This window comes from Vidua macroura, chromosome 2 (assembly GCF_024509145.1).
Source record: "Vidua macroura isolate BioBank_ID:100142 chromosome 2, ASM2450914v1, whole genome shotgun sequence".
Taxonomy (NCBI): domain Eukaryota; kingdom Metazoa; phylum Chordata; class Aves; order Passeriformes; family Viduidae; genus Vidua; species Vidua macroura.
In genome coordinates this window covers 80,079,829-80,193,167 of record NC_071572.1, presented here as the reverse complement: position 1 = coordinate 80,193,167, position 113,339 = coordinate 80,079,829, and the positions used below count along the sequence as shown (strand labels likewise).

General features: G+C 42.6%; 3 protein-coding genes and 1 long non-coding RNA gene across 7 annotated transcripts; 2 read left to right on the top strand and 2 right to left on the bottom strand.

Moving 5' to 3' along the window:
- Nucleotides 1-519: 519 nt before the first annotated feature.
- PRCP (prolylcarboxypeptidase) lies at nt 520-28,295 on the bottom strand. The gene is made up of 9 exons (XM_053971669.1): nt 28,051-28,295; nt 12,416-12,556; nt 11,221-11,322; nt 10,701-10,882; nt 9,872-10,029; nt 9,105-9,277; nt 7,615-7,779; nt 6,339-6,526; nt 520-2,043 (listed from the first exon to the last, which is right to left on the bottom strand). Exons 1-9 carry the CDS (start codon nt 28,174-28,176, stop codon nt 1,839-1,841), a joined length of 1,440 nt encoding a protein of 479 aa, XP_053827644.1. The 5' UTR covers nt 28,177-28,295; the 3' UTR covers nt 520-1,838.
- A 457-nt stretch (nt 28,296-28,752) lies between these two features.
- Nucleotides 28,753-37,688, top strand: DDIAS (DNA damage induced apoptosis suppressor). Of its 2 annotated transcripts, XM_053971238.1 has the most exons (6): nt 28,753-28,815; nt 28,918-29,043; nt 30,956-31,082; nt 31,852-32,013; nt 33,081-33,198; nt 34,906-37,688. In XM_053971238.1, exons 3-6 carry the CDS (start codon nt 30,970-30,972, stop codon nt 37,393-37,395), a joined length of 2,883 nt encoding a protein of 960 aa, XP_053827213.1. In that variant the 5' UTR covers nt 28,753-28,815; nt 28,918-29,043; nt 30,956-30,969; the 3' UTR covers nt 37,396-37,688. The 2 variants fall into 2 exon arrangements, with proteins under 2 accessions (XP_053827213.1, XP_053827214.1); XM_053971239.1 differs by lacking the exons at nt 28,753-28,815; nt 28,918-29,043 and adding an exon at nt 29,102-29,122.
- A 4,163-nt stretch (nt 37,689-41,851) lies between these two features.
- Nucleotides 41,852-90,514, bottom strand: RAB30 (RAB30, member RAS oncogene family). Of its 3 annotated transcripts, XM_054003051.1 has the most exons (6): nt 90,063-90,514; nt 76,727-76,826; nt 58,760-58,860; nt 57,309-57,392; nt 52,353-52,536; nt 41,852-50,406 (listed from the first exon to the last, which is right to left on the bottom strand). In XM_054003051.1, the coding sequence occupies exons 3-6, from the start codon at nt 58,850-58,852 to the stop codon at nt 50,156-50,158; spliced, it is 612 nt and encodes a 203-aa protein (XP_053859026.1). In that variant the 5' UTR covers nt 58,853-58,860; nt 76,727-76,826; nt 90,063-90,514; the 3' UTR covers nt 41,852-50,155. The 3 variants fall into 3 exon arrangements, with proteins under 3 accessions (XP_053859026.1, XP_053859018.1, XP_053859035.1); XM_054003043.1 differs by lacking the exon at nt 76,727-76,826 and having other exon boundaries at nt 90,063-90,513; XM_054003060.1 differs by lacking the exons at nt 57,309-57,392; nt 76,727-76,826 and having other exon boundaries at nt 90,063-90,513.
- A 579-nt stretch (nt 90,515-91,093) lies between these two features.
- LOC128821781 (uncharacterized) lies at nt 91,094-96,532 on the top strand. The gene is made up of 2 exons (XR_008441232.1): nt 91,094-93,023; nt 93,306-96,532. It is a non-coding gene; the product is annotated as an uncharacterized LOC128821781 (long non-coding RNA).
- The last annotated feature ends 16,807 nt before the right edge of the window (nt 96,533-113,339 follow it).

Here is a 113,339-nt window from a genome sequence, read left to right as displayed (position 1 = left end):
AAGATACAACAGTATTTCTAAAAACTTTGCTATAACATAACTGATTAAAAAAACAATAAATTTTGTTTCAAAAGAATCAAGGATATGTTATTCTAAAGTCCATGAGTGAAAGTCTGGAGTATATTTCCAGCAAAAACTGGAAGTATTGGAAAAGGGGAACACCAACAGCTTTCAGTCAACAGGTTTCAGGCAAATCCTACACAGCTCATCTTTTAGCCCTGGCCTTGTTCTCTGGAGTCTCTAAATTACCTTGCTCAAAAGCACAGGCATGTTCAGACTGCAGAGTCTGAACATAAATGCCATGTTTAACACTAGATGAGGAAAAAGATAATCTATTGGAAAGAAGATACACAGGAGTGTTTGAAAATACAAAAATTTGGTGTTGGGTTCTCTTTGTTACCAGAGGACAGGAGGAGACTGGAAACAGAAAAGGCCACCAGGGATCTTAGGAATATACTCAACTGTCAGGCATATCACCAAAGCTGAGAAAACTTTTCAGGAGAGATGGAATTTTAAAGAGTCTGGGGACATGAAGACTTGCATGAGTCATTCTAAAATGGAGTTGTCCTTTAAACTGCAAAGAATCCTTTCTGAAGAAGGGATGCAGTGTGAATGAAGCTAAATCTGGAAAACAAGGGGACTTCCCCAGCCATTTATTAATGTCAAATATGCTGTCTCATGAATCAGGGCAGTTTGTCTGGTTTGGAAGCCTTACAGAAAGCCCAGTGCACCTGGCTTGGTGAGCTCAGCATCAGGCTTTAGGCTGATCCAAGGGAATAGCTGCATTCTGTGTTTTCAATAGTTTGTCCAGCAAACAATTTTTTTAAAAGGCTTTTATTGAAGAGCCATCAGCAAACAGATCATGCAGAATTTGAACAATACACAGAATGGAGGGGAGGGAAGAACCCACACAAGGCACAGCCCCAATTATTTGTCACTTCATAAGATGTAGCCAGCACAAGTGTCACATTTGCTCTTCAAGAGACTTGCTTCAAAAGCTTCCTGATTTTAAAAAGCTAAGTATTTGTGAGGGATACACACACATACACACACAAAATATACTCAGTTTTCTTTGGTAACCATCAGCACAGATAGTGACATAGCTCAGAATTAGGACTCATAGCAAAAAGTAAAATCTTGATGGAGATTCTGCATCCTCATCCAGTTATCAGCAGAGTGAGTCTGGGCCCAGCCCTGACCATTCAGTACAGCACAGAATATGAAAACCCACAAATTAATAAGCTGCTGGAAAACTAGGTAGGAAAAAAATTGTATATTTATTTCTTTTCCAACTCTGATTCCAAAGGGTAAGGGCTGTTCAATTTTCTTACAAACAGCACAGCCACTTTCCCCAGGCCTTCCCTACCTCTCCCTTACAAACATCACAGTAAGATGTGATTTCTGCTCCCTCATTATCTCCACCAGCAGAGGATGTCTGAAATTCAATCACAGTGGAGGCAGCAGGAGTTTCACCACCAACAGCACTCCCATGTAATCCACTGCTGAATACACCAGCAATCACTCAGTGCAGTGAGGAGAAGAGCAACAGGAATGGGAACCCATTACTGTCCAGTAAAGAACAGCATTTGAGAAGAGCAGAAGAGGAAAGCAAACCAGAGCAGGCAGCTCAATCCATGCACTTTGACTGGAGTTTATCATCTGAGAAGGCTCTCCATCCATCTGCTGCCTGCCTCTCTTATGGACACAAGCCATGGTGACCACTCTGGTGCAGGTGAGGAAGCAAGAGGGAAATGCTCCAATGACCATATCACAAGGCCTGGCCCTACTCCCAGAAAAGCCAAGAGAGGTGTAATGGCCACAGTTGTTGTACTACCACTTCAGTGGCTGTGCCTGGCCTTTTCAATCCACTCCTTCATGAGGCAGATCTCCATGGCTCGAGCTTGCTGCACAGATTTGGGGTCCAAAGGGTTACGGCTGCGTAGGTCCAGGTGATGCGCTCCATCCGGGATCACAACTGCCACGAGGGAATTGGTGATGTTCTGGGTCACCCCACCTGCAGACCATGGATCCAGGCCACCATTGCTGTAAGGAAAGACTATTTCATTAGGGTGCATGTGCACAGCAGTCAGCGAGGCTGCAGCTCACATCAGCCTTTCTACTAGGTTTGCATGTACAGCAACAGAAACAGACCTCAACCCTGTCTTAATGTCTTGTGCCTACCCCTCTGCTAAAAAGCAACTTCTTGACAGAGCTATGGAGATATCATCAGCTTAAGCAAGGTTACACTTCTCAATTATCTGCTAATTCAGATAATAATCTCTAACAGTGCAAAAGCCTCTGAAGAGAAATCTGCTGCCACCTGTAATTGTCATTAAAGTCTCATGTTTCCCTCTACCAAAACATGCCCAAACTCCCAAACCAAACCACTTCACTTTGCTTCTTCACAGTCTGCCATAAACAAATTACTCACTGGACCCTTTAGAGCTGAGTTTTTAGGAAGTTCTACCTTTTGCTGTCTCAGCTGAGTGCCGACCTGGTTCTGCAAAGAAATGCTTGGATGGTTTGTTATTGCGCTGACTTTAATAACAATCATATGAAAATGGAGATTATATCCCTTAAAAAAATGTCTGACTCTTCCTCTATGACAGGACAATTTAATACCATTTACTCCCCCTCCTCACTCACCCTAGATCCATTTAAAAAATTCCTTACGCTATAGATAAGGCTCCAAAGAAGAATCCATAAAGCACGCCAATGGTTCAGCTGGGAGAGAGCTTTCCATCTCTCTTTCCTAGCTTTGGACTTGATCCAATAACCCCTACTACATCTTATTTTCCTTTACTGCAATGACCTTCCCAAACATGGCCCATCTTTCTGCACAAAGAAAGCAACATCCATACACTTGTGGAACTACACAAACCTAGATCTGTTTCTCACTTAAAACACTGGACCTGCCCACAAAAGGAAATGTCAGAGATAGGCTGTGGTATGAGAGGGTAAATTTCTAGAAGAAGCTAAGAAATTAAAACATCCTTGACACAGAGATATGCAGCTAGAAAAATACCACCATGGTAGCACCAGAAAATAACAGTAAAATAATGAATTTTTTAAAAAGTTTTTTTTAGAAATAACCAGAAGTAAAAATCTGGGGTCTAAACTAATATTTTACTTGTTTCACCACTGAAAAAAAACCAAAACAACTAAGTATCTTGAGTCTCTGTAGTTCTTCACTTTCAGTGATTCTAAATATGACTTAAGACAAGAGAAACATTTTGTATCTGCAAAACAAAAAGCATTGAGAGCTGCCCAATAAGCCAAAAGCATTGGATTTAAAAGGTCACCTGAATCAGCAGAGCACCTTGGCAACAGGGGATGAGTTGCTGAGAGACTCATCATGCACATGAACTTGGATCGTTTGGTCCCAGTCATGTGGAAGCTAAGCATGCCACAGGCTTTTCTGTGAGCTAATGGCTGCATCCACTGCATCTCCTTCCAAAGGATGGCACCAGAGGCACTGACACAGTTTGGGAAGTGAAGCTTGAAGGGAGAGGGATGAAGGGCTCACCACAAAATCATAAATCTTTATGGTTTTTGCAGATTAAGATAATTCCAACTGGAACCATTTATTTATGTGTTAAAACTAAGCAAGCATGTAAGTACTCAGTTGCCCATCTCACGGGACAGGAATTTCCCAGTATAAACCAAAGAAGCAAAGGAAGAGAAAGAATAAGTTAGCCATTTCTTTCTAGCAGTGGCCAAGCAAGCAGGACTTCAGAAAAAAAAACGAATGCAAAAAACAGCATGCTAGTCCTGTTTTCAATTAATATACTTCCTTGATAGCATACACAGGGTTCTGCCTATCCCATAGCACACAGTTCTCTTTCCTATATTCTCTTCAGTCTCCTCAGCCCTCCTGCCCTGCCCAAAAGTTTAGCACAATTGTAGCAGCACTGTCTGTGCATCCTTTTTTAACATGACCACCCTCCACAATTGGCATGTTTCCTGTTAACTTTTTTCTCTAACCTTTTCTCTTCAGCCACACATTGTTCTGCCTTTTCTTCTCTGCCTCCATTCTCTTCTTTAGTGCTAACAATTCTCCCTTCTGCACAGAGCACCAGAATCTCTTAAAATGGAGCCTTCACGTTCTGCCTCTCCCATGCCAGTGCAGGACTAGATATGTGGGTGCCCTGACTTAGAATCCTACAACTTAGGTGTGATTCACTGAGATTGAAAAAAAACCATTTTTAGACTCTGCACACCAAATTTCATACTGTCTGATATAACCTGGACTGATTTTGACTACCACAGTATACTGATGATGAGACACTACAACTGCTACAAGCCCTCTGCCACCACATGTATGAACAGTGTTAAAATGTCACTTCCCACCACTGTGCAACACTTCCACAGCAAGTACACAGCATGTTCCCATAAGGAGGGGAAATTGCTGGAAGGGAAAGGGGAAACAGCGTTCTGAAACCCCCAATTTCCTCAGACTAGTTTTAATAAAGGTGTACTGCCCAGGACAGGCAAGTACCACCTGCTCACAGCCTAAGTAACCACTTACAACTGCATAACTCCAGGAAGGTACCAAAATGGCAATGGAATTCCCTACATTAATCCCACAAGTACAAACAACAGGGCGACTGTGCAGAGTGATGTACTGCTCACAGAGGGAGAAGCAGCAGCAGCAGTTTAAGCATCCTGGCCAAATCCCACTGTGTCTGGATAAATCCACCCTACAGTGGTTCTCTTTAGTAGGAATGCTTTTCCCTTCCTGCTCTACACTGTTGTGCAAGTTGCCTGTCACTTGAAACACAGTCCTTTTCACCCCACAGGGAGCCACATCCCCTGGTAAACACTGCAGTGTTTGAGGATAAAAGGCTCTTATATAAAATGTACAGTGTTGACAATGTATTTATTTCAAGAGAAGCATCCCAGCTTGAGATCCAAAAGCTTTGTGTGTACAGCACTACTTTAACATTCATTTGGTTGCTTTCAGGCTTTTCTCATTTCCAGCTCCTTCAGCTGGCATAAATTCTTAAACACTTATTTAGATTTGTTTGCTTGTCTATGGCTTACAAAGCAGATTTCTACTGTACAGAACTGTGCAGCCTTGGAAATAAGCAACACTGCAGAAACTAAGTGAAACCAAAAAAATTTTTTTATTAGAAAAGTTCCAAAAGAGGGTGGGACTTCTCCCTCCAGAGTAGATATCCTGCTGGGACAGAAACAGCAAGAGGCAAACAAGAGGAAAGCAAAAGGCCTTTGCAGCCAGACCAACACTTAACAGCTGTGATCCAGAAAATATTCCCCAATTCAAGTGAGAACTTTCTACTTTTAAAATGCATACCTATCTACCACATCCAAAAGACTAATTCTGAGCTTGGTTTGTAGAAGTGGCAAGGTGTTTTATGAAAAGGCCTTGCAAAATTTTAACCAGAACACAGAAGAATACATATCCAGGAGCTTCCCACAGTGTGCAATGGATACAGCAAGTCAGGACTCCTGACATCTCAATGGGTTTGTGGAACAGCTCCTTCCTACATAAGAACCTGATGGATAGACAATACTCACCTGGATCACCTCACAGCATAAGTAAAACCTCATGAACCTCCCTTTACAAATAGCAAAGTTTACTCTTAAAAATCAGGGAAGTGAAGGCTGAATAGAGAGCAAGCAGCACGGACTAGTCTTTTGTGCTAGACTGAAAGGTTTCTTTCACTTTTTGTCCACATACAAAGGTGTTTCAAACTTTTGTTGTATTACCAGTATTCCTTACTAAAATAGAAACATCTTTGTATTTGTATTAAACTTTGTTGAAACCTGCCTAAATGCCACTAAAAGAAAAAGCTGTTGGCAGTAATAGAAAAACTCCCAAAGTTACTTCCCTCTCTTTTCTGTACCAAAGGGAAAAAGGAATGCCACGCCAGCCTCTTCACAAGGCTATCACTCAGAGCAGTAATTTTGGTGACCAAGATTCTGTGTTATAGCTAGAACTCATTTAGACTTTCCTTTTGTGTGTGAGCAACAGTGCTTTGGGTTCATAAAAATAGGAATTTACCAGCATGGGAAACCTGGAATTTGGCCACAAGATAAGAAGGAATCCACACGGAAAGAAGACGTTTGGCAGAATCCCAGCTCAGATTCTTCTTTTAGAGTCACACAGGCAGTAACAGAACAGTTGGCTTCCTTGGCCACTGCAGACTGACCATTTTACTCTCAATAGCAACACAAAGCATGCTCATCATTTATTCAGCTGGAGTGCTGGAGACAGATCCCTTTGCTATTATCCCTTTGCTATTTGGAGCAGATTCTCTACACTGGAAACCCAAACTGGTGGAAGACTCTACAGTATCAGTTGAAACAAGGCTTACCTGAAGATGATGTTGCTGTGTGAACTGATGTTTTTTCCTCCATACATAGAAAGAATCCAAGAGAGGCGAGGCCTCACTCCCCACATCCTGTAGCACTCTTCTGAAAGGGCATCAAAGTCCCACTTCTGAGGCTCAAACATATCATGGACACCATCTGTGCACAAGGGCATCACCATCTCAGTGCAAGCCTGAAAGAAAGGGCAGGTCAGTAGAGTATATTCCAAGGAGAAGATCCAATAGCTGTTACAGCAGTATTTAAAAAGGCAAGTTCAAACAGCATTTGATCAGTAATTATTACCTAACTGCTACAGAATAATTTAGGTTGAAAAAGACCTTGTAAGACTGAGTTCAACCATAAACCAAAAAGTGCCACATCCACCTCTAAACCATGTACCTATGTGCATAGTATCTTTTAAAAAACTCCAGGATGGTGACTCCACCATTTCCCTGTGTAGCCTGTTTCAGTGCTTGACATTCTTCCTAATATTCAATCTATATCTCCTCTGGTACAGCTTGAGTCCACTTCTTCTCATTCTATTGCTTTTTACTTAAGAGACTTAAGAAACCCACCTGCCTACAATCTCCTTTCAGGGAGCTTCTCATCAGACTTTTGCTCCAGACCCTTCCCCAGCTCCGTTGCCCTTCTCTGGACACACTCCAGCTCCTCAATGTGTTTCTTGCAGTGAGGGGCCCAGAACTGAACACAGGATTTGAGGTGAGGCCTCACCAGTGCCCAGTACAGGGGACAATCACGGTCCTGGTGGCCACACCATTGCTGGTACAGGCCAGGATGCCATTGTCCTTCTTGGCCACCTGAGCACACACTGGCTCATGTTCAGCTGCTACTGAACAGCATTCCCAGGTCCTTTTCCACCTGGCAGCTTTACAGCCACTGTGCCCTCAGCCCTCTAGCCCTGCCCGGGGTTGTTGTGACCCAAGTGCAAGACCCACCACTTGGCCTTGTTAGACCTCATACAACTGACTGCTCCACACAACTTAAAATTGTCTGCTGTACGTAATTTTCCAGCCTATATGAACGGCTGAAACTCAACAAGTAGCTAGATAATGAAGATACAGTCTAAACCTCATGGGGAAGCTGCTTCTCTTTCCTGCCTTGCCTTCCCCACTACAATCACACTTGGTTTGTGACTAAGTTTGTCATCAGCACACATCAATACTTCTGGCACAATATATTGACAGCTAAATGACAATTCTCATCAGCTGTAGATTAAAAAACCACCACTGACTTGCAATTTATAAAGATTAGTCAACATACCTGGTAGTACCAGCCCATGTCACCCAGACTCTTTGTTGCAGTCTGTGACACATCTAAGCACGAGGCTTCTCCTGTATAATTGTAATATAAATTTACTGCCTGGAAAACATTCTGCAGCAACAATTTGTCAGAGAGACTGGGATCCTTCAAGAACTTGCAGACTTCCTGCAATAAAGAGATAAGAAGTCTCAGTCTATAGGAATTAAATATTGATACATGACACCTGGTGGGATATTAATTTCTTGTCCAAGTACAATCAGACCATTTCCAAAAAGAGGCTATTAAGTTATATAGCCCAATTATCACAAAATGCAGTATCACACATGTGTAGTGCGTACTACTATGAGGAACCTGAAACTTTATATCTCCTGACTAAAAAAAATTTTTAAAAACCCAACAGTTCCACCTTCATGTTTCATTCACCAAATTTTTCAATCATTCTCACACTTCCTCTCTAATTAAAGACAGCACATATAACAGAGAAGCTCCAGGTATCAACTCCAGGGGCTGCCTGCAGTTTGAAGTAGGTAGCTCACAAGAGAGAACAGATTAAACATACATACATGCATACATATATATCTATCTCCAGCTACTCATTAAGGTTAGAAAAGACTTCCAAGATAATCAAGTCCATATTTCCCTCCCCCTTTTTTGCCCTCAGAGTCCTAATAGAGCTACTGTTTCAGAAAATAAAGTATCCTAACAGCTTATATAAATCAGATTTCATACATTAGTATTGTTCAGATGGGTAGTGGCCTTTTCTGGCTCAGGTTTATAAGCAGAAATAATTTTCAAGGTGTTTATCCTGCTCTTTGCAGTCAGCCACATAGCACAGATTAATTTCCCTCTCTCCTCCACCAGGCAGCTCTACACAAGGGAAAGATTTTGTTTTATAATTAACTACTGCCTAAAATACTTATATTTTACCTACCTCACATAGTAACCCAAAGTCCTGCAGGGAAATTCAGCCAGAGTCTTAAAAGAATAAGAACACTCCAAGGATAAACAGAACTGCACAAGTGAAGGCTTGCAAGTGTAAGAAGAGGTTCTGCTTTGAGAAGAGACCCTGCAAGGAATATGTTTCTGGAGATCCACATTTTTCTCTCTCACTAGTTTTCTCACATCAAAAAGGACATAGGCTCAAAACTTGTTGAGTTGCAAGCTCTGTCAGCTAAATCTCACATCAGAAACTCTAATTGCATGTGCTTTTTGTACAGCATTTCTGCTACTCAGGAACAGCTCTGCAGGACAGTTGAGGTTTCTCAGTCATCCCTGGCACTTTTTTTCTCCTGGGCTATTGATATAACCTGTTAGACCTACAAGGGGCAGTTAGGCAACAAATCATGCACAAGATATTATCTTGGTTGTCTTTTCTCAGCACATTGCTTCTGTGGAGCCACGAAAACAAAGGAAAAGGTGCAAGCTAGGAGAGGAGGAGAGAATTAATTAAACCTAATAGTTAATTCTATAAGATATTGATTCTAAATTACCTGTATAGGCCAAGCTGGCAGAGGCTGCAAGAAGTCAGCTTTATAGGGATAATTCACCATAGCCAAGTTTACCCATGTTTCACTCAGCCAATTTTTCAATACAGCAGCATCCTGAAGAGTTTTTAACGGGCTGCACAAATGAAATGTGTTGGAAAGCCACTGCAAACCTGCATCTTTAATAAAAATAAATGAATAACACAATATTTAATGTATTGTACCATTAACACATACATCAGCTGTGCTGCTACTAAAAATATTTTCACTTAGCCTAACTAATTTAGTGAAACTATTCCACAAACAAACAAGCACACCAGATCAAATTTTAGTCAGCACCTCATTACAACCTCTTTTCCGGTAGCTGTTTAATCACAGAATCACTTAGGTTAGAAAAGATCTCTAGTCCAACTGAGTTCATAGTGACTACAGTAATTTTCTTTTCCTGAATGCCTCAGCTGGCAAACAAAGTACTTTTTTATAGCAATGACTATCTGGCCTATTTTGTCAGAAGGAATATAAGCCTTGAGGTTCTGATCTTAAGTCTGTTGTTATCTGACCTTAGGACTGTTTGGACCTGGATTTTGCATCCCACCAGGCCTAAAAGAAGTTTGTGATACAACAAAACAGGCATTTAAAAGTAGTGCTAGATTCAAGTTTTCAGTACTAGGAGCAGAGTTTCAAAAAACCCAATACATACACAGGTGAAACCATCTGATCATACACACTCCTGATCATTACTATTCTTTGAAAAAGCACTGGTGAGGTCTTACCTGTTGAGGAAAGGTGGTTAATAGCATTCCAGGAATTCCGGATGCTCTCTGAGCAGCCCTTGCCACTCTTTTTGAAATCATTGGTCACTATGCTGAAAAATGTGCCACATGGAACCAAATCACCAAACTGCCAGATTGGGGCAGAGGCTGCCAGAGCTCTGCAAAGGGACATAAAAAGATCCTGAACTCCTGCAAAATGGACTTCCATACCCTCCCCACAGCCACTATCTAGGCAGCATTTATAATTCATTTTGGACACTGTGCTCTAGGTGAACTAACCATAATGCTGCAAAATTATGCAAAAGGCTGCTGGAGGATATAGCTATGGATATGTCTTGGACACTGGTACAATATCAGCAAATACAAAAGGCAGACATTCAGACTTGATTACTTTATTGTTTTTCATTCTCATCTATCAATTAGGCCTTTCTCACTAGGCATTGTGTGAACTCAAATGAAGAGAGGCCCGGTCCATGAAAATATACTCTCTAGCTTGTTTCCAAGAGGGTAACTAGGGTATTGAAGAGATTAAAGACCTGCCTAAAGTCTGGAGACCCTAAAAAAACATTAGGTGCCAAGTCAGTGTTCACATGTTTTCACAAATCTAGCAGATAACTCAGACAAAATACATCATCCACTACCTGCTGACCAACAGTTGCCTTTGTCAGGCAAACAGCACCTCTTCCCAAATTCAAAGTAACTTGAATCCTTCTTCCAGTACTGAAAAATTCAAGCCAGCTTGAATTATGGTACTTCTCCCAGAGCAGTAATATTTATAGCACAGAAGTAACAAATGCCTGCTCTGTTTAAGCAGGAGGAGCACACTCACCCAACCACCACATGTGGATATTTCATCCTAAACCAGGCTGCAAGCATTCCTCCATAAGACCCTCCAATAGCTATGACTGGACTGTGCTGGGCTCCTGCAATGGTCGCCTTTAAGTACTCAACAAGTACTGCAAAGTCTGCCAGAGCTTGTTCTGATGTCAGGTAATTGAGATGCTTGGAATCCTGAGAGAAAGAAGGGAGGTTATGGACAGCATGAGTGATTTCCAGCAACAGTCTTTCTGTTCCCCATGGCAGCTACAGCTAAAATCAGGTCTACAGCTAAAATCTCAAATCTAAATCTGTGCCTGAGAACAAATGAAATATTCTTTGCAGGTACATGAAGCACTAAAAAAACCCTCTAGTTTGTTGTTTGGTTTTTTTTTTTTTACCCTAGAATTGATAGTTACAAAAGAGTTACATATTACTCAAGTTAACACTCAATGCCCTGGCAAGAATTAAAATATGCAGAATTATGTTTGTATGGAATACATTTATTAGGAAGACAAAAAGATGACACTTACGCTGAAAGACTCATTCCCAAAGGGCAAAGACTCTCCATAATATCTATGTTCAGCAAATACCAACATGGCATTAAGTTCTTCAGCCACATCCCACATAAAACCCTGGTTGGAGGAAAAGACACTCAAAATAATTGATTCAACTTGTTTAACAGTCTCTAGTTTCAGTCTAGTGTATTCCAATTCTTTGATTAGAAAGGTATCACTACCAAAATGCCACTAGAAAGACAGAGTGCAATTTGGTTTTAAAGTATCACTGAAGTAAGAAAACACACAAAACAGGTATCAACCCAGAGAAGGTGATATATACAAAGACATATATATATATTTCATGCTGCAAAATATTAAGTATCCTTGTTTTGTGACTACACACAGGAAATTTAACAGAACTCCTATGGCACAAGCTTAATGCACAGGAAATAAAAAAGGCTACAGGAGAAAAGCATGCATTTGAGCTAGGACTACATTACAGAAAACACAAAACTTGTTTGGCAATAAGCAATAATCTAGTGCACTGCAATACAGTTATTTTCAACTAATAAATAAGTACAACTTGTTATTACTTGTTGATAAGAGTTTGCTACCACCAGCTATGAGAAGAAGCAGACAGAGATCATCTGCTGGCTGCACAAAGCATACAAGCAGTCCTTGGTGGCTTTGAGCTCAGCACATGCCACCTCCTGTCATGTTACTGGACATTGTATTGAAATGGCTGAAAAATGCTACACACTCCCTTCTGCATTTGTATCAGTTAGGGAAGTAAAAACTTCCACATGTACTGTAGAAAACAAGAATTATCTGGCTCTGATTTCCAGTTCCCTTCATATTTTTCTTAATAAAGAAACAAAAATCCAAACATGAAAACCCTCCATTTTACTAGGATAAGTTTAATTTGGTCCAAAATTCTGAACTGTTAGCTCAGGGCAACTACGGTGTTTTCTCTAGAAATTTTTTTCACTGCTCCAGGAATTTAATACAAGTGTATCCCTTTGGTTTGTTTGGGTTTCAAATAGGACCCTGACCCCCATAAACTTTTTCTGTGCTTTTGTTCAGCTTTCTCTTGCCCTTATAACAATCACAGTAATCATTACAAACTTATCCTTCAACGACCTTCTGTGACTGTCTTGTTGTTCCTCCTCACTTTTTCAGTATGCCATTTCTGGCAGGCAGGGCTGTAATCCCATTATTTCCCACGTACCGTGTTGTTGCAGAACCACTCGATGTCTCCTTCATTGCCTGTATAAAACAGTATTGGTCCATTGTCCTTCTGCCAGTACTGATTTGCTACCAGGTACCGCTGCTGGAATGTACGATTTTCATCAAATCCAAAGTGATCAATCTGTAAGAACAAACATCAGCAACATGGTTAGAAAGCTAGAACTGAACCTGAAGGCCACTGGGAGTGCTGACAGTTACTTAACAGATTAAAAAAAATATGTCATTAAATTAATTTATATTCCTAATCCATCAAATTATTTCTGATTTGTGAAAAAAAATCGTCAAAATTACAGGTGTGTATACTGAAGGAGAAATGCTATCTTCAGGCATTAAGAAAAAAAATCCATGCCCTTTTTATAGCATTCTACTTAACACCAGATATTCTAAATATATTTAGGAAGTCAGACCAACCAGCATGCTGAGAGGTCACAATACCTCATGCAATAAAACTGTATCAACAAGTAAAAAGAGTCATCACAGGATGTTTTGAGTCTCAGGAAAACCTTACTATCCTAGTTATTATTAAAAAACAGCAAACTAAACAAAAAGAACTCCAAAACTAAAACCAACAAAAATCTTCTTTTTCTCTCCTCCTTCTGGCATAATTAAATTTAAACAGATTCTTGTTAGAAAGTGGGTTTTTATTGTTTACCACTGCTCTAGAAATATTGCCAGCCTATATACATCATACCCCTTAACCCAAACCCCACAGTGTTAGATTTATTCCCTCGTTACAAATTCAATTCCTAAGGTAATTTTTTTCCAACTTTAACTCACACTGCTTTGTATTCACCATCCACCTTGACCCTTCCCGTAGAATTCATGCAACTGAAAAGTTGTGCTTTTACAAGTAAATTGCTTTTACAAGTAACTTCCTGCATAGGCATAATCTTATTCTGGGATACCCACACAGGCTTTTAATATGAAATATTAAAAAAAAAAAAATCTAACCAAACCACAGAATTACTCCAGAAGATCTATCCTACTTAATTACCATGTATTCAGTATTGTTATTCATCAGCTGAAGACGACCTGTAGCTTCCCAATTTTGACTTTTATCAGTGCATCGATCCACCTTTTCCTGTCATAGTTCCTGCTAGTGGTAACAGCCTGACATCTGCTGGCTTGAGGATCTCTGCTCACCCATCCATCTGCCTTCACACCCAAACTCTGCCACACCTCTCAGATGCTACAGGAAACAAACTTTCACATTCCATGTTTTGGTAGCATCTGCAAGTTAAAGCTGAAAAGCAGCAGATCACACCCAAATCCAAGCACTTGCTGTTATCACAGTAACATAGCTGCTAGGTGGATTCCTTTAGGCAGCTCAGAAAAGCCTAATGCTTGACCTGCAGGAGCCAGCTATTCCACACCAGGTACTTCTATTTGCTTTGGATGAGAGAGAGCACAGGAACTTATTTCAGATGTACAGCCTGCTGCAAAATGTCTTTTCTGAACTCCCTCAGAGGTTACTCACTCTTGGACTCAAGTGGGAGGATGTGTGTGCTGCAGCTCACTGCTACAAGAACAGGAGCAGATGGAGGTCTGTGCATGGTGTGGACAGACATGAGACAAAGTCTTTGCCTCAAAAAATAACTTCAGTGACTGCTTCCAGACCCAAATAAAACGATTTTATGTACTTTCACGGTTTTCCTCAGGGAGGCCAATTGCTCCTTACTCTTAAGTACATGGTGATGCTATCATGTGCATGTTTAAGGGCTCTTTCACTGAACTTCAATACTGACAAAACATGCTGGGCTTGTTTCACACTGACAACTCACCTGTGTAGCTATTTTAGTTTCACTTATTAAGAGTGATTAAATGTAGAAAGGCAGAACAAGGTCAGCAACTGAAAAAGTCTTTGGTCATAAGACCTTGGGACAATTAAAGAGAACAATCAGTTAAGGCACATCTAAAAAGTCCCTGTATAGTTTGATAAACTCCAACACTTTTAGAAAGTACAACTAACCCATCTTTTGTTCCCTGTGTGTTTGTAAAGGGAGAAATTATTTTTCTATTTAAAATTTCTTGTTAGGCTGCTTGCCAGAGATAGGAAAAACAGGCCCTTGTGTCCTGCTTGCCTTTTATGGAATCATCTAAAATTAAATATTTAGATTTAGAACTTGATTCTGCATCCTTCCTGCCTGAAACCAGAGTGTCAGCTAGAGGACTACACCCCAAAAAGTATTCAACTTTCCTAATTACAAAGATATATACCAGTGCAGGTAACTTAACATGCAACAGACAAAAAAGAGTACAGAGGGAAAGCCAAAGCAAAAACCAAAAAAAAACCCAAGCAAAAAAACAAAAAAAAAACAAAAAAAAAAAAAAAAAAAAAAAAAAAAAAAAAAAAAACAAAAACAAAACCAAAAAAACAGAGAAAATTCTTGATACCAGGCTGAGCTTATCCAACGGGGTATTGTGCAGAACAGATTCTAAAGTCCATCTTACTGTTCCTGTTTCACAGGAGCCAGAAAATTAGGAGAGTGATACTCCAACATGCATATCTTTTCCCAAATTATGGCTAGTTTTCTTTAGAGATGCGATTTACTGGAGTTTTCCTTTCATGTGATCTGCAAATCTACTTCCCCAAAACAAACCACAAAATCACAATACTCTAGCGAGTCTGTCTTTCAAAACCAAAAGGGAGAAAAATACAGGAATTTAAGTTCTCTTTTGGTGGTTTTAGTAACCATGTTGATCAAAGAGTCATGATTCTGTCTTGACTCTGACATGCTCTACACTCCCTCACTGCCATCAGCCATGTTATTCTTTCCCATTCCTCCCTCAATCTGTAGAAATTTGATACTCCCACAACAGCTAGATTGCCTCTGTTCATCACACAGCACATCCAGCCATGGACACGTGTAAGATCCCAGGCAGAACAAACACAAATCCAGACTTCTCCAGAAAAAAAAAAAAAATCACAAGTAGCTATTACTCAGCTGAATTGCAGAAACTCCTTCAGTTCTAGATGATGGAGCTTCATACCTTGTAGTAGCCTGTCTTTGCAAGGGTAAGACATACGACATGAGTAAAAAAAAATCCAAACCAAAACAAAACCTAATGTTTATAAAGCAGTCAGAGAAGAAAGTGTCACAAATGCTGGTTATTGCCAAGAAATTCAAAGACATTCTAAATCCAGAACATCAAAACACAGTGTGGAGATATCCCAATGAGTATCTTCTCACAAGAGTAAAAACTGTGTTAAAATTTGTCAAGCCAGAGGGAAGAAGCCCGAGAATCAATATAAAATTGTGAGGTGAAAGGTTTGGACACACAGGGAAAGCTGCAGTTGAGAACAGCAGATGGAGCTGTTGTGTAGCCAGAGTGTGCAGCAGGAGCGTGCAGGGCTGGGCACAGGGGCTGCTGGCTCTCATTCGAGCTACTGCTCTACCTCACCATTCTTCATGGAACAGGCAAGCAAACAGGTAATAAACCCCAGCAACTGTGTGAAGCCTACTGTAGTATTCAAATCAATCACGTATTTTTATAGCTTTTTTTTTCCTTAAGCAGATGTAATTAAAAAGATGAACCAGAAAGGGGTTTTTTTCCCCACTCTTACACAAATGAAGTAAGATAAAAGCAATGACTTTTATAACCAGACCACAACAGCAAAAAGAAAAAAAAATCTGTTTAGTACACATTTAAAATACTTTAACTGCTGGTTAAAACAATTGTAATGGTATGCCAGCAGATATACGTTTTTTCCACTTAAAATTTTCATAATTACAACAGTGTTCAGGATGTCAGCAGTAAGTACAAAGACCTGAGAAATCCTAAACAATTTTTAAATTTGCCCTGCTTTGTGTGGGAGGCTCGAGGAGATGATGGCAAAAATCACTTCTAAAACGAAACTATTCTAGAATTAATGCAAACCAGTTACTCAGCCCAAAGTTCTAAGCTTCTGTAAACAGGACTATCTGGCAAGTTTGGTAAAAAATAACACAGTCATCATCTGTGATGCAACAGAAATGTTTTACAGAAGGAAGTATGATCGACTGACACAAGAACAGTCATTCTGATACTAATAAGAGGAAGGATACAATTAGAAAAAGCAGCACTGAAACTCATAAGTTATGGATAAGTTTTTAAGAGAAATTCTTGTCAGCTGAGGCAGGTAGGATGGCAAAGTGAATACTTAAATTTCAGTTCCACATACAAAAACTTTTGTGAACACTGCTTGATTAAGAAAGCCTTGTATTTTCCTGCACACCTTTGAGTCCAAAGGCTCACAAAGCATTTGGGGAAAATAAAAACAAACATACAGCAGATGGCTCGCCAGGGAGGCAGCTCTGATGGAAGACTGTAGGCGCTACCCAAGGCAGGACTGCTGGGAACTGCACTCCCTGAGCTGATGACAAACATCAGTGGGCAGCACAAGGCATTGAGCCCATGAGACTGATGAGAGCACCAGACTGATGGCTCAAATCAGCAGTTTTGATCCTTCAGCTCAGAGAAACTTTCTACAGAGAAGTGCAGCTGATCAGCTCAGGGTGAGGCAACTTCCCCAGACTGGTTTACTGAACAAACTCACACTGGGAGGAATGGCCAAACCCCACCCTGGTGCCTTCTGTTTGAACTACATAGCACCTTTCTGTATCTTTACCTTATATGTGCAAATGTACCATGTGCTTTGTTAAACTCTCAAAGATTACTTATCTCAAGGTGAGTTTTTTGTAATGTGCTTTTTTGCTATTTTAAAAGTCCATTTAAAATAAAACAAGCCACTCTGCTACACATCTCCCCTGGGGAGGAGACAAAAAATGCTCAACAGATGTTAGCTATTGTACAGATGTTAGTCTGCTTAATGTACTTCTGGAAGCATTCAGGAACTCGGGCATTCAGGAACTCGGGCAATGAGCAGAGTACAAAGACAAAACAGGACATGTGGGCTAAAACCCACTTCCTTCTCAGCAGCACCTTAAGGACATCAGTGACTACAGAGACAGGGCAGCAAAGCCAAGGCTTTACCAAAAAAGACTGTAAGTCACAGGGCAGTTTTTAACTAAAAGCATCCAATACCATTTGAGGTGGTAAATCAGCACCCGATGGTTTTATGCTTTTGGGCTTCTGGCAAGATTGTGAGCATCTGAAAGCCTTTCTGTGATGCCTTGAATTTCAGTCCTCTATGCGATAGCTTTGTTTTCCCAAATTTAATATTCCACTTGAAATCAAGCCAGGTGTTTTACTGGTGAGAAGACAGGGGATTTTCAGTTGTTTTAAGATTTTTAAGTTTACTCTCCACATGTCCATGGAGTTGTTTTGAGGGCTCATCCTGTCTGAATTATTTCCTGAGGACAGGAAGATACAGGATAGCCTAAGGATATCCTCCTGTGTGAACAGCAGTGTGGACCTTAGCCTCCCTGGGATTTCACTGATGTGCTTCTATTCCTGCTTTTACTCCTGATGGGCTGTGGGGGACTCCAGTTCGATCAGCTGGCCCTATTAGTTTTGTTTCCTCTTACAAACTTTGCTTCCTCTATTCAAATTTGAAGTTCATGAGGGCAGGGACTTTCTTGTCATGTCTGTATAACAAAGGAGGAGGGCATGGGGGACAGATTTTATTGAGCCTGCCAGGACTGAAGTTTCATCCCACCAGTACCTGCTGAGATTCTCTGTTTGTCCCTGCTCAATCCAGGAAAGGGAGGGGGAAAAAAAACCCAAGAAAATCAAGCTTAGCTTTGTTTCATATTTTAATTTTAAATAAAAGGAATGAGGTTTTTCCTTGCTTTCAAGGCTGATAGTTGTGCAAGGAACAGCAGAGATTGAAGCTTTGCACCCCTCTGTTGAAATGCATAATCATTTGGTACTCTGTGGAAGAGCAGGGAGGTGTAAACTGCACCTTTTTGCATCAGCTTGTGTAACCCACTAAATAGAAAGTCTTCAGTGTAAATAATACCAGAAATTGAAAAGAGATAGGATCATAGATTAGAATAACAGAACTACTTAGACTGGAACAACCTTTAAGACCGAGTCCAACCAGTAACCCAGTACTGATAAGCTCACCCCAAAACCACATCCACACACCTTTTGAACACTTCCAGAGCTGGCAATTTCACCACTTCCCTGGACATCTTGTTGCAGTGCCTGACAAGCCCTACAGTGACAATTTCCAACTATCCAATCTAAACCTCCCCTGTTGCAACTTGAAGCCATTTCTTCTCCTTCTATTGCTTGTTACTTAAGAGACAGAAACCCACCCTCCTACAATCTCCTTTTGCATAGTTGTAGAGAACATTAAGGTCTCTCAGCCTCCTCTTGTCAGACTAAACACCCCCAGCTCCCTCAGCCAGCCCACACCAGTTTTGTGCTCCAGACTCTTCCCCAGCTCCTTTGTCCTTCTCTGGACATGCTCCAGCCCCTCAATGTCCTGTAGTGTGGGGCTCAGAACTGGACACAGGATTTGAGGTGAGGCCTCACCAGTGCCCAGTACAGGGGACAATCCTGGTCCTGGTGGCCACACCATTGCTGATACAGGCCAGGATGCCATTGGCCTTCTTGGCCACCTGAGCACACGCTGGCTCATGTTCAGCTGCTACTGACTAGTACTCCCAAATCCTTTTACCCTGGGCAGCTTTCCAGCCATTCTTCCCCCAGCCGGTAGCACTGCCTGGGGTTGCTGTGACCCAAGGGCAAGGACCGAGCACTTTGCCTTGTTGAACCTCATACAACTGGCTTCAGACAATATATTCAGCCTGTCCAGATCCCTCTGCTGGGCCTTCCTGCCCTCCAGAAGGCCAGCAGCTGGATTTAACCCCACTCACTAAGCCACTCTCTGGGCTTAGCCACCCAGCCATTTTTCCACTCAGCAAAGAGTATGCTCATCCAAGCCAAGACTGACTCTGTCATTGTCATTTTCCACAAGCTTTGTAATTTAGAGGTTTTGTTCACCAGATTTTAGTTGTTAATCCATAACATTTACCAAACCATATGGATAACAATAGACATGCTTTTTGACTGTAATGAGCTTCCAGCCAAATATGTCCCCAAAGCAAATGCAGGCTTAGGATCCTTGTAATGGAAAGAATCTATCATTGCAACTGTGTCCTTGAGAATACACTGGCCTTTGATAATGCACATGGCTTAGTGATAAACCTGGCAGTGTTACATTACAGATGGACTTGATGATTTTAAAGGTCTCTTCCAGCCTAAGTGTGTTTATGATTCTACACTTCATGTATCTTTCTGAAGCTTCTCTTATGATGCAGAAATCACAGCACCTGCTCTTGCAATGCTGTTTAATAAAGTCTGATTTTTTGCATTGATTTATCTCTTCAGTGATTAAAAGACATGAACAAGGAAAACTTCAGACAGGAACTCTACCCCTGCCCTGAGTCACACAGTTTGGACAGGCACTTGAAAAGACCAAAGACAATTTAAACTGCTACAGGATATGCTGTAGGAAAGCACCAGGGTACTCAGGTCAGCCCTTGTTAGAAACAAACAGTACATGATGAAAGGTTATTTTTATGTCGGAAGCCCAACCAGCTAATGAGAACACAAACAAATTTATTTCAACTTCCACAAACCATTAATTGTTTTGTGCTGCAATTGAACCTCCAGATTCTGCTTACCATGTAAAAATGAAGTCCATAAACACATTTAGGCTTTAAAATCCTCCAGCAGACAGTGAAGATGCTATTCTCTGTTAAAACTCCTCCATTTGAAAGGAGAAGACCACAGGCAGTCTCAACATTTTCTGTCCCAGACTTGAGAGCCACAAAGCTCCAGCACAAGGGGAAGAATGGGTGACCAAGGCAGGAATCTCTTCAATCAGCTTTACTGCTATCATTCCTTAACCAGTCTCCATTCCCCTGCCACCTGGTTCTTTTTAGAGCAATGAAGAGGCTTGTTCTGCTCAGACTCCACCAGTTACCTAAGTCTGCAACTAACTACTGTGGCAGTAAACACCCCAAAAGTTCACATCATTGCTGCTTCCATTCAAGGTATTACTTTCCTGGTGAAATTCTTCCACAGGACAAGGGATGGGACAAGGCATGAGGAACAACCAGCTTAGAGCCCTACTTCACAAGGTGTGATTTCTCAAGGCTGAAAAAAGCACAAAGATGCACTACACCAGCAAGAACAAAGTTACCCTTGTGCAAGGTCTCTCAGACCCCTAACAGGCAAAGGCCACTAATTTTTTCCATGTGCCTTCCAGATTGAATTACAAATCCATCATATTCAGAGGATTAACTTCAGAGGAGAGGAAAAAATTGGATGTGAAATGTCAATATGTCACAGATTAAGCAGCATAAAAGCATTCCAGGTCTTTTTTGGAGTGACCTAAAGTTCTGAGTAGGACTAATTGTTTAAGCAAAAGAATTTGCAAAGTTTAATCTTCTCTGATGAACACGGTTCTCATTTGAAAGACTTCCTCATTTTTTCTTTTTTTGTATAAAGACACGGGATATAAAAGCATTTCAGATCCAAGTAATATTTTTATTTAGTCAAATTCAATATTTAAACCAGCTCTACCTCCTACCCCAAAAAGGTCTAGAACTGTCTACTTTGCTAAACATTTTAAAAGGTTTAATCCAGGCTGCAATTGTTTTATTTCCCAGGTTTTCAGAACTACAAATAAATTTGCTTTATCATTCTCCCAGACGTAGTTCAACCACTATTATTTGTATTTTATTTTCTACTGCTAATCCTATAAAAAAGGATCCAAGGAAGTAGAAATGAACAATGACAGCAAACAGGAAAACTGTCCTGTCATCTACCCAGATAATCTTCTAATTAGGCTAAATGACACAGACTAAATGACAAAAGCTCAGTGCAGGGATGGCAATCCATCAGTATTAAAAGGCTAAGTGTTTTACATGTGCCACTGTGGATCATGCATTTAGCAGCCACCAATTCTGATCAGCATTGAGCTGGGGAGAGAGAAAGTTTCACAAAACAAAGAAGGAAAGCAGCAATTACTTCTACAACCCTGATGCAACAGCAAAAATACCATGTAGTGACTACTACTTTGGCAAGCTTGCAACACCAAGGAACAACTTCTGCTTGCAGGGCTGCAAGATGTTGGTAGACAGGATGATGGGAAAACCAGCAGCATTCAGGGAAATACCATCTGCGGCTCCCTGCACCACCAAGTGTGTCCCTATCGGTAATCAGAGGGAAAGGACATCACACAGTATCACGGCTCCATGGTATCCCATGCAGGTAGGCTTTTCAGTGAGCCATCTTCTCTACAGGAAAGAGACACATCTCAAATTTCACTCTACAAGCACCTTTTCCAGCTAATCTTCACATAACCACTTTGGCTTTAAGCCTGACACAAGGGTGAACTTGTACGTAAGCTCTGTATCTTGGCTGCAGGCGTGAATAATGGAAAAACCTGTTACATCAATTTAAAGTTAGAAACAACAGCCCACAAGGATCAGAAGTTTTGTTCTTTGCTCACTGTGTGTGTCCAGAGAACAACAACCAGGCACAGCACACCTGACAGCAGCATTATAACAGCACCAAATATCAGAACATACTACATGCATGCTAGAGCTGAACGAAAGCATGAGACAGAAACTCGAAATTTAAAATTAAAATTATCCCACTATACCATAGGCAAAGGGTATCTACTGACTGTGCTTAAAAGAAATGCAATTCCCATTCTTCTGTGTATGCTTAATTCTCTGAATTGACATGCCTGGAAAACAAGGAAATTAACCATTCTGCAAGTATCAGTAAGATGGCCCAGTACAGACTGGTTTACCCCACTAAATTTCTTATAAGCTTCACTGCTTTAGATATAAAATCCAAGTATTACAGGATGTATGAAATAAATTAAGGTACTTGGTTTTTGAAAGCTTAAAATGAAATCAAGTTTGACTTCTGTTCTCTCACCAACTTGGCAAAATGCTACAAATTATCTGCACGATCTACAACAACTTCTTATGCTGATGGCTGGTCTTGATCTCCTCAAAGTCAGATGAAGAAATAGATACACAACTCATTAGCATAAAATTTCATTCTTGCAGAATCTCATTATACAAGCCAAATGCTACAAAGGTAACAGGAGTTCTCATGCACATCTGGCTTAGGAACAGCTTGCTACTTCAGCCATAGGCAGTTCTGTTTACTGTTTTGTTCTTTAGACTTTCCTTAATCTAGATAGCCTGTAAGAAATCTTTCAGTGGCCTATTACACCTTTTAATGAATAAAGCTAGTGAGATATGCTCATTTTCAGTGAGAGAATAGTGATCATTGATGTTTTTTGAGTCACTAGTATTAACTGCTCACTCAAAGGAAGAGGCTGCACGTTGTGAGGAAATTGTTTCCTGATTAATTTGAGAAGCTGATGTCTGCATTGTGACCCCACAGATAAGTAGTGCATAAAAATAAAAATTCACTGACAAGCTTTAACAAGTACTTCCCCGTTTTCCTGTTCACTGAGTAAGAGCCATTGTTCCTGGTTTATAGCTTACAGCTCCCGTTTTAAATCATGCTATGAAATCACAGAGTAAGAGCTGCCAAGTACTCCTGTACTACTTGATGAGTAAAACACATATTCCAAGTAATTCACCTCAGAGACAAACATCAGCATCACTTCTTCTCTAAACACCAGCTTAACTTTTAATTGGTACCAAGGGGCTCTGTAAAAAGCACTTTGTTTTTTCCTTCACCAGAAGCCAAAAGTGCTATTGTATTATGGTGCCAGGCATGAAAAACAAACCCATCTCAACCATTCCTGACATCTGTTACTATTCTGAGACACCAACCTGAGTCACAATAAGATGCTAACCACAATTAAAAATTGTAACCTCAACCCATCTCAATGTCTTCCTAAGCAAGTTTTAGACCTATGATTGAAAAGTACTTCATTAGGTTTAAAAAACATTTATACCCATTCTAATTTTCAATCAGGGCTTTTATTTTCTATAATTCAGAATTTCTGCCTGTAATAAAAAACAGGGTATTAAAGACTCCTGATAAAGCCCAAAAGGATCAAATTGGATTACTTTTTAAACTTAATCACTTTAAAGCATCAACATATCTTCCTTTTATCTACACACAATATGAAGTGTGGATGCATTTCAGAGCACAAAGACTTGCATGTGAATTTATTACGAGATACTGACATAGGTGTGAAACCTAGAAGTTATGAAATGTAATCAGAATCCTTCTTTTGGAAGGGGCGACATAACTGACATGTATTAGTTCAAAAGACAATCTGACTGAAGGACCAGGCTCAGTAAGTTGCCGAACAAAAATTAATCTGTACTTGTTACATTGGTTCTTAGACAAATTCATAGCAGTTCACAAGCTGTGATTGAGGTGAAGGGTTCCCCAGCACAGAGTCTCACACAGCCATCAATTATCAACTTGAGTGAAGAGACACCACATCCACTCTCCTTCCTAAGATTAGTTTATCACTGAGAAGCCTTCAAATATCAGCAATTTTAAGGCATCATGCTCTCAGCAGTGCTGCACATAAAGCACCACAAGTCCTCAGGCTGTGGTTTTTGTAACACTGGTATGTGTGCCAAAGACAGAGATATAAAGGTACAAGACAAGGCTCCCCAAAGGTCAGAACTGACTGACTCCAGAGCCTCCTCAGTATGCTGTAAGGTTATTTCTGCTTGGGTAAAGAGAACTAGATGGATCTTGGATGCCTCACCAAGTCATTCCAATGAATTTGAACTGTGGTCATAGACCCAGCTGCTTACAAAGAAGCCATCCCAACAGTGGTGATCCTAATATAGTTCTATACATTCTACACATCATTTTCTCTGTAAAGTTCCATTTTGGATGGATTAATTTAACATACAAATCACAATCAACTGGGTAGCAGGCAAGCAAATTACCACAGACTTGCCTACAAGAGTCACATTAATACATCAGAAAAGCTATAAAGGAGATAATCATCCCATAAACAGACAAAATTTGTTAAAGATGTGGCTGATGGCAGAGTTTCTCCTTCAAGGGTCATCTCCTCTTCTAGGTCTGCATGAGGTACCTTGCTACTGGGGTAATTTCACTCACACATAGGAGTAGAGGGATGAAAGACATCAGTTATTTTTGAAGGGAGAAGAAAAGAAAAAAAAATCACACCTCCAAAACAAAATAATAAAAGTTATTAAATACATACACAGGGCAACAAACAAGCTAAGATGCTAGTCACACTGACACAGGCACTACTTGACTGATTTCTCAATATTCTAGACTTTAACCCCATCGTCACAGATGTCTGACACTTAAAAGTGGTAAACAGGAGGAAGTTTAATGCAAATGAGCATTGAGCTTAACTCTGATTCTGTATTTCCCCATTTTTATGAAAACAGACTTAAATGTCATTGATTCACAGTAAAAGTTGACACTAGAGCTTCAAACAATGTTACATGTCTATAGAATGTCATGCCTAGAGGTTCCAATGTGCAGCAGTAATAAATTATTCACAGTGATCAAGAAGTAACTTTTTAGGCAACAAATCATGTAAGGAATCTATTTACACTTTCAAAGTTTTCTTCTGCAGAAGTATTTAAAGACTCTATGTAAAGGTATTTTTAATATTAATAGGTATAAAACCATTTCCTTTGTGACAGCATAGTATTTTGGCATCTTATGAAGTATTTTTTTATATTGAATGCTTTTAGATAAATTATTTCAATTTGTGATGAAAACCACCAAAGAGAGAAACAAGAATCAAAACAGGAGCCTTAGATAAAAAGAAAGACTTGGCAGCAAGGAACACAAGCAGGTAATTCATGACATAAGAAATATAATGTATGTAATTAAACTTCAACAATCCTGAGAGGTGGCAAAGTATCACCGCACCTTATTTAACATGTTAATCATAGCTTTTATGTTGCACTACAGAATAATAATGCAATTACAAATTCCCAGACAACAACACTGAGTGTATGTTTTATCAGGGCTGAATGCTATTTATCAGTTCTACACACTGTGCCACTGATAGCGTGTCCTATGCTCTCCGTGTGATTAGAAGACCTCTCATGCTACCCCTGTATCTTTCAAGTGCCATGCAGCAGAATTCAAATCTTTGGTGAACACACCTCTCACACTCTGTTCAACAATATTATTAAGTCTTTGGACAAGGAAAGAAAAGATTTCCAGGCCAGTGAATGGGCTCCCTCTTTCCTGCAGCAGTCACTCTCAGCCAACATGATTTTGCTTGAAGCATGAGAGGAAGAGACAGAAGGGTGAACAAGATGTGGCATCAATATTTGCAATAGGTTGTTACTGTAACTCTTCCCTCCCATCTCTCAATACCTATCTATGTCCCAAAATCCACAGGTCTCAACCATACCGCAGTTCTGCCGCTTTGCTGGCAGCTGGATGGCACCTGGGCCGTCAGTGCCAGAGCTGAGGAGAAAAGCCAGGTGACACCACAGCCCCGGGAGGAGATGAGGACAGAATTGTAACAGATGGTGGCCTCAAAGGGTGGCTCAGACCACGGTGCAGAATTAGTATCACTGATGCTATGATAGCAATGTGCAACAAGCAGTGTGCCATAACAATTAGGGTTAATTACACCTCTGCTGCAGGAGTGACATCCTGGCCAATGCTGGCCACACACTGCAGAAGCAATCTGCAGTATGCTCACAATACAAGCTCCAGGGCTGTTAAAGGAGTTAATGCAGGGACACAGATCTCAAATCATTACCCGAGTGAATGTTAGGCAGAGATGTTGTCAAGACACAGGAATTCCATGATTTATGCAGGGAGATCCCTGGAACAGGAGCATTCCCAAACCATTAACACTATCTGCAGAAGACTGTAATCTCAGTGGATAGATTTTTCACTAAAATCATTCCAAATCTATCTTCCACCCCAAATGACAGGGACCTTGACCCTAAAATTATTCCATAGCTATTTAGTATAATCTTACAAAGATTATCTATTTTCTTTACATCTGTTCTCCCTGTCAGTGTATGTGGTAAGCTTATCATAAGTGTAATTTTCCCATTTTGCTCAATCTACCATAACTTCACCTTGTACAAAGCTGAAACAGGAGATATTCAATCCACATATCATCCAAGATGCCCAGCCATAAGTTGCACCAAGAAACATTTAGATAGGATATTTAAAAAAAAAATTCACTGACACAGTTAGTAAGCAATTGGAACAGGCTTCCCAGAGAAGTGGTCAAATCAACAACCTTGGAGGTTTTTAGAAGAGGTGTAGACATGGCACTGGGGGACATTGTTTAGTGGTGCATTTGGCAGTACTGGGTTAATGGATGACCTGAAAGGTCTTTTCCAACCTAAACTATTCTATGCCTGTAAATTTAACACCTTCTCCTTCCCAGCACTCCCTATTCAGACCAGAACATGAAATTCAGATGCACGATACAAGCCTGATTCTGAGCAAACCAAGAGAGTACTGGGAAAGCATCCTCCTCCCTGACTATGCCTCCCAGTAAAAAGAACCACTGCCTCCTCTAGGAAACCCAAGTACAGAACAGGGGACGATGCAGACACTGCTCAACACACCCAAGGAACTTTTGACTGTTTTTATGAAAACCTATGAACAAGGTGGGTTTCAAGTCTGATTCAACAAAACCACACCAACACTTAAGACAATGCAGAGCCCTCTATTCTATCCACATGCAATGGATTTCACCAACAAATTGCTGGAGGAGACAGGATGACAAAGCTCAAGTTAGTAATAGAAATCTGTCCCATGTTCCATTTTTGCCTTTTTTTCTAATGTGGAAATGAAACTCGAGATAATTTTACTAAGGAGGTAATTTAAAAGTGGATCTTTATTGAAGGCTTTCAGAGGCAGCTATGAAAAGATGTCCACAAAAGCCCAGCCCCTTGTACAGGGCTCAGTACATTTTTATAGGTTTTCGGAAATCAGTATAATTGATAAAAAGCACCAGTTAGGAGTACAAGTGGTGACACAATTCCCGCCCAGGTCAAGTCCTTTCTCTGGAGGCTCCCCCTTTGGTACTAGCTGTACTTTGTCCATGTATCTCAAAGAGCTGCTCTCAACCTTGGTTCCCAGAAAGAACCAAGATTGGAGAGGGGCCTTGTGCTCCTGGGGCTGGGAGCTCTGGAATTTGTTTTGTCTTTTTGCTTAGGGAAAGGCCATGGAGAATTACTGGAAAAACTAGCCACTAATACAACAGGCTACAGAACTACAAATACGTGTGCGAAGAATACAGAGAACGTATAAAAGAGAAAAAAAAAAAGGCAAAAACCAAAAGAGCATCACCATCCAGGGGAAAGTACCCCTGCCCATGGCTGGGGGGAAGGTGGAATTAGACGGATCTTTACGGTCCCTCCCAACCCAAACCATCCTGCGATTAAACAAAAAAAAACCCCACGCCACCGCTGTTTGCAAGAACGATCTGAAGGCAGCCGCGGAGCGCAGCCCCTCGCTGCTGGCACGGGCGCGGCGTGTGCGGGAATACGGACTCCAGGGCCACGGACACAAAAGAGAGCGGATCCCCCGACACTTTAAACACCGGAATACGCACGGCTTGGAATGTTTCACAAAAGACAGCCGGCATTCAGTGTTTATTTAAAAGCCTGCGAAGAGTCGCGTCCCGCCCGTGGCTGGAGTGAGGCTACTGACAGGGGAAAGTGCCCCCAGCTCCCCATGGAAACTCCCTCCTTCCCTCCCTCCCCAGCCGGCTCCCACCTGCTGGCTCAGGTAGCGCGTCAGGTAGGGGCCGACGGGCAGCGAGGCGCGCCGGTGGCGGCGGAGCGGGGCGGGCAGGGCGCCGGCCGTGCCGAGGAGCGGCAGGAGCAGGAGGAGCCGCAGCATCGCTGCGGGCGGGAGGCGCGGGAGGAGCGGGAGGAGGAGAAGCGGGAGCGGTACTGGCCCCGCCGCTTTATACGGGCCCGGCTCCCCCGCCCGGCGCTGCCCCGCGCGGGGAGCGGCGCGGCCCTGGGGGCGGGGCCAACCTACACGTGCAGGGGCGGGCCCTAACCAGCGGCGCCCTCCGATTGGCTGCCGGTCGGCGGTTAGCTCGCGCGCGCCTTCGCGGTTGGCCGAGGCGGCTTCCATAGGTAATCGCGGGGAGGCAGCGGCCGACGTTCTCGCTTTGTGATTGGGCGAGAGGGACAGCCCTCCCCCCGGAGTGCGTCGCGATTGGCTGAGCGCCGCCTCGTCCCGCCCCCGTCGCGGCCCGCAGCAGCCGCACTTCCGCCCTTCCGCTCTGCCCTCAGGCTCCGGGACCGCCCGGGCGGCCGAGCCCCCGCTGCCGAGCCCCCGCTGCTGAACTCCCGCTGCTGAACTCCCGCTGCTGAACTCCCGCTGCTGAACTCCCGCTGCTGAACTCCCGCTGCTGAACCCCCGCTGCTGAACTCCCGCTGCTGAACCCCCGCTGCTGAACCCCCGCTGCTCCTCCGGCCCGGCCCGGCCCGGCCCGGCCCGAGCGCTCCGAGCGCAGCCCGCGCCCGGGTGAGTCGAACCGGACCGGCCGCTCGCTGTCGGCCTCGGGGAGGCTGAGGGGTGCAAACAGGAGCGAGATGTGTTAACGACCCGTGCTTTGGCTTTCCTTAGGGAGAGAGCGAGGCAGCGGGATCACCAGAGGGCACCAGGAACCGCGCTGGGAGCCGGGCCGCTGAAAGGCAGCGAGCGCGGCAGGAGCAGCTGGAGGGCTGTGTGATTCCCCGGCCGGGCGCTGAGGTTTGGGATGTTTGGTTTATTACAAAAAGTTCAAGTGAAACAGATCTATTCGTGCCGACCTCTTTCAGTCTGCATCCCAGTAATGAGTTCTGTATTTCTTCCAAAGGGAAATAGAGGTGGAGATCGAGTCTGTTTGCTCTTTGCCTGTGTGAGCACTTACATGCTGTCCATTCTCTCCCGTATTTCAATTTAATACTTGCAGCGTTCTCTGTTTTCTGGGGTGTGCGTTTGTGTGGCTTTTTTTTTTTTTTTTTTTTTTTGGTATTGTTTTGTTGTGTGTTTTTTAATGTCTCATAAAAGTGCAGGTAACAAAAACTATGTAAACTTTGTTTCTAGAGTTCTGATTTGAAAATAGGTGGGAATGAAGCACCTGCTTTTTTCTCCAAGCCCACCTTTTTGGGCAATAAAAAAATCAGACTTAACTTTATTACTCCTTTTTTACATAGAAAAATAGTTGTAAGAGTTGAAGGCATGCACCATTCAATATACTGAGTCAAATTAGTTTCTGTTAATCTGTATGTTCTGAAGAGATGTTTTTTTTCTTATTTTTTTTTGGCCCCCTATTACAGCTTTTCCCTTTCCCTACCTCCATTTTTCCAGATGTAGGGAATATTTGGATTCTTTTTTTTTTTTTTTTTTTTTTTTGCACCTGAACTACTCAGAGCAGTAAGTTTAGTTTAGTCACTCACATTATTCTAATACTCAGTGTTACAGAACTTGTTTTTACCAGGATGCTGAGAAAGGTGTTCCAAAGGGCAAAGGAACAGCCTGTAAGTTTAACCTTCCAGTGGCAAAATATGAACAAAACATCATTGTTGATTATAGAATGTGAGATTTTTTTTTTAGCCTGTAAAAGCCATACTTGAGTCTCCTCTATCTCTTTGGTGTTTTGCCTCTCAGAGAGAGTTTTGGGATGAAGATGTGGAATTCCCTTCCTATTCTGCAGTTTATATCAAAGAGAGATTTATGTTATTTATATTTAGCTATGGCTGTGATAAGGGAGCTATTGCAAATGCAGTTTTAAGGAGTCATTTGATTCAGCTGTAAAGAACATTTTGGCCATTTAAGTTGGAGCTCTGTGATTTGAGGTATTGGATGAGGCTCCAAGTGGCTTGGTCTAGTAGAAGGTGTCCCTGCCCATGGCATTGGGAATGGAACTAGGTGATGTTTAAGGTCCCTTCCACCCCAAACCATTCCAGGATTCTATGATTGTTGTCTACATTTTTTTAACAACTAAAAAAAAAGAAAAAAAGTTGTCTGAAATAGGAGAAGTTTCCTAAAGCTTGATGCTTTGGGCAGTATAGTATAATAAAGCCTGTATAATAAAAAAAATCTGCAGGAAAGTAATACTGAATAAAAATTAATTCATTCCTATTTATTTAAATGTTTAGGTAACCATTTATTTGTCAAATCTTTACAGCCTCTGTTGACCAGGAGCTGCCCTTTTAGCTCAAAGGGCATGATATAGGAGCAAATATAATTGCTGTTGTGAGCCTTTTTCAAGATTTCCTGAGTAATCTCTCCCAAGTCATTGGAGTTGAAACATTTGCAGAATTACAAGTTCAGTGTTTAACCCAATGTTGTGACTTCACTGTAAATTAAGGAGGAGAATTAGAAAACTATTTACTGCAGTGCTGTGCCCAAGGATAATTCTAATAAAGATTCTTAAATGCAAGTGAGAATTTTCATGATCTGTCTGCAATGGTGTGCAAATGGCATGAACAGTTCCTTCATGTTGCATAACTTTTTTTTTTTAATTTTTTAAGAGTTAATTAATAGAATTTCTATTTTCAAATGGAGACTATAATTTCCTCAACACTGCTGTTCAAAATGTTAAAATAACCCAACTGAAAGAAGTTAATATTAACATCTCATGAGAACTCTTCTAACAATTTCAACTTACTTGTTTCAGGTGATGCTGAGCACATGAATAGTGTGCAGGGACTCTTGGCTGCCTCTGTGATTTCCATCCAGAATTCCTGCTTCATCTATCCTGCCTGTCAAAACTGCTTTTCTAGGCTGATACTGGATTCCAGGAGGTATATCCTGTTTTGGGGATCATATACTGATTTCCTTTAACTTGGGGATCTCTGATAGCTGAACACTAAACAAAGTGGTGAAAATCCAGGCCCCTCCAGGTCAAATCCTGATTTTATTTTTTTTTCATTTCATTCTGCATGTGCAGTGCACCTGGTAGTCCTGTATGACTCTTCACTGAGTGCATGTCCAGAAAGGGATGAGCTTTCTTTTTTAATTGCAGTGTGGGTGAAATCTCTGACACACAGAAGAACAGTAAATCAATGAATGTCAGTGCTAAATGGAAGGAGCTGACTTTGTAAAACAAGGATATCTGTTGTTTCAAGTGCTGAAGTACAAGATAACAGTGCTGTTTCCTGATTATTTTTTAAACCTAGGTATTTACACTCAAGTTGCAGGAGGAAAAATCCCAAACCAGAATGAAATGTGAGAAAAATGAGCGCAGGAAATTCAAAATTGCACCCCAACAGTCTCTCAAAACCCACTGTCCCTTCAATTTCACAATTTCACAACAGGCTAGCATTTAATAAATCAGTAGAGAAAAAAGAAACCAGAGATATTCTGTCATAATACACACATCTTGCTCTGAGCCTTTGGTAAGATTAATGCCTCAAGGAGTAAAGAATAAGAAAAAGATCTTACAGTTTTGTATGGAATATTTGATACAGTATAGTAGTAATATTTACGGCTGCAGATGAATTCTTACCTCAGCAGTGATTAACAGAAGTTCATATATTCAATCTTTTTTATCCTTTTACTGTCTTTTGTCAGGTTCAACTGTTTAAAATGTGGCTGCACAGGTGAAGCTAAAGAAGCAAGCTACAGATATAGATTGTCCCTAAAGATTGCTGACACTAATGATTTGTTTGACATCACTGTTTTTGGAAGTTGCTTAGATCCATTCTTTGGGGTCACCGCAGAGAATCTGCAGAGGTAAGGAATAGATTGTCTGACCATATAGCTGCTGCTATTTATTCAGCCTAAAAAAACTCCAATGAGCCTAGATGGTGGAGAGATGAGTGGGAAGTAACTGCTAAAGTGCTCCCTTCCAGCATTTTCTTGGTACCCATCACCTTGAGAAAGTGTGGAAGTTTGTTTCTTCCTGAAATCTTGATGTTTTGAGATTGATTACTTCTAGGTAGTAGAAGAAATCCTCCACTTGTCTGCTACTACCTGTTAAGTAAGCCTCACTGCTTGGTTGGTTTGGCTTCTTCCTTGTGTTCTTTCTCCTTTTTTTGAGATCATTGAATTTCCTTTGTTTAAGTAAGTTGGCTTTTCCAGATAGAGCCTCTGGCTTTTCTTTTTTAACAGTTTGAATGCACCTTGTGACTATTTGGCAGTATGACCAAATTTTCCTGAAGAAAGAAGGGATTTCTAAGAAAGTCTGTTAATCCTCAGAGCCTGACCACCCACATGATAGGCTTCAGGTTTTCTGAAATGTGAAACTGCCAGGGTTCCCTGCTTCTTTCTCTAGTCTGTTATTTTCCCAATGCCTTGTGTTATCACTGGCTCAAGGATGAATTGTTTGTAATGGCATATTAGCAGCATTAATAACATGCTTGTGACAGGCATTCTGCCCTACACTGCTGTACTGCTATCAGCTGTGAATAGCAGCTATTTCCATGTCTTACATGGATACTACCATGCTGTAAAGGCTGGGCAGGAAGGATGGGTAAGGAATAGCAGCATCTTAACCAGCATTGCTCAGTCACTGTATTGGTAGAAAAATCACAACCATGTGGGGAACACCTGAAAGTTGTGTGTGTATTGAACTTGTTCAGAGTGGTTGTTTTGTTTACTTTATCTCACTAACAAGTTAGGTGAACTAAAGAATTGAATTTATAGGTTCATGTTTTTCCTGTTTTCATTCTGAGTTCAGTTGAAGCTAGCACAAAATCTTTACCTTAACATGTGTCCTCATTAGCACTATACTACAGCTGAAATGCTATGTAAGACTTCTTCCTCTGTTGGTCCAATACTTCTGTGTGTTTTTATTCTAGGTATATTCAAGACTTCAATCAGCTGTCAGGAGAAACAAACACAGAGTCAACTACAAGAGCATTAGTTCAAGCTGTGGAAACCTGTTTCATTGGAAAAAGGTTTATATTTGGAGTGAAGGTAACTTTTAATCCACATTATGGCCTTTTAGTGAGTTTCTGTAGCCAGTTAGGGTTATCAAACCCTCATGTACAACTTCTTTTTGCGAAAATGTGAGGCTAGGACATGAGAAAGATTCTGCTTCTTTTTTTTTTTTTAATGAGTCACATCCAAAAATCATCTTGAATGGCAGTAGTCAGCTTAACAGCTTGTCAGGGTGCTTTTGGAGAGCCTGAGCAATGCCAGCTCCTGTGCATATCAGTAACAGCTTGGAGCCTGTAAAAAAACCATGTATAGTTGAAGCAAGAAACAGACTCTCTTTCCAAGCACTGCCCTACCTTTCCCATGCCGTGTATTCTCCTTTCCAGTCTAAAATGTAAGAAGAAGCACATCCCCTTGTACCATTTTTATATTTCTGGATTTAAGAGCATTTTCAAAGTGTTGTTAAAGTACAGCTGTTCACCATCTGCATTGGTGGCTCTTTTATGTGTTTAACACATTTTGAAATATTAGTTCTTAACAATATTTCTATAGGAACAGTCTTCAAGGTTCTCTTCAAGTGGTGCTTATGTGAGTCATTCATATTATGAAATCTGTGAACTAAATCCTACCTGGCAGGTGTTTTGCCTCTCCCACAGGTTGTATCTGAAGTGAGATTTTTCCTGGTGTACAGCATCTTAAGTAATGGAAGTTGGAGGACTTAATGGATTAACTTTACTTACCTGGAACCCTTGACCAGGTCTCTGGGCCTGATGCCTTGACAGATATAACTAATCCCAGATGTCATCAGCCTTGTGGCTGCTCCCGCACACACAAGAGCTGAACACACATTCAAAGACTTTGTGTAAAGCCCTTGGCTGTATAGTTGTGTTCAGCTGTGTATATGTCCCAGATAATACTCAGAATCAGCATAACATATTAAAGACTTACCTAGGAGGGTGTTGTCCTTGGCTAACAGCCTTTAGCCTTAAACCTTACACAGACTCAGGGAGGAGGAGGGTTGTTGGAGATAACTATATCTGCTTTTTGGCCTCTCTGGCTTTGCCAGACCTTGAGGAGTAGATGAGAAAGGGTTTATCCACTTCCTATAATATGAGCTAATTCCCTCTCTGTTTAATGTCATTTCTCACCTGTGATTTCAGTGTAGAGAGAAGCAGGTTTTATAAAGAATTGCAGTTGAAGCTCCTTTGAAACACTGCTCTCCAAAAAAATCTGAGCAGATAAAGGTCGTAGCTTATTTCCCTTTTACGGATGTAGTGCACAGAAAGTACCACGCTGGCTTTGGCAGCTGAGCTGCCAAGTCAAGTGTCTGGTACCAGAGTGCTTTGTTTCAAGTGCTGCCGAGTGCCTCCTGAATAAAAGCAAAGCACTGGCCTTAGGCTGCCAGGCATTCACACTGAACTGCACTAGAGGAGGCCCGGAAGCATTCAGTGCCCTAAAGGGAGGAAGAAATTTTCTGTGAAGTCCTTTCTCAGAGTTCTTGGTTGTTTTTCCAGCTCCAAAACTCTGTAATTACAACAAGCAAAGAACCTCTCACTGTGATGCCCTTTACAGCCCTTGCCAGGGTTTATTTCCCAGGGAGGGCCTTGTGTGACAGACTGTTTTGTATTCTCTCCCCTGCTGATCCTGACAAGAAGGGAGATCTAAATTTACGCCTGACTTAAAAGACATGTGTTAATATTTTTTTCTCTAAGTTGGTTGTTTTTTTGTTTTCTTTCCCCCCCTCAGCGTTGTGCAAGGGAAGATGGAGGCCATTCTGCTGCCAGCAGCATCTTGCAGAAGTGTTCCAGAATTAATAGAAGTACGAAAAACCTTGTGGCGTGCCAGATCTTCCTGCCAAATGCTGCTGTTACTGGCTTTACTGTTTTCAGCTACTTAGATCATCTCCTGCAGTCGGCAAAATTCAGGAGCTGTAATAACAGCTCATATTTACCTGATGCGTCATCAGCTCCCATAGATGAACCTCTCAGTGAGCTCAGCAGCTTGTCTACCCTGAGCAGGAGCTCCTGTTTTGTTCAGTCTAGTGGCAGGGAAAGTTTTTTAGGGTGCTGGCAGCAATCCTTAAGTCTGACTTCATCTGTTGCTTGGGTAACAGCGGAAGACTTTCCCACTCTGGAAGTGGGAAATCTGGTGAGTGAACAGCATGAACAAGAGGAGAAGCCTGTCTCTGCAGAATTGGGCAGTGTAAGCCTCAACAATCAAACTCTTTGGGACTCACAGTTTCTGATCTCTTCTGTGAAGGAAGGGGATAAAGAGAAGGATAATGAATCAAGTTCGCAGCTTAATCGGACTGATGGTATCTCTGCAACTGATAAATTGGAGAGAGTTTCCTCTTCAAACACCAAATGTTCCCATGGAAACAGTTCCAAGTTGTTACAACATCCCTTGAAATCTGAGGTAAAAAACAATTACCCAAAAACTAATAGTAGAAACTATTGTTACACAGAAAAATCCCACAACTCCCTTGTTTGCAAGAGAGATGTTTCAACTCCTAATCACGTGAATGTAGATGGAGTGTCTCAGATGGACTCTGTGTTTTGGGAAGAGCTCCCATTCTCAGAAAGCCTGAATGAATTGTTAGCCAGAATAGAGGATGGCAGGAATGTTGTAACATCACCTAGCCTTGATGCAGGCAAATTTGTCCATCTTGAAAGTAACAAGTTGGGTGTAAATCTTAACAAATCATATTCCAAGCAAGCTGTAGGTGATTTGCCTGCAGCCAGTGTCTCAGGGAGGCTCTTGCCACCAGCAGGGAATGATAGTTGGGAGACCACAGTGTTTGCTTGTCTTCAGTCAAATGCAAACCCTCCAAGTGATGTCTCACAATACGAGTCTTCCCCTAGTGATTTATCTTCAACCCTCAAGGAAGGTGGAGCATCCTCTCCAGTTACACCAGAGCCTTCAATTTCTCAGAGCGGATGTGTGCAGTCCAAAGAAGCAAATAATGACAATGCAAATTCATCTTGGTCTTTTATTAGGCTGCATGGAGAAACCTCCTATTCAAAAAAGAGCAAGACAGTCACCTGTGTGCATTCTGCATGTGAAAGCTGTTTAGCTTCTTGTGAAAATAAAGAAAATTATTCTACACCAAGCGAAAAAAAGGATCTTACACTTATAGGGGCCCAGGTCTCTGATCCACCAACTCCCAACAATGCAAGAAGTATATATAAAAGAGAATTAAAACCATTGACAGAACTGTCAGGTAATACCTTCAGAAGTGTTAGTAGGAAAGAGCTGCAGTGGAACAACACCTTCCCTGAAGGCAGCTACAATGCTTCTGCTGATCTCTTTGATGCAAGTGTAAGAGATGTAGCAAAACCTGTGGAATTCTTAAATAAATCATGTAATTCTTTAATACAGGAAGATACTTTGACAGAGAAGGTCACAGCTGAATCAGTGCTTTCTCCTGGAGGTGTTCCTTGTAACAGTTCAAAACTGAGCTCATCCCTACACAGGTCCCCTCAGGCTTTTAGCAAGCACAGTACACCTGTAACTTACTCCTTTTGGGATTCGGAATGCAGTTCAGTTTGTGCTCAGGACTTCGTTCCTTATTCACAGTCAACTCCTATGACAAAACCTCTGCAGAAACTATGGCCTGTTGGGGAGAGAAGCTCTTTTATCACCCTATTCACCCCTAAAAATCCCACTCAAATCCATTCCAAAGGCAAGCGATCCAGGTCTTCCTTTCAGAACACTCTGCTGCAGCAGCTTACTGGCAAGTTAGTAAAACGTGAGAGACCAAGGAACACGAAAGACAAAGAAAGTGGTAGCTCTGCTTCCCAGAAGTTCCTTAACAGCCAACTGCCTGCCAGCTTGGAGGAGTGGATCCCTCCATCTTCAAACAAAGGGCTGAAACCAACTGCATCTTTAAAATTAAGAACAGTTAGCTGGACTGCTGACTTGCAATCCACCTGTGGGCACACTGGCAGCAACCCTATTTCTGAAAGCAGAAAGAACAGTGAAAATTATGAAAATCTCATCCAAAATGAGAGAATAAGCCCTGGGGATAGAGCCGGGATTCTAACTCCTTTATCTGCAAGTGTCACCAAGACCTCATTTTTAGATGATCTCGTCCTGAAAACTTGTTCCCCTTCAGAAGGTGAGAATTACCTCTCAGGTGGAAATTATTCAGAGGTTGTGTTGGAAGGGCCAACTCTCTGGTCTCCTGAACTGTTCTTCCAAGCACGGACCCCTTTTTCCAAGAAGCCAAAATACTAGGAAAGATACATTTCTGTGCTGTGTTCTTTTTAATTTTTTTAAAACTTTTGGGGAGGATCTGGTGAAAGGAAAGAGCTATTTAAAAGTTAAATTGTTTATACACCTGTCAGCATATGTCTTGCAAAGAGGAGTTAGGTTTATTTTCAGACCTTTGTACCACAGAGATGAGGGAAATTAGAATTTGTAGTTACTATATTTTCTTGAAAATTAATGAGGATGTGCAATAAACACTTTTGTAAATGTGTGAGTATTGAATAGATCTCACTTCATAAAGAAGAAGTAGGTGAAGTGTTTTAATGTTCACTGTTGTCTTTTCATCATAAGAGCAGCCCTGGAATCCATGTCCACTCCAGATTCTTGCCTGATGACTCTTGGAAGAAGGGCCAGGTTTTCATCGAAGATTTGATGGTGCCTTGTATCTGAGCCTATTGGGAACCTGTGACAGCCTTGAGCTGGGTGAAGGGGACCATCCTGAGAGCTTGGTAGCAGCTCCCAGTTTTCCTACAGGTGTTTTTCAAGTTAAAGACTGCTAGTGGCAGATTCCTTGACAGTGTCTTCCCTCTCCTTGCTTTAAGGTCTTCTGTATCCCAAATCCAAAACAGCTGCATTTAGGATCATGGAACAGAGAAATCTTGGATCTGCTGCTTGTAAGCTTGTAAGTCAGGTCCTGCAGAAGGATGATGTGGGAATCTGGTGGCACAGGATCTGAGCAGCCTGAAAATGCTGACATTTTGTTGTGAGTGAGTGTTTTAAGGTCCTGGTGTGGCCCAAGGGGGTGAAGGGGATGCACCACATTTGTAGAACCAGAAACACACCTAAAAGTACTTGCTGTGACTTTCTTTTGAGGTATAAAATAAATATGAACCATTTACATTGTGACTAGTGACAGGGAGGGGTTACTTGGTTCCTTCTCAGCTGCAAGGTGGATGTTTTTATCTTCCTATGTTTGAGGCCTCATAATTTCTACAGTATCTACTTAAGCCTCTCTCTTTGCTCAGAAGAGTTTTTTAGGAACAAGGGCATTTACTGTCACTGCCTTGTTCCATATCCATGATTTTTAGCATGGATCACCATCACAGAACATAGAGGTAAACTTTTTCAGTTTCTCAGTCTTTAGCCTAATCTTCTGCAATGCTTTTAATCAAATGCTTCTCTCTTTGAGGGATGGGAAGGAGAAGGGTATTTGGAATCAAACAAGCTTCTCCTGTGGCTGAGCAGGGTATAAATGAGGTACAGCCTCTCCTGCCAAGGGTGCAGATGTGCTGAGGCTACAGGCTGACCCAAGAAAAAGTTAGACATGGTAATGCAGCAGGTCTGCACAGGTAAATTCCTTCTACAAAGAAGCTTTTTCAAGTCAGCATTGGTTGGTTTGGGTTTTTTTTTTTTTCCCTTATTTACCGTTGAAATCTAGGCACAGGTTCAGAGACTTGCCTGGCATTAAAAGGACACGGAGCACAGCTCTGCAGATCACTGAAAGACCTTATCTCCTCTTGCTATCCCCAGCAAGATACTCAAGCACACCACAAAAGTTCCTCTGGTATTAAAGGATCCTGCAACAGCAGATGGCAGTGGAAAGAGGCGCAAGATTTCTTCTGACAGGTCCAAGCCTAGAGTTCTGCAGTCCCTGAACCCTAGACATAAACAGAAGAAAAAGGAACATCTTGTTATAGCAAAGAGAGAGACAGAAAAAGAGCAAATTAGACATCACAATTTTTAACAATGTTTAATTGATAAGCTGATGATGTTTTTAAACTGAGAGAGGGGAAATTTAGGTTAGATAGGCAGAAAAAACTCTTCACCGTGAGGGTGGTGAGGCACTGGCACAGGTTGCCCAGAGAAGCTGTGGATGCCCCATCCCTAAAAGCATTCAATGCCAGGTTGGATGTGGCTCTGAGCAACCTGGGCTAGTGGAAGGTGTCCCTGCCCACGGCAGAGGTTTTGGAACGAGATCTTTAAAGTCCCTTCCAACCCAAAACCATTCTGTGGTTCTGTGACCAAGGTATAACCTGTGAGTGGAATCGCTTGCTAAGTGCAGTGCCAGTGACAGCAGAACATGGCAGGGCTCTGCTGTAAAGGACACAGAGCTCCCTATGCAAGGCTTCCTGGCACAGCCAGAGGGACAGGAGGTAAGAGCAGAAGTTGTAAGGGCTTTGCAAGCTGCTGCTGAGTTGTCCAGCTGAGCTTTAGCCCAGCAAATCAGCGCACCAAAACCACACCAGGACTGCTTCAGTCAGGGTAGGGCAGGGCTCCAGGATGAGGCCAAGTGAAAAGGCCTGGACTTGTGCCTGCATTTACCAAATGCTGTGCCTATTGGAAAGATTTTATATATTGCAAATAAAATCCAACTTGATGAACCCTTGGGGCAAGTGGAAAAGGAGTAAGAAATGTTGCCTGCCTGGAAATTACAAATCTACATGTATAGCTTATGTAGAAGAATTGAAGTGAAAGACTCATATCCAAATCACTGAGCACAGGGAAGGCAATACAGAAAAGGTTTGAAGACATCATAACACTACAGCACATAATAGAGTACTGCAGTTACCATTGGCTCTTTAAGCACTCCCTTGTGATGAACTGGACAGATACCCACTCTATCACCAGGAGTTGAAGTTGATCCAAGTGAGACACCAGAGACTTGATGCAGCTTGCTATGAAGCACTGCTAGAGCTTCTACATCATATACCTGACAGCATCCTGACATGAAATGTTTGGTCCAGCATGAGTGATTTTTTTTTTCACCAGACAAGTCATTCACATACTAGGGTAAGTGACAGCTTTGGTGCAGGCTGATGTGATTATAATGATAAGCTTGTACAAAAAGACTAAAGCTCAGCATGTTTAATTCTGAGGGTAATAAAACTCCTGAAAATGCACACTGGGTTTGTGATTGATTCCCTATGCATAGAAATCCATAAATCAAGACAAGATTTTAAATTAGGCAGGACTGTCTGTGCCATACCATGGAAATTAAAGCAGGGCACTCAGATCTCCTGTGCTTTGTGCAAAAGGACTGCATACAGAGTGAGAGCAAAGAGTATTGTTGTGTGACAGGCCCCTGTCAGCAAGATGACATCTTCTGGGCAGAGCTCCCCACATGCTCGATAGGGAGACTTTGACCATGAGAGGATGGAAGAGAGGTAGAAAAAGCTCTCTTGCTTTCGCTCCTGTAGTCAGTCAGCCTTGCACATCTTCCCCTGGGCAGCTTGTTCCCTTTTTGGAGGGAGCCTTTGTGTGCTTTCACCCTCAGGAAAGCCTGCCACAGGCTGTACCCTTACTGCTACACCTGCTGAACAAGAAGGTTGCACATCCCACTGGTTACATGCTCCTTGGAAGGAAGAGCTGCCACTCTTCACCTGCCCCATTCCTTTCCCCAGGAAGAATTTGATCTGTTTTCTCCAGCCTTCACCTCCAAAAGCATTACACTCCAGCCCTCCTCTCTTTCAGTAAATATTCACTTCCCAAGAGGTCTGAGTATCTGAAGGATGTTTCCTTCCCCTCCCTTTGCCTCGTACCTACCTAGAAGCACGCAGACTTTTCCTTATCCAAATGCCTCTCTGTTCTCACTGACTCAAATTGCCAGCTTCCTGGGGAAGGAAGAGCAGATGGTCCAGCCCTCATGTCAGACATTTACCAAGGAAGGAGCTTCAAGGTCAGTAGAAGAGGCAATAAAAGACACATGGTGTCTTCAAGCTTCACAGCTCATTTCTCAGTGTAAGTGTTAGCAGGAGTCATCTTTGATGTGAGGCACAGCACAGGGGGGGAAACCTGATCCCCAAAAGAAGCCTGAGCATAAACTGAAATGTATTTACCAAAAGACAAAAGGCTTAAAATGGGAGATCTTGTCCAAAAGGATTTTAGGCCTTGAGGAAGGCAGGTCACTGGGGCACTCCAGTGGAGTTCAATGAGGATGAAAACAGCAAGTTGAAGGCTAAACAGAAGGAATGGCATTAAAAAACCAAAAAATGACTAGGTCAAAGAATAAAAGACAACCAAAGCATCCAACCATCATCCAACATTTATCCTACACAAATCCAGCATCTTGCATCTTGTGGCAGGTTAAACAAGAGTTTATGTTAAACTCTTGTTTAACCTGCCACAGGTTTGCAAGGTCAGTGAGTGGATGGTGCCTCTGTGGAAAGGCCATCCTCTAGTGCCTGATGATGGCATTTTTTTGGCATTTCAAATCTCTATAATTTCTCCCACTTTGAGTATTTTTTTTTCTCTTCTACTGCAAAGGGACCTTGCTCCCATGGGCAGCAGCTCTACATCTGCTCTTCTTGTGAGGTCTCAGTGCTGCAAGAGCCTCAGTATGCTCAGCCCAAGCAGAAAATCCTCAGTAGCCATTAATTTGCTGGTCTAATGTCAAATCATGTCAATTGAATGCTTTGCATTTAAGGCAATTTTGCTTTGCAGTCCAAATCAAAAACCAAACAAATCAAACACTTTAGACACCAAGTGGAAAGGATTAAACATTTATTTACATACAGATACACATGTAAGCAATTTCTAAGTATAAAAAGGACATTACAAATAAATGTGAAGCATCATACATTCATCATCCTGGTCATCCAAAACACATTCCTTTCTCAAGCCCACTGTACCACACTTGACCACAAGAACTTAAAGAGACAAGCCAAATGCTCCTGACAGTGAATGATTCACATTTTGGTGATTTGCTAACACCTATACCCTCCCCAAAGACAGCACTATCCCACCAATGAGATCAATTGTCTGACCAACTGTAGTGCATTTTCTCCACTGGAATGGTTGTGCTTGATCAACAAAAACCACATCCTCTCCTCATCCTTCTGGCCAAATGTTTAGGAATGAAGGCTCTTGCTAAAATTCTGTACATTGTGCTAAGTTCACAATTGTTGGGGAAAAGACAGCAGACCTTTGTGGGAAAAACTCGCAACACAGAAAATTCCTTTAATGCTGTGAATTCCCTGGCATGGATATGACAAACAAAATGCTGCTGTTAGTGCTTAAGCAGATTTTTAAACTACAATTCAAACTATAGTTGATGGTGTAAAATATACTTTGTTCATACTGTAAAAGAAATTACGTGTTTCAATGTTGATTTGATAGTAATCAAAGCTGAGGGTAATTCAGGTTTTCTCCTGAGGAAATGAAGATGCCTTTGTAGCATCTCTAAAAAATTATCATAGCTTTCAGGAAAGAGGAAATGTTTTAGATTCAAAAGTCTAAAGGTAATGCAGAGCATGACAAACTTGTCAGTTAGATAACATTACAAAGGGAAACAAGCCAGTAAACATAAAATTAAAATGCCTACTCAAAGTATGAATGAATTCAAATGAGAACAGGGTGAGTCTTTCTGTATAGATCAAAAGCAGTTTGGAAAAAATCTTGTGATCTGCAAATTCACAGAACAGCCAAATATGTGCAGCAGAACAGAGTGAAATGGAAATAAAAGAGCAGAAAGAGCCTTGTCCCATATTGACAGCTGAGTGACTACAGCTGCTCCAATCTCAGGGTTTTGGTTGGTTTTTTTTTTTGTTGTTGTTTTTTTTTTTTCCTTTTGTAAACAGCTGTAGAGAATAAAATGGATGTGGCATATCTGCAGTGCATCTTATTATGCTAAAAACTATGGCATATTTTAAACTACTTCCCTAATATCCAGAGATATACTTGTCACTCCCAATCAGCATAGTAACAAGCACTGGGCTTGCTCCATACTCTCATTAGAGGGCCTTTTCTCCACTAAAATGTTGGCTTCAGAAGACAGTTTTTCCCCCTTCAGTGCTGGCTGTGGGTGGGGGGGAGTGGTAACCCTTTCTTCCCAACAGTCTGTAAGAACTGAGGCAATGGCAATGCCTGAAATCATAGCAGCTCTCCCCACCAGAGACCAAGTATTTTATTCCCCCTTTATTAAAAAGTAAAACTGGCATTCCCTCTCCTCTGCTTGCCCTTCTGTAAAGACTCAGCTGCTGGGACACTGCGGGACACTGCATTTACTAAAGCTCAGTGGCAATGATGCAACCCCAGCCCTCAGAGACATCCACAGCACCCTGACTCCCAGTGACAGCTCCTCCTCCACACCACCCCAAGTCTCACTGGATGGAGAGCAGCACCCACCTACTCACTAGAGAGCAACTCATTTGCACCAAACTCCCATAAATTCTTAATGTCTGAATCTTTTTTATTGGTCCTGTAAAAAGGGAAGTATTCCTTACAGGGTGTCCTGGCTGGAAGGGGCTTATTGAATTATTAACTTTATGTCCATAGTAAGAAGCTCGAGGTGGCACAGAAAATGAGTCTCTGCTGCTCTTCTTTCTAACTAAAGCAGGAGTCAGATCTAGTGTTTCATGCAATCAGATCATTCCTCCACAGTGCTTGAGGCATGAGCAGTAATTAGAGAAGATTCATTGATGAGAGGTACTAAGGAATCAAGCTTTGAGAAGTGCCAAGGCTTGCATTCGTGTGACACCAGACACTCCAGAGCCCTTGACTGCTGCCCATGAAAGCCTAAGAATACTTTTAACATCTCCTCTGCCCCAGGGAACTGTGCACAGCTAAAACCATGACTGACACAGGTTTTGGCCATATAATTTTTTGCCTGAGGACCAGGCATTCAGAAAATGCTCACCAGAGACACCACCGTGTACTCATGAGTGGGCACGTCCTTGAGAATGTTATCCCAAAATAAGCATAAGTGGAAAAAGCAAAGGTGCAAATGTAAAACTGGCATCTGTTTTTGAGTAATATTGTAGCACTAACCAGAGCTAAAATTATCTTCTGAGCTTACTGGAAAAGGATAACTTGTTCAAAAAATGTGGTCACATCCACCAAGTCCTAATTGCAAGTTATTAACGTGAAAACAGAGACAATCTCGGAGTATTCTAAACCCAGCTTCTGTTCATCCAGACAGATAAGCTGAGCTGTTGATCCTGGCTGTGCTCTTAAAACCAGTCTAATTTTTCACTGACAACATTTACAGCCTAAATTACACTCATTGCCACCTCATTTTCTGCTCTGTCTGGGTTATCTTCCCCCAGTTATGCCATTGACTGTATTTGAAGGAGCAAGCTTTAGAGATGAGGCTTTTTTTCTGGATATGTGTCTCCCACTGGGAAAGAAACACACACCTGTAACTCACATGGCATAGTTTTTACTTCTGGTTTAAGTTACAGCTTGTTCACATGAGGGGAAAGGTTGTGATGGTGTCTGTGAGTGACAACAGCTGGTGATCTATCCCAGCTGGATATGGCTCAGTACAGCAAAGGCAACTTTGGGTCAGGTGAGTGAGGTGGTGATTAGAGGGGTAAGTCAGAGAAGGCAGCATGCTGCTTTGGGAGCCCAAACTTGCATCATGCTCAGCATGACTACCCTTCTGTCTGCTTTCCCAGCCAAGACAAATCCTAAACTGAGGCAGATGTGAGGTCAGTAACATTTATGGTACATTTAGCTACAGCTCAAGTGGATGATTGCATTTCAAAGCCGTCACCAGTTCCAGTTGAGGCTGCTCTGCTTAGGATGCACTGCATGCTTATAAGAAATCAAGCTATTGTTTCACCACCATTCATCATCATAAGACAAGACTGTCCTTCAAAATGATGACCCTTGAACAGCAGTTACAACAATTATCCACAGCAACAAGAGGATAGAACTGATGCAAGGAAAAAGGGTGATGTCAAACCCAAAATTTGCTCAGATAACAAAGTTTATAAAAAGAGGAAGAAAATACGTTGATTTAACATGGTTTTCACTAGTAGAATGGATTAGAGTATTTCCTTTGGCTCCAGAGAGTTTTCTGGTGGGCCCTTATGTACAGAGATATTTAGAAAAGGATGGAGCGTTTCCATACTTGGAATTCACCAAATATCCTCTAGAAACACCTTTTTCTAACTGAATTAACTCAAAAAAGGACTTTGTTGGTAGAGTTGGTAGGAGCCAATCACATAAGGATATTTGGTGCTTTGACACTAAAAGTAAAATAATGCAGAATTTCAGACTAAATTTCAAAGCAAACCTTTATGAAAGCCCAGAGCAATCAAAATCCTATCTATGGATGCAATTTTAAAAGAAAATGGGATGGAGAAAATCCTGAACACATGGAGCCATCTCTTTACTTGCATTTTCTACTCCAGAGAGTCATCTTTCCATTGCAGAAATGGCTGTAGCATTCATTTCTGCCCCACAACCGGGAGAGGGTTTCTGCGAGTGTCTCCAGCCATTTCTGACCCCAATGGCACCACAGGTTCCCAAAGGGCACCACAGGTTCCTACATGTTTGCTCAGCCTGTTTCAGTAGCTGGAGAATTTCACCTATTTTCCAAATGAATTCAGTCTCTGACTGCAGGAATCATGCCAGCTCAACATTTCAGACTGATTTGCAGACAGTCCTTCATACTGAAAAGAGAAGAAAAGTGGAAAAGCAGCTGAACAAACAACAGTTCCTTAGGGATAACAAACAAGGCAAAACCCAGTGGATTTGACTCCAACTAATTGCATCCCTTGTCAGCAAAAGCTCTGGAAAGCCTGTTGTCCCATGTGTGTGCACCCACCGTGCTTCTGCATCACTAACTTCGACTTTCCCTCTTTTCAAATCACTGTCTCCTGTGTCAGCCCCAGTCTGCTCCCGGCATTACTGATGCAGAAGGAATTCGATAGCCATTAACTGCTCAACCTAGACTAGCAGGAGCCAACTGTTACCAACAGTCATCTCCAAAAAAACACAAACAGCACCAGCAGGCTGACAGATTTTAGGGGCTGTTTCATGTGTTCCACAGCAAAGAACAAAGTATCTTGCCTGATAATTTGTCATGTGTGGTTTTCATTAAATAATGATCATAGAACCATTTAGCATTCAGTACAAACATGTATCTGACTGCACGCTCAAACAGCTTACCTCGAGGTCAAATCATGACTTCAGGGTTCGAGGTAGGAAGAGGCACCCAGCATCCCCTTTCTTTACAGAGTTCGTAATTTCACTTTTCCCATCTTATTTCTTTGACCTGAAGGTTTTTTGTTTTTTAATTTGGGTTTTTTGTCCCCTAGCATTTTCATGGGGGAATTCAAATATGGACAGAAGGGAGTCATGACTTGTCTCAGCAAACTCCATGTCAACACTCAGTGCAAAACTTCACAGCAAGTACTTCACACCCAGCCATCTGAAGCACTGAATGTTTGGTGGTTTACTCAAGATCAGCCTGACTGAATCAGTGGCTCCCACTGGAAATCGGAGTTTAGACCATCCAGTTTTCAGAGATGCTTGTATTAATCTCTGCTAACAGGCTTGCTAAATTCAGCAAACAGCTGTTGATCATCCAGTACTGGCTTCTGCTTGGACATAATCATTGTGCTAAAAATGTCATGAAAGGGTCTCATTACAGGACTACTACAAAAATTAACATTCAGCCAGAAATAAGATTACTCTATGGCTGTGAATATATCACCCTCAAAACACATTCAAATCCAGCAACCACACTAAAAGCTTGGCTCTTGTGACAGTAGAGAACATTCCCAGTCAAATTTGGCCCCATTATATCAATTCTGCGAGGGTTTTGGATACTTTATCCAGCAAGCATCACAAGGGTTTTACTGACAGTTCTCTCAAAAATCTAGCAAGGTGTTTAGTTGGAGAGCTGATTATCACATAATTGGGATTTTTTATTTTTCAAGACTCTGCAGTTGATAAACTTCCTCTTCCAGTTGGGAAGCCTCCAGCAGTGGATCAGACTGTAGAAGAGAAGCCCTCAGTACTACAAGGAAAGTTTGGCTCTATGCTCTACAGAGATATTCAGAGGCGTACAAAAGTAACTCCAGGAAAGGAGTTACTACAATAAAACACCACTTCAACAAGAGGCGTGTTTGCAAACAGCAGAAAGAGAGGCGAGTCTCAAACTACAGCTTTGGTTTATGGCTGCGTAAGAAACACGTTGCACATACCACGATTGTTTCCTTTCAACGTTTTAAGTCTACACAGAATAAACACTGAAAGGAATCAGTTCAAATTTGACAGGAGAAGTCAGATCATCCACTTGAACATCAGCCCAACCACTGCACTCCACCCCACCACAAAAGCACATCACTGTCTGGATATGGAGTCCTTACACAAAGATTCATTAGCAATAAAAAGAACCAGTGCTTTGAGGTTGCTAGTAGGCAGCTAGTCTCCAAAATCATCACCTACAGATTAGGAAAGCATTGGGAAAAGATTTAGGCTTCTAAAAATCTCAAAGTAACTAGCCAAGAAAATAAAGTTAGCAGTTTCTGCTATTTGACCAGCTCAGTTTTTTCAGTCATGTTCCAGATCCAGAAGTGATGCAAGGAGCACTTTAAAATGCACTTATAGTGCTACGTGGCAGGGATGAAGAGTCCATGCCCAGCTTTGATCTTTTTGGAAAACAGGCTGAGTAACCCATGGGTGTTTAATTGGGCAGTCTCCTTCCTCCTTGATTAAACTGATCAAAGAGCCCTGCCCTATTTGTTATCAATTATATGCTGACAGGTCCAGCTTCAGGGACTAAGAACTGCTACAAATTAAATACACATGGTATTGATTTTTAACTTGAGTGTTACCTGCCACAGAACACCCTGAGCCCAGCTCTAAAGAACTACCTAAGAGCTGTACAGAATCAGCTGTCTTGGGTACTCTTCACAAGCCCAAATGAAGCTGCATTTGGTGATTTGGGGGAATGCTCAAGGAAAAAGATACTGCTCTTCAGCACAGATCACATGGTCCAGTACAGCAGAAGCCACCAAAGTCCCACACATTTCCAAATCCTCTGGATTACATGAGCAGAGGCTGAAACGGACCAGAGCGGAGCAGCAGACGATGTGTCCCCCAACATCTCACACTTGCAGAAGCTCTTTACTAAATGTTACCTAAATGACAAACAAGCTTCATACCACAACTTCTACATCTTTCTTTTACCACTAGTCATAAAAATGACCTAAAAATAGCAAGAAAATATTAAAAATGGCCATATGACAAACCAATCCCCCCTCTCTCTGACACAGAGTCAACTTCCTGTTACATATCAAAGGCACAACATGATGCAGCCCAAAAAAATCTTTCCAGGAAACAAAAAAAGCATTTCAAAATGCCTCTTTTTTTTAATTGCTATATTTTTCAATAAGTACTTACTGGCAGCTTTTTATGTCAATACAAAAGCTCTGTTATAACGTTCAGTAAAAGCCAAATAACATTAAATTGATTAACTCTAAATTGCAGCATATCACAGCCATGTAATCGCCAGGAGAGATTTATCCAGATTAGCTAAACTGAACTCAGACTCCTAAATATAATTGTTTATGTGCGCATTCACTATCTTCTGATTTCGCTTCCATGCCAATGTGTAAATTTGCAATGCATTGTATGGCACTAGAGGTGGAGTAACATCACAAACTCCAGGGTGCTTCCACTTCAGAGGTTCTGTAGGAAGAAGTTGCCTAAATGGTTACATGTACCAGGGTTTGGGATTAAGGATGCAAAGCATCAGGTAAATAAAATGACTCTACAGCCCTGAACCTAAAAGCTACCCTAGCAGAGAGACCAGATACCAAGAAGAGACCTTAAGGAGCACCTTTGAGAGCAGTTCCACAAGGTGAGAGCTGGATGGAGCAGCATGGAAGGACACCACTTGCAACCCATTGCTACTTCCACTTACCATCAAACAAACCCTCTACAAATTTGTACTCCTGCCTTCCAACAAGAGCTGTATCTACAGGCTTTGTTTTTCAGCTGCACACATTGCAGACTGCCAGTTCAGACTGTGCTTCCTTTAAACCCTTGTACGCCATCCATGCACGCACAAGACTTTGGTCATGTCTGGTGCACTTTCACCAAGTCCACCAATCACCTTTCCCAAGGCTAACTTTTTACATCAGGACATGACTAATTAGAGGAGGAATGGTTAATTTATTTATTTATTTTTATTTCTGGAAAGTCTTTTCATCCTTTGTTGAATATCAAAGAAGCACACAGTCCTTTCCCACTATGTTCAGGCCTAGAAAAAGAGGTAATGAGATTTTTTTATTTTTACGAACAGTGCTTATTAGTGTTTTTTCCTAACCAGTCTAAGTTACACATTCAGAAGAAAGTAATGTGGTAAGACTAGGTTTGGCCTATGGAATATTTGCTGAACTGCTAGCACCAAAGGGAGCAACTGAGCCATATCCATGTCTTCTTCAATCTTGAAAATGCTGCTATATGTAACTTTCTTGTTTATTCCATGTTTATGAAAGTGCCTATAGATGAGAGACATAACACTATTTCAAACACCAGAGTCCTCCATGAAGACGCAGGGGCAGACGTTATGTACACGTCCTACGAGCTCGCTCTCTGACAGCCCAGAAGATTGCCAGGGTAGTCCAAAGTCAGCATTCATTGTTGCGTTTCTTCTTACTTTGTTTTACTTTAAAAAGGATCAAACACATTGTTCTGTAAGAGAGATTTTGATCTCTTCAGTATCTTCAAGAAAGGCTGGTCTACTCTCCCACAGAAGGAAATAAAACAGCTCATGTTCTGCATTACATGAAGCACTTGTGCGACTCTTCCTTTTCTGACCTGCTCCACAGACTGCAAGAAAAATTAAATTTAAACCCTGTTGTATTCTGCTACATTGCCATGCAGCTGGAACCATCAGCCTGCCATGCTTCCAGGACTGTAACCTGACTCTGAGTAAGCCAGATGGGTCTGATTGGCAGGAACTCCTTCAAGTAGATAAATCCCAGCATAGAAAAAAAAAAAAAATCCACTTGGCCCAAGGCAGAAGGGGCAATCACATGCCAGCTCTTTAATTAAAATTACAGCAAGTCAAGTAGCTGATACTTTTCCCCTCTCCTGGTAAGGGGGATGAGACATTGTTCACAAGGGTATTCTGTCGTGCCTCGCTGATCAACCGGCAGGCCAAGTCCAGGAAGAGTTTTTCCACATTATCTGATTCTTTTGCTGATGTTTCCAGATAGTACATGTCCTGTGCTTCAGAAAACTCTGCAGCTCTTTGCTGGGAGACTTCCCTCTTATCAGCTAAATCAATCTTATTACCTGCATTGATAAAATATTTTAGAAAATGAGTTAATTTAATTTCAATACCAAGAGAAACTGAGGTCTATAAAGGATAAATAAGAGGATAAATAAATTGGTTTGATATATGTATGGACAGTAGTTTGGATATGTAACTCCTAGTGCTTGCTCTCCCTTCCAAATAATGTATTCCCTGAAACACCCAAGTCCATTTAATATCAGCTCATGTAATGAAATATGCCCTGGGAACGTCCAAGTCAGTGTGCTTTAATTTAGCACCAGTGTGTCTGTTTGCTGCATTATCAACCAACATTAAAGGATTTCCATGCTAACATCTATTGAAAATTCTCCTGTGCTTGCTCTGAGGAGCACTTAATGTCAATTATAGCATATGAGACACTAAATGTGATATTCATCATGTTGTTACAAGCTTTTTAAAAAGCCTGGCATGGAAGGGAGGTTCCCTATTTCAATATTGCAGTGTAGGATTTGTCTGTGGAGGCTGGAAGAGGAATGGCCTTGCAGGGCACTTGCAGAGTGAGGTGGGGTGAGAAACCAACCCTTTGGTTCAGAGGGATCTGTATAGCAGAGAGTCGAATAAAGCCTCAAGCCAGCATCTGATATGACTATACACTATTGCTGGCCGCTCAACTTCAAATGTGATGTTTCTGCCGTAAATTAATCTTTCAACAAAGATAACAGACCAGGACCTGCAATAACAGGCTGCTCTGTCCACAGACTCAGCAGGTTCAGGAGGAGACCTCTCCTGACCCCATTCCTACCAGCAATTTTGTGAGAGCTCGTGGGAGAAAAAGGTGGTGCTTCCACCAGAAAGCTTTCTTTCATTGCCTTCCCCTCATCCAAGATCTCCTTTCCCAATAAAGCAGTGTCTTGGACCCACTGCCTGCACTGAAGTTACCCTTCTAAACAGATTATCATCCAACACAGGTGATTTATGGGTGTCATCATCTTCAAAGGGTGCATTATGACTAAAATATGATTTATATGTTGTGCTGTAGATGCTAGCAATTAACCTAATGTTCACTGAAAAAATTAATGTACATTTGTTAGTCATTTATTAATTATTTCTGCACCATTTGTACCATACTCATGGAGTATGAGTTTCTTGTATGGAAGCTCTATAAACCCCACAGCTCTATAAACCCCACTTGAAGTAGCTCTGGGGCATGTTAAACTCAAAAGACTTTTTTTTCCTTTAAAATACACTTTTAGACACCTCTTACAATGACCCAGATTTTTTCATTTAAATAGCAAACTATTAAAGGTGACACTGTAGCATGAAACTTCTTAGCTTTCCCCAAGTTATTTTTCCACTGTTCTTTATATATTCTTGGACCTTTAAAAGCCAAGTCCCAACTATCAGATGCTGAAAGCAGAGCATGGAAAAGCACTGGTAGGCAAAATAACCTTCCCCTTGCTTGTAGCAGACAGATGGCCTGAGGTCTGTTTTGCCTTGAGATGAAGCTCTACAGATTAATATAACATTCCAGTGTTTATTTTTAGTCTCCCTAAAATCCATGCAAGAACATCCAGTTTTCCAACTCTGCCCCACCTATGAACGCTATGATCCACACAGCCATCAAGTCCTGATGTGGTTCCCAGATCCTGACCACTTAAGACAGGACTGGTTGTCGCACACCTATGGAATATAGCAAACTGCAGACATCACCAGCTCGAGCAGGTCCTCACTTATTTGTGGAGACCTGAGCTTGGAGTCGCAAGGGGAACTGCTCCATCCTTAGCTTGGTGGTAAGCTGCACCATCTACACTTCAGTCACTTATGGTGGAAGCATCCCTCTCCACACACAGTAGTCTTAGACCCCAAACAGGACCACCCTTCAAGGGGTGGCATCCTGAACACCACTTGGAGCATCCTGGGGCTATTTGCAGAAGGAATGGTCCAAGCACGGGGCTCAAGGCACGCACAGCTCGCCCCTCAGGCTTACCCACGAGCACGGTGATGACCTTGTTGCTGGCGTACTGCTCGATCTCCCGCAGCCACTCGGGCAGGCAGCGGAAGGACTCCTCGCAGGTGATGTCATAGGTCAGGATCAGCGCGTTGGCGCTGCGGTAGTAGCTCTGCGTGATGGATCGGAACCGCTCCTGGCCTGCCGTGTCCCAGATCTGCAGCTTTTGCCATAGCAAGGAAGGGTGGTAAAAGGCAAAAAAATGGTTATTTAATTTTTTTTTATTTGATAGCAGCACCATTTTGACCTAAAAAAATCCCCTTCAGGGTAAAACCAATGCTGGGAAAGCACTCTCCCTTTGGCTTCCCCTCCCCCAGCATTGTTTGTTTCTGTTCCTGCACTTGTGGATTGAAATGCAAGGCACAAAGTCAGCTGGCACTGCGGCTGGCAGCCCTGGAAGCTGCAGGTCTGTCAGCTTCCATGCAACTTCTAGCATTTCCCTCTGCAGTGGGCAGAGCTGCCAGCCTGGAGAGGCTAGAGGGAGAAAGTAACTTCTAGTTAAGTCTAACAACAGCAGCTTCCATTCCCAAGAAGGAATAAGAATGCCTCTTCTCTAGCTCATGGAACTGGTTGCAGTTATCCAGAGACAATGCAGTGATGGGTGAAAAGCACAGGATTGAACAAGGAGCTCAGCTGAAGGCTTATCTAAGGTTTGGAACACATTTCCTCTCTACAACTTCAGCCATCTCATCCAGCTGCTCACTGTTTTCCTTCCCAACATGCAGAATTGGTTACATCACAGAATCCCAACATTGTTAGAGTTGGAAGGAACCATCTAGCTCCATCCCCCCCCTGCATGGGCAGGGACACCTTCCAGCAGACCAGGTTGTTCAAAGCCCTATTCAGCCTGGCCTTGAACACTTTCAGGGATGGGGCATCCGCAGCGTCTCTGGACAGCCTGTTCCTGTGTCTCACCACCATCAAAAAACTCATGAACGTTTGCCAAACCCTCTGAATACACAAAGACAACCTACATTTCCCAATACAAACTACACTTATACTGTTTTTTATATTTTGACTATCTGATAGTTTTTAGTGGGTCATCAAAACCTCAATTCTTTAAAAAGGAAGTCTAAGAAAAACATCCATGATTAACATAATTTCAAGATAAAAGAGTATTTCTCTGCTTCAGCTCTTATTTTTTTAAAGCACTTCTCCCTGGAATTAAATATGTTGAAGGATGCTTTCCAGCCAAAATCCTGTGTATTTTGGGAAGAAATAGGTAAAGTATTTGAGATTTTCTTCCAAATATTCAGCAGCCTGTACAGAGAAAACCTTATCCTTGCCCAGTTCCAAAGCTGAGCTACGCCAGCCACTCATCATAAATATGTTAGCTTGAAATGAGAGCTCCTGGTGGCAGCTTTTAGATGTGGGGCACAATTTTGGGGAAAAAAAACAACAAACAAAAAAACAACACACAACACTTTTTTTCAGAGAAAGTATTTGTGGCTGGCTCACAACTCCTGGGCACCTTTGTGCTTTCATCTCTTGGCATAGTTGTACTTATGTGGCTGAACCTGGTGTCTGTAAAGTGACACACAAAACCATAAGTGAAATTACTTGCACATGAAAACCAAATAATGAATGAGTCCTTGTTAAAACAAACCAGCCTCCAAACTCTGGCAGATGGAAAGATACAGATAATTCTGTTGTTATTCAGCTGTTTCCCAGGAAAAACATTTCATCACTGTCTACTGGCTAACTCCAGCTTATATATATTCTGCCTTTATTGAGAAGATCTCTAAATTGATAGAAACTTGATGTGAATATGTTCTTCCACTGCTTTAATCTAATGAACAGTGAAAGCAGAAGAGATGTGGGATCTGGGGAGAGCAGACATGAGTCTACCTGTGAGATGGGTGCAGAACGCAGGGAAGAGCCCCCAGTCTCACAGCCACTGAAAAACACTTCCTGCACCCAAAATGCACATCTCACAGTTTCTCTCACTGGTCATTTCTGTCAAAATATTTCACAGCAACTGTTTTATTTGTACAATTTCACCCCCACCCCCCCCCCCCCCCCCCCAAATAACCAAAGGACAATGTCTGACTCAGCCTGCAGAAAATCTAGATGTTTATTTTCTTGGTGTCCGCTGATGCTTCCTGCCCTCTCAGCATTTGCACACACATTTAGCTTTCCACCAAGTCCATATAGCACAGCCCTCTGCTCACAGCACTGAAGATACTTAGCTTTGACCAGCCCATGGTAACTGCTATCTGCTTTGCTTCAATTCCTGGGCCCTCTTGGTACAAGTGCTGCATGTATTTTTGGAGTTTATTGAAAGAAGCCAGGCAGATCAAAATCCCCCCACAACTGCACAGTGCTCTCCCAGCTCATTGGGCAGAGAGCTTTGGTAGCTGCTCATATCTGGAAAAGCTTGCACACAGCTTTCATACTAGCAAGTCCCTCTCCACTGACTTTATAATGCTATTTTGAAAGTTGGAAAGTATTTTTCTTCAGAAACCCATAACTTATTTTCAAGTCTGAAAACTCTTTTGGTAAACAGCTCTGCTCCCTCATTCTGGATCCCAGCAGACATGCAGGGGAGGCTGCCCAGCACAGAGGCAAGAGAGTCATGGCTTGGGCACTGCTAAATGGCTAACAGCCAGAGCAGCTCTGTTCTCTGACTCATTCCTGCTTTCCCCTCATTAAATGTTCATTCTCACAAGCACTGCTTACTCAAAAAGTTTCAGCTGTAAGACCACTGAAAGAAATCTGTTTGCCTTCCAGACACCAGAGGGCTCATTTCAATGTCCAAATATATCACACTAAGCTCCCACCAAGGCTTGGTCACTGAAACTGAGCTCCAGCAACTCCAACTTACTGCACTGGTGGGGGCAGGAGAGGGACTTTAGAACCCAGTTTTGGCCATGTCAAATATAGCAGATACACCAGCTAGCACTTGCTAAGGCTCTGTGACACAATCCTGCCCAAGGTGATTCAGAGAGGACACTTGTACATTCATCAGACATTTGCAGGGCAGCAGAGACTTTTCATTTAGCTTGTAGAGCTCCCCTGAACCATCCTTGCCCCTCAGACAGCTCATACTTGCACAACTACTTCCAATATTCTCTTAAGAACTTTGCAAGTTCCAAATCCTCAGTCCAAATTAGTCTTAAAACAGGATTATATTACAGGAGCAACACTTCAAACACAGACAAATCCTGAGGGTAAGTTCACCAGTACAGACCCCAGACCTCATATACAAGTGATGTTCTAAAGCTCCAGCAGAATTTGACAGAGAACCAGATGCTTGAAAAGGAGAAGTATCTGAAGTGGATGGGATTCATGTCCCCTGGGACTGCTTTTCTCCCTCTAATGACCAGGACAGTCTTGAGGCCACTGATTTCAACTATGTATATAAGAAAGAACAAATTCCACCTCCAGTACAGTGATCACACCATTTACCAGCTCAGATCCTCTGAGCTGCTTCACTGGAGCTGCTTTTGGCTGAGAGAAACATCTCTGCTGTCTGAGGACAAGCAGCATTCATGTCCTGGCCAGCCCTGCTAATGAGCATCGCAACCAGAAAGCTGAGCACCAGCACCACCTGGGCTACACGTGATCCTCTCTGCCTCCCTGCCTGCTGCTCTGGCTCATTTGCACAGCACATGCTAAGCATAACCTTGGTCTTTATCAGCTTAAAGATTTTCTACCTCTTGTCCTTCATTTTCTACTTGTTGTTCTTCTTGTCACCTGCTCAGGTGGGAAGGTCTCCTGGTGAAGCACCACCACTTCCCATAGGTTTGTAAGCTCCTCACCCAGCAGACTTGCAGATTGCTGACGTGACCACAGCTTTCAAAATATGTCCTAAACTTAGCAACACAATGCCCCATTTTCTTCTTAAAGCTCTCTGTGGTGCTGTGGTACAGGTTAAAAAAAAAAAAAAAACAGGGTGCTGAAAATCTGCCCAAGTCCACTGTTTCCACACCATCACTTACACAAGCTTAAAAACAGGTCTCAGTCACATACCAGCCACTGTCACACTTGCCACTCTTGGGTTTGATAAAGACAGCAAGGGGAAAACTGCTGGTTTTCACTTTGATTTTCATGCAGGCAGAGTAAATCCAGGAGCAGCTCAGGGACGATGGACACCTTGACATTACAGGCTCAAATAACGGTGCTTTTTTCTCATCTCAGTTACCACAGCAGCTCAAGTGAAACCTCTAGTAATGAACAAAGTGATAGCAGCCAACACTTCTGGGCTCTGGAACCCAACCATGGACCCCATTAAAGCATGAGATTGGTCTTCAATCTCATGCTTTGTGTGTTTTTGGCACAGGCAAAGTAGCTCTCTGCCAAGTGATGCTCAGGCTCATTTTGGGAGTCAGCTCAGGAAAAGGACAGTTTCCCAGAAGCAGCTTCCATCTTATTTTAGAGGGTGAAAGAGTTAAAAATATGGAGAACTTTGCCCTTTGTTTGCTGAAGCACAAGTACTGTGATGAGCTCTGCTTCTCCCAAATCCGTAACTTGGCAGAAGTGGAAGATGAACCTCTGTTGTGCAGAGCCACACAAGTCCAGACGTGTTCTCCCCAATGGCCATCTTGGGAACTCACAGGAGAAGACCTTCCTCAAGCACATCCCAGTGGGAATGCAACAAAATTCTGCTTGCCAGAAACACAGAGAGCAGAGGCTGCATGGAAATGCTTCTTTGGGCTTCCTCAAGCTAGGCATGACCTCACTGTCTCCTAAGCAAGAACAACAGTTTTGCAAGGTCTCCCTGTTCCATTTTCTCCCCTCCACCAGGTTCACTTTTACAATCCTGATAGTAATGGTGGAGAGGGGCACACAGATTGTTAGACCCTGCATTGCCCAAGCCATGCCAGACAGCCCTGACCTTCCTTGAGTGTCTTCCAGCAGAGGAAGGGCTGCAGCAAGAAACCTCAGCTATGGTACAGCTGCATGAATTTCAATTTTAAATCATCAGGCTCCTACCTTTACTTTTTCACCATTTATCTCCACAGTTTTAATCATAAAGTCAACCCCAATCGTGGCTCCTTGCCCTGGTGGGAAAAGCCCCTGGAAGAAAACAAGAGTTTGATTAAACTTATTTCTACACCAAGACAAAAGTCTCACTGGGTGCCAATCCTCACCCTTTTCCATCTTCAAAACTATTCATCTGATGTCCCCTTCCCATGACACTTCCATCACATTTAGAGTGTGACATTTCCCCAGCATGAAGGTTACCATAAATTCAACCCTGTTGTGTTCTGCCTTATACATCCATAATTATGCAGCAAGTCATTGACTTCAGAAGTAGGGACACAGGAAAAGAAAAGGAGGAAAAAAAAGAGAGGAGGGAAAACCCTTCTGTACAGTTGGAAGAAGCAGGAGAAGGGTGAGGACCTTCCATCCTACTTCTCAATGCATTGAAAGGTGTGTGAACATCTGTGTGGGATGAGATGCATTTGCAACCTTTTGCAAGCTCACACCTTCCCTTTTTCCCTCCATGGCACCAATAGGGATTTCTGGCAGCTCTCAACAATGGGGTTGCATTGTTGGACAGCATTTCAGGAGTGAAGCACAGTGCCAGCCATCACCAGTGCCACAGCAATGGCAAGGGACAGTATAGTGCTGGTGGTATTTGATTGCAGCACCATCAGAAAGAAGCAGCAGCAAACGAAATGAGAGCTTTTTGATTTCTGGTCTACCAACTCATGTTGATTTTGGGGCACATCCATCCCCTACAGCTGTGCTGCCAAAGAACAAGCAGCAGAAGTTGCCAAAGATTTCTGCTGTAAACCTTTTGGGTATGACTAGCTTTATTGCCACTGGCTGCCACATGTTTTTGGAGAGCATCTAAAATCACTATAGCTTCAAAACTAAAATTAACAGCGATGGGTAAAATTGCTGACAATTCCTAGTGGAGAGTCCACAACCCCACAATTTGTGCTTTATGATGCATCATGCAAAGTCTTCCCTTGCCCTGGATCACAGAGGTTATTCTGCCACAAAAAAGGACACTGGACTGACAGCTCAGGACCCAGATTATTTATTTACTAATGACAAATAACAGGGAGCACTTTGTGCGTCAAAGGTGGAGGAGGAGACCGGGAGATCTGTTGGTCTTATAACTGCTCCAGAATACCACCAAAACAGGAGGAGCTGTCCCAGTGGCTTTCAGAATGGACTTTCCACCTTCAGAGAGGAATGAGGTTTCTCCAACACAAACTCCAGAACAGGGCCAGGTGCAGCATTAGATACAGATGCACTGCTTGTGCCAGTATGTCACTATATGTGATGTGTGCACCAAGGGTGCGAGCAACAAAATGTTTTGGAGCTGTGATGCTGGAAGAGCCCTCAGCGCAAAGCCACAGGCTCCACGCTCCCATGCCAGTGGTGTCCCCATCCCAGCATTCCACAATCCAAGAGGTAGCCAGCCTTACCTGAGTGAAGCGACGGACTAAGCAGGTCTTCCCCACCCCGGCGTTGCCAATTAAAACAATTTTGAAGAGGAAATCATAATCTTCCATACTCATTTACGCAGCTGCAAGAGAGACAGAGAGCACAACGCTGTGTGAACCAAGTCAATGGGGACATGCCCTTTTATCCCGGCTGAACTTTATTACTCCAAATATTCAGAACAAAGGTCTCTTGGCACACACATGGATCCTTGATAAGGGAGAAGAACACTTTTCACTCTGAGCTAGGGCATCCACGTAGTCAAAGTCAGCTGCTGTGAAACCTTGGCCCCATTTTGGTTCTCATACAGTCTCACCTGGCTGCCCACAAGTTAGGGCTGCTGGTTTCAGCTTTCCAAGCAGTGCTCCACAAACCTGAGACACTGGTTCCTAGATGTTCCCAAATGTTTGTTTTACTTTTAACTACATCAGCTCCAAAAGACAGCCTGGACTTTATCACATTGTCTGAGAGCATCATGTAATTGACTCCTGTTAGGGAAATATCCCAAACCCCACCATGAGCTCCTCCAGGAGCATACTGGGTGCACACAGAGCAGGGCTTGGGCACACGTGAGGCCAGGTAGGGGACTTCATTTTAAAACAAGAGCAGTGGTGCTTGCCTTTAAAACAGAAAGAGCTCATGTGCTAAAACTGTAGTGAAAAGTGGGGTAACACTTCAGCTGAAGTACAAGAGGATTTTAGAAGAGAAGAAATAATAGATGCTATTAGGAACATTACTACTCTGATAATTTTCTTTAGTTTTGTGAGGAATCTTTAGATTGCTCAAATGGGAAGTGAACAGAGAGAAGCTTAGGAATTATCCAGCATACTCCATGCCCCAAATCCAAGCTCCTTGGCAGGATGCAGAGACTGGTACTTCAGCAATGTCACAGGAGATGGGCAGGGTTGCCTGCATGGGGGAAGATCCACATGGCTTCCTATGCCACTCACAGCATGGGGAGGACCAAACAGACAAATGGAGAGCTGAGCTGCTGACAAATGCATTTGCTGCAGCTGAGCAAGTCATGAGGGATGAGCATCCACACCTCCATCTCCAGTGCTCCCACGGGTGCTGCCAACACTGGGCCCAGAGAAGTAGTCTGTAACCTCCCAGGAAAGCAACAACAGCCAGAAGAGATTCAGCTGGAGATTTTAGGCAGAATGAAAAGCACAGAAACAAGGAAGCAATGGACAGTGTCCAAATCTAGCTACATCCAGGAGGATTGAGGTATTACACACAGCATCAAATACCTGCCCTCAAGATATCAGAAAAGAGACAGATTTACATGCCATCAGTTCAGATACCATGTAAAGCAAAACCAAAACATCAGTACCTAACCCACCAGTAGCTGTAGATTAGGTATAGAATGAGGTGATAGAGTCAAGGATGGTAAGTATAGCAGAAGTATGGGGCAGATGGGTGGGGAATAGGGGGAAAAAATGTATTTCAGAAGTGCTATCCTCAGTAAACCCCCAGATTGCTTAGAGGAATTTTACAGAGCTGATGAAGGGAGGAAATGCAGGCTGGGTGAAACCAGCTTCTCACGCTCAGTCCAAAGTCAGGGTGCTGTCTCCCACTGCCTCCAAAAGTCCTTCCTTTGGAGGGTTCATTGTGACACACACCAGAAGGCTCCAGCTACAGACTCCAATCCCACCAAACAGCTGTGATAGGCTTATAGTCAAACAATCAGAGAGTACAAGATAAAGCTGAGATAGTCTCTTTCTGCCTGGCAGAGAACATGGAAACAGCTCTCCAACCAAGAGTCTGGCAGGCCTGAGGGCAAAACAGGTAGAAGACTGACTCAGCTGCTTCAACATCTGTGTGGCCCTTGGCCTTTCCAACAGCCTAAAAAAAGGGGTAAACCACACCAATTAGTGACTAATGAGCTGCATCACATCAGCAGATGGTTAGTAGGAACACAGCTGAGTCACTGCATAGAAGTAGCTTCACCGGGGTCAGGGGCACAGTGCAGCACAGTGTCACCAAACAGTAGCAGCTGGAGGTGTCCTGAGGATGCTCTGACTTCACTTTGCTCCAACACATAAGTCTTTCCTCTCTTAGTAGAGTGAAAGACTGGGACCTTAAAAAACAGCCCAAAAAAATGCACCCTTTTTTATTTTCTGGGGTACTTACTTTGTGTGATTGTTTCATATCTCTGTGACTGGCTTTCCCAGAGTGGGACTGATAACAAAAGCAGTATTAAACACTCGTTGACAGTGCTCTTAAATGAAGACTAAATGTTAACATAAGGTTTCACACTCATTACTGCCATGTAGAAAAACATGATCATCCACCAAAAGTCTATTTCAAGATTAATGATACTCACGCAGCACTGCGTAATTATTCCTGGGATTCTTCATACCCCAGAGGGCATGCTCCATCCAGAGAGATTTCAGTTCCATTACATGCACCCTAAACAATCCAAAATTCAAATTTATCTTCTTAGGAAGCTTAAAAATAAACTTTCTCTGCAGATCTTTGAGGTCAGAAATGCTAAATGACTCAGACATACCCTAGAGTTATGTCTGATCCCCTTCATTAGGCTCAAGGACTAATCATATGTGATAATGACCCCAAACGGGAACTGAAAGACGAGCCAAGACCATAAAACAAATCATGCAATGATGAGATTAAATGCCAGAACTGAAGAGATACAAGAGGTCAGGGCATGGGAAGGGACAAAGCAAAGGAAGCAGCAAGGAAGAGTGAGCAGTGCTTTGTGAAGCAGAGTGGGCAGGTGAAGCTGACATCGCTGCCCTATCACCCCAGCTGGTGCTCCTCCCTCCGAGTGCACACGCTGCCAGTGCTGGACACACAAACACTGCACTGGCCACGTTATGAAATCCTCTCCTCCTGCACGCCAAGCCTTGCAGCCAAGTGACCTTTGCTGCTGACTCAGGCTCACAACACCCTCCCCTCTCCCCAGAGAAGATGTGTCTCACCCTCTACCCCACTTACCACAGCTGGGGAATGTGCATTTCAGCAAGACAGCACATTGCATTATATGCTTTAAAAAAACCCAAAACAAACACAGAGCACAACTTCTCTATTTGTTTTTGTTTTCTTGAGCTTTTTGGTGTGGGTTTGGGTTTTCTCTTCCCCTCTCTTTCCTTGTGTTTGTAGGTGCAAGGCTCTGCCTCGCATCCCTGCAGTGGTTTCAGGTGTTCAGGATGCAGCTGCCTGTCCCACCCTCTGGAGGAGACAAGACCCTGCAATGAGGGCAGGAGATGGGATGCCAGTCCATGCCTCAGCCACCCTTCACCACACTCATTTAAATCACAAACACTACAGCACAGAGACATGTCCTGTCACAAGATGAAGCAGGAGTAGAGTCCAAGGCTGGCAGTAGGGCAGAAAATTTGGTTTCACAGCTGTTTTTCCCCAAGGCAGTTTATGCAGATGGCATCCCAACCAGCCTCCATGGGCCGTTCCTGCCAGCCTCACACAGAAGCAGTTTTGTGGGCTTTTATTTCATTTGTGTCACTGCTCTGCTTCACTCCATCGTGCAACCCCGCACATAGTTACTCTGGGCAGAACAAGAGGCCAGGAGGGATAAATCGAAGCAGGGCTTTGATTCTACCTGAAGAGGTGATCCATCAGTGGGAATGCAGCTGAAGGACAGTTTAGACTTAGTTTTCACAGATTCATAGAACCATTAAGGTTGGAAAAGACCTTTAAGACCATCAAGTTCAACATTGCCAAGTCCACCACTAAAGCATTTCCCTAACAGACACATCTACATGTTTTTCAAACACTTCCAGGGATAGTGACTCCACCACTGCCCCAGGCAGTCTGTTCCAGGGCTTCATCACCCTTTTAGCGAAGAAATTTTTCCTAATCCAAATCTAATTCTCCCTTGATGCAACTTGATTCTTCCTCTCATCCTAGTGCTTTTCACATGAGAGAGGAGACCCACCCCTACTTCACTACAACCTCCTTCCAGGCAGTTGTAGAATGAGAAGGTCCCCCTGAGTCTCCTTTTCTCCAGGCTAAACACACCCAGATCCCTCAGCCACTCCTCATCAGACTTGTGCTCCAGACCTCTCATCAGTTCCACTGCCCTTCTCAGAATATGCTCCAGAACCTCAATGTTTCTCTATTTGGGCAAGACAGTGCAATAAATGTTTTCGATACTATCAGGTTATTAATTCCAATTCAACCAAAAAGACTGGCAAGATCCACCCAAACCAAAAGCACAGGGACCAGGGACTTTTGCCTCTACTTCTCTCACCCAAGCTTGTACAAACAAGTTCCTGCTCCCATGGAGACACCTGAAAAGGGAAGTGGGCTGCTTTTCCCATGCTCATGTTCAGCTGCTGTTGACCAGCACATCCAGGTCCTTTTCCACCAGGCAGCTTCCCAGCCACTCTGCCCCCAGTCTGTAATGCTGCCTGGGTTGCTGTGATCCAAGTGCAAGACCCAACTTTGCCTTTTAGAACCTCATACAGAGGTTCAGTCCACCTGATGTGATCCACCTGACTGCCACCCACCACCTGACTGAGGGTGCCCTTGATCCCCTCTCCAGATCATTGATAAAGACATTAAACAGGAGAGTCCCCAAAACTGAGCCCTTGGGAACACCACTTGGGACCAGTTGCCAGCTGGATGTAACTGCATTCACCAACTCTCTCTGGGCTCAGCCATCCAGACAGTTTTCTACCCAGTAAGGAGCTGGATGAAAAACAAAACAGAACAAAAAACAAACTATCCACAGCTGCAAAGGTTTCCCCCATTTAAAGACCAAAACCATATCAAGCCCAGAATGCTGATAATTTGCACCTCAGCTCTATCCCACCTCAAAACCCCATTACAACCTTGTGGTATAATTAGGCACAGAGAAGGATCTGCAGCCTTTTCACCTGCTGGATCTAACCAGTAGGCCAGGGCAGGTTTTGATGTATTTATAAAGTTCTTAATAAACAAATATTTTCTGTTCTTCATCACCCAACAGCTATAAACATAAATAAGTTTACCCAAACATCTCAAGTTCAAACAGCAGCAGTTATGTATACAGATATTACATTGATTGCATACGCCATATGAGCAACAAAATTCAAAACTAAGGCTAATATTTCAAGCAGAAAATTACTCCTTGCAGGCCAGAAAATTGCAGGGAATTCAGGTCTGGACATGCTGCTGCATTACGAAACTCAGGATAAAATATTTTCGTTACCAAAGCACCTGCCAACCCAAGCAGGCTCCTGCACTCAGAAAACATGAGCCCAGCTCATACCCCCCTGCAAACGAGCAGGCTGCATTTCCCTCTGCTTCCTTGCCCACCTTCCTCACTCCTCATCTCCACAGGGTTTGATTTCACTTCCATTCACACTAGAAAAATTAAGAAGGACTTAATTCCCAAAAAAGTCTGAATCATGCATGCCTCTGTGGTGATGGTGGCAAAACCACAAGTACATGGGATGCATGCTCTTGGCATGGTACAACATTAAAACTCCAGGAATGTATTTTCCAAAATCAAGGGAGAAAGATTTATTGTAGGTACTTAAGGTTGCAGAGCTTGACAACTCTCAACTTCTCCCACCACACTTACCAGTGCAGGTGAGCTAAATCCAGTTGCCTGTGCCCTGGCAATCCTAAACATACCTCTTCAAGGAAGGAAAGAGGTCCCAACAGCACTCAATAAATCCATCCAACATTTCCAGGAGGCACCAAGCAACTATGCACATAGTGCAGGGAGGTATGGACCTTCCCCATGCACAGCAGACCCAGCAACATTGGCTGATAAGTTGCTGATCATTCAAAAGTCTAGACACATTTAAAAAAGTGCATCTGGAAAAAACTCCAGATTACAAAAACCTCAGCCCTAGGCTATATGGAGAGATTCATGCTCCTTAATGCTTCACTCCAGATGTTTCTCCTACAGCAACCAAACAAGTTGAGAAGGTACAAGTTGTCATGTAGCAGATATATGTTTTATTCCACAGATATATTTCTACAAATAAAAGGAATGTTGAAGGGTTTTGGATCAATGACCATACAGAGAACACAGGCTTCCCCTTACTCCTTTTGCCACCATGGAAAATTTGGAGCTCTCTGAACTACTTTGCTCAGGCCATGGCTCACACATGAGTTGGCTTCCAGGAGCTTGTGCAGGTACTACAGAGGAACACAGTGGCCAGCAAATACAGCTGCTTCCCCACAGAACAAGCTAGGTAAATCCAGTACCAATATCATCCCAAAGAAGAGCCTGGAGCCAGGGCTCCAGAGAACAGGATGCTCTGCTGTGGTGCTCCCACAAGACACCCCAGGCTTACCCCAGCCCATGGCTGGACATCAGAGGTAACTGCCTGCAGACTGCCCTCTCCATCTGCTGGCTTGGCTTAACACTAGAGGTTACAGATCTCACACTCGGAAATAATCTTTGGATTTTCACACATTCCAGACATCCCCTGATGGTGAAAAGGTTTTGTGTCCACTTCTGAATGAAGTCTTCTGAAGGGCTGTACTAGTATAAAGAGCAGCATTAACACACATCATTAATCATTTTGGTTGGATGGTAGAGAGATGTGTTTCAGTCGGACACCTCCTGGGGGATCTCAGTGCCACCAAAGACCCTTCATAATAGATCAGGCAACTCACAGCTTGCCTGGTGCAGTGTCCCCATCTAACTCCTGGAGAGAAAGTTGTCTCATTCAGAGACATTGGTGCATGTCAGCATTAGGAATGGCCATAGAAGTGCTAAATATCGCATACAGACAGCAAGTTATATTCCATCACACACATCTAAGGACTGAACTGTTAATAATAAGTATTCTCCTTGCACAGATAAACAAATCAGATTTCTGTGTTATGAAGGAATAATGAGGTACATGCAGTAGTTACAAAATTATAAATGGAAAATTTCTTTAGGATTAAACAAAAACCTGCTGACATGCCTCAATGGTGTCTGACCAGACCACACACCAGCACCCCCAGGACACACACCATCTTTGGAAGCATGAGAACAGCCTGACACTCCATTTACTGTCAGAATCTGGGTTTTCACTGCAAAAAGTTGGTGCAATATTAACACTTGCTTTTATAAACATCTTTTAAGACATGCCTGGGTATGGGGACAATACTGCATGCTCAAAACAACACTCCATTGGTCTTGGCTTCATTTTAGCACATCCTGTGACCACCAAGCTGTACGCTCTGCAGCAACATGTTTTTGTGTGTTGAAGCATTTACAGCCAGCACAGCAGACAGGCTGACTTCCAAGTGTGGAAAAAACTCCATTGCCAGAAATCCAGCCAGACAATGCTGTTTCATCCACTCAAAAACAGCCTCTTCCCAAAGGGGAAAAAAAAAAACCCAACAAAATTATTTTTTAAACTACACCCAAGAGGTAAGTGAAACATATCTTGCATGGAAAAGCTAGGAAAGCTTACTGAGTCCAGCTCTCTGGATGAAATAAAGCTTCACACCAAGACTTGATCCACTAAAATGGGGAAACCCATCAGAAACTTATGTGAGATTTTGTGTGTTTAGAAACCAGGTGCAGGATCAGGCTGAACCCCAGGTGTCTCCCACGAGGTTTCTGGGGACAGCGCAACTCTAAGCAGTGAAGTGCAGGCTGCCCACCTCACAAGGAGGCAAAGCCAGTGGAGAAACAAATCCTTGGTTTAGAATAAAGGCATGTCCATGTAAAACACGTAAAAAGCAAAGAAGTCTCCTGATGCATTAGTTTGCTGGGCTGGCAGGGGTTTGAGCGGCATCATGATCATACATGGAAAAGTTTTGAAACTGGGTGACAAGGTTCTGCTAAAAACTTGGAATATTAGACAGCTTGACACCATTTTTGAGAATATACAAGAAAAGCTATCATAACTGAAGAATTTCAATAAAGTATTTACAGGAACATCATGACTCAAATGAGGTTGCAAGTGCCAAATTAGCACAAGTGTAACTGTGCCATTTAGCAGTGACATAATCATAAATGTATTGTGAAATATGAATATGTGCCTTAGACACACTTTCATAACCCAGACTATCCAAGAAAATTTTCTTGAGTTTTAACTGCAATGACATCTCTTACTGCTGTTGACCATCTTGTTTTCATTGTGTCAGAGTCTGTGGTAAGAACAAAAAAAAACAAAAACAAAACAAAAAAAAAAAAAAAAACCAAAAAAACACTAATAAGGTTTTGTTTAGCAAGAATGCTTTCTAATTGAAAAAATAAGCTGTTATTTCCATGTCCTCATTTCTGCTTAAGTAAGCTTGTGATTTACTGGGATTTATATCACTTCTCCATCAAACCTATTAGAAGTAGTAAGTAATTAAACCTCAGCTAATTGCACTTTCAGGTGTCTGAGGTCTGGGAATTGCTTGGTGCCTCACAGCTTGGGCTGTGGGCTCCATGCAGCCTGGTGAATGATGCTCCTCTTCCATGTCATGTCAATGTCATGCCACTGGTGAAACCCAGGCTGTGTCAAATCAACAGTGTACTGGATTAGCAATCAAAAAGCTAAAAAAAAATGCTTTTGGCTCAGGACAGATGCATCATACCTGAAGTCTAAATATAGAATATATAAATATATTCAAAAATACATTTTAACATATAAAGTAATATGTATTTAAATACATAATACATATTTTGTATATATTATAAATATGTAATTTAAATATTATAATAGTAATAACTTAGCAATACTAGCAGCAGAGGAAGAGAAAGATAAAGATAAAAATCATAGATCTATACAACAGTTTGGGTTGGAAGGGACCCAGGAAAACCAGCCCTGGAAGTGTTCGCGTGCATGAGACACTGAGTAATCTGATCTACATGAAGGTTCCCTGCCCGTAACAGGTGATCTTTAAGGTCCCTTCCAAGCCAAGCCACTCTAGGACTCTACAGTCTTGAGAGGAGCTCAATCCCTAACCAGCTCCTATCATACATTTTGTTACAGCCTGAAGTGCAGTGAAGCAGCCTCCTCAAGACAATTGCTTAAAAGAACTTTATCCAGGAACAAGCACAAAATTATCAGGGCATTAATTTGCAAAGTTCAAACAACCCATTTTCAGTCCATCATTTGTATTTGGGTTACAGGAGCAGCTTCTTCCTGGTGACTCAAGAAGGTGGCTGTCACTCCCAGGCAAAACTTTCAGGCATGCCCCCTAAATGAAGGGCAACCTGCTACTCCAGAGGTAGATTGTTAAGATAAAAGACTTCTTTGTTGTGGTTATTTTTCAACTAACACGAGGAAATAAAGAAGTGACCCTGTGTTTCAGCTGGAGGCTCCCTCTTCACAAGCACACATGCAACGTCATATGTGAGCCACATGTGAGCTGTGCATCACATCTGGGCCACCACAATAGGACAGGCAGCACTTTGCCACAGCAGGTTTGCATTTCAGAAGGATTTCTGGCTCTGTTACACCTTTTAAGGGAAGGTTTCTTATCTAGAAGTGACTGTGTTTCTGAGCATGAAGCGATAGGATAGGAAGAATAAAATACAGTTGAATGTTACAGGCTCTTGCCTCCAAAGATGAGCTTGGAATCCCAAACCAGGGGGCCCTCTCTGCCACTGAAGTCAAGTTTCGGGTGATAAATTCTGACTTATTCCTAAACTGATTATTGCCCCAGTGGTCCTCAGATTACCACCTCCTATTTCTAGATGGGAAGCACATTTTACCTGTACCAGGCATGCTCATGCACACAATGCTTCAGCTTCCTAATGGAACTACACTACCAGCTCAAGCATTGCATGCGCCCTCTAAGAAGTCCTCCCCTCTAAAAATGGTCTCATCTGATGGAAACCTCTCAGCTGGGATCGACCATCCTGCCTGGCAAGTGACTGATTTGGCAGGGAATATTCTTTGCATTTCTGCAAAAAAACACTGCAGTACAGCTTTAACTGTGGGTATCTGCCAGAGCAGCAGATGTTTCATGAAAACAAATTGTTCAGAGAGGGAAGAAAGTAGAAACAATAGAGACTTGGGTGTAGCTTCAGGACTGGCTTAAGAAGATGTTTCCAAAGGGAAGGCTTCCAACCCTGCCTGCTCCAGACAGCTGCAGGAGGGACCCAGTCCAGATGGGGAAAAAAAAACCCTGAGGGTGGGACAGCAGAATTAGACCTTATAGCCTAAGTTACAGAATTTAATTTTGTAAAGAAGTATGTTTACTATCTTGAGTATCTCAGTAACATCATATAATGGCTCCCAAGTAAGATTTTTATAAGGGTATCACCGATCTCTTCAAAAGGTAAGTATCAGTATTCATGCTTTGGTTACATTTTAGCTCACACACTAACACATAGCCTATTTTCAGCTCCTCTTATAGTTTCAGGTGGTTACAGTAATTTTTATTTACCCTAAGCCACTGCAAATGTACAGTTAGTCTTCTAGGGCAGCTATCTGCTGTTAAAATTTCATCTCAGCTTTGGACCAGCTGCAACTCAAGAAACTCCATGGGGTAAATTTGGCACTACAACAAATCCTTAAACACAAAAAGGCAGCTCTTTAGCAGAAGCTTTCTGCTCCAGTCCCTACTACTGCAGGGACATTAGTCAAACAGCTCACCTAAAAGTACAAAATCTGAAAACATTATTCTAAAAATTGTGTTCCAGGGTCGTTGAGATTTCTTGTTCAGAGCTCATGCAGCAAGCAGTACCTTGAGGACTAAGCAGGCAGGGCCCTACAAAACCAAGCACTGCATGTGCATGCACACACATGTTAAAAGATGGCATTGGCCACAGCCACTCTCTAGCCCAGATAAATCATGTCTTCACCTCTGCACACCTCTACACCCAGCTCAGCTACTCCCCATCTCTGAGCCAGGTTAATAAATTATTGCAGAGATCTGCAGAGAAAGATTTGCATTTGGAGAGAAGGTGAAGGCACAACTGAAGCTTCTGCAGCACCAATATTCACCCTTCTGATGTCATCAATGACCAGCAACTCTGTGACATAGCCCAAGATCTCCCAAAGAATGGTGCTTTTGTACAAAAATATGTTCCTATCTCTCAGGGCTCTTCCAGTACAGACATTGCTGTATTACAGATATAAGCACACAAAATTTTTTTTTTTTTTTTCCTGTATTACTACTGCTGGCAGCAGCCCTCTGAAGTTTATACCTCTTTGGGACTAAGATTAGGAAACAAAGTTACTTCCTCTTGCTTACTTAAAGCAAGCAGCAGCCAGTCCTTCCTAGACACTGATGCCAACGTGACGTGTACAGCCTGGGCAGTGCTGCCACTGGGACAGGGACCTTCGCACTTGCAGCTGCACGGTCATGGCGACACAACTTGGCACGTCAGCACCCTGTTTGTGACCATCTATTTTTATTCCTTAGCAACAGAGCAGCTTTTGGGGTTGAGCTTTGAGCTTATGGGGCTTTCTTTCTCGTGTTGAATCTATATTTGGCACCCTGAGGAAATTCCTAAATAGAAGACAGCAATTTTTAAAAGAGAGGATAAATGCTGGCACTCAGCTTTGCTGACAGCAACACCACCACCAGGCTCTTGCTTAGTGTGAAGTGCTCAGACCTAGAGCCAAGGGAAGCTCTAACATGGACCAAGCATCAAGAGTCACATCCCTCATACTTTCTGTTTTTGCAAAACCTTGCCCTGGCATTAGAACAGGAAAAGACTTATTGGCTTATAAAGTCCCTAAGCTATTTGTATCCTCTGTAAACCAACATCTCCAAGGCTCTGAACCTCATCACTGCTCAGCAGCACTGATGGGTCCCAAGATAATTTTTGTCCTGTGGGAGACAGTGCTGAGTGGTCCTGTCTTAAAGGGGGAGAGGAGCAGAGGGGGGAAGACTTCAGTACAATACAGCAATTCTGAACTAAGATTCCATCCTTACCATAAATCATGGAAATATCAATAACCCCTAGCTCTCTACAGCTCTTAAATAAAACCATGCAAATTAAATCCTGACTAATCGACATGAGAAAAGCAAACACCACCTGATGTTTCCCAACTGTTAGCAACATGGCCTTATTTTTTTTTTTAAAAAAAAAGATTTAATCACACGAAGGATAAAGATATCACATGGCTTGGCAATTTCATTGGTTGTCATGGCAAATGAAAATCCCTGACTCTCCAACTTGCCTGTTTTAGAAGAAAGGAAACAACAAAAATGCCCTTTTTTATGACTGGAAAGCAATGTTTTCCTAATAATCACTCATGAACCCACTGCACACTATATATAAACAGCTGCTCCTTCCCAGGGAAAATGTTTGCTGTTTCTTACTGAGCAGCTCTTGGGGATCCAGGCAATTCAGCCCCAGCAGACATTCAGGCGCGGGTAATGAAATTCATGTGCTCTTGGATGTGGTGACTTCTTGCCTGCCAAAGGGAGCCTGAACTAGCTTCAAGGGGGGTCTCAGCTCCACAAGGGCTCAACCACCAGCTCCCAGGGGAGGCTGCCAGTACAGCATGGCCAGGAGAAGCTGGCAGCAGTGTGAGCCCCACACTCAGCATCACCATGCCATTTCTTGCCACATGTCCAACAATGGGTGTGTTTTTTCCTGTGTTCTCAAAGCAAGCCAGAACCAGGGATGCTTGTGTGAGTTTTAATCTGCTAGACAGGTAACAGCAGCAAAGACACCCCAGTGTTTGCAGCCACCCAGGCAATCCAAAGCACCTTGCACCCTGCCTGCATGACCAGCACCACACATCTTTCATTACAGTAGATTTTCTAAATATAGGGAAATAATTTGTCTGTAACTTCAAAAGCAGGTCCTCAGAGAGCCTGCTCCTTCCAGTCACACTGCCTTTTATTTTTGGTTGCAGGCTAAAAATCTGGGAAGCTGAGGATACCCCCACAGCAGAGTTACATCACTTATTTCATTACCAGGTTTTAGTTCATCTGTTTGTCTCCAGCTCTTCCCCTCCTGTAAATCACTCTCCACTTCTGGACTTCAGTGCAATACTCTTGTCTAGAAGGAAGAAGAGGGCCTTAAGGAATAATGTTTATTGTACAGTGTGGCAAGCAGCGCTCCTCTGTAGGTTATGTTTTTTCCAACACTCCCATCCACTGTGATTGCTTGGGGGGGGAGCAGAAGTTGCTCCACCAGAGATGGGCAGCTGGCTGGAAAGCAGCCCCTTCTCTAAGGAAAGCCACAAGCTCTTTGCCTTATCTTCCTGAAAAAGCAGCTGTGTACCAAACTGCACCACTGCACTGCAACATTGGCTGTGTCTGTACACCGAGGCCCACGTCCTCCCAAAGGCTCAGTGAGCCTTGCACTGCAGAACCTTCATCCCAACAGCAAAACCATGCTTTTGCACAAACATCATCCGGGATGCCCATACAAATTAGCTAAAGATAATGAGATAACACATGGATAACTAATTTGGATCCTTTATCTTTCAGATACGAGGCAGAAGGAAGGCAAGTCATTGCTGTCCTTCCTCCGTGGCGGTGCCTGCAGGACTGCGGGAGAGACACCCACCTTCATTTCCAGGCGCATGTACCAAAGCCAGGTCACTTTGTATCAAGTACGAGATAAACAGATTCTCACAGTAACTTCAGCTGCAACACTGAATTGTATCGCAAGCCTCATGCATTAACCTTTACCCACACCAAAGAGATGGAACATTCAGGTTACTCGAGTTTCTAGGAGAACTTGGCTCTTTCACCCATCCAATAAGCCAAAGACATAGAAAACATGATTTTTCCATGGAGGATTCCAGCCAGACCCTTGTCACACTGGTTCTGCAGCATGCCCTCCCTGCAAGGGTTGCTAGCTGGCACACTCGGCACCCTCAGTTCAGGGTCCAGAACGTTGCTGGATTGCTGTGCATGTACCTGGTTGTGGAAAGGAATGGGCAAGGGAAAGAGCATGGGCCAAAAGGGAATTTGAAGACATGCCGCAAAAAAAAAAAAAGGGGAAAGTGAGACAACCAAAACCAAGCAAGAGTAGTTCTCATTGGGTATTGCAGAAGAACAAGCTGCCACTTTTGGACACCACACAGTTCTATAGCTTTAAGTTGAAAGGATGTGACAGAGCAAATATTTTTCAACCTGATTAGGAGACCTAGTAGTAGTCTCAAGGCTACAGCTAGTTACACTCAGGTGTTCAAGATCTTGAAACACAATACAGGAAGAAAAGTGTTTCAGTCACAAAAAAAGACTGCATTTTCAGCTTCTCAAATACATATTTACTTAAACATTTTCCTTTAGGATAGAGCTTGACAATTGAGATGGTATGAGGCAGACAGACTGTGCTTATGGGGGTAAGGCACATTTCACATTTGTTCATCCCTTGCATTTTCCCAATTTTGCACAAAACTATTTAGACTAGCACCATTTGTTCTTTAACAAAATGGGCAGTCTACCCAAAAATACTGCTTGTAATTCAAAACTCAACATAAGGCATTTTTATTTAGGGAAATAAAGAATTCCCTCACATTGTGTTTCAGTTTGCCATTTATCCCCTCAAACACAAGCACAGCCTTGCTGCCCTCCAGCACAGCATGCTCCTACCAAGTATAAAGCAATGCACCAACAACAGCTCCTATTACACAGCAAATTGCCATGAGTTCTAAAGAGATTGCATGTCTAACAGAGCCTGTGTAAAGCAAAAACAAGAATTCTGTAGAAGCTCCATATTTATTTCCTTCCGTATGTATTTCTATACTACACGTGACTGAAATCGGATACCCAGAGAACAGAATAGGGTTTTTTTCCTATTTGGTGCATATTTATCCTTTTAGCAGGTTTTTTAGCAGGTAAAAGACCAAAACCACAAGTCAGAATATAAGAAGATACTTGGCTGACTGCTTGCAGGACAGGTGCTATATAGCACTTTAGACTTTATTCTTTCCACTGCCCTGAAATGGCACTGCGAGCCCAAATCCACCTATCCTGCAAAGCTCTGTGCAAGGAACTTGAACGACAGCATTATCTTGTATCTTAATTTTAAGAGCAGATTTATAAAAAGTCACTGGTTTTCTCTTTGAAAACAGTGATTACAATGACTCGCACAATTTTATTGCGGTCAGCTAACTCCAGCAAGAACATAAGGATTCCAGCTTTGAACCACCTTTTCAAACTACTCTTTCCTCCAATCTATTTAGCTTCTCTCCAAAGGAAAAAAAAAAAAAAAAACCCTCCCTCTTAACATGTGCTGCGGCTTCCTTGTAGCCTAAGTTCCTCAGCGCCTCTGTCATGTGCAGAACAAGTGAAAATGAGGCAACTTGAACTATTGGATACATGTATGACAAAAAGCAAAAGAGAAGCTGCTGTGATGGTAAAGAATCCAGGCAGAGTAACAAGGCTTGTAAAACTGGCTTCATCTGGACTGGAATATTTGCTTAGCTGGCAGTACTCTCAATTGCTACAGATGATGGTGAACAGAAACATGTTACAGCTGTAAAAATCTAGGTTCAAAAAGGGGAAAAAAAAGGTGTTTTTAAAGAAACTATGAGGCAATTTTACATTATGATTATAAAAGGAAGAAATAAGATTTATAGGTTGCAAAGACAGGGGAAACAGGAAGAACAGGGGATGAATCTGGGCTAAGGATGTCTAGGCAGATGCTGCTGGAGCACCAAGGCATGAGCCCAGCCAGCCGCACTGCGGAGAGGAGCATCCCTGCCCAGCACAGCAAAAGAGGGCAGGAAAAACAAATGGCAAAAAACTATCCCTAACTCTGGAATGACACCTGCCAGCTACCTACAGAGATAAAAGCCATGAGGTTATCTCTGCCAAAAGTTAGAACATCCTCTGTTTTTAAAATTGCAAAGGAAGTGCATAAGCTGGCAAAATTGCGTGATGGATCTCGGAATCTGAATTCAAACCCTGAGCATGAATCAGGTTCCAGTGCCAGCCTGAACAACAGTCACTAGAGCCCCAGCTAACACGTCCACCTGTAACAGAACATGCCTTTGTAAGTCACAAATAGGCTTTTGGTTCACTCTCAAAAGTACCAAACAGCCCACAACAATCAAGGAACATTAGGCATTAAAGATCAAGTATCTCATTTGTGGTGCAATGCAAGGGGACAGGGTTTGAGTATGGTTTTGGCATAGCGATGTAGGTGGGCTTGGGGCAAAGCCAAGTGTTCCCGCAACCAAAAAAAGTCTATGTAGCATTTGGAGTGAAGAACTTCACCTCCAGTGGAGAGATATAAGTTTTCATTGTGGGCTTGCTAACTCCATGCTTTGGTTCACAGCCCTGTTGATGCTACTCAGCAGGAGCCTCACATACTGCCTGAAGTCACAGTCAGAAGTTCCAAGTGCTCCCTGAAACTCATTTGGGTCTCTTTTCTCAGCAACTGATAACCTCTTCTCTCCCTTCCCACAAAATTGGGTAAGCACCAAGTGAGAGCTCCCAGGTACAACACAAGAGTTGCAAATAATGGGGGTCACACAGAAAGCACTGTGCTTGGGGTTTTTTGTTTGGTTGTGGGGTTTTTTTGGATCTTAATTACACTTAAGCAGTCAGCAAATGTTTTTTAAGCAGTCAGTGCATGTTTTTGGAGCAGGTCTGTGTCCACTCACATCTGCCCCAAAGCCAGCAAAATAAAGTCTCAGCATGGTTACAAATATCATTCCCTTTACCCTCAACACAAATACACTCATGGACACATCCAGAGCCTGGTAGTGATAAGCACATAGGAATTAGGAAGCCATAATTAAATATGTAATATAGAATAGAAGGAAATTATTACTTCGTTCATTACAACAGCCAACACTCAACATGAAACTAAGTCAAACATTAGCTGGGTTATGTAAGAACACCAGAGAAGTGTTGCAGACCTTATGTGGGTGGTGTCTCTGCTTTACACACTTGTTGGACTCTTCTTTGTTTTGTTTTCTCCTTGTTGGTACCTCCATGTGCATGACAAGAGTTTTCTTTATACCAGATTGTACAGAAGGTTGTAGGGGCTCCAACAACATGCGAGTTGTGCTTTGAGAGAATATATCTCTTTTTTTGGTCTATCACACTGAAAGTAGCCTGTGGCATTTTTAAAATGTTGGAGTAAGAAGTCAAAAGCTTCACTCAACATTTAACTATTACAAGCACACTTTCCATCTAATACCTACCCCCTTGTACATCCTTTAAATTTTAAAGGAGAGCAAGTTGCTCATAAACAGTATGTACATATTCCCCTTTCCTCATCATTAACAGTAACTTCAAGCCTGTATCATGATAAAATCTGAATTTGGGGCTGGTGGCCTGACTATACTCTGTACTATAGAAAGATTACTTAAGAATTATTGTCCATCTTTGAGCACTCTGTACACAGAGGCAAAATGGGGAAAAAGTAACAGATCAGGTAACTTGTTCAAAAGAGAGAAACTCAGAAATAACCCCATGTAATCCAGACCTATGCCTCATATTATCTTTGTTGAACTATTTTACCTCTCCAGCCTCACTTTCCCTGCTGACGTCCCCAACTCTGCTTTGCTTTTCTTTACTATCATTGATGAGTATCTTTTCATTCTGCAGTCTCAATACCCACCTTCCTCTGCCCTGGTATCATACTCTCTATGTGCATTTTTGTCTTTGTCTGCCAAGGAAGTTGTAATAGGGCTGGAGCTTTTCTATGGGAACTATTTTTATACCGTATTCAGGAAATTTTCTCTTTTAACTAAGTTTTGTATAAAAGCTATAGCTGCCACAACAGAGAAGATAATACTTTCTTCTGCCTTCTCTTCCCACCCACTCCTAGGTGCTGGAAGCCTTTCCTGGGGTCTTCACCATTTCTCCATGCAGACAGGCCACATCCCATTACTCTGCAACTGTCCAAATCCTCTCCTAGACACTAGTGCCTCTGTCCCCAGACTCAAACAGAAATACTATATAGTACTATTAAATCTACACTGATTTAATGTTCTATGTGCAGCAACTGAATTGGCTGATGCAGCTCTCAAGTAGCTGATACTTACCTAAGAAGATTTCAGATTTCCAGCTTAAAACTGACACCACCCAGCTTCCCTTAAACCCTCTCCTCCCTTTTCTCACAGAACAGTCCTACTCTTCCCAACCAAAGCCTCACCAACCTGCACCTTTGCTGTTCACACAGATCATTCATATGAAGAACTAGTTTACTTTCAGCTGGCAAGAGTGTTATTTCCTGCAGAAGTACAGCAGCGAAGCCTCCTTTAAAAAAAAAAAAAAAAGTCGTCCATCATTCCAATCCAACCCAGCATCTTCTCACATCTCAGTTATTGGAATTGTACCTCTCTAGCCTTGATAGATCTCGTCTTGGATCACTGGTATCCCCACACAAACAAACAAAAAAAAAAGGTATCCTGTTAAAACACAATTTGCCCAATTTGTATCTTCAGGGTTTCCAGTTGTTCTTCTTTCTATGGCTCCAACTCCTTGTTATTACTTTTCTCATTCATTTTACAGCCTAGCCTACATCCCACTAATTATCCTGAAGCAAAAGCAGCCCTGTCAACCATGCTCTCCCTCTCAGCTGGTCAGTCTCCTTGAAAACACTCACTGAGCTTTGCCCTGCACAAAAATACTGCTGTTATCTGGCCTTTCCCTACCTCTTAGTGATCATAACCTGCAGTCACCCATCAGAAAGCACTGAGCTCTGACAGGTGGAAACTGCATTTTGCCATTGACAGCTACTGTGGATGCAATGACAGACCATGGGATGCTGCAGCAACATACAGTGGCAGGAGGCAGAAGGAATCTCACTTGAGTGGTCACTCTTAATTTAAAGCAGCAGGTCTCCCCTCTTGAGGCTCATTCAGCTGTTCCTAAATGGAAATGTTAGGCTGTTATGCCCCTGTTACTCATTTTCCTCCAGGTCTGACCTATAGAGAATGGCAATTCCTCTTGGATCCATCAGGCTGAGAGGTGATGGTGAGATGAAAGCATGTGGCTTGGGTTTCTTGCAAACAGCAGGAGAGTAGGGAATTATGAAGGATTTGAAATGTGACACAAGATGCATTTTTGATATTTACAGGGATTTCTGTGCCTTCAGAGGGAGCCCTTCCCACGCAAAAGCAGAAGTGTGATGGAGAGTCTACTTTCCCAGGAACAACCAAAATAGCCTTTATGAGCCTGTTCTTTGCAAGAGGACAAACAACCTCAATCCCACACTGAGGCACGCTGGGACCCACTTTAGGCTTAGGATAAAATCACAGATGTTCCTTTTTAAAACTACAAGCTGGAGAGTAAAATGTCAGAGCCTTGGACAAAGCCCTCAAATGCCAAACAAGCTTCACATCTCACACATGAGAAAGCCAGTGAGTTTCAGCACACAGCTTTTCCCAACGTATCTTCATGTACCACAACACATATAAAGACTCAATTAATACATTCTCCCTTTCAAAAGGGCACACAAGTTATAAGCACTTTCTTCTTTCCTAAGAAGAGACAGATGCTGATTACAGGAAGGAGTTCTCTGTAACAATTCTCTTTCTAAACCACACCAATTGTCTTGCCCATTTGGAAGATGCATTTGCTGTATCAGAAGAAAAAAAAAGCCTTATTATTACCAACGTCTGAACCACTAAACATCAAAATTGTTCACTTACTGGGCACGTTGGTTTTTCTGCATAGCACCGCTTGAATCCCTGTAGCACCTTTCCAGACAAAGTGCCATTAACATGCAAATGAAAAGTTCCCACTCCTGCTTGAGATGGTACACAATTATAGTCATAAGCTAAGGTAATGAAAGGCTCAAAACAAGACAGGTTGGTTACACATGTCACAGCACTGCTTGCAAATCATTCTCTCCTCTAATTACCACAGCACTTCCAGGAGGAATCGATTACAGCAATATGGATGAATGGGATCCTAAAACTGAAAAATGTACTGAATTGAACATTAATGCACTCATTGACTCTTATCAATATACATATATTTAATGGTATGGCCTAGGAAAATACAGAACTGAATATCTAGAAAGACCAGAATCCTGGACACTGAGGCTTTAAAATAGTCCTGGTAACAGAATATACCAAAAATATAAATTCATCCACCAGGCTATAATTACACTTCACGTTTTGTTTTTGTTGTAAAGATGGCTGTAAGCCTATAGCCAGGCAGAAAGCCAAGCCACAAACTCCGCTCTATTGACTGCTGAGGTCTCCATTAGGTGCTCCAAAAGAAATATTCGTTTGCCCACATCAAGCCTAAACATGATACAATGCAACCTCTACTCCATGCCAGGCAATCTTTGGATGAGCACTGCCAAGCATCTGAATTCAACAAGCTTCCTGCTCCTCAAAGCATTATACACGCTTTAGCCCTGTTTTCTAAGAAAAACAAGCTTTTACAATCATCTAACCTGGCCAACAGGCTCAGAATTTACTGAAGGAAAGAGTGTTTTGGCAAAATTATAAAGAACAATATGATTGCTACAATTCTTTTGATATCTAGGTGGGTGGGATGAGCCCAAAATCAGCATCCACACTGTCACTATTGGGCTGACCTCTGCTCTTGCCATTTTTTGTTTGGTTACAGCTGGCTGGTTGTTCAGGACACTGGTGCCTGTCAACCAAGAGCACGCTTAGCAGCCATGCATTTATTTTCCAACTGTTCCAATCACAGCTTCCAGTTCTAGCTATCTGGTTTCTGGACCTCCATCTACTGCTTCTGAGCCCTTGAAGCTGCAGTACTCAGCTGCCAGAGTTGAAAGTGCTCAAACCTTTCTAAAACAGATGCTCCTGCATGGGACAGAAAAGCCAAACCACTCCTTTATTAATAAGGGATCTGACACCTTAAGCCCTGTGCCTAGTTCCACTAAAACACTAACAGGTCTGGCAGATTATATCGTACATGGTGGCACTGTTTTATCCTACCCTTCTTTGAGGAATTAACCAAAATGACCCACTTCTGACTCTGCTACCTCTCTGCAATGATGGTGTCTGAGACCTAAAATAACAATGTTATTTAGACAATGCAACTTGGGTGCCTATGATTCAGGGGGAAAAGCCAAGGCTACACCATTCAGTGAACAAACTCAATTGAACACTATAAATTCTAAGCAAACATCTTTGCAAAGTTATTTACACTTTCTCAAAGGATTTAGGGTTAATGGGACATTAATAGTAAAGAGGGTATGCTTTCAAGTCTTTTGGATCATATACAGGGCAAACTCCAAGCAACTGTGCCTTTTGCCTCTGCAAGAGGAGGACATCACAGAGCCAACCACACCAGCCTGAGGAACCACTGAAAACACATTGCTGCGGCCCAGTATTTGAATTAAGACATCCAGAAACAGACACACACACTCTGCATGAAAGGAAAACCCTGGTTGCTAGCAGGGCTTGTTCTGCTCGACTTCAACTGAACCAGTACCACAGCATCATGAGGCTGCGACAAAAACACCACCTTTCATGTGAGATTCACTTGATCTATAGGAATCAATCATGTCACAGATAAAAGTCAGAATTCAGGCAGTGGCTGCTTGTTTTCTTACTTCTTTCCTTATGTCACCTCCAACGCTTGCAGAACTCTTTTCTTTTTTCCTCGCTATCCCCTCATATCCAGCTGCACTGCAATATCCATCACACAGCACCTCCCTGATAGCTGGTGGCTGCTAAGGCAATATTTACACTGTGGCTTGCATTACAGTTTATACAATTCTTTGGAGCTCTTCCAAAGGGAAAGCCCTACATAAATCAAAGTTATTAGTGTCAGCTACAGGCTAAGTCCAGTCAAGAATTTGCTAGAGCTCACTGTGGAGACTGCAGATCTTTGAAATACCAATAACTGTGCAGCAGAGGGGCTGAGTAATAAACTTCATTAGCATTGCTGGTAACACTTTTCTTCAGTGGCATACAATAAATCACTGATGAATATTCAAGGCAGCCCTCTGAGGTTATCTCAATTTTATGCATGGAGGCAACCACAAAACAAAGTTTAGAAGCAACTTGCCTGTAAACACAAGAGAGATGCAGAATTCAATTGTCTTGCCTTCAAAGTACAAAAGATGTAATTTCTAGAGGAAATTGTGAATCATATAAATTGATTTGCAATGAAATTAAGGAGACTGTGTTTCCCCAAAACTACTAATGGCTATTCCCACCCAAGTTACAGCACTGGTTGCTCACATTACAGTAACACCTACAGACTGTAGAAAACTGCAGATTTTTCACTGTAGAAAGTGGGGACTAACAGACAGAAGTTCTAGCCCAAAGACCTTTTAATGGATAATAAAACTCAATCTATACACAAAATACAGGAGCAGCCATAAAGAGATTAATGACTCAAAAACCGCATCAGAAGAAAAACGAGAAATGGATCAACCCTCCGGAGTATCAGGCAGACATCAATAAATTCATTAGCTAAGCATCACCCAGCATTGCCCAGGAAATATTTTTAAAACCTTCCTCTGTATCTCCAAGAACTGATGTCATCAAGTAAAACAAGAAATATTGTGAGAAATGTGCTAAGAAGACGGAAAGAATTTTTATGTAGTTTCACACATTTTCCAGCAAGAAGCCTGACATTTAAGCAGGATGACCTGGTTACTAGTGGCTACTCCACAAACTGATGTACCACGCTCTCCCCCACAAAGACTGACAGCTGCAGTAAACAAACAATCATTCACGCCAGGTTCTTCCTCCCCACGGGCGACAGCTTTTGCAAAACTGCGGAACTTAATGAGGTGCTTTATTTAATATTTATTTCACAATCAGCCTCGTTTATTCTAACAGAATTAGCTTCAGCCCACGATGAATGTTTTCCTTGGTTATTTCATTGTGCAAATCAATACTCAATTTATTCTGAATGTCTTCAGTTGTGAATTCTTAACTAGGGGGGATTTGTTTTAAACATGCCTTTATTTACTGTTATTAAATACTAGCTAACCACCCACATGGCTGCAAAATTAATCAGCCTGAGGATGCTATCCCAAAAAGTTAACCTAGCAAAAAAAGATTAATTTTAAGACAGACTAATCCAAGCAGTTTCCCAATCCAGAGGCACAACAGATCAGAGACAACACTGATATAAATGTGATGGCCCTTGACAAAAGACTGAATACTCACAATGAGCAAGGTGAAGTTATTCATGATAGAAGCACGCATGAAGGCCAGGCAGCAGCTTGAAATGGAGCTTTAGAAGTTCCCCATATTACATTCACATCTGCAGTAGAAAATTCAGGAATGGTCCATAATAACCACATATAATGGCACAGGACAGGGCAATCTCAAGCATCTCCAGCATAGGGATGTGACCCAGCAGACCCTTCTCACAAGCCATGATTTTGAAGACATTTTTGTCAGTGCTTCCTAGTGACACATAGCTATGCGTGTCACTGGTCCCTAAGTGCAAGTGCACCAAGACACAGCTTTCCTGCAGAACTGTGACAATAGAACTGCTACTTAAAAGAAAAGGAAAGTAAGATTTCCTAGTAGAGGGAAACACTCTACAGTAGCAAAAGTAATTTACAAACATAATGGAAATACTCAGAAGTACCTCAGAATCACAATATGGATATATTTAAGTTTATTTTCCAGTTTTGGGTGATAGGCAAAGAGACAGAATCTGGAGTTAACAACTGCTAAAAGACACTGATTGTTTCTGCATTGAACATACACTACATCCCTGCACAAGGTATTCAGGGTATGCCAACCACAGGTCACAACACAAGACGAGACTTCACTCCTACAGATCCCACAAAGCAGTTTCCACCCGAGTCCTATGCTCACGCTTCCTTCTCCTAAATAGGTTGAGCAGAAATCCATTAGCCTGGAGTTAAGAGCTCAACTTTAGACTCCTGTTCGCCTGCTGAAACTAATGAGTTAACAGAAACCTGTGTTTATCTGGGGGTTTGCTATGCGTGCACAAACACATCAATACAAGCAAAATGCTATTACCACATTTTAGAAATGTGAATACCGCTGACTTGAAGGGAATGGGCACATTTCCCTTTTTAGAAGGAACAAATTGTTCAGAACAAATGCAATAGAGAAATCAGGCACCTACTCTGCTTCTACAGTTTCAAGCTGCTGGTACATGTAACTCTGACACAGTCTTCACATGTTTGGTTTTTTCAATAGACCCAACATTGTTCAAGAACCCCCTCATAACTACTTAACACTCTCAAGAGCAAATATTTACAGTAAGGATTCTTATATGTGAGAAATTAGAGGGTACCACAATCTTTTGTTGGCTACAGACAGAAGACAGCTACTGCCAACAAGGCTGGAGTAATTGCAATGGTGCAGATACTCACTGCACTTGAGTGCATTTTAGACAGAAAATATGGAATTAGCTGCAAACTGTGTCAAAACATCCCCTTTAGAGTAAAAGCACTCTCTGTAATTATGCCACAGAAAAAGGGATTACAGAGAAGAACAGCAGAGCCCAAAGCCATCAGCAGACAGGTTGAACTCGCTGCTACATCTCCAGTGAACCAGATGCTGACTATTCTGATGTCCTCAGCAGTACATAGTAACACAGAAATCCCAAACCTTCCCTTACCTTTTTGTGACAGCTAGAGATTTCTCTAATCTTTGCTAGGGTTTAAATAAACTCATTACCACAGGTTTATCTGAATTTACACCTTTTCTCCACAGGACACATTGCACCGTGAACTTCAGGGGGGATGCAAGAATAAAAAGGCTGATGTTAATTCTTTTAACCTTCTTCTCAATATGCAAAAATGAACTGACACCCCCACAGCAATTTCAGGCTACCTGATTCTCACCTCTAAAGATTACTCGTCTCAGGATGGAATAATCTGATGTCTCCAGATGACTAGCAGGGATACCAAATGAGCCAGGAAAGCTTTTTCAAGCCTATATTTACTTTTCAGGTATTTGTGTTAATAGCTGTAAAGCAAGAACAACAGAAAAATAATTATTTTTTCAAGTGGTAGTTGTCCTCTCTCTCAGTTAATCAAGTTCAGTGGGTATTATAATAAAGTCGCAATCTCCAGTATTGGAGAAGAAGGAACTTACAACGCCCTTCCACCATCAGAAAGCAACAGGAAAATAAGACCACACAGTATGGAGATGTCAGAGTGGATTTCTTGATGTCAATTCAGGTTATACAAGGTTGTCTTACCATGTTTTTAAGTAAGCAGGTTATTTTCAGTAAATATTCCCATGCAGCCCCAACTGTCATGAAAACACCACTCTTCAGGCCCTAGAAGCACCATGAAGAAATTCTCACTAATTAGACACAAATCTGTCTTTCTTTAAAAACTCGTTAGATGAAAAGACTTGACTGATCTATTTTCCATTTCTCCAAGTTCAGGCAATGAAATTTAAATCACAGAGAAGTGCTAATGATTATTTTTCAAGTCTGCTTTTCATTACTGAAAACGTTCTTTGCAATATAGCAAGCCCAAAATCTCTTTTCTAATCCTGGCAATCCTTTAAGTTCTCTTTGATTGGTTGTAAATCTGAATGCTGATGTTCACATCTCAACTAATGGCCTATGTCCCAAGCATGGATCTGGGATTTTCTGGATCTCTCATCACACTCATATTTATGGATAAATGACTATTTGGAGCAAAAGAATGACCATTGAAAAGACAGGAGGGTTTGATAAGTTCCCATGCCTTAAGTTTCATGTCTCATGTAGGGTGAGACATTAAACTTAACATGTCTTATCCATAATGAAACATGTCTACTAACCAGACCCAAATTCTACTCAGCACCTCTAATAATCTGTTTTCTATAGGCATCACATCCTTTTCAGTTAAAGTCTCCATTTACACCTACTCCTCAGATTTATTTGTAGTCTGGGAGTATCCAAGCTCTTGAAGGTGCAGCTGGGGTGGCTGCATTGGAGCAAGAGGGTCAGGCAGATGGAAAACAAACAGGGATAAAGGAGGTGGGAACAAGGACATTAGCAGCTCCCCTGGAGCTGGTGCTGTCTCTTCAGCAACACCCCACTAAGTAGTGAAACATCCTGTACAACCCCAAACAGCTTTGTCAGGGCTGGAAGAGCACTGTGGACAGCAGTGAAGGCTTTGAGATTCTCTGGTTTGGAGAAAAGAGGTGACCTCATTGCTCCCTGAAGCTTCCTGAGGAATGGATGTGGAGAGAGAGACGCTGATCTCTTCCCCCTGGTACCCAGTGATAAGATGCATAGGAATGGTTCAAAACGGCACCAGAGAAGGTTCTGACTGGACATAAAGTATTTCTTGACCAAGAGAATGGTGAAACACTGCAACAGGTTTCCTAGAGAGGGGGTCTATACCCCAGCCTGTCAGTGCTCAAGAGACATTTGGACAACGCCCTTAACATGTTTATGGTCAGCCCTGAACTAGATGATCCTTGTAGGTTCCTTCCAACTGAAAATATTCTATTCTAAGTGCTTGATTACTCTGGAGAGGGGTCCCATCCTTCCAGAGCCAGGTAACAGGGTAATCCCTCCTGCCAAAGCAATAAAAGCTCCTTTTTTTTTTTTCCTGCAAGCACATGCAAATGGTTGTTACTGTGGGGGATGCAAGACTCTCATACACAGTCAGATTCATTTTCTGCACTGTTCAAAAAAAATTGGCATCAAGGCTCAGCACCAGCCTACAGGATGGTAGTTCCATGACAATTCTCTTTTACAAACAACAGTCTGGATTTATATCAAGAAATACTCCCACTTTAAATGTACACATGCTGCCCTTTGACAAACTGAGTTTTTGCTTAATCAAAAAAAGCAGAGTTTAATTTTTGGAACCTTCATTGCAGAGGAGAAGCAGCACAGTGCAGCAGTGGGTTGGGCTGCTGGGGCCCTGCATGAAGTCCCTCTCTCTGTGGAGGGCATCTTTAGCAGGACACAGTAACCCAAGCACTGCTTGACTTCCGTACTTTGGCATCTCTAACACCTCTTTTTTTTTCCTCCCCTTTTAAATTCAGCCTGCAGGATACAGTCTTTTAAGAAACCATGCACAAGCTCATCTTTTTTCATGCCAGCACAGCCTTTCCTCTTCTCTCTTCCCTTTTCTCATTTCTCTTTTCAAGGTCTAAAAGAAAACACTATTCAGATACTTAAAGGTTACAGTTAACTTTTTAGTTCAGCAGTACTCAAAAGACAGTATTTCTGCTAAAAGGAAAGAAAATAAACAGGGTATCCTGTGATGTTTAAAAGGACAGCGGCAGATTTCTGTGAGACCTTACTGAAGGTTTTCTCCTCTCTTTGTACAAGTATTCCCAAATTATCTCAGGAAACTAATAGCTAGGTTAAATAGGTTTTAAATAGGTTTAAATTTTGCCTTAAGTATATTAGGGAAGAGTGCACCTCTGCAGAGTAGTAAAAGCAGTAACTTCAGGAGAGGTGAGATGACAAATAGCAAAGGAATCTCAAGCTGTTCACAACCTAAATATCTCTGCTCAGCTCAAAGCAGCAAAGCTCACTAATTATTTTTGTCTATGCAGGGTGAAATCAAATGACATTACAACACAAATCTCACTAATACCTTATGCAGGGCCAATGTTTAATAGCACAGATTAGTTATGAAACTACTGCAACAGCAACAGACTTCAGTGTGGTCTTGACTGTTTAAAAGCTGATAATGATTTTAAGGGACAAGTTTTATCCTTGTTCTGCCCTAATTATTTCAACATATTAGCACCTGAGGAATATTTGACTCAACCCCTTCCCTCCCCCCACTTTAAATTCATGATTTATGCACAGGCCAACCAGGATTATATGATAAACATGACAGACCACTTCTTTCCCACTGTAAAAGAGCCATTAAAAATAAAATGAGAATTTAGTTAGTTATTGACAGAAGCACCGGGAGGGAGCGGGAAGCTAAATGACTTGCTGCAAAATGAAATTGTGGAAACTAGAAAGTAAATCAAAACACTGCCTCAGGTCATCTCGTCTGCCCTCCAGCCAAAGCAGAGCTGTTGCTGAGCATCTCTGCCTCAAGACCTCTCCAACTGGGCCGATGTTTTTGGTGTCAGAAACCCATCTGTAATATAGGAAATCATTTTACTGTCTCCTAAATTTCCTGTTCCAAAGTTTTGCAAACCTCCATACAAGCATCAGTATTAAGGAGCTTCATCACTGCAAGGTATGCCCATCCTGTGCTACTTTCTGCACTCCTGCCATGCCATCCACACAGTTGCAATGAATCTCTCTAATTTTCTCACTGCCTGGGTGGTTATTTGACAACATGCACGAACTAGCATCTAGCACGTTCCCCACTCCTCCTTCTGTACTCACAGAGAGCAAGGCTTGCACTCAAACTGCTGGTCCTGTCCTTAAAAAAAGGCAATAAGCCTTAAAATGAGAAATAGAATCAAACTAGATCCCAGCTATTATAATTTCTTGTTTGGCTACATTTTATGTAAAAATAAGGAAATGCTAACAAACCTATGCCTCCCACAAAAAAACCCTGCTGCAAATACACCTCTTTGGGACACACCACAAAACTCAGAGCAAGTGTCTCAATTTGCCAGTTGATGGATGCCAGCTTGGCTGTCCCAGCAAGGACCCAAACCAAGGCAGCTCCAGAGCTGAAACCATGCGCTCTCTAACAGCTTGCATTAGAGAGCCACCACACTCCAGCTCAGGCTATGAGCAATACCTACCACCTGCAGCTGGGTCTGGGAAGATGGGGAGCACACATCACAGAGCAGCCAACAGAGAAAAGCTCTTTCACAGCAGGGTGACAAATGGGGGTTGTTTGCTTGCATTCACCTTTCTCCCTTTGCTTGTTTGGGAAGCGACTCTGCAGCTCCTCCCTGAAGAGCCACCTTCAGCCATCCACCTCTGGCTTCAGGAACTTCAGTTGTCTCACCAGATTCCAGCTCCAGGCTACAGAAATCCCTGTCTCATAGCTCATCTCTGGATCAAAGAGGAAAGCTAAGCTGAAAAGTCAGCAAGGCTGGCCCAGCTCTGGCTCTTCCCAGTACCCCTCATCTCACCAGCCTTTGGGCTCCCCTGTACATGAGGTTGGGTGACACCCAAGCATCCCAGGGCAGCAACACTTCTGGGACAGGCAATTTAACACAGTTCAGGGCACACAGATGATGCTCATAAAACCAATTTGCAAGGATGTGATTTCTGGCTTCACTAGGAAGCCAAAAATTGGCATCATACTCAATTTCATGAAGAACAGGCCTAAAATACAAGAAAACTCTGGAGAGTATGACCATGAGAACACCTAATCTTAAATTTCCCTTCAGAAACTTGACATGAGTAAGAAAGGGAGGGAAAAAGTTAAAGACATGAGGAAATGTTTAGTGCTGCCTTCCTGGGATATTTTCTTTGCTTCCAGCAACTGGCATTTTGAAGAATTCTTGATTCAGAGTAAACACATACACTGCATTTAGGTCTTTGTGGGACAAGAGGAAGGGTCCCCTAGCTCATCTGGGTTGAGTCACAGCAATCATTGAGTGATTTTCAGCTTTTTGTCCCTTTTTATGTTTCAGTTTCTGAAAGGCAAAATTTCAGCTGATTAATACAATAGTGTATATTTCTGAGGTACATTTTTAATCTACCTCCTGATATAGTATAATAGTATGAAAATGCTAGCACGCATTGTCACAAGTCTTTCTGAATCCAACAAATGTAATAAATTTTGAAAAACATACAAATATGTACTGCTATTTATGCTTGTTTTGTTCAAGAGATATACATATAGAAAGATGAAAACAGAATTTAAAAAGATTGGTATCACAAAAATTGTATTATTTAAATGCAAAATCCCTTGCCATGGATTCTTTGCTTGTTCTCACCAGCTTCTAAATCAGTATTTCCCAGAACAATTCCCAGCCTACACTTTCAAATTATCACTTCATATCCAGTGCCTTCTATCCCAAGCTAACAAAATCACTGCTATAAAACTTCTCCTTTTACAGCCAAGATGGGAAACCCTCTATCAGATTATCTGTTCCCTGCCATGTAAAATAAAGGGGGAAATGCCATTCCAGGAAACAAAAACGTTAAAAAAAGACCAACCAAAGGCAACGTCTGTGTGCACTGTTGTTCTTCCCCATTGAGTCAGTACTAAAGAGGAAGGAAAAAACACAGTTAAAATAAATGCAAGGAGGTGTGGATGCAGCATGTTTATCCCCCTGGAAAAAGGGAAGTTGTAAAGCACCATCCCTTGCATACGGACACCCCAACACTGCCTGGGTGTTTACAAACACTTTGAGCAAACCAAACAGGGAGTTTCATTGTCCCCACTGCACTCATGTCACCCTCTCCCCAGCACCGCAATTCCAGGGAGAGCCCTGCCAGAGGACACACAGTGCCAGTTACACAAGAGAAGCGCAGAAGCAAATAGGCAGCAGAGGGGAGGAAAAAAATTAAAAATATCAGCTCAGCTGCACACTCTCTTGCTGCTCTCAGAACAGCCTCCAAGTGGGGCTTTGGTGGGGATTAACTTTAAAAGGCACTGAAAGATACTGACAGACTTGAAGCGAGCAGGACCCCTCTGTGTGCACACATTTCATTGCAACCAGCACAAAATGAGGTGTCTGGGGTCCACTGGCAATTGCAGAAGTAATTTAGTTATAGAAGGGGATAAAACCTTCTGATGTCACATAATAACAAAAAAAATCTTTTATGTTGTACTAATACCTTAGCACTGTTCAAGTAAAGATCCAAATTGCACCTCACAAACCGCAAGGAACAGGGAAACAAATAAAAAGCCACACTAAAATGAAGCTCTGCTGGACCACAAAATTTCTACAAAATTTAAAATAGAGGCACTTCTTGTATTTACGATAAAAGTGAAAAATATCAGAACAGTAGTTTGAAAGTTGAAATAAAACATCAGACTGTCCAGCTAAGAATTTTTAAGATACTAACTCATGACTTGGAAAAGAAACCTGCACACAGCCAGGACTGCGAGTCAGTTGGATTCAAATCTCCCCCGTTTCTCTGAAAGAGGGGAGGAATAGCGGTGTCAAAGCAACGAAGCCGCACGACAGCACACCAACGCCCCCAAAACCACCCTAAAGCACACCTCGTATTTATTTTGTCCACAGGAGCCCGGCTCTCGCAGGCTCCGCAGCGTTTAACGACAGCAATTCAAAATCTATCTTATTTTCCACTCTTATCCAGTGAGGGAGACAAACGAGACAGGGCTCCCCGCCGGGTCGGATCCGCGCAGCTTCGGGGCGCCCGGAGCATCCCGGAGTTGCGGGAGTTTCCCGGGGGCTGCGGGACGCGCAGCGCGGCGGCGGAGCAGCCGCCGGGCCCGAAGAGCGGCGAGAGGGACTCATCTCCGCGGGATGAGACCACGCAGCGGGTTAGGGCTTTTTTCCCCTTCCCGTCCCTCCGCCCCTCCTTTTTCAGCAGGACCAGGGAACGACAGCGCAGTCCCGCCCGGCAGCGCTGCTCGCCGCTGAGGAACGCACAGTGCGGGAAAGGGCACCGGGAGATGGGGGCCTGGGAGGGAGGAGGTAACGGGACAAGGAAAAGCACACAAAAAGAGAAGAGGAGCGCAGAACTCACCTGGTTTGGGATTTTTCCTCCCTCTCCACGACCATAAAACGAGGCGGGAGCCAGGAGCCGGTCAGCGGCAATGGGAAGAAGCGGCAGCCCCGGGCTGCCGCACGCTGGGGATAGCGGGGCTGGGCGCTGCAGCCCCCGCACGCCGGGCTAGGTGCGGACCGCGGAGATGAGCGCGAGGCAGCCCACTTCCACTGGGCTGGGTGCCGGCCACCCTCCCGGCGCAGGGCAGCTCCCCGGGATGGGTGCAGCGGGGTCGGGAGCAAGGCAGTCCCGCTCGAGGATGGGTGTTCAGTTCCCACCGCCCGTGCAGCGCAGCGCAGCGCAGCCCTCCGGAACGCTGTCGAGCCGCCCTGGGGCCAGGACGCCCGGGACAGGAGCTGCAGGGCTCGGCGCAAGGCAGCCGTCTGCGGGGATGCGTGCAGGGCCGCCCGCCCCAGGCAGCGCAGGAGCAGGAGCGGGAGCGCGGCCCCCCCGCCGTGTCCGGCAGCGGACGCGGCACCGGCCGAGCACAATGAGCGGCGGCGCGCGGCGCGCCCCCGCGGCCCCCGCTGGGCAATGACATCACCCCTCTCGCCCGCCGGGGCGGGGCCACTGCCCGCGCTGCCGCCTCGCCATTGGCTGGCGCCCCTTGCCAGCGGGGTCTTCTGGGTTTTGTAGTTTCTATTCGGCAACCACATCGCAGTAGCGTGCAGGGCGTGGACTCCATTTCCCGGCAGATCCCGCGCCGCGCGGCCGCCCTGGGAAGCGGAGTAGGGAAGGAGGCGGTGGCCGCCGCCATGTTGATGGCGTGGGACGCTTAGCTCCGGAGGAGCGGTCGGGGAGCCGGGTTAAGATGTCGGAAAAGGGGGAAGGGTGGGAGTCCTGTCTTCGTTTAAGGGGCAAGAAAGAGCTTGTGCGAGCGGGTGAAAAAGAAAGGGGAGGCTGAGGAATAGCCTGAGGGGCGCGGCGGGTAGGAGAGGGGTCCCCTGGAGGACACGGCCGATTGTCACTCGGTGACTGCCGGCTCTGGGTGAGGCAGCGCCTCTCTGTGGTGGGAGCGGGGCCGTGGGATGGGAGTCTGCCCCGGGGCTTGGAGGGGCCCGCACGGCTGCGGTGGGTGCGTGGCAGGAGCGGGCGGCGTGGCGGTGAAGCGGCGGGCGGTCCCGGCTGCCGGGCGGTGCTGGTCGCGGACGGAGGCCGCTCTGTGTGGCGCAGGAGCCGGGGCGGACCCGGTCGCTCTTGGGGATGTGCCCCCCGCGCCTTCCGGGGAGAGGGGCCCGTGCGGGGCTGTAGCAGCCACGGTGCTTGGCCCTTGGATCAAGTACGCACTGTGGGTTAAAGAGCAGGCCTGGCTTTGGTGGGGCGGCTGCCCTCAGGCAGCAGATTGTCCTTGTCGCACACCAGGTGACAGCCTGCGCATCGCTGGTTTGACGGGGTTTTTTGAGGGTTCTGGCTCTGTCTGCTGCCTGATAATTGCACTAATGGTGTCTGGTTGTCAGAGACATACGGCTTAGTGTGACCAGCAGGAGGAGCTTTGCTTCCTTTTAAAGTCCTTAGTATGTCTGTAAGGGGGTAGGTTGAGATTAGATATAAGGCAGAAATTCTTTACTGTGAGGGGGGTGAGGCACTGGCACAGGTTGCCCAGAGAAGCTGTGAATGCCCCATCCCTAGAACTGTTCAAGGCCAGGCTGAATGGGGCACTGGGCAGCCTGGTCTACTGGAGGGTGTCCCTGTCCATGGCAGGAGAGGGTTGCAACCAGATGGTCTTTGAGGTCACTTCCAACCCAAATGTATAATTCTATGTCCATAGACACGTAAATCATGTTTAGAAAAAGGTGAGAGAGCAGATGATATGGTGTAAGACATCTCAGCATAGTATGGGAGCAGCCAAGCTGACTTGCTTCCCCACTGTTTTGCCTGGGATTGCTGTCTCATGTTGGCATGGCTTAGCCAGCTGACTAAGTGCTGTCTTAGCTTCAGCCCTCTGGCTGGCATGCAGGACTTAGGATGGAATTTTGAGCAGTGGTTTTAGACTTTCTTGTAGTGAACATTATCCCTGCTTGTGGTAGTCTTTTGTGCTGGGGAATGGGAAATACTTGTTCATCAAATGAAAGAGTAATCAAAGTTCTGTGAGCCTTAAAGGGACTGGAGTTCCCTGAAACCATGTGTGGAAGGCCTGTGCTCAAAACTGGAAGGGAAGATGGTCAAAGTGTTGCATGGCTTGTGAAATAATACCCTTTCTAGTTACAGCTGATTCCTGTGAAATAAAGCACTTCATTATGCCAAGAGGATACTTAATTGGAAAGGGTTGTGAAGAGTTTTGCAGGATTGCTTGAAGTCTTGGCAAAAGTCCAGTAGTGGTACAGCTCAGGTAAAATGGAGTCACAAGGGTGTATTTCATTCTTTAGCTCCTCCTGGAGGTAAGTATAAGGCATTTGCTCAGGGCATTGCTGCCCAGTAACTACACAGGTGGTGTGTTTGCTACAGGATACATGAGTGCTGGAGGAAGGATGTTGTGAGATGTTCTGTGGTGCAGATACTTCGCCTGAACATTGCAGCCTTTCAAGATTTGCTGGTACTACAGCAATGTGTGCTATGCTTTTATCACTTTAGATGCAGCTCTCTCTAGTTAAAGAAGCTGAACCAGTTGCATGCCATCCTGCAAAAAGTCCAGTGTTCTGAGGGTGCTTCTCCTCACAGGCAGGTTCTCCTGTTTTATCATACTCCTCACTGAAGAAAAGGAGTGGTGGGGGTGTAATGCTCCGTTAATAAAATTTGTAGCATCAATAGTTCCATACATCTGGAGAATTCTGAATTACAAGTACAGCCCCTTTTATTTCTTTCCTAATTCTGTTTCTCCTCTACACAGATACTTTTGGTTAGGTGAGCTGTGGGTGAAATAAAGGGCACTATGACTTCTGTCACAGCTGTTGTCCGCTGTAGACTTTAGGCCTCTTCTTTTATCTCTGCAGCTGATACCTGGTAAGGATGATAAATATTGGAGTGGAGTGGTTGGGTCAAGCTTGCTTATCTTTTCTATAACTGTCAGAAAAAGTGCATGTGAAATTCTCATCCAGGATGGTCTGCTGGCCAAATGACAGTATGTTTTGTTAAACTGGTTTAGAAACAATTGGTTTTACCTGCAGTGGTTCCATTCACTCCCTCCCCATCCCCCTGCAGTCAGTGCTGCTGCTCTGAGGAGGATGCTGTGCACACCACAGATGATTGTATTTTGTTATTTATATCTTATTTCTTTATCTGTAGATGTAGGTGCCACTGATGTCTCATCTAAAGTAGGAAAAAATAAATTACTTCAGAAAGACCCAGATGAGCACCTGATGCAAGAGAGAAGTAAAACAAGTTTTCTCTGCGTGTGTTGTTCACTTTGGTCTGTTTTGGAGGATTTGATACTTGCCAGTGTATGGATCTTACTTGTTGGTCACAGCTTGTCAGACATGTTAATGATGAAACCTGTGTTACATATCTCAGACTTGGATAATCTGTTCACCTGAAAGTGCCAATGTCCAAATCTATCCTGACCCAACAGGCCTTAATTGCAATGTCTGTAAGAAGCTTACAGTCCTATTGCAGAAATAGGTGCTGTGGCTGCATCTCATATGAAAAGACAGAAGGTGACAGTAGAACTAAAAACCCACCTGTGGCTTTTCCTAAACATCAGTATGCTCTGCTTTAATGCTGTTAATGAAAACCTACTCCTCTGTCTCTGTGGTCCTCAGCCTATGCAGCGGAGAGGTTAGTGTGTACTTTACTATGCTGACATCCTGCACTGCAATACCTATGGGTTGTCTTTGTTACTGAAGTGATTTTGGTGGACTCTGGTAAGCAACCACCCTGTTTCCTGACCTGGAATCAGTTGGAAGATCCTGAAGGAGGGATGAGGAAGTTAAGTAGGAATGTGTGATCACATTGCTCAAAGAAGAAAATGCTCAGTCTAAGTTTAATCCAAGTTCTTACAAGAAGCCTGTATTCTTGTCTCAGTGCTCATTCTGACAAGTTTGCTCTTAAAGAAACCAAGCATTTGGATGCTTAAATAGAGTATTCACTGGGTGGTATACAAAGCCAGGCTGCATAAGAAATACAGATTTCAAGATGAAGTGTACTAATACATCATGTCATAATTTTTAAGGTGTGTGGTGGTCTAGTCTACTGTCACTGTCACATCCACAGTGCAGCACAGAAAACTGTCGGGGTCCTTGGAAATGATGGTCAGGCATAATGTCATTCCTGGTATACAAATTAACTGTACGAAAAGATTTGCATATGCACTGAAACAAAGTGGAATATGGTTTCTAAGAGTGATACCATCTATGCTAGTCTTGGCACGTAAATTTTGTTTTAAGATCCTCTTTTTTAAATTATCCTGGCTGTAAAACATAGTTGTCTGCAGTCCCTTTGGGGGAAGGAGTGGAAGTGTCACTGACCAACTGCTTATTTCAAAGCCTGTGGGGGAAGGGTGTAAATCCTTTCAAATTAAAGTTACTGCTCAGATGATAGTGGATGAAGAAGCTGTGATGCAGGTTGATTTATTTTGTTTCCTATGGAGCTGGAACTTTCCCAAGAAGTTTCTGGAGCTGCAAGGGGAAAGGTGAGAGGATGAGTTCAGCTAGGAAGAACAGGTAAGTACTTGTATATCGCATTACTGTTTCCAAGTATCTTAATGATAATGATAAGAATACATTGTGAGCTTGGAAAAACAGGAAAGAGTGGAAGGCTTCTCTGCATTTTTAAAATCTGCTAAATGAAAATGTGGGGAGTCAGCTGTTAAACCAATACCTTGAAGAGCCTAGTATTTGTGCATAGCCAAACGAATGTAAAGCAACTCTGGAAATAATTCTAATGACTAATTATAAGGTGTTACCCTTTTGTCTTTCAGCAGAAAGAAGAGTGCTCTAAGAGCAGTGAAGAGTCAAATTAGGATGGACGTGTTCTTCAGCTGAAACATGGCAGCGGTTCAATACAGTTACACAACAGAAAAGGGTGTGCAGGCTGCTGCAAGTCCCTGTGTTCTTAAGATCTGGTATCTGAAAGAACTGAGTAGAGAGAGAAAGGTGGTTGCTTCCACAGCTTCGAACTTGTTCAGTTCACTCTAACAAACTCAGTTGAAAAAAGAGCTCATCTAATACTGAAACAGGAAATAGATTTTATTTTAGATACTGGGGAAGATAATCACAATATGCAGAACTTAAAAGGGCTAGTCAGGACACTGAAAAGCTGCTGGCAGCTGAAGTACAGGAGGCTCCAAGACTCCAGTTGTGGGAAGCTCCCTTTTGGAAGGCACACTAGCAGTGGGAAGAACTTGATAAACACAAGGGGAATCAAAAGGTCTGCAGCTGCTAGCTACACACGGATATATTTCTTAAGGTGAGATGGCCTGACATGGCCACTAAAAACCGTAAGGCTGTAGGCAGACTGCATTTCTCTTAAAAGGATATATGCCACTACCCAGATCAGAACCATCCAAACAGCTTCAGTTTTTGTCAAATACTCTTAGTTCTTGGAACAATAGCTTTTTTTGGTCCACCTAACTCCTGCAGAGCCAGCTGGCTGATTGTAACTGTGCACTGAAGATAAGCCTTCACCACCCCTGGATTGCTGGATAACGGCACACAAATGTGGCTCTGATAGACGGAGGGCTGAGCGTAAATCCTTTGGCTGCCACTGTTCTGACTTTAATATATACAATGGGTGCCCTGAGCACTTCCATGTGGAACAAGAAACACTTGAAGCGCATGTTTAGATGTATTTTCTGTGTGCACTGCCCTCTGCAGCACAAATCTTGATGAAATCCTGTATTACATAGAGCAGGTAGAGTGTATCCCACAGAGGTTATGGTTGGTGTGGACCTGACTCAGTTGTCACTAATCCAGGGAAGATCTATTTATGTTGTGGTGTGGTAAACCTGAGTTGGTAACTGATACTGTTTAGTTGATGGGCTTGTCCATGCCAGGAGAGCAGTTCCTGAGCTGACAAACATTCAAGCATGGTACTAGCTTTTACGTCTTTCAACATTGAAAAAAAAAAAAAAGTGGGAGGAGAGAGAACAGGATTTTTAAGGGCCACATAAATTTTACTGAAATTAAAAGCTCACTAAGAATATGTTCATTGAAGGAATGCATTTTGGGAAATTACCTCTTTTGACAAGGGCAATACGAGCCTTTGGTTATGGCAAGTGTCCGGCACTGTTATTTGGCCCTTTTGTAAGGTTGTAGGGGAAGAGTGTTGGATGAAGGGAGAGTGAAAGCCATAACCAGAGGTTAACATTTAATTTTAGCAGCTATGTTTATGTGAAGTGATGCACCATTGCTAATTTTCAAAGGAAGTCCCACACCTAAATTGATGGAATCCCTGATCGTGTGTGCAAGTGTCTTTGGGTTCTTCAGCTGTTTGAGTGCAGTGGTGCAAAATTACATGTTGCTTCCTCTATGATTCAGTTTAAAATACAAGCTTGGGCAGTGAGTACCTAAACAACAGCATTGTAGTCAGAGCATTCCTCCGTACACACAAACCCATTTCCTTTTGGGTAAATACTGCACTGCGAAAAAACATGCGGTTCCTAGGACAGCAACATTTGATTGTGTTGCCTGTGACACAGTTCCCTGGGTTTGCTCTCTTCCTAGCCCTGGACTCTTTACCCAAACTTCTAGTATTTCTGTATGTTACCACTGGTTGACTCTTTCATTTTTGCGTGGGGTTTTTTGCTGTTTATTTGCAAATGCTTCTTCCTGGAAAACTGGCAGTGACAGTATCTCAGGTTCCTGGCCAAGTTTCCACTCACATGGTTTCACTTGCTCCATTTTGTCAAGTTATTTACATGTGGCGTCCTAAGGATGTAATTTAGTGGATTGCTAGTGAGGAGCTAACCTTGATGTGTGGGCTGCAGTCCACGTAGGTTACACAAACCTGCTTCCTCATGAATTCAGTGGCTACTCTTGCAGCCCTTGGTTTCCTGATGCACAACTTTATGAAAAAGGTAATGTTATACTGCTCTTGCAGAGATTTAAACTTGGTCACATTAGTGTTGCGCACTTTACCTGCTGAGTTGCGTGACCCAGAATGATTTCTGAACCTTGTTCTGCATGCACAACACCTAGAATGAACATAAGGTGGGAAAGATATATTCTTCATGTCTTAATAGATCTGATGTGCCACAACACAGGAAAGATAGCATAGAGATGTGTAGTTGATGACTTAAGCAACCTTACTCAAGGTAGTCTTAACCCTCATATTCTGTTTTCAGGGGTATCAGCATTGTTTTGTTTCTAGTAGAGCCTCTGGGCATGCATTCCCAGGTGGTGCAATTACTTGAATTCCATGCTTCTGATCTCTTGAAAAATGCAGTTGCATGAAGCAAGGCAGCAGTGGCATTGGTAGTTTGAGGAGTTTGGTGTTACCTCCTGCCCTTGCCTTCCCATGCTGCAGTACAAAATTCCCTTTCACACTAATGCAACTACCTTGAGTGGCGTATGGAGCTATCAGTGTCTTAATCAGGGTGTTAATATGCATTCCCTGCCCTGGGTATGCTTTTCTGTGGGTCATTGCAGATGTTTGGAGGAGGAGGTTTGTAGTTCTGTGGCTTTCTAGAACTTGAATTACGTTTGTGAAGTGCTTTAGAGCGTTTTCACCATGGCAGAAAAAACAGCTGGCCGTGTGCATGCCAGAAGTCCAGAGTTGTTGCCTTGTTGCTGAAGTCTCTGACTCATTAAATCATGCGTCTAAAGATACTGTTAATTTTGTGGGGGAGGAGCAGCAGTGTCCCTTGTGCACATGGGTGCTTTTGTTAACCACATTTTTTCTGTGTTAGGTCTCATGGCACAGCCTTTTTGTGGTTTTGCTGTGTGTAGCCTTCTGACCAGGCAGCTTAAGCAACCCTGTTGTCTATAAGCAGCACTAGAGATTGTTCAATGTACTCCAGACAAATCATTGTGCAAACAGAGCTGGAGTAAGATGTGGAACACTTTTCTCCTAAGTTTGTGGGACTTTTTATTACTGAAACTACCAATATATTTTCCTTTGATTGAACTAATTCTTATATATATGGAGTTGTATGTTACCCCTGCACACATAGCCAAATACAATTATATATTCAATGGCAGAGTAGATCAGCAAAAGAGAGAATTGGGTACTAAAATGTTACACATATGATAGGTAAAAAGCTAATCCCTATTTTCATTTTTGCAGTGTTCCTGCTTCCAGTGAAGGCTGCTCTGCTGTGAGCTCTTACTATGCAATTATGATTTCTTTTCTCCATTCTGATAATGGTGAATGTTGCCCTCTGATGAGGACAATGAAGTGACAGCTGTTTAAGAGAGGCCTGCAGTGGCTTCACTGTACATGTTCTGCCTCAGTGGATATCAGCTAAGAGAGTAATTGCATCCCCCAAGAGTTAGGCTTGCTGCTGTTAACCTTGCTGGAGAAGCAAACATGAGGTAGAGGCACATGCAAGCCTCACATGAGCTGACAGCCAGGTGGGTGCTGGGTGTCACCAGGGATGACAGGCAGTTAACACTTTACTAACTCACAGCAGTGATGTCCATTTGGCCTCCTGAAAATTGTTGCCCACTGAAAGCTGTCAACTCCAGGGTAGATTGTGACTAGAGGAACTGCTGTCCCAGTGCTACCTCCTGGAAACAAGGAGGTGATGAAATGGAGTTTATTTTAGTAGGTTCAAAGAGAATAAATGAATGTTATTAATTATAATTATTTCTACAATCATTCATAAGTATTTTTATAGTGTAAATTGTTTCTAAGTACATATCTGGAAATCTGGGCATATATATCTGTATATAAAATGTATATATTTAAATACATTTGTATACATTGTTTTATATATTATTCATAATTTAACACTTGTTAAAATACAAATTAGTAAGTTGGGAGAATCATAGAAAAGGAGAGGAACTTTGTGTTGACAAACTCATGGGATGGAAAAGCTATTCGTTTTTGAGAACAAATAGAACACGTCTGGTCCACAGCAAATACAGTTGGCATGAATTGTTTTGTTAAAATGTCTGCTCAAACTCTTTTAAACTCTTAACCTTGAGAGGGTGGATTAACCTTGTCATGAGTACTGAGGCATGTGAAATGCTTGGCCATGAAAGCAAGGATGTGAGGGGTCTCTCACAAGTTCCTGTCAACACTTCAGTGATGTGGCTCTCTGGGATGGGTGGCACTGCTGCCATTCATTCTGAGTGGTATTGCAGCCTCATTTGCATGGGTTTGATGATACCTCAGATATCCCATACTTTTGCTATATTTGGTTTTCTGCTACCTGAAGTTAAATTTAGGTACAAATCACATCAGCCAAGATCTTGCTTTTGGAATATGTCTGCCTCACTCTTTCTGGTATGAGTGTCTCTGCTTCTTGAGTGCTATAGATTTATCATCTTATTTCTCCCAAAGGAAACATGCGCCCTGAACTTTCCTTGTGCTCTGGGAGTGCTTTATGTATGCAACCTCCAGGTAATGTTCACCTTCATGGATGTAAGGGAATAGCTGTCCCAGTCTTTGCTGAATTTACTGCTCAGCAGTCAGTGACTTAGCAGGAAAAACAAGGCATTATTTTGCTCATGTCCACTATCCACAAATGGCATTTGGTTTTCATCACCATTTTGTTTCTAGCTAATGTGTCTGCCAACACACAGGTTTTCCAAACTCCTTTTTTTTTTTTTTGCTTTTTCTACCTTTCCTTGTCACCCATAAGTAGTACGTTGCACTCAGTGTTTAGTGTGTGAGAAACCCTAGGATAATTCTGTATAGTAATAAATTTTAGCTGTGGGGAGATGGTGATTTTGGTGGCTGGAGAATTCCACCTATAGCATCCCATAATTATAAACAAAAAAGTAAGCTTAGAGGAAAGAGCCCTCCTTGAATCTGGGTGGGGAAAGAGATGTAATAACACTTAAAAAGTAGACAAAAAGTGCTCTTCATGTGGTAAGTTTCATATATTTAACCTTTGCATTTAAAAATTTTAAAGTTGTACCTTCTATTTCCTAAACTGATGACACCTGAGGAAAACCAGATCTCTGTTGCCAGTTGCTTCAAACACCTATACCTCTAATACAGAAGTGGTGTTTTGCAGATGCCCAGGGAAGATGCAGACCTATGATATTGCTGGGAACCAACCTGTCACAGCTAAAATACAATAGTGCAAAACCTGTCAGCACGCTGAGCAAACCCAGTCCTTCATAGACGTTATGTCTACAGTGTTCTGTGTAAAAGCTGTTATCCCTTGGAAAACTTGCTGACACATTTTAACAAGAAGAATCAAAGACTTAGCAGTACTTCTGTAGGGTTCTCCTAATTTGTAGTGCATTCATAATCATAGTCAACTACTGCTCTCTTTAGTAAAGATTATATTGGAAACCATCTGTAGGTAAATAACTACTTGATACAGTTTTAACTATTCACCCATTTTCATATGGCCTGGTTTTGACATAGCAGGTATGTTCATATTTCTGAGTCCAAAATGCAAGGTAGCTTTATGTTATTTCTTTAGAAAACAGTAGGAGTCATAAAAGAAGGCCTAATCTTCAAAACAGAAACATTACATTTGTATTTTATTTAAAATAAAATGAATGCATGCAGGTGGTTGTGCAAGTTTCCTAGCCCACCTGTTTTGCCTGCAGAGCAGCAAAGAGCACAGTTTGTGCAATCATAAATCCTGTTCTCTCCTGGCAAACTCCTAGGGACATGGCTGTAAGGTGAAACCTGGGCTGGATGCAGCTGTAAGGGGAGAAAGGGAATAGCAGAGCTTCCCCTGCAGAACCCGAGGCACCCTGTAACTCAGAGGGAGGCTTACCTTGGTCCCTCCCAGCTCCCCTTGGGTCACACTGCTCAAGTCTTTAGGGGAGCTGAATTCTACGTGGTGCTGCAAAATGCATGTCAGGGGCATTGATATCTGCTGGCTCTGAAACTGGAGAGGCTGCTGTAGCTGCCTTGGCTGCTGGCCCACTGTACCCGTGGGTGTCCACCAGCAGAGGGTGGCTCTAAGACGGTTCATGTATTGCTGTAATGTTTAAACACTACAGCATGAATATTGAGTGTGATGGCCTCAGTGTTTCCTTTAGTGCCTAATACTTTAGTTAGTAATTACAAGAAAGTATCTAGAAGAGATTTTTGTTTCAGCTTTCCCTCCCTGATTTGTTTTTGAATTTTTCTCCTCTGGCATTATTGTTCCAGCTAAGAATAACCAAATATAATTAATTTAGGAAGACAGGTTTGAAATAATGATAGTTTTGATTGGGAACTACTTCTGCCCAGGATCAAGGTATTTGAAATAAATAATTGCATAAGTTGTCAATGCTCTAGCATTTATTAGGGATTGAAACATAAGACACTAGTAGTGAATGGAAGTAATTTCCCTGAACTTCAGACGCCTAAGGTGCCCAGTGTGTGTTTGGGCTTTCCTTGCGCTCCATGGAGAGCACTGCACACATCCCAATATTGATTTCAGCACCTTTTACCCTCATTCAAGATCTCAGTTTTGAGAACACGAGCTAGCAGGAGCCTGAGCCCAAACAGCAGTTGTGTGTGTATAATTATTCTCATGTGGAGTCCCACTATGTGCGACAGTTAATGACTAGATGGTTAGTTATGTGAGTAGTTTATGTAGGAATGGATTCAATTCTTGTGTCTGTGCTGCAGGGAGACTAATTTGTCTCTTGAGATGTTTGTTTGTTGACCACAGAGGAAGCAGAGGTTAAATTAGCTCAAAGTTAAGATATCTGACCTCCACATCTAGCTGAGATACAGCTCAGCCGCTGTGCCTGCAGGCTGCTGCTGCTAACATTGGGTAATACTCTGCTTCATCTTTGAAGGCCTGCACACACCTATTAGATTTTATAGATCTGATTTCACATCTAAGGGACTAAAGTGTAACAGTTAAAGTTGCGTAATTAGTAGACAGTAGTTAACTTTCCTGAAATCAGTGGAATTTTACATGGGACCATGTGTGTGTGAATAAGTAGTTCGGGCTGTTGTTGAACTGGAGACCTGTTGAGAAGCTTTACAAAATAAAAGGTAGTAGTAAATGATGATGGAAAATGGTTTGTATTCTAATATATAGTGATTTATATTCTGAATTAGATGCTCTGTTCAGAATTTTCCTACATATCTTTAAGTAGCTTTAAAAGGTTTGAACTAAAATTTAAACATTTCTGTTCTTGATTTCAGTTTATTTAGCACTCAGAAATTATTTTCAAAATAGAATTCCTATCTAAAGTTCTTCAATTAAAAAACTCAAACACCTGAGTACCAGCAGTTTGAACAACTGCAAAAGTATAGCACAGATGCAGCCTTAGTATTTACTAGAGCAGGTAAAATTCCTCACTGCGGAAATAGAACAACTTAGGGAGCAAATCAAGCAAAAAATTGAAGAGGCATCTTCACAAAGGCTACAAACAGCAGATACAGCATATGACCTCTGGCTTTCTCTTCTACAGAAGACAGGCAATAGCAAATACGAATAGGATTCACTTCCTCCTCCCTGCCTCATCGGCAGGTATCAAGCCTTTTGAACCTGTTTCCAGAACCGTGTCCATAGTGCAAGAAGTGTTTGATGTATGTAAACATAGAGACGTGCCACAACAATGATTAAGAGATTAGAGGAAAAGGGTCAGAAGGATAAGAGAAGATTATTGCAGACACAAGGGTGTATTCATGACACTAGCATACACAGTGGTTCTTCTGGAAGTTTCCAGTCTACACCAGACTATACCGAGCTTTCTGCAGGATGTAAGTGTGCCCAGCATTTGTGCTCTGCTTGAGGTTAAGATGAAAAATCCTGTGTGTGATTCCTTGCTGTAATGACCTGTTTGTATACAGATGGGCTTTCAAGTTATGGAAATGACCCATGACTTATGAAATAGCCTCTTCCTGTTTGTAATGATGCAGTGAAGTATTGAGTCATCTCTAACCCTTGAGCCTTCCCTGTACAAGCTCTGTTGTTTGCGACCTGTCCCCTGGGATTTGGATTGATGATACTGGACAACTGTTTTCACTTGAACTGGTCCCAGTTTTACCAGTTTTGGATTAATTACTGCTCTTTCCTAGGGAAAAGATTTGATTCACATCACTACTGATTTGAATTATAGTAACTTACTGAAAAATTACCTGTGTATAGTTAGGTTTAAATTAATGAATTCTTGATTTGGGGGATTAATTACTTGTATTTACTGTATGTCCCTAACTGTCCTCCCACAGCATAATGAGTCCAGGGGTCCACAAAGTTCTGGATTCAGTTGGAAATTATATACTGTAATGCTCCACAAGATTATATTTCACTACCTTTTGGAGAGAGGCCCTAATGCCAGTGAAATCTCAGCAATATATCTGATCCTTCAAGGGATGAAATAGAGTAGGTATCTGCAAAAAACACAAAATCTTTTGTGAGGTATTTCGTTGGGTATTTTATCCTTTCTCTACAAAATATACCAAAGGCTTAGGTAGAGCAGGTTGGATGGCCCTAATTTAGAGTAGTTAAATTTAGTTTAAATTCGACATAACATCTTGGCTGAAGAGCTGCATTTCTAGTGGCTGTGCAGACTGCTGGGTGAGCTGCTAAATAGCTGGAGATTGCAGAGTGATGTTGCTGTTGTTGTTTCTGCCAGGGAGACATTCCTGTTCATCTCTGGGACAGCATCATACCTCACTGTCTTGGTTTGAAAAGGCAGGTGTCTGCTAAGGAAGGCAGGAGCCTCCCTTGAAATGGAAAATGTAAAACCCCTCCCTCCGAATTATTATACTTTTGAAATTAAGGGGCTCTCAGGCAAAGACATGGGAATAGGAATAACAGTTCTTTACTAGGAAAATTAAAATAAAAATGCAGTAGTACAAAAAAAAACAAACAAACAAAAACCAAAACAAAACAAAAAAAAAAAACCAAACAAAAAAACAGAATAGAACCTGACACTATGTTGGTCAGTGTGTTGGTAGCAGTCTGATTAAATGGTGGCTGCAGTCCTCCTGGAGTGATAAATGTGGTTCTGTTGAAGCAGTGATTCTGTAGAAGGGTGCGGTTCTCCTCTGAAGGTCTAGTGGTGATGCAGATAGGTCTGGTCTTCCTCTGGGAATCCAGTGGGAAAAGGTTAAACCACCTGTTTTTAACAGCTGGCCCATTAACAGAAAATAACTGCCCCGCCTGCTTTTAACAGATGGTAACAGAATACATACTTGCGGTTACAACCTATCTTGCATTGCAACCTAAGACAGTCGCTTATTAATCCTGCCCATCGCTGGACCCAGTGTGAACTCAAGCATAATGTATATGCCAGTTTAAAGTCACTGTGCCTTCCTAGAAGCAGCTCATTTTAGCTGTTGTCCTATAAAGAAGGAGGAAAGAGGGTGGAACAAACCAAATTACATCAGTGGGGTAAAAGAGCCAACAGTTTTCCAGGTTTGCAATGCAATGCCTTTAGACATTGACAACTGACAGTTGCTTCATCAAGGCACAGAATTTTGCAAAGTCTTTGACAAGTTAAATACAGATGCAACATGAGGCATTTTCTTGTGGAACATTTTTAATGGCTATTCTTGGTGTTCCAGTGGGATCTTACTTTCTTTAAAGCAGAGATTTGTCACCAGTTAATTGATTTGTCTGAACTTACTGCCAAAATCAACAAAGGAGGAATTGACAGGACAGACTTTAGAAACAGGGAAGTTGTGACATGTTTGAAGAGAACGCATGCTCAAAGGAGGGTCTGCTTCTCTTTCAAAAAGCAGTTTCCTATCAGCAAAAGAAGCTCGACTCTTTCCTGAATGTATATTGTCTCTGCCTTGCAGCAATGCTACAGGGGTGCTTCATCTTGTGAGAAGCAAAGGGAAAGAGATGTACTAAAGAACAGCCTTGCACATGCTATTGCAGCTCCAGTCATTCTATTGAGTTGAGCTAAGGCAAGCATTCAAGCAAGCAGAAACTCTAAGGATTAGGAGTCTTCACAGTAATTACAGGGTCTGTTTTTCTACTGACATGCTGCAGCTTCTATGACAAAGGAAAGAAGTACATATCGGTACAATAGTACAGAAAAGTATCACCCTGCTGCCTGGTCATGGCTGATGTGGGGCAGACATGTCAGTCTCCTGAGAGAAATCAACAGTGCAAAACTTGGGTGGTTGCAAACTGCCATTTTTTAATACTGAAAGATCAAACTTCAAGCAGCGGAAAATGTGAGGCAGTGCCCAGAGCAGTTCTATCTTTCAGAAATGTAACTAAACAAAAGTAGCCAGGAGTTCAAGAACTAACTTAAAACAGAGATTATACCACTTCTCTCTCCATTCTTCTCCTCACCCTTCCCTGAAACACTACAACCAAAACCACCAGCATACCATGTCTTCCCAAGCCTCAGTATTTACTCACACATAAAGAACATGTGAAGCTTTTTAAAATCCCCTTGACGACTGGTACAAGAAAACTGTTTCGCTATGAGTGGAATGTCCTCTTACAAAATGCCAAACAGCCTTGTGTTTTTTAGGCCAAAAGCTAACAAGTTGAACTGTGAGCTCTTATTACTTGTTCTGTTCCTCCACAGTAAGAATCTGGAGTGCTTTAAAAATGCTGAGAGCATGACAGTGATTGACAAGAAAAGAAGGAATGTAAGGACATACTGTACTTTTTAAAATTTTAATTATTTTTGTAAAACAAAATTGACAGTGATGGAGGTCCCGCATTTGCAGTTTGAACCAGGAGCCAGGGCTGTTTTCTCAACCATGACCCTTACACACTGCCTTGCATCCTTATGTAGGAACACCAAATTTGGTAAAATTCCAGAGTAAGGAAAGAGATCCTAAGAAATTAAACAGCTGCTTGAACCATTCATGTTTTAACTTTTTCTCAGTGAAAGCCTGTCTTAATTTTAGTGTGTGCAGTGCATGTGTGAGGCTCTTTCCATCATTTTTACTAGATGTGTGCAGTGATGGATCTCCAAGCATATAGGTTTGGTTCCAGTTCAGAGTGGGCACACAACCACCTTGCCATTGAATTAAGATATACACATGCAACACATGAAGTTCATATGAGTTTTTTAATAGTTGGTAGCTGATATCTAATCTGACATGAACTGACAATGGCACAGAGAGAGCAGTACTTTTAGTCACATTAAGTGTGTCAGTAAGAAATGAGCAACACTTTAGAGAAATTTTAACTGACAGTGTGAGTGAAAGCTGGATCTGCACCTTGGGTAGCAGGTTATGGTATATCTGGTCCGATGCCAAGGGCCCTAATGTTGAATTTATTGTGTCATTAAGCCATGGCCAGAGAGGAGGAGGGTGAACTGCATGTCTTAAAGTTGCTGAAAAAGGAGAACACTGCCACTGGTATGTTCTTCTCAGTGAAAAAGCCAGTGCTATGTGAAAACTGCTGTTGGAGATGATTCAGCCATCATCTGTCTGCATGTTAAATCTTCAAAATACTCTGTAACTGCATAGAGATGCCAAAAACAATGTGAAACTGCTAACATGTACAAGCAGGGAGATTTAAGGATGTGTTGCAAGCATTTGTATAGATACACTTGTTGAACTGAGCTCAGATGCAGTTCTTGTCTGCTTGGATCATTTAACTGGCCAAAGACCAACATATACCCTTAATTTTCCACAGACACCTATGCCCAGTAATAACAGGGTCCTCCAGTGATGTGTTAACTGTGTCAATAAAATATTAGCTAAATAGTAGCTGGGTTTTTCTGGTTAAAAGAAAACTAGACTTTTGTTATATTCCAAGATAAGCTTAAAAAACCTTACTTTTTTCATTATGTGACCTGGTTATCCGCTGTGGTAACTTGGTGACTGGACAATTTGGATCTGCTAATTTATTGACTTCACTGAAAACACAGCCTAAATAATGGAAAATATAGATCATTGCTTTTTTTGTCATCAGTCCGCTGAAATTTTAAGTAAACTAGGTAAATGTGCTTTGTCAGATTCATGCATACATCGGCATGGTATCTGTTTACTTCATCAGCTCACAAGCTGGGTCACAGTCTGTGAGGGCATACAGCTTTGGTGTAAAATCACCAGCTTCTTGCACCCATCTCCACAGTGACTTCCTACATGCCTTCCATTACACAAGTTCTACATCCCCAATAAAGTGACAAGAGATTGCTATCCGGACAATGTAGCTGTTTATATAGAGTATAAACATGCATGTGCATTCTGCATGCACTAACATGCCTTAATTTACCCACATAAGTCAACACAAGGCACAAAATTGTCTTCACCTGTAATGAACACCTACCTGGACAGACAGCTGGTTTGGAACAGGACGAAACAGGCAGCTACAGGGCATCTAACTCGACTGCCGCAGGGCACAGCCTTGGGCTTCCTTCTGCAGCTTGCAGGGGGAGTACCTGCTCTCTTCGTGTTCACTATCTATTGTGTTCCCTGGAACATGGTGTGTAACAAAACATGCAGGCTGTTGTTTTGGCACCAGGGAAGATGCTGCCTCTGTCTTGGATGCTGCAGCTGTGGTTGGAACTCTGGAAAGGGGACAAGATGCTTTTCTTTGGTGCTGTTAAGCATGATCAGTTGAGTGAACCACTTTAAGGATAGGATGGACAAAGTGTTAGGAAGAAAGAACCTAAACTAACACGGGGTTAATTTAGAAACTTTCTATTCTGCCTAACTTGAAGAGTTCTCTGTTGTTGTTGGGGTTTTGTAAAAAGTATTCCTTTATGTTTAACAAAATCTTATTTCTGAAGTTAAGAGCTTTGTGTTTTGGGATGTATGTTTCAAGGGAAAACTGGAGGTAGGTCTGCCTCAAAGATCTGCTGACTCCACCAAACTGTTAATATAATTATAAATGTTTATTACCTCCAAAATGAGAAGGTGCCTGCTTTAAGGTGTCTTGCAGGATTATAATATGAATTTCTTAGTTCATTGCTGGAGATGCTGTTCCTCTGCCCCATGCTTAGTGGATTTGCACTTAGTAGATTTGCACGTGTACATGACAAGAGCAAATTGCCAAACACAAAGATTTGAATGTAAACTCATTGCTAAACTTTGGCCTGGAAGCATCAAGTTGTTCTTCTGAGCATTTGCACATACAAAAGGTGAGTACAGAGGTAAAGAGCAATAAAAGGGCAAGGCAAAAGAGAAGAATTCATAAAGCACCTCAGCAGACCTGCCCTGTTGGCCTGTATCAATGAGTCTGAGTTTGCCCTTTTAAATGCTTATGCCTTTGCACACTTTGCACCATGGGGCCCTTTACAACAGATGCAGAGCTTGAACAAAGCGTATTTGCAGCTCTTCTACCTATTTATGAGCTGGTGTGTACACTTTGCAGTGTTTCACATAGTGTGAGTGAAACAGGTACCTTTATACTTCCTTATTCCTGATGGAAGCAGCAAGGGGGAAAGGGCAAAAGGAGAAGCCAGAATTTCTGCTATCAGGAAGAAAATGGAGGTAGAGAAAATCTAAGATTTTATTTGAGCAACCTACTAATGTGTCTGCTTGCTAATGAGTTCTGCTATAAATCACTAGCTCATCAGTATGTATATATTCTGTTTATTTGCTGTATTTACTTAGTGACTGGATAATTAAAATCTGCAAATTTATTGACTTTACTGAAATTGCAGCCTAATCATATAAAATGTGGGGTAAATACATATCTGGATTATTGTGGGTTGGTTTTATTATGGGGCTAGACTGTGTCTCCTTTCACAGCACTGAAGTGGTTAACTAGACACAGAAACACATAACTTTTGTCTACATATGTTTTAAAATACGCTAAGACACCCAAGCACAGTATTGTCACATATAAACCCAGCTCAAAGCAGTAACTGGCTGTGACGAGGCCAGAAACCCGTCCCAATTCTATCTCACCTGGCACATCTCCAAGTGCTGATTCTCATGGTATGTCCCAATATACCTGCTGCTCCCAGCACAAAGATAACAGTTCGTTAGTTCATTATGGATTGTTTATGATTGACAATATTTACTGTATGTACATTTTGAACAAACACAGTGCTGTAAATAAATAAATAAATAGGGATATTAGGCAGCTGTTCCTATATGGTTCCTATACCATGCAAATAAACTGTAGCTGAAGCTTTTTTCCTGCTAACAACTCAGGCAAACAGATTGTAAAAGCAGTTGGGAATTAGCCCAGGACTTTTATGATGGTTGTGAAGAAGTACATTGTAAGTACTTCTGTAATTATTCCATTTAGGTCAGCCAGTTAATTGTTTTACTGTACAGAGTCCTCAAAATGGCTGCACTCAGTTTGGCATTTACTGAGGGACAGGCAAGGGCTTTAGGCATGGCCAGTATGGCAAGAAGTAATCGTGCTCATATCACTTTGTCTTGCAGTCCTGGGGAATGGGCTGGCAGGCACAGATCTGCTGCAGGGCCCCTCCTTCAAGGCCATAATTTCTGTCCTCTCCATGTCCCCCACACCAATGTGCCACCATTGCACTGATGTGATTGATGAGTAGGGTCTACTCACACCTTTGATGAAAGAAGCGCTGATTCATGTGGACCTTGTGTGGGACCCCTTGGGCAGGGTCTGCAGGGATGCTGTGACTTTAGCCCCATCCTACCCACTGACAACCACTTTCCACCTCCTCAAAACCTTTGCAGCACAGCCAAGGGAGCTTTCCTTTTCAGTATACCGAAGTGATTACTCTACTTACTCAGGGTGGTTTTTCCAAGTACTGTGGCTGCTGGCATCTATCTGTATGCAACTACAAAGCTCTGGGGAATCCTCTGGAGATGGATGCAGGCAGGGTATTCCGGCTCAAAAGTCCTCAAGGGCAGCATAAAATGTGTATAATCATTATGTCCTTCTGTATATTCTGACCCTGTACAAGATGAAGCTGTGTGTCATATGCTTAATATTAAATGGACTGAACAGGTTTCTCTTTAATTCTTTTAATCTTCTTACAAGATACAAAATAGGCTTAAGTCAAAAACTGTTCCTTAGTGTAAAGGGTTGAGGGGGCTGGTTGCTGGCTTGGCTGTATTGTGATGATGACAGCTGGAAGGATTGGGTTTGCCGAGCACTGAGACTACTCTCTGGAGCAGGTTTATGCCTCCTTGCATAAAGGTTTCCATAAAGATTTCTGGGAGACAATTGCAGGCCTAGCAAAGGAAGAATCAGAATGTAGTTAAACCTTCCAGCCCACACACATTAACAGGAAAATCCTGTTTGAGGAACCAGGGGAGAGCCTTTTCTGGATAACAAGAGATAAAATGCTGATAATGCTGCAGTCTCCCCACCCTCTATGTGGTTATCCCGCTAGCGGAGTCCAGCCCCCTGTGGTTTGATATTTTTCAGGGTCTGTCCAGGGTGGGTGAAGGACTGAAGAGGTTCTAAGAAGTGTTTCTGCAGTTGAGCTAGCAACAATTGTATTTTAATGAACACACGAGCTTGAGGGCACTGCAAGAATAATTTGTTTTCTGATCCATGCATGGTTTTTTTTGTCCAGGCTGAAAATTAGAGAGGGAAGAGATGTGTTAGTAGGGAGATGCATAACGTTACAAGCCATCCAGCATGGGAGTGGGAAAAGAGAGGGAGAGTGCCGGCTTTGTCTCGTACTCAATGGGTGTTAATGTTCCTGGAACATTACACCCTACTCCTGCCTGTTAATGTGTCCTACTCCTACTCGTGGGTATTAATGTTGCTGGAACCACAGCTGTGTTAAGAGTTAAAGCACCATCCCAAGGCGAGATTTACTCTTCTCAAGAGAAATGATGGAAACTTTCTGCAATATAATACAAAAAGATCTTCCACCATCACATAGTTTTGTTGGGCTAGTAATGTAAGCTGGACCCCAAAAATGGACACTTTCAGGCAAATGGGAGATTTTTAGCCTAGAATCACAACAGTTCTTCCCAGAAACATGTCCCGAGGAGCAGTATAAAATTCAATTCAATTAGAAGGTGCTTTCTTCTAATCTAAATGAAGAGCTAAAAAGAAAGACACCATATACCTTATCTATTGATTTTGGGAAATATACTTTCCACCTTATTGCAAAACTGAGCATTTTCTAATGGACAGGGTTCTTTTGTTAAAAGAGAAATTGAAGCTTTGCTTTAAATTAGAAAACACCAACCAAACAAAAAACCCCACAAATATACATTTTAAAAAATGTCTTGCAAATCTTTGCCAACATTTCATTTTTTTTTTTTTACAAGAGATAACAAAAACATTAGTAATTGACAACATCAATTTATCTTAAAAAAATATTTTTAAACCAATAGCAAACCTTGCATGGGTAGACAGATTTCTGGAGAGGAAAAAAAAGCACTGAAAATGTCCACATCAGCAGGGCTGTTGCTTCACATAACAGTCCCATAAGCAAAGCAGCTACAACTTCTAAGGAGGTGCAAAACTGGTTGTGTAACTGTTCTCAGAACATATTTATCAGTGATTCACTGTCAGAGCAGAGTGATGTGCACCTGCAGGCATTCATCTCAGTTTTGCTTCCATAAAGACTTAAGAGAATAGCTCTTTCTCTTCAGAGCTTGAAGTTTATACTCTTTTTTATTCCCAATTGATTTTCACAGTGTTAGTGTAAAGATCAGATGCTCCTCTGCTAGTCAAGTCCTCACTCACTGTGAGCACGCAGTGGTGCAGGCTGTAAATTCATTATATCAATCAATTCCAGCATTTCTAGTGGGTTACTGTAGGGTGTGTAACTTCAATACCATCAATAAAAAGTAGGATCTGATGGCTTTGGTCTTTGGAACTAGCAAATTACAGAGCAGCCACTTCCAGTCCTTCAATTTGGAGTAGATAAACAGTTACTTGTAAGCATTTGGAAAATAACAAGGAGAGGAGTAGCAGCTACAATGGATTCATCAGGTGTAAATTATATCTAGTAGAAATTGCAATCAAATTTCTTTCTATGATAGACTAACAAGACTCACAAATAAACAAGAAGTTGTAGATATCATCAGATATGTGGAATTCAGTGAGATTTTTGTCATCATGCATGTTCATAAACAAACTAACTGAAACCCATACAGGCCCTGTACACATTTGGTTTCGTATATTCTCAGCACAGAAAGGTGGCTACACGGTTCTATCCAAGTTTTTTCAATGTTTCACTAACAATGCAGATGATGGAATAAAAAATACCCATCTGAAGTTTACTTCAGTGCAAAACTGAGAAGGCCACAGTTATAATGAAGGATGGGATTCAATTTCAAAACAAACAAAAAAGTTTCAAAACAAACCTGACCACCAGAGCAACTTTTTCAGGACTTCAACTTAATGGGGACCAGCATAAAGTCAGACACTAAGGCATGAACAATCAGACACACATGCTGAGTAGGAGCTGGTGAGCAGCTGGTTTTCCCAAAAGGATCTGTGAAGTAAAAAGATACACAACACACCTTCCACCACCTGTCATACTTTGCAAGAAATATCAGTTGCATGAATATGACTGGAGAGAAAATACTGAATTTTCTCTCATGTGGATCTGTGTGCTGTCGCTGTTTGGAGTTAAAATCACAACCAGAAGTCTATAGCTTTCCAGTCTCCTTATTCCACAGAGTTGGCAGACTAGGAATATTTCTAAAAAGGGACCTAGGAAAATAAGATGCATTCTCCCATACCAACTTCAAACATTTATTAAGATGGTGCAATGCCCAGAAGCCTCAAACCCCTCCAGAATATCCCACAGGCCGAAACAGCTGTGCTGAGTAGAACAGGGGAGGCAGGAGGGGCTGTAATTCATGTGGCAGCTCCTAGCACAATGATCTGGCACCTACAACCTCCAGCAGATGCAAATGACCACTAAGGACAAGTGACATTGTTGTGTTTTGACCCCGGATGGCAACTAAGCCCTGTGCAGCCCCTCACTCACGCTCCTGCACCTGTGGGAAGGGGGAGAGAATCACAAGGGTAAAAGTGAGAAATCTTGTGGGTCAGGATACAGACAGTTTAACGGGTGAAGTAAAAGCTGTGCACACAAGCAAAGCAAAACTAGGAATTCATTCCCCACTTCCCATGGGCAGGTAGGTGTTCAGCCATCCCCAAGACAGCAGGACTCTGTCACAGGTAATGGTGACTTGGGAAGACAAATGTCATCACTCCAAACATCCCCACTTCCTTCCTTCTTCTCCCAGCTCCATATGCTGAGCATGACACCTTATGGCCTGGAATATCCCTTGGGTCAGTTGGGGTCAGCTGTCCTGACTGTGTCACATCCCTGTGCACCCCCAGCCCCCTCGCTGGTGGGGTGGGGTGAGGAGCAGAAAAGGCCTTGGCTCTGTGTGACCGCCACTAAAGGGATAACAAAACCAACCCTGTGTTACTAGCACTGTTTCCAGCACAAATCCAAA

Coding starts and splice junctions, on each gene's coding strand:
- DDIAS (XM_053971238.1), top strand. CDS start 30,970: ATGAATAGTGTGCAGGGACTCTTGGCTGCCTCTGTGATTTCCATCCAG. Junction 31,083..31,851: donor CTGATACTGGATTCCAGGAG/GTATATCCTGTT, acceptor GTCTTTTGTCAG/GTTCAACTGTTTAAAATGTG. Junction 33,199..34,905: donor GGTTTATATTTGGAGTGAAG/GTAACTTTTAAT, acceptor TCCCCCCCTCAG/CGTTGTGCAAGGGAAGATGG.
- RAB30 (XM_054003051.1), bottom strand. CDS start 58,852: ATGAGTATGGAAGATTATGATTTCCTCTTCAAAATTGTTTTAATTGGC. Junction 57,393..58,759: donor TAGTCCGTCGCTTCACTCAG/GTAAGGCTGGCT, acceptor GTTTTCTTCCAG/GGGCTTTTCCCACCAGGGCA. Junction 52,537..57,308: donor TAAATGGTGAAAAAGTAAAG/GTAGGAGCCTGA, acceptor CTATGGCAAAAG/CTGCAGATCTGGGACACGGC.
- PRCP (XM_053971669.1), bottom strand. CDS start 28,176: ATGCTGCGGCTCCTCCTGCTCCTGCCGCTCCTCGGCACGGCCGGCGCC. Junction 12,557..28,050: donor CGCGCTACCTGAGCCAGCAG/GTGGGAGCCGGC, acceptor TTGTTCTTACAG/ATTGATCACTTTGGATTTGA. Junction 7,780..9,104: donor TGCCAGCTTGGCCTATACAG/GTAATTTAGAAT, acceptor TCTTTATTGCAG/GAAGTCTGCAAGTTCTTGAA.